This window comes from Micrasema longulum, unplaced genomic scaffold (genome assembly GCF_059751315.1).
Source record: "Micrasema longulum isolate JH-2025_06_02 unplaced genomic scaffold, ASM5975131v1 h1tg002186l, whole genome shotgun sequence".
Lineage (NCBI taxonomy): Eukaryota > Metazoa > Arthropoda > Insecta > Trichoptera > Brachycentridae > Micrasema > Micrasema longulum.
In genome coordinates this window covers 56,598-189,870 of record NW_028279351.1, presented here as the reverse complement: position 1 = coordinate 189,870, position 133,273 = coordinate 56,598, and the positions used below count along the sequence as shown (strand labels likewise).

General features: G+C 32.0%; 5 protein-coding genes and 2 long non-coding RNA genes across 8 annotated transcripts; 3 read left to right on the top strand and 4 right to left on the bottom strand.

Moving 5' to 3' along the window:
- Nucleotides 1-17,299: 17,299 nt before the first annotated feature.
- LOC148272793 (beta-1,3-galactosyltransferase 5-like) lies at nucleotides 17,300-41,603 on the bottom strand. Its single transcript, XM_088239569.1, has 2 exons — nucleotides 41,363-41,603; nucleotides 17,300-18,347 (listed from the first exon to the last, which is right to left on the bottom strand). The coding sequence occupies exon 2, from the start codon at nucleotides 18,255-18,257 to the stop codon at nucleotides 17,325-17,327; it is 933 nt and encodes a 310-aa protein (XP_088095695.1). The 5' UTR covers nucleotides 18,258-18,347; nucleotides 41,363-41,603; the 3' UTR covers nucleotides 17,300-17,324.
- On the top strand, nucleotides 29,336-33,379 carry LOC148272794 (uncharacterized). Its single transcript, XR_015824772.1, has 2 exons — nucleotides 29,336-29,812; nucleotides 29,932-33,379. It is a non-coding gene; the product is annotated as an uncharacterized LOC148272794 (long non-coding RNA).
- Nucleotides 41,604-46,194: 4,591 nt separating the features above from the next.
- On the bottom strand, nucleotides 46,195-75,989 carry LOC148272791 (WD repeat-containing protein 48 homolog). 2 transcript variants are annotated; one of them, XM_088239567.1, is made up of 5 exons: nucleotides 74,148-75,989; nucleotides 72,611-72,859; nucleotides 70,555-70,775; nucleotides 48,403-48,433; nucleotides 46,195-46,526 (listed from the first exon to the last, which is right to left on the bottom strand). In XM_088239567.1, exons 1-3 carry the CDS (start codon nucleotides 75,843-75,845, stop codon nucleotides 70,683-70,685), a joined length of 2,040 nt encoding a protein of 679 aa, XP_088095693.1. In that variant the 5' UTR covers nucleotides 75,846-75,989; the 3' UTR covers nucleotides 46,195-46,526; nucleotides 48,403-48,433; nucleotides 70,555-70,682. The 2 variants fall into 2 exon arrangements, with proteins under 2 accessions (XP_088095693.1, XP_088095692.1); XM_088239566.1 differs by lacking the exons at nucleotides 46,195-46,526; nucleotides 48,403-48,433 and adding an exon at nucleotides 50,409-51,559.
- Nucleotides 50,409-51,514, bottom strand: LOC148272792 (beta-1,3-galactosyltransferase 1-like). The gene has a single exon (XM_088239568.1). It carries the CDS (start codon nucleotides 51,512-51,514, stop codon nucleotides 50,486-50,488), a length of 1,029 nt encoding a protein of 342 aa, XP_088095694.1. The 3' UTR covers nucleotides 50,409-50,485.
- Nucleotides 75,990-80,079: 4,090 nt separating the features above from the next.
- On the top strand, nucleotides 80,080-97,693 carry LOC148272790 (E3 ubiquitin-protein ligase UHRF1-like). Its single transcript, XM_088239571.1, has 16 exons — nucleotides 80,080-80,453; nucleotides 80,635-80,797; nucleotides 81,473-82,124; nucleotides 82,428-82,571; nucleotides 84,743-84,942; nucleotides 85,593-85,693; nucleotides 87,042-87,243; nucleotides 88,955-89,043; nucleotides 90,726-90,810; nucleotides 91,433-91,559; nucleotides 92,045-92,194; nucleotides 92,748-92,886; nucleotides 93,126-93,411; nucleotides 94,443-94,639; nucleotides 95,068-95,166; nucleotides 97,334-97,693. The coding sequence occupies exons 1-16, from the start codon at nucleotides 80,304-80,306 to the stop codon at nucleotides 97,481-97,483; spliced, it is 2,934 nt and encodes a 977-aa protein (XP_088095697.1). The 5' UTR covers nucleotides 80,080-80,303; the 3' UTR covers nucleotides 97,484-97,693.
- A 6,275-nt stretch (nucleotides 97,694-103,968) lies between these two features.
- Nucleotides 103,969-121,628, top strand: LOC148272789 (putative methyltransferase-like protein 25). The gene is made up of 9 exons (XM_088239572.1): nucleotides 103,969-104,286; nucleotides 105,699-105,937; nucleotides 106,691-106,970; nucleotides 108,183-108,367; nucleotides 109,303-109,491; nucleotides 110,446-110,713; nucleotides 113,549-113,722; nucleotides 120,207-120,316; nucleotides 121,199-121,628. Exons 1-9 carry the CDS (start codon nucleotides 104,115-104,117, stop codon nucleotides 121,589-121,591), a joined length of 2,010 nt encoding a protein of 669 aa, XP_088095698.1. The 5' UTR covers nucleotides 103,969-104,114; the 3' UTR covers nucleotides 121,592-121,628.
- A 949-nt stretch (nucleotides 121,629-122,577) lies between these two features.
- LOC148272788 (uncharacterized) lies at nucleotides 122,578-130,840 on the bottom strand. The gene is made up of 4 exons (XR_015824773.1): nucleotides 130,720-130,840; nucleotides 126,170-126,326; nucleotides 124,207-124,364; nucleotides 122,578-123,404 (listed from the first exon to the last, which is right to left on the bottom strand). It is a non-coding gene; the product is annotated as an uncharacterized LOC148272788 (long non-coding RNA).
- Nucleotides 130,841-133,273: the final 2,433 nt, after the last annotated feature.

Here is a 133,273-nt window from a genome sequence, read left to right as displayed (position 1 = left end):
TTCCTTGAACTACAAAATATTTCAGTGTAAAACCACATGTCAAACAAATATTTTACGCATAGAATTAAGATTAGTCCAGAAGGAGCGTATAATGATATTTGAATACATCGGACTGTGTCCAATAATCCCCCCACTACGACCTACTTTCGCCGCGCGCATTTGTGATGTCGGCGCGTTATGTTGCTTGATGGGAAAAGAATAATCGTATCACAAATGTAAGAAAAAAAAAAGCAATCGGTTAATTACTCTAAAATTTTATTGTGCACGCGGAAACATTGATTGACACAACAGAGTAGATAAGTTAAGAGTCATTTAATAAGAGTAATTGAATTAATGAACTTTGAACTTAAAATATAAAACAAATTTTATTTTACATAAAACGGATATTTTTATATGATGTAAATTATTTTGGCGTTTTAAAGATTATGTCTAAATGTCCCCATGGCGTTGTTTAATTCGAGGTCTAATTTTCATTTGTTCTTTCATTAGATGATGAAAGTAGGGTAAAAAAAATTACTTCCCTGGCAACACTAACAAAATTTACATTTTGTTTCTTCGACAATCTGACAGATGGAAAAATAATTCAATTTTTAAGTAATGCATTTGTAACTTAAACATTCGTTTGCTAATTACACATGAAAGGTGATACCATCCTGTTTCTTTAAGATCCTAGCAGTGTTTCTACACTTTAAAAGGACACAACACGGCATAGTTGAATTCAAATCAGGAGTTGCGTACTGAGCGACGTCTACAAAAAAACTAATGGGTTAAAACGTAAAACTTCTTATTTATGAGTAGTTTAGTCGCCTTCTGTTTGATGTGCGTATGCGGGTTTCTGGACTATTCTTAATTCTATGAGTTTACGTTAACCATAACGAGAATCAGTTCAAGTTGCAAAGGAAGGGTAAAGTACAATGGATAAAAAAACAATTAGACGCCCAACGTGGGGCCTAATTGTCAATTTTTAATGATTTAGAAAAAAAAAATATGACAAATTTTACCAAACACACCAGTCTCGAAGAAACAATAAAAATAATGAAATCGATAACTGGTTATTCTAAACTTGCGCATTTAAATATCACTTGTTTTTTATTCCTATGATAAATTATAATTAACTTTCACTAATAATTATTTACACTGAAAAACTTGAATAATTGATGTTGTTTTTAAATGGCCTTTTAAGAAGATATATGTAAGAAATTAAATGAAATGGAGTTGTATTGTTATTTTTTTTTTCAGAAACGTGTCGGGTCCAATATCACAGATAGCAAGATGGGAACGATCACAAGATCAAGCGTTATAATAAAAAATGTTTAAACAATAAAACAAATTGATTTTTCATTTAATTTTTAAATGTCTTAAACATCCATGTTTTAATGTTTGAAAATTGATTGAAATAGAATTAGCAGAAATACTTGTTTTAAACAAATTGTTAATGATTTTGTATTTGTATTCTTTTTCATAAGATTTATAAAATCTGCAAAGGTCTATCCACTATAATTGTAATTATTATAACTATATAATTCAAATCAACAATTTGAAGCAGATAAACAAATCGATCAAGCTGTTGTGTCCTGAAAATTGTATACCATTCTATAATAGCTCTTTTTAAACAGCCTGTGCTTAACAAAAATACTTGTTTTTTTTATTGCACAAAGTCTGAAAATTATCATGGAGTACTTTGTTATAGAAACGCATGCAGTTTAAGAGAAAAGAATTGATATTTTTTGCAGTCTAGAAGTGGGCACAGCTATTTTTTCTTTATTTCTTGTGTTGAACCTATGGAAATCTCTATTCTTTTTAAAATTATTAATTTTTTTGGGCGCGTACATTAAATTTTTATAAATATAGTGACCGTAATTATGTTTATCTCTTTAAACGTATCTCTAAGTGACTCTCTAATATTACTCAAACAGCCCTCTTTTGCAGCACTAAAACGTTATTAATATCTGCAGCACTTCCCTGCAAATTCCTTCCCCTAAGACATAACGCTGTGAAAGCAGCTGTAATAAACCAACCTAGCTATTTCTACGTCAGTAATTTGCTGAATCTTTTTAACCGCGTGTGCGGTAGAACTAAGCCTGTTCGATAAACCAGCTCTATGTGGACTGCAGTGAATTTCAATTCTTATTCATATTCTGTGTGGTGTGTCAGTGGTGGAGGTTAGTGCTATGCAAGCTCCTGACGTCACTGCGACCTGTGACGAGTTCTCGTGCATAGTTCTCGCCCTCCAAGCCCATATCTTTAAAGAGCCAGGCTTCTGTGTGGAAAGCGAGAGTTTACATTTTGTTAAATCTCCCCCTCCAAGCCCAGATCCGTAAAGTAGCGGGCTATTAGGTAAGGGGTGAGCTCTTTAACATCTTCAGGTTTAACCAGTGGTCCCTCAAGGAACGGGATGTAAAGCATCACATTCACATAGAACGTGTATAGGTGTTTCCTCATCTGCACTGCTACATCTAGAAGTTTCTGAAAGGTTAATTCTAGCGCGGTGTTTGATCAATCTGCAGTGCCCTGTAAGGGCTCTAGTAATTACCCTCACTTGATTTTGGCTGAGCTTTATTGGGTCCAAAGCAAATCTTTCCAAGTACCCTTTTATCAGTTCCTTCACAAAGTGAAGTTTAATAATTAAAATACTTAAAACATTTAGTGTAAAATAAAAGTAGAAAAATGTAGCAATTTTACACAAAATAAATCATACCTTTTTATTTTTTTGTATAAAAAAGGTTTTGTTTTGTTTTATGTTTCGAATACTTATTTTAAAATACTAGTTTTTAATTCCTTATTTATTGGCGAATTTTAATGGATTTCCCCAGTAATTATGAATATTTTAACTATGTTGTAATTATTTTACAATTTTTAAATTCTAAAACATTCGATTCGGGACATATTATATAGCGCTACCGTAAACTTTTAAGACTTCAATTAATAAAAAAACTAAATATAGTTTTTCGTATAATTGATTGTTATTATTACCAAGAATTGTCAGTAGAAAATCTAAATGCATCGAGTCATTAGTTAATCCAAATCTTGTATCAAGGTGCCAAATTTATATTTAATAAAAATAAAACAATGTATTTGTAGAAGTTTCCCGAAAACAATATTTATTTATAATTAATATGGGATGGACAAACGAAAAAAATTGATATGCGTAGTAATATTTTTGTAATTAACTTGGATGAAAAATGAAAAAGGTGAAGGATTTGAGACTTAAAATGTATAAAACTTTGTAGTTTTGTTTAATGTTATTGAATTTTAATTACATGATGTTTTTATTGTGTACTATATGGATCTTGAAATGTATTATAAAAAACATGTGCAGTTAGTAAAATTAAAATATTTCAAGACTCCCCCAAGCCACAGACTTTTGATCGGCCAACAGTTTTATCGGTTTCTTAATAAGTATGAGAACGTACGTGAGTGCGGACATCCGACGATTTTAAATCAGCCGATTAAAAAATTGGATGGGCTGTCAGATTTTTTTAAAAATATTTAACTATTTTATTGTAGGGCGAAGTTTCTCGAAAATGTATGAAAATATTAAATGTGGTTTAATTAAGAATGAACTAATTTGCAACGTCGCAGGTTTATGTGGCCACAAATTTGCAATAGCCCATCAATTATAACGTGTCTATGTTGTTGTGATAACCGTGGGCGATTATGATTACACCCGACAACCGATTTCCTGTTTCCGGGGTATCAAAAATTATAATCGTACAGGGTTTAATTTTTTAACCGCAGAAACAAAAATGCACTGCTTGTCGTTCCTCCAAACTAATTCGATCATGTCAAACAATGTCGTAGAATGCCTGCAAGTCAGCGATTCGTACAATAGATGTCTTCTAAACCCAAGTTTTCTTTGCTACAAAGCAAAGATTCAGATATGTTTCACCGTTTAGGCGTATGCTAAGATCACTCACCGATATGAACTCGTGACAAAGTTTTGGTCGGGATTTTCGAAATTACAAAACTGCGAAAAATCAAAGCGATTATACTTGATAATCCATCATCATTATCATTCCCTTTTTGCGCCTTATGGCGCATAGGGAACTGCATTGGTACACCAATCGCAGCGTATCTCGATCATTTTTTTATTACATGAAGGTAAGATGAGTGACCTGAAGCGTAAAACGTAAAACTGAGTTTTACGCTTCAGGTACCGGTCCAAGGACCATGAAGTATTCTAGTGTAAAAACACCATTTTCAATTAATATTTCATGTCAACCTTGTCAGGAATCGAACCCGAGATCTCTTGCGTGGTAGGCAAACGCGCTGATCATTACGTCACGAGGCCGACAAAAGTGTAACGGCAAAATTGGTAATACGATACATAATAATAAAATAATGTTTTTTTTTTTTAGTTTGATGGTCTATTAACATTTTAAACCAATGAGAGACTGAAGAGTAACCAGCAAAATATTGAGTAGTGAACAGCACTATGTAAAAACATGAAAACGTACTCTTATGTGAACATCGAGAGAAATCTAGGGGTAAGTACAGGGCAATCGGCCAATTATAGGATAGTCTAACCATGACTGATCAATTAGTTAAATTCACGTAGTGTACGGCCCGATCCGAGGGAACTATCGGCCGATTGTTAAGTCTGCAGTTTGCGGGGGCCCTACTGTTTAAATAAAAGTCCTAGATTCGATTATAATCATTGTCAAAATCATGAAATGATATGTGCTCTATAACGCTGGAATAATAAAATGTACTGAGTTGTTTTTAGAAAATATTAAAATGTTTAATAATGAGGTTGAATTTACTTTTTTCTAAACATTATCATCTATGAAAAAAAAATCATGTTCTCCTGTCTATAAACAATTGAGTGAATGGTGCTATCACTCGCAAATTGGTTTATAACGATGTTTTAAAAACTGGTGTGTATTGTGTACTGTGTATGATAAATGCACGAAGTGACATAAAATTATACGCCTAAATCCACTCTAAAATAACGTGTTAAACCTTGGTTTCAATTTAATTTATTTTAAGTCGTGTAAATAAATAGAAAAGTAAAAATATAAAAAATACAATAGCTACATAAAATAAATACATTTTACAGTAAATTTATACGTTTTAATAGCATCAGTGATGGTAAGTGACAAAATTTCAAATAATGTATTTTTTATTTTAATATTCCACAGATACAACTTATATACTGAAAACAAACATCTGAAGTGCGATTCTGAACGCCCACTACCCCCTAAAATCGCACTGCCCCATTGTATAATGTTATGTCAATCACAAGCTATACACATATTTCTTGTTTTGCAGCTTCGATTAGCAAATAACAATCAAAGCTAATTTATATAACAATGGCCAACAGTTCGAACCCAACCGACAGGTAATCCGTCAAAGAAAACTGAATACAACTGACCTGGGCAATCCCGAAGTCCTGGTCTGCATCCAATTCGTCTTCCTGGTCACTTCCTAGGAGATGGATTAACTGTTGACTCTTCTTTTGAATTGAATTTGAATTTTTACACCTTCGCGATTATTTCGAAGAAAGGAGATTACAAACTCAGTGGCGTGCCCAATATGGCGAAATTTTCAACACATATTTTTTATGTATTTCCGCCCGTGTGCAGTGACGGAAGACCAGGCGAGCCATCTATCGACGCCCATTAAAACTACGTATTTGATTAACTAATCAAATACGTTGTCCTTTTCGGTTGACTTCATATTTTCTCAACAGATGTCACTGCCGGGACGAATTCGAACCGATGGCCATTACACCCATGCTGGTCTAACAATACATAGGGAAATATGACTTTAAAAGAAAAAATTGTAAGTTATCAGGGTCTAAGAAATACTGTGAAGTAAATGTTTTTTTCTTCTACTAATAAGAAGCAGAAACCTTTCGAAAATTGTATTCAGGCGTTGCCTAGTAGGTAATTTGGTTCAGCCGGATGAATCTCACTCGCATGATAAAGGTTTCAGCTCTTTTACTTCACAAACATATTTTTTTCTTGTTTTACTTTTAAAAGGCAGAAATTTGGTAGCACCACAAAATTTTCTACCTTTTCCTACATATCCTATAATCGTCTTACCTCAAGCAAAAGACAGAATATTCTGAAACTCAGACATTTGAAAAAAAACAACATAAAAACATCATCATCATTCCCTTTCCGCACCCAATGGTGCATAGAACACTGCATTGATACACCAATCGCAGCGTATCTCGTTCATTTTTGTTGCATGAAGGTAAAATAATCAGTCTTACGCTTCAGGTACCAGTCCAGGATGAAATAGTCTAGTGTGAAAACATCCTGTTTAACAAATAGTTCATGACAATAGAATTTGAGACCTCTTGCATGGTAGGCGAACGCGCTGACCGCTACAACACGAGATTTTTTACATAATTTTTAAAAACTGTAATAAATACACTTTAAAAATTAATTTGAAATCATAAATACGCCGGTTATATAACTAGCGTGCCCTTCCACTTACTGCCAATAGCCGACTGATTGAACGAATTTTATATTTTGTATTTGTCTTTTTCATACAAACACCGGCCATAGAAAAGCGTTTCTGTCTTCCTTTTTATAAGTCCTATTCTCCTGCTGTTTCTTGTCCAGTGAAACAGATTTATTGCGATATAGGCATCACTTTCATTCGTATAATTATTCTTCGCGTACGGAGAAATATTTTTTGTATTAAAATCCGGCATATTTGTATAGATTTTAATTCCAAATCGGATATGAAAATATCAATTTGAATATTTCAAAAAATACAACTTAATAATTTTAATAAATAAGATAGTTGTATAATGTCTTGAATCCTATGTAGACTCGCGTTACGCCATAGCCACACAAGAGTTAAAAAAAAATTCAATAAGATGTCAGCCTACGCCCAAAAACGTGGATAATCCAATCCGATAAAATTTCGATATTGTTCTAAATGACGTATTTTTATTTGATCAAACATCAACAAAATGTTAAGCAATAATCCACCTAAAAATACATAGATTAATTTTGCAATGATAACAAAACATAATTACCATAGCCCTAAAAAAAAGATAAAGTTGAATTACGGGATACCATCGACATATAATACATAGACACGCCCTAAATAGTAAAATATTTTAAAAAGTAGTGACACGAAAACGTACCCATAGTTACTAAGTGTGTTTGTTTATTCTAGAGCTGCATTCAACGAGCATGCATATGCTACTAAAAATTGAACGATACTCATTTTTGGATCATAAAAAAGTCTGTTTTTAACCATAACAATCAACAGTTAAATTCCTTTCAACCTATTTATTTCTGTTCACTGGATTTTTAGGAATGCAAAAATAATACCAACTCACATTTATTATATTTTAAAAACGCATTCCTATCAGTGCATCACTGTAACAATGAAGAGCTTCGCAATTGCGCCGCTAGGCGTAGTTTGACGTTTACAAAAAATATGTTATCTTAAAATATTAATTTTTTTAAGCTTTGTGAACAAATATTTACCAATGAAAAGTTACACAATCCTTTTTACACGTTTTCATGACGCAAGTGGACATTTTTGTTTCGATTCTAGACGTTGGGCCGAGATGGCGGTCGAAGAACGACTAAATACGCGTTGGGCACGACTGAGCGTTTGGGCCTTAGTTAAGTGACATAATTTTTGACAAGGCTCAGGACATGTCTCTGTATTAACTCTAGTGTGGCCGTGATATCACACTAGTCGACATAGGATACAAGACTTGATATATCTCTCTTTTTTTTTTAAATGACAAACTCGTATTTTTTATAATCTTCCGTTGGACGTTTTCTCACTAGATTTGGAAAATAAAATTTGTATAACTTTGCTGGATGTTACTACAAAAAATATCAATCCATGCTACGCTAAGAATGAATGTCCGCTTATTTAGCAGGACATCTGAATTGATGACAGTGATGGGAGACGCACGCGCGTAATATGATCGGAGTATTTATGATTTTTGATTAATTTTGCTATAACGGGGCTAAATTATATGTTTATTTGCATAAATTATGAAAAAGGAATTATTAAACAGTATGTCTCCATGTTTTTTTTTCAAATGTCTGAACTTAAGAATATTCCGTCTTTTACTAGTGGTAACACGATGTTACATCACCGCGTGCAAAGGGATTATTTTGCAAGTATATATATAAATTTATAATAAATTATTGTACGAAAATATTTTTGAGGAAATAAAAAGGTGAGGATATAAGAATTAACTTTCCTCATCCTGAGTTTTGTTTATAAAGGCGATGGAAAGCATTTAATCTCAAATATTTAACTCTAGGGGAATTTTCTTGTTATTTTTTTCACTTTCTCCAATCTATATAACTAATCACAATTGAAATATTCTGCAAAAATTACAGAAGTTACTAATGCCTTTAATTTATTTTTTTAAATCCAAAATTGTTTTTTTCGTAAAAAACAAATTTAAAAATTTACATTGAAGGACTGACTCTTTGGTTATTCATTATTATAAATTAAATATAAAACAACTTTTAACCACTTTTTTTTCTACTTACCAGTTTCAAAGCTACACAAGCTTCTTTATCAAGGTATACTTAACTAATGAATTCTATCCTATTTAATTTTAACAGTGATTGCTAAATATTCAAAACAAACTAAATACATAGACACATCTAGGCAAAAAAAATATGCATTAAAAAATTTCTAAACATTTATATAATTCCCTGCCATCAATAATAATAATAATAATGTTTGGATAATTTATACAGCGCCATTTTTGTGAAAATCACCTCAAGGGCGCTGTACAATAAATAAATATCCCAGCACGTCTTGCAGCTACAGAGCGCATGGACGGTTGGGATTCTAGTTCCTCGGACCAATTATGATAAATAACAATTATGATATATATGAGCTAGATAACAGCACGTCTTGCAGCTACAGAGCGCGTGGACAGTAAGAAATCTAGCCCCTATTTACATTTTTATTTTTAAACATTTTATTTGACAATGAAGTTTAGAGTTTAAGTGATATTTTAAAAAACGAAATAAAATTTTTTTTTATAAAAATAGAAGTTAGATTACAACAAGTCTTGCAGCTACTGAGCGCATGGACGGTTGAAATTTTAGATCCCATTTACTAAATTTAGATATTTGATAGTTGATAACATTTACATAATATGATAAAAATAATATGATAGCTAACATCACAAAAAGTCTTGCAGCTACAAAACGCATCGACGAATGGAATTTCAACAATTTAAGAATGATTTTAAAAAGTTAACAATAAAAAATAATAAAAAAACACAAAAATAATACATCAAACATTAAACCTGCAATTTACACAACTAATAATATAGAAACATTGTTCAAAAACCACAAAGATAAAAACCCTAAATGTAATAAATCTGGCTTATACCAAATAAATTGTAGTGATTGCGATTCGATCTACATTGTAAAAATTAAAAGAAACTCAACTATTAGAGTAAAAGAACACTTAAGGTGAGTAAACAATAATATTTTTTCTGAATTCGCAAACCATCTGATAGAAAATATTCATAATTTCAATAAAGACACTGGATTAAAAGTTATTCATGTTGAAAATAAAATATTAAAATTTAACAACAAAAAATAAAATTACAAACAATATTTCTTTTAGTTCACTCCTGTCTAGTTTTGAAAATATGCATCTCAAATTACCACCCTTTTAGGAAATAAAAAGACTTGATTTATTAGCTCCACGTGTAGTATTTAGTAAACATGGATAAAATAAAATAGGAAATAATTCATCAGTTACGTAAACCTTGACAAAGAAGCTTATTTGCTTTGAAACCGGGCGGTGAAAACAAAGTTGTTTTACTTATTTTATTTTCGAAATTAAATTGAGTAACGTATCTCCTGTCAATATGAGTAAAATTAGATACGAGTATCTTAATTTGATAACTGTTTTTCTTATAATTATTTAACTATTGCAGAATACTTATCGATCATTAATTTTATGTTCCAACATACTATATCATATCAATAAATAAAAATAAATGTATCATACAACCAATGAAATACTGTGTAGATATTTTAAAACTAACTCATTGTATAATTGTTCTAGTACTGTTTACAAACAGTTATTATATTCACTACTTTAAAGGGACCTTTTTTAAGAAATTGTAAGTGACATCAATTAAATATAGCCAAGACAGTTATTTTATTACTTTATAAAGTTATGGAAACAATGCCTAAATATTGTGTTTATTAAGATCTTCAAAAGTTATTATTATGATAGGGTCAAAGCACCAATGAATGAGCGTTTAAGGTTCAGCTTGTAGTGAAATCCACATTAAAGGTATAAATTTCATTATTTAAGCGTACAAAATAAAAGAAAACAATAAAAAACACATTAATTTTTCTAAGTACTTTTACTTTTTCATTGAAATACGAGTATTACAATTATAATTGATTTTACTCTAAAAAAATTGCAGAATCACCAGTGAATGACCACTACTACCCCAGTAAAAATGAAACTCAGATTTAGTTACATCATAACATTATAAAACACCCAACACATTAGAATATGGATATATTCAAAGAATTGCATAATAAATAGCATCAAATAAAACACTTACCACACCTTTCCTAATAAAAACACTATCAATCTAAAAACAATAACGGGAAGACGCACTATTACCTTTTGACAACTCACCGTTCAAAACTGATAGATTTGTTTCTTACCAAAAGGTGTGTCCGTCTACTGCTTTTGTCATAGTTTCTAGTGTTAAAAGTTTTTTGACTGGACGCATGTAGCAATTCTTATTATATTGTGTTTTATTAACCAATGGTCATTTACTGGGGGGTGACCATTTACTGGTGCTTTGAGCCTATGCATTTTGCAGAAAACAGCTACATCTAATATTGAATGATACCTCATTCAAACTTAGAATGTATGAGGTTTCATTCTGCATTAACACGCATGTTTTTATAACGTGTGTTGAAATTAATGAATGTATTAAATTCAAATTCTTCTGAATTTATCTTTGATTTATTAAAGAGTACTAGATTTCTGGAGGCATTAATCTTCCCATCAGCATCTATGCCGTAAGATTTTGGGTGTTTTCTAAAAATTTAAAAATACCGTTTTTGTGATCAACTCTATTTTCAGAAGGTGATTATTACAGATTTTTGTACGAAAGCGGCCGTGCTGTTTGAAACAAAACATAGAATTGACCATACTGCACTCGATAACACCAATATATTTTTTTTTCAAAATTTTAGACTGGTTGCTTTCTGTATAACTAGGTTCAAATGTATGCCAGGATAGACGTGTGTGGCGGTCCATTCTATCTGCCTACCCCTACGAAAAATGGCTTGATGGTAGTAGTAGTAGTAGAAGCCGTATTTTGAACTGACGATGTTATACTTATTGTAAACAATTCTAATCTGAATAAGTTTCAATTCATATCTCACTGTTTTAAGATTTAGAATTTTGCCGGGTTTGCAAGGAATGCCCTTAATTTTGTTTCTGACTAGTATAATTACAAAATGATAAATTCTATGGTAAAGAAAAAACTATCACTAAATTAGTAACAATCAGAAAAACAACATTCAAATATATCTTTACAATTTAGACATAATTCTTAAAAATTAACAAGTATTTAGAGTTTTTGTAACAGGTTTACATAGACAAAAAATTACGTATAAATAACTGTGATTTTAACTGTTTTTAAAATTATATTTGTTTCTGTCATAATATTCTACAAATAACACGAATTAAAAGATTTAATCTTTATTTGTCTTCTTATTTTAACCTTTCTTTTAAATCATTATCATTGAAAACAAAATTAATTCATAAGGAAGCTCATTGGTTTTCTGATTTGATAATATACGATAGTCTGAAAAAACTAAGCGAAATAAAAAAATAAAAAATACTAATCGTATTATCATCGCTACGGTTTTTTAAAGTTTTGTAATTTTATGAATACTTTGCGCGTGACGTCATTCGTTCTCTTTGGTGAGTTGTCCTGATTGGTGGGTTGGCTTCCCGGAAACCGGATATCTATCACAGCACTCTATCATTGGTTCAGAAGAACTTGTGACGTCATTTGAAGCGGTTCATTTTTATTATTTTTTTAGTACGTCTTGGAGAAAATTGGCAGTACAATAAAATGCTATATTTTTACCGCGCGCAAGAAAACATTATGTTCAACCGATTTTCCGTTGCACTGAACTTCTTCATAGTACATAAGCACAGTTAAATAGGACTTTCGCAGATCTTATACACGAGTACATAATTTATATTTGTATTTTTAAATTGCTGAAAATTTCGGGAAAGATTTAAAAACTTTCAAAGGAAACATTTAAGTCTAAACATTCACAGAGCGTATTCCCCATAATTGACTGGTTTAAGTGGCCACTTTACACATTGTGTAAAATTCACCATTCTGGCCATGTTCTAACATCTATATTCCTACAATTCTTCCACCTGCTGATTTCCGTGAAGTTAAAAAGCTGAAATGTTAATGGGTTAAAATCCGGATTTCGCCAAAAAAAATTTGGACTAACTCAGAACGCTGTTGATTAAACCAACTGGGATGGTATTCTGAACGCTTTCTCGAGCGTAGAAAACGCCATTATAGCGCATATTCACGTACTGTTCTCTACGCCAGCGAAAGGGTTCAGAATACCAGCCCCGGTCTAAGAAGAAATATAAAAATTAAACAATATTTTCAGGTGCTGGCTAGTATGAAGGCGATGATTCAGACATATGAATCTCACTCGCAATTATATAGGTTAAAGCTCTTTTATCAGTGTAAAGTGGCCACTTAAACCAGCCAATGACAGGTCATAAGCCCTTATTATGCCAATACTTCCATATCCCCTTCTTTAAAATGATCCCGTTCTCTGTTGTAACACATCGATCTTAATAACTCTCTAAGGGGTGAAAGTGGCAAATTTGGATTTGAGTCATAATTTTAGAGGGTTCCGGGTGCGTCTATGTGTATTAATAGGTCGATGGTTTTATTTGAGAACACCGAAACTGTTTCTATAGTAACATAAATGTATTATGAAGCAAAGTTTTCGTAAGTATACTTATAGTCTGACCAGTCTGACCAATCTGACGATGTCGGTCACGACGAAACCCGGTCACTGGTAAAAAATTTATAAAATAATTATAAATTAAAGTGGAATAAAACTATAAGTGTTTTTATTATTTTAATACTTTTAGTCCTTAAAATGTAAGATGATTAGAATGACAGCTGTCAAACTCAAATCAATAGTTATGGAAAATTACTGATCACTGATCATGTACCGACCGATCAAATAGATTTTATCAGTGTTTTCATGCAAACATGAAACTCTGTTTCCGAAAATTTATTTAAAAAAACGCAAAAACAAGCCTTTTATAGTGTGTAAAAATAAGACATTTATACTTTTTTCGTGAACATTATCAAACGAACTTTTTTTTTTATTCGATCAATTTGTCCCATCTCTAACGTTTTTGCAAAATGGTGTAACCTTATAAGAACGTCGTAAATAATTAGGTTTATATTAGTTTTTTTAAGTTTTAAAGCTGATTTTATATATTTATGTTGATTTATATGTCAAGAATTGTATAAAAAAAAAATTAACTTACCAAATACGAATGATTTTTCGTGTGTCAATATAAATCACTCCTCAGACGTTACTACAAAGTTATGTCGTCAGGTTTTCTGACAACTGTCATTCTAATCATCTTACATTTTAAGGACTATAATAATGTTTAATCTTTAGAGGAAACGCGGTCCGACGCGGCTTCATACACACGTATTTTCATATTTTCTTTCTGGATTGTGGCACTATAAATATTTACCATCGGTGTGTCTCAATAGTTTTGCTTCATTAATGAATAGTTTATTATGGGAACTGGAACCATCCGAAAACCCATAAAAACGTTTAATTTTATGTGCGGTCTTCTGGCGCACAGTAATTTTATATTTCAAAACAATTGATTGATGAATAGAATTAAAAATAGTCCAGAAACCGCATACGCACATCAAACAGAAGGCGACTTAACTACTCATAAATGAGTAGGTTTGCGTTTTGCTCCATTAGTTTCTTTGTAGACGTCGCTCAGTACGCAACTCCTGATTTGAATTCAACTATGCAGTGTTGTGTCCTTTTAAAGTAAATACTGCTAGGATCTTAAAGAAACAGGATGGCATCACATTTCATGTGTAATTAACAAACGAATGTTGAAGTAGCAAATGAATTACTTAAAAATTGAATTATTTTTCCATCTGTCAAATTGTCAAAGAAACAAAATGGAAATTTCGTTAGTGTTGCCAGGGTAGATTTTTTTTAGCCTACTTTGCTCATTTAATAAAAAAAACTAATGAAAATTAGACCTCGGATTAAACAACGCCGTGGGGGACATTTGAACGACATTATATTTAAAACATCAAATATTATTTAACATGATATAAAAATATCCGTTTTGTGTCAAATATTTTTTTTTATATATTGTAAGTTCATAAATTCAATTACTCTTATTAAATGACCCTTTATTTATCTAATCTGTTGTGTCAATCAATGTTTCCGCGTGCACAATAAAATTTTAGAGAAATTTACAGATTACTTTTTTTTTACCTTACATTTGTGTTGTGATTATTTTTTTTTCCCATCAAGCAACATTACCCGGCGACTTAACGTATGCGCGCGGCGAAAGTGTTTCTAAGTGGGGGAATTATTTGACACAATCCGATGTATTCAAATATGATTCTACGCTCCTTCTGGACTATTCTTAATTCTATGGATTGATGTTTCGGAATTCAACCATAAACAAATACCTAAGTACCTACTTTAATTCATCATTTAAATATTAGTAATTTTTAATTTTGGAATTAAATCATACACAAGTATCTAGGTACCTACTTATCAATGAAAATTATTTTTCCTTTTATTCGGACAGTTTTTGCACGCTTTTACTACATAATCAGGCATTTTTCTTTTCAGTAGTGATTTTTGCACGATTTTGATTTGAGCACGACGACGCCTCTTAGCCAATCACATGAAGAGATATAACGAAAAACGAACCCTTATTACGAATATATGAATAGCTCAAAAAAGAGAATAATAAATAACGTGTGTCCTTATTTACAAAATAACGTTTCCTGAACCAGCTTATACCGGGCAAGCCAACATTCGGGAAAATAAATATTTTTTTAGTTTTGGAATTCCATCATTAACAAGGACCAAGGTACCTTTTATTATCAATTAAAGTGTTTTTCCTTTATCTGAATAGTTTTTGCACGCTTTCACGACACAATCAAGCATTTCTCTTTTCATTTACTTTGGTTTCGAATTAAATGTCAAGCTCACGTCAAAACACGACTGGCGGTTAAAGAATGACTAAATTCGCGTTGGGCATGAGTTAAGTGTCAACCTAACCTAACCCTTATCACGAATATATAAATAGCTCAAAAAATGAATAATAAATAACGCGTGTCCTTATTAACAAAATAACGTTTGCTGAACCAGCTAATAGCAGGCAAGGCAACGTTCGGGCAGGACAACGTTTGTAAGGTCCGCTAAAGTAATACTCGTATATAATATGAAATATAGTTGAATAATTAAAGCTAAACAACTAAGTGAATGTAAAATATTTTTTAAAAAGTAAAAAAGAAACATAACATATCTAAGATGACAAATAAAAGATAACAATTAACGTGAGAACATCTAATTTTCTAAATATAAATTTAACAAAGTAAAGTTGATAATAATTAAACATTAACATAAAGTGGCTAGTTTTTAATTAGGTGATAATGAAAAATTTAAATAATGCTACAATAATACTTTATAAATAAGAAGTTTTTTGGAGCAATATGAAAACTTAAATAATCTAAATAACACCTTTAGAAGAAGTTGCCTTTTGGCAATAAATCCACCAATGTAAAATTTATATATGTAAAAAATAAACTAAAATACGCATTTTTAAATAAATTCATTACTTTTCTAAAAATTAACGAGTGAGATTACATTTTAATGCATTAACAGAGTTTGTATTGAAAATTTCAAATATTTGTTCAAACTTATTTTCATACCTTACGTATCATGGATATAGGACGTAGGTGAATACATTTTGAAGTTGGTTCGAGATTCGTTACAAAAAAACAATTCTTTACTTCTAGTGCACCTACCAGGTATTCGAGTTTGAATTAATTCAAGTAAAGCAGGGCTGTCAATTATTGATTTCATTATTTTAAATAAGAATAACAAATCAGCCATAACTCTTCGGTCTGACAATTCAAGTAATCTCGTTTCACTTCTAAGAAAATCATAATTTAAGGCTTCTACGGGTATTTTTAATTTATAATTTATGAAGCGCAAGAATTTATTTTGTACCCTTTCAATAGCATGAGAATAAATTTCATAATAAGGTGATTAAACCGAAGAATAGTACTTAAGTCTACTCCTTACTAATGTGCACTACAATTGTTTCACAGTAAATCCATTTTTAAAATTTTATGTTACTTTTAAAACAAATCCAAGCATCTTTATTCCATCATTATCGATCTAATTAATATGAAAGATAAACTGTAGTTTCTCATCAAGCAAAATACCCAGATCTTTTATTGGAGACACTCTTATCAAATCGATACTTTTTAACAAATAAGTCAATTTAATTGGGTTTTTAGTAGTATAAGAATATCGTGTCTGTTTATTATTCAAATACTTTTCAGTGCTATAAAGATCACAACATTATTTTTTGGTATGTGTATTTTTATACATACACAAATCTGGATTTCTCCCGAGGGGGAGTAGGTATATATTTTTTATTAATATCCCTACAGAGATGAGGTAGAATTTTTTCAAATTCAGGATTATGGATATTCGAGCGTTTACAGGGCTTATGACCTGTCATTGGCTGGGTTATGTGGCCACTTTACGTTTTACAACATTCCCCATTCCGCTTATTAGCGAATATCGACACAGGTAACATTTTGATTTTTGTATATATCTTATTAAATGAGAAACCATTCACTAGCGTGTTGGAGCGCCATCTATGTATTGATATTGAAGTTAAGTATTTTTAATTAGCATATTACTTTATTTTATGTATTTTAAGACTCTTCCGAGTTAAATTAAGTACTAGTAATCGCCAGCAGATGATTCTGCAATTTATTTATACTTATATTTTGACCAGATCTTATTACACAACATTATTTTTTGGTATGTGTATTTTTATACATACACAAATCTGGATTTCTCCCTCGGGAGGGAGAGGGGGAATATCCATAATCCTGAATTTGAAAAAATTCTACCTCATCTCTGTAGGGATATTAATAAAAAAAAAATATATAAAAAACTATAAAGATCATTTTTAAGTATAAATCTTACATAATTGCATACATAATAGTTTTTTTAAGTTTCACAATCAGTATCCAAAAATTTATTCCACAAATCAAACTGTTCTTTGTTGCCTACTTCATGTAGACTTATGAGATGTTTCATGTTACAAATTCCCTTAACAGGTTTTGAATTACTAAACTGCGGGACATTCACTCTCTCAATTCCCAATGCTTCTGCAGCCACGCCCGTTATGAAGACATCTTCCAGCTTCAGAAACGGCAGGTGTAAGGATGCATTTAGCAGTGGCCCAGCTAATTTGACGGGAAGAAGGTACGCAGGTCCGGTTGTAAAATCGGGGAATACTGAATCAGAAAACTCTTCGGTACTGAGGTAATATTTTGACCACGGAAAACGTATCGGCCTTACTTTATGACTCACCTTTCCGAAGATCACGTTATCCTCAATATGGTCTTCTACAAACCTTAACAGATTTGCGAGGTTTATGAACATGTCGTCGTCTGTCTTCAAAAGGAACTTGGCTTCAGGACAAAATCTGGAGACCCATTCTAACATTGACATCGACTTTAATGTTAGATTATAATAATTTTCTGTGAATTCCGCTTGAATTATATCAAAATAATTCTTGCTTTCTTCTTTTAAGGATTCGTCAAATCCTTCTTCATTATTTCTACCCATTAAAAAACCAATTGCTACCCCTTTCTTTGTAATAGTTCGTGCCCAAGTACTTCTTATGGCCATTCTAGCATAGAAATTTGAAGGATGGCTTATGACTAAAACTATGATACTTATATTTACTCCCAGCTGCTGACAAATCTCCGGTCTTGGTTGCGAAAATCCTCGAGTATAATATTTTGTTGCCAAATCTCTTCGTAGGTCACTGTGGTATATACGAATATTATTAAACATAATAAATATCGTTAGACATACCGCAAATATTATTGCACAATAAACTGGTTTGAACTTAACGAATGTTATCCTGGACATTTTAGAAGAAGAGTGGGTGGTTTTCAGTTAGCAAAGACTGCAATATCCATAATTTTCATCACGAGACTTGTATTTTTAAGCGACGTTGATCTGTGGACAACAAAGAAAATAAGTGTCATTAAAGGCTTGAAATCAATATATTAACTTTGTGATAAAAACATTTTAATTAATGATATTTAATATCAGTATATTACCACATACCGGGTTTTTATGTCTACCGGTTTCGAGACGTACCCGTCTCTTCGTCAGGATACTCACTACACCAACATGCAAATACTAAAATACACTTTCACCTTTAGCATCACCGTAGTTTAAGTGTCCACAGTATTTACGAAAAAATGCATACATTACGTGCAGAGTTATAGGGGGATACAAGATACAATCACCACCGTGTAAAATAAAAAATGCGCTAAAAATTAGGTTAAAAGTATTTAGTAATATGTTGGAGAATGGGTGGGGGGGGATTTAAGAAGGTGAAGGGCTAGGATGTTCAAAGTTATATGATTGTTTTTTTTGTTAACTAGACGAATACGTCTCGAAACCTGTAGACATTAAAAGTCGGTTACTGGTTATTTACTAATATTTAATAACATTAGTCAAATATTAAGTAATAGTTTTTACACACGGCTTTGCTCGCGTGGTATTGGGAAATTTGTTAATTGGTTAGTTTAATTAAGAATTTTCCTGGTAGAATGATATATTTTTGGGGATAAAAAGTAGCTTGTATCGATTACCGGCCCTCTAACTATCCAGGAGAGATAGCCATAGAGAAGAGGTGGCCAATCGAAATATTTCCACATTTACTACCAGAATGTAGTGCATTTTACGATCAGTCCGAATGCCGTCAGCATATCATACAGGGTGTTCACTAAACCCTGTCACATCCGAAACCACGATGATCAGTATGAGCAAGAAGACATATTGGCACATTTAAATAAATTTTTAGAACGAATATTTTTTTTTTTAAATAAAATATTTTAAAAATCAAATGGTTGCTTACTTCTGCAGGGGTGAAACGAGGAGGGGGGAGTCTGATGTCTGGTGTCTGGTACGCCTGTACGCCGCGCCCCCCTCGCCCGCCTCAGTCCGAGCACTGAGCAACTTTGCATAAGCAAAGTGATAACACGTTTTCTTTACTATGATCGACTAATATTCTACGTTTATCCACACCATTTAATTAAAATTTTAAACAAGAAATTTATAGCAGATATTGAGAAAAATTTATAAAACAAAATATTAAAGTCGAGCTATTTTAATGTTTGATGTGCCCTTTCCAAAATTATATGCACGTCAGATATCGTTCTAAAACGCCTTCACCGACACGTCTTAAAGCTAAAACATAATTTTATCCTCATTATTTCATCAAAAAATTATCAACGTCACAATGCGAAAAAAATATTTCACTGTTCTGTCACACTGTTTTAAGGTTATAAGATTTAACGATAATTTATTCTCCACATCTATTTTATAATTTCACTTATAAATGAGGAACTTTGTTACAAAAATTGGATACAAAAAATGTTTTCTTACGCGGGGTAAAAATTAGAGCATTAAATTGTAGGGCAAAGTTTCTTGAAAATGTACAGAAAAAATAATAAAAAATATTTTGATAAAAACGCACTACTTTAAATAACGTCACTGGTTCATGTGAATCAACCTATGATCTGAGAGCTATGGAAGATTTCCGGTCTGCTTGTCGCTTCTGGACCAATAGGAAGAACTGAATGGGAATAAGCGGAAATGAACCTCTGACGTCACACGCGGAGTTATTTCAGAAGTACAAAACTTTAAAAAATCGTAGCGCCGATAATACGATATGTAAAAATTTTAAAAATATATTTTTGACTTAGTTTAACAGTCTATTAACGAATAAAAAATTTGAAAAAAACCACTGAACTTCCTCATTGCACGCTTATTTAATAATTCCTTATTAATATGCTTCATTGTGATTTCGATAATCATACACCTGACACGGATCTACTAGGACTGGTCATGATAAAATGATTCGTTCGAATCAAAACTGTAACGATTGTTACCCTGTAAGCTTTGTACTTAATGTGCAAAACATACAGTAGGTAATTTATGATTAAACTTGAAATGTTAAAACTGAAAGAATAAAAGATCTCAGATATAATATTCCTTTCCGCTATTATTAATAAACAAACAGGACCTGTCACTTATTGGCAATTATTTCTTAAAACAATCTGAAGATGGTGCTAGCGTCGTAAAGCTTGGGTTTCCTAGGAAAACGGTGCCGATATCTTAACGGCCGTACGAACGGTGATGCGGTGAACGGCCGCCGAAACGGTGACTAGAGAGTGGTTTCCTAGGAAAACGTTGTCATATCTGGCGGCCACGGCAGCTTATCTGTCAAAAATATGCCCTAGAATGCGATCTGTCATATTTGTCGTTATTTATGAATAGTTTGTCACAGTTTTATTTAATTTTAAACATTTTCGAGGGCATGCGACCTTCTCGTGCACGAAAATTGTATTAAAAAAAGAGTCAACTCTTTTTAAGATTTTTAAGACAGTGAATTCAAGGAGAAATACTGTTTTTCGAAGGAAAATATGAGGCGCATAATTACTCTAGTAAAACTCGATTTGGAAGGACACAAACGAGATGAGAAAATACCAGTAGAACTCCAGGGCCTATTTGCTATTCGGTACTGGGATAGTAATGAGGTATGTAATGAATAATAATTTTGGCAATATGTAAGTATCGTTTCTGTCAATTCATTTGACAATTTTAAATACGTAAATGTTTAATGCCTATAGATATTAACTTTTGATAAATCTTCCAGATTCAAGACGACTCTGCTGATATACACGAATTTAGTCACCAAACTATTTCAACATCAACATCAATTGGCATGAAAAACACCGGACTATATTATAATGAAGCCAGTGTCCAGAACAAATGTAGTTATATCCGGCTTATTTTGTATGAGAGGATTTCTTAAAGTTATAGGTGCAATAGATTTTTTTTTTTTAAATTTATTAATAACAAATTTAAATACAATATTAAATACAATTTTTTTCATTAATCAATTACATATATTTACATTATCGTTTCCATTACGTAAAAGAAATAAACAATTCTTGTGTACATAATGGGGAGTGACGTCTTATAATAGATTATTTTAGAATAACATAAATAAATTACAAAAAAGATATTAACGATGTTTTCAATCAGTGTTACATAAAGAAGAATTATAGATGTAATTTTTTACTTCTTTCTTATGTATATTGTATTCCTGACTGTACTTTTTATTATCTTTGTTCATTTCATTAAAGAAAAATATTCCTCTGTAAGTATAATGATGTTGTGCAGTAGTTGTTTTAAATTAATTTAATCCATCACAATAGATCTTCACAGGTTGCAGTGACGTCAGGAGTTTGTATACAAGGCCTACTACACAATATCTTTGATATCCGATAATAATGCTATTAACAAAAAAGGCATTTGAATTGTTTCAAACAGATAAAATATTACTCCCTAGTTTACCTCACCCTTTAGATAATAGTAGAACTTTATTTTTCAAATTTGATCCTGTACTTACATTTAATTAAGTGTGTTTGCAATAATTGGATCAATTCAAAATAATCCTCATTTAAATGATTTCAGTATAATATTAGACGCTCAATTTCAACATTCGAAATTCATTAATGATCTTGAAAAAAAACCTTGATCAAATTTGGGCACATGATATCATACAAAGTCCTATATCCAAGCAACATTCTAAAACAAAATGTATCCCTAGAGTTTAAAGTTTTTAATGAGAAAACAATTGGTGGGTTTAAAGTGCGTAGCGCTTAAAAATCCAGAACTGTTTGTAGAACCCGAGAGTACTCTAGATTTTAAAAGTATATTTTGTAGATGGTGGAAGATTGTAAATGGGTAAAGTGTATTTGAATTTCAGAGATTCAACGATCTTCACAAGGAACCCATTAGAGAAGATAGTGTAGATCATAAAAATTTTCTAAGAAACATGTCCCTTTGGTTAAAAACTTGGAGACTCTCAATACCTGAGAGTTAGTCTCTAGGTGTACAAAAATTTAAATCCCCCATTACTACATTGGATGCGTTTTCAATGATTATCCTATATATATTTTCCATGCATAAAGTAGAATATTTACTCTTGAGTAAATTTCAAAACGATAACTTAGAAGCGAGGTTCGGCTGTTATCGTCAAACGAGTGGAGCTTATTATTGTATTATTTATTTGCAAGTCTTAGAAAGTGAGAGAAAGCTTTCATTTAAATGTGCTGTAATATTGCTGGAGTGGAGTGAGGTTTTGGTAGGTATGTGAATATGAGAGTTAGTGTATATGAGTGTGAGGGTGGGTTTGTGGAAAGGGTGAGTGTGTGTTTGATACAAGTGGATAGAAACATCTTAAATTTATAATGTAAAAACAAATATATGATTTATAGTTAATATAATATATGTTTAGTCTCTCTGATTTGATGTTATATGTTAAACTTTTAAATAGTATTCCTTGAGTATGTTGGATTTATAAATAAATATTTGCAATTTGTAAAATATCATAATTACTTATAATCACATCTATATAATAACTAATTTTAGTTTATTTAATCCTGTAATTATTGTTATTAATATCATACTAAATGGAGGGATATGATAAGGTTTGCTGACGATATTGCTATGGTTGCTGAAAGTGAAGAAGAACTGCAAGAGCCCTTACAACTATGGAAAGCATTCTTCAAAATAACTACAGTATGAAGATAAATAAAGACAAAACAAAGCTACTGACTGTAGGCCGAATTCAACACCAGATGAGAGTAGTGATGTCGGGAATACCACTAAAGAACACCAAGGAGTTTCTCTACCTCGGGAGCAAAATAACATGGGACGGTCGGTCTAAGAGCGAGGTCGACAGCCGTATACATCAAGCTAGACTTGCATTTAATAAAAGGTCCAAAATAAAAGAATCAAATAATATAGACCTAAAACTAAGAATACTCCTAATCAAGACCTGTTTATGGAGTATCTTGATGTATGGCTGCGAGACATGGTGCCTATCCGAAAGAGATAAACGGAGACTAGAGGCTTTTGAGATGTGGTCCTATAGAAGACTACTAGGAATTTCCTGGAGAGACCACATTACAAATGAGGAGGTTCTCCAAATAATCGAAGGTGGAAGGCACCTGCTCAAGACCTTGTCCGAAAGGCGAGCAAAATGGATCGGTCATGTAATACGTCAAGAAGGCCTGCATGTGCAATGGAGGGGATGACCGAGGGAACAAATTCTAGGGGATGCCCACGCCGAGAGTACCTGGAGGACCTATTAGAGGACGTGCGCTGCTCATCATATGTTGACTTTAAATGAGCCGCACAAGACAGGGAGGAATGGAGGAGGAGAATGAAAGGAATTGCTGCCAGCCAATCCCAGGATTGAGACCAGAGAAGAAGATCATACTCAAATCATTTTAAAAAATACATTACATAATAATTTACAAAATAAAAGGTGTATATTTTTGATTAAATAAAAATAATATATGCAATAACTACATTTTTATTTGTAACTGATCTTGGTGCGTTCTATTCCTTCACAGGGCCAATTTCTAGTGTTTTGGTGAACAAATCATGATATCCTGTAAACAGAAATAAGAGAAAGAAATATTTTTTTCTTTTATTTAGGAAACATTAAGTACTATTACATAGTTTTATAGTATGCAAAATTTTATGTAAATTATGTTTTTAATACCTCTTATGAATATACACATTATTGTTATTCCATTTTGTATTATAATTTTATATGTATTCTTCTCCTTTTTGTAAATCATGAGAAATGGAGTTTATACTCACATAATATATTCTCTATTGCATAATATTTATGTAAATTTAAGATCATAATGAAAAATTCTCAAACGATAACGATACTAAAACGATTTCTTGTTTTGCATTAGGTCTTATACCCATATATATGTAACTCATATAATATTTGTACTTTTATACAAATATGAACCAAACTTTTCTTCTTTAAATATCTCTTTGTAAAACAAAAGAACCAGAATTCACTTTACTTTATGTTTTCTTTAATATTCATTTATGAACTTGTAAATATTATTGTAACAATTTATACTGGAATATCAGAACTTAATATTGCTTACTATATATAAACTCTACAGATTTCTTCTGAAAAATTACAATCATTATACACTTACTTCTTACAGACACCATAATATATACTTATAACTTTCATATGTAATAATATCCATAACTAATTATTCTTTTCTCACTTAAAATTCTTAACTATTTTTTATTTTTTTGTCACATTTAATGTTTATATCTTTTTAATTTAAGAAAACTTAATTGGTCTTTTTATGTTAAAAAATTGTTGTTTTCAATACTTATTTTTTATTTTTAAAAAAAAAGAAATATTTGCGTTCTTATGATTTACCCAAATATTCAATAAAATAAAATAAATAAATAAACTACAAACTGTAAGTTCGAAACCAAAATGTCTTCAGCGTTTAACCAATAATTTATGTACCTCACAACACAGTATTGTATAACTTTTAATTCTTTAGGAATATCATCTGCTCCATATCATACAAGTATATGTCCAACCTCTTTGAATCATAATTAAATTCATTTTATTAGTCTGTCAAAATATAATATAGTATTTTACATAGTAACAACAAATATAAAGAATACATTTGTCATTACAAAGCAGACATTGTTATTAATTCATTATTACTCTATTATAGCTATGTAAGTACTCACCTAGAATTTGCATTCATAACTTACAAACCACAATACATTACTTATATTGACAGGCTGGAGAAAGTACAACATATTTTTTAAAACATTTGAATTTCTGATGCTTTCTTACATTTCGTGAGATTACTTAGCATTAGGTCTTATACGCATATATTATATGTAACTCATATAATATTTGTACTTTTATACAAATATGAACCAAACTTTTCTTCTTTAAATATCTCTTTGTAAAACAAAAGAACCAGAATTCACTTTACTTTACGTTTTCTTTAATATAAATATATAAACTTGTAATAATTGTAGTAACAATTTATACTGTAACATCAGAACTTAATATTGCTTACTATATATAAACTGTACAGATTTCTTCTGAAAAAATTCATTTATTATACACTTACTTCTTACAGACACCATAATAGATACTTATAACTTTCATATGTAATAATATACATAACTACAAACTGTAAGTTCGAAACCAAAATGTCTTCAGCGTTTAACTAATAATTTATGTACCCCACAACACAGTATTGTATAACTTTTAACTCTTTAGGAATATCATCTGCTCCCTATCATACAAGTATATGTCCAACCTCTTTGAATCATAATTAAATTCATTTTATTAGTCTGTCAAAATATAATATAGTATTTTACATAGTAACAACAAATATAAAGAATACATTTGTCATTACAAAGCAGACATTGTTATTAATTCATTATTACTCTATTATAGCTATGTAAGTACTCACCTAGAATTTGCATTCATAACTTACAAACCACAATACATTACTTATATTGACAGGCTGGAGAAAGTACAACATATTTTTTAAAACATTTGAATTTCTGATGCTTTCTTACATTTCGTGAGATTACTTAGCATTAGGTCTTATACGCATATATTATATGTAACTCATATAATATTTGTACTTTTATACAAATATGAACCAAACTTTTCTTCTTTAAATATCTCTTTGTAAAACAAAAGAACCAGAATTCACTTTACTTTACGTTTTCTTTAATATAAATATATAAACTTGTAATAATTGTAGTAACAATTTATACTGTAACATCAGAACTTAATATTGCTTACTATATATAAACTGTACAGATTTCTTCTGAAAAAATTCATTTATTATACACTTACTTCTTACAGACACCATAATAGATACTTATAACTTTCATATGTAATAATATACATAACTACAAACTGTAAGTTCGAAACCAAAATGTCTTCAGCGTTTAACTAATAATTTATGTACCCCACAACACAGTATTGTATAACTTTTAACTCTTTAGGAATATCATCTGCTCCCTATCATACAAGTATATGTCCAACCTCTTTGAATCATAATTAAATTCATTTTATTAGTCTGTCAAAATATAATATAGTATTTTACATAGTAACAACAAACATAAAGAATACATTTGTCATTACAAAGCAGACATTGTAATCAATTCATTATTACTCTATTATAGCTATGTAAGTACTCACCTAGAATTTGCATCCATAATTTGGAATCCACAATACATTACTTATATTGACAGGCTGGAGAAAGTACAAAATATTTTTTTAATATATTTGAATTTCTGATGCTCTTTTACATTTCACTTGAAAGACTTTTATTCTTTTTTTTTTCACTGCTGGTTTTATATTTTTAAACTTGTTTGAATTACTTTAAGAATAGCATTTAAAAATAATATATTGCTTTTTTTACCATAATATGTTATTATTTTTTTAAGATGTTTTTTTAAATTAACTTAAATTTATTATCTTTTTTTCTTTAAATATCTCTTTTTACAAAGAGATATTTAAAGAAGAAAGGTTTGGTTCATATTTGTATAAAGAACTAATATTTTATGAGTTATATGTATATATATGAGTATAAGACCTAAGGCTAAACACGAAATCATTTTAGTATAGCATACTTGAGGATTTTTCATTATAATCCTAAATTTACATAAATATTATGTAATAGAAAATATATTATGTGAGTATAAACTACATTTCTCATGATCTAAAAAACGGAGAAGAATACATATAAAATTATAATACAAAATGGAATTACAATAATGTGTACATTCATAAGAGGTATTTAAAACATAATTTGCATCCAGGTAAAAATAGTTTGCTCATATTTATTAGTACATTTTTGTTTTTATGATCAGTATTATTCTGGGAAGTGTTCATTTCAGGGGAGTGTCTGCCTTCCTGGAGGTGGATCTGGTGAGTCCGAAGTAAGTACTGCTGTGGGTGAAGGTAGATTTCAGAAAGTCTTGTCTCCCGTCTGTTCTACATTGTATGGCGTTCTGGAATGGTCTTCTGTGGCAGTCAGTAAATATAAATACGTGGCTCGTGTTGAGAAGTTCTTTGTGGATAAAGGTTTTCTTTGGACTGTGGTGGATGCCTGGTGTTTGTCTGATGTCTGCGAGTCTGAGTCGTAGGTCGTTGACGAATGTCCCCTTGTCCTTGCATGTTGAGGCAGTGAAGAAATCGCTCGGGAGCCTAGTAATTTCTGCTGGCAAACATTTGAGTTCGACTCGCACAGCAAATCTAGTAGTACTATCGGGAGAGTATCTACCCTCTCACTACTCGTATCTTGATCTGCACTTGGGTGAAAATAATTTTGTAGTATGTACTTATTCTGAAAATATAATTCACAATGAATATACAGGAAAGTTATTGCAACCTACCTTATGTATCTAAATAAGAACTTATTACTGGTGTTTATGGAGTTGCTATAAAACTAGTTTGAACTTGTCTCAAATATAAATGGGAGCTCATTTACATACCATATTATTTAATTGAATTCGGTGATAAGAATCCTGGAACAAATGTATTAATAAGTCCCAAGTATGTCTACATTTAATCGTTTTTCTGTGCCATAAGTTTAATCATTAAAAACAATGTTTTGAGTATGTCCAAATGTTTGCAGACAGGCTGGATTTCCTCCCTAGGGAGTTATCTAGTTCTAAATTTGTTGCAACAGAGAGGGAAAACATTTTCGAGAAGGGAATATGGAAGTCTAGGCACTTACAGGGCTTATGCTCTGTCATAGGCTGGTTTAAGTAGGCATTTTACACATTGTAACATTCTCCATTCTGCCTATGTTTTAACATCACATTTCCTCAACTCTTCCATCTGTTTTCTTTTGTGAAGTAAAAGAGCTGAAACTTTTATCATTTGGGTGAGATTTATTCGCCTGAACCAATTCACCTACGACGCAAATTCAGTATTCCCTTCTCAAAAATGTTTTCCCTCTTAGTTGTAACAAAAATTGTTTATATTGGTGACTACTCTTTGGTGTTTGTAGCTTTCTAGAATAAATAAATGTAATAATTAATGCAGAAAAAATATTATAGTAATGTTTATACAAGAATTACATTGGTATACTTATTTGTATCCATCGACAAATTTGTTGTATTCATTTCATGTTCAAAGGGCATATTTTATTTAAAATTCATCAAACTTACTCTGTTAAGATTATGTTCCAGGCATTTTTCTTGGCTCTTTAATATTCATGGAGAACTCCTTATTTTAAATCACACCCATGTGACTTTTAATCTGAAATGTTTTGTGTTATTTCATAAAATGTCAACTTCAAAATAGGTTAGGATTTGGTAAGGTAACCTAATAAAAAGTTTGATAATGTCCTTACAAGACAAAATGCGTCACATTTTACACCCTTGTAAATAAAAAAAATAAAAGGATAATTGAATCCAATAAAAGCATTTTACTTTGGATACCTTACGAAATTTTATTATAGAATTCAACCAATTATCTGCAGACACAATAAATAGGTTAGGATTCCTTGGAATCTATTACCTATAAACAATGTTATAATAAATGTTTTGAATTAGAAAAATAACATTATGATAGATGCTTAGCTTTTTTCTTGTAGCTTATAAACATTTGCTCTGTTATTTTTATATGATTCTATTGTTATTTACATTTTAGTACATACCTGATATTTCAAGCGTTGTCCCGATATTTCTTCACGAACTTTGTTTCAACTCGACTTTTTCATAGTCTTTGCCCTTCCATTACATAAATCGTCATGATTTTTACAAAATTAATCAATATTTCGTCATTTTCAACATTCCGCACCACGTTTGCACTCATTTTGACAGCTAAACGGTAACCGCTTCGCGACAAAAACCGTTCGAAAACAGTTCGCACCGCTGTGACGGCCGTCCTGCAAATGGCGGCACCGTTGCTTCGACGTTACGTTCACGGTCAACGCTCTCTAGGAAACCGGCGCCATTGATTTACATAGTCAACGTTTTAATGACGTCATCCGCCGTCCCGTGACGGCCGCTTTGTGACGGTACCGCTGTCTTAGGAGACCATAGCTTAAAGCTTGGGTTTCCTAGGAAAACGGTGCCGATATCTTAACGGCCGTACGAACGGTGATGCGGTGAACGGCCGCCGAAACGGTGACTAGAGAGTGGTTTCCTAGGAAAACGTTGTCATATCTGGCGGCCACGGCAGCTTATCTGTCAAAAATATGCCCTAGAATGCGATCTGTCATATTTGTCGTTATTTATGAATAGTTTGTCACAGTTTTATTTAATTTTAAACATTTTCGAAGGCATGCGACCTTCTCGTGCACGAAAATTGTATTAAAAAAAGAGTCAACTCTTTTTAAGATTTTTAAGACAGTGAATTCAAGGAGAAATACTGTTTTTCGAAGGAAAATATGAGGCGCATAATTACTCTAGTAAAACTCGATTTGGAAGGACACAAACGAGATGAGAAAATACCAGTAGAACTCCAGGGCCTATTTGCTATTCGGTACTGGGGTAGTAATGAGGTATGTAATGAATAATAATTTTGGCAATATGTAAGTATCGTTTCTGTCAATTCATTTGACAATTTTAAATACGTAAATGTTTAATGCCTATAGATATTAACTTTTGATAAATCTTCCAGATTCAAGACGACTCTGCTGATATACACGAATTTAGTCACCAAACTATTTCAACATCAACATCAATTGGCATGAAAAACACCGGACTATATTATAATGAAGCCAGTGTCCAGAACAAATCTAGTTATATCCGGCTTATTTTGTATGAGAGGATTTCTTAAAGTTATAGGTGCAATAGATTTTTTTTAAAATTTATTAATAACAAATTTAAATATAATATTAAATACAATTTTTTACATTAATCAATTACATATATTTACATTAACGTTTCCCATTACGTAAAAGAAATAAACAATTCTTGTGTACATAATCGGGAGTGACGTCTTATAATAGATTATTTTAGAATAACATAAATAAATTACAAAAAAGATATTAACGATGATTTCAATCAGTGTTACATAAAGAAGAATTATAGATGTAATTTTTTACTTCTTTCTTAAATATATTGTATTCCTGACTGTACTTTTTATTATCTTTGTTCATTTCATTAAAGAAAAATATTCCTCTGTAAGTATAATGATGTTGTGCAGTAGTTGTTTTTAATTAATTTAATCCATCACAATAGATCTTCACAGGTTGCAGTGACGTCAGGAGTTTGTATACAAGGCCTACTTCACAATATCTTTGATATCCGATAATAATGCTATTAACAAAAAAGGCATTTGAATTGTTTCAAACAGATAAAATATTACTCCCTAGTTTACCTCACCCTTTAGATAATAGTAGAACTTTATTTTTCAAATTTGATCCTGTACTTACATTTTATTAAGTGTGTTTGCAATAATTGGATCAATTCAAAATAATCCTCATTTAAATGATTTCAGTATAATATTAGACGCTCAATTTCAACATTCGAAATTCATTAATGATCTTGAAAAAAAAACCTTGATCAAATTTGGGCACATGATATCATACAAAGTCCTATATCCAAGCAACATTCTAAAACAAAATGTATCCCTAGAGTTAAAAGTTTTTAATGAGAAAACAATTGGTGGGTTTAAAGTGCGTAGCGCCTAAAAATCCAGAACTGTTTGTAGAACCCGAGAGTACTCTAGATTTTAAAAGTATATTTTGTAGATGGTGGAAGATTGTAAATGGGTAAAGTGTATTTGAATTTCAGAGATTCAACAATCTTCACAAGGAACCCATTAGAGAAGATAGTGTAGATCATAAAAATTTTCTAAGAAACATGTCCCTTTGGTTAAAAACTTGGAGACTCTCAATACCTGAGAGTTAGTCTCTAGGTGTACAAAAATTTAAATCCCCCATTACTACATTGGATGCGTTTTCAATGTTGATCCTATATATATTTTCCATACATAAAGTAGAATATTTACTCTTGAGTAAATTTCAAAACGATAACTTAGAAGCGAGGTTCGGCTGTTATCGTCAAACGAGTGGAGCTTATTATTGTATTATTTATTTGCAAGTCTTAGAGAGTGAGAGAAAGCTTTGATTTAAATGTGCTGTAATATTGCTGGAGTTGAGCGAGGTTTTGGTAGGTATGTGAATATGAGAGTTAGTGTATATGAGTGTGAGGGTGGGTTTGTGGAAAGGGTGAGTGTGTGTTTGATACAAGGGGATAGAAACATCTTAAATTTATAATGTAAAAACAAATATATGATTTATAGTTTATATAATATATGTTTAGTCTCTCTGATTTGATGTTATATGTTAAACTTTTAAATAGTATTCCTTGAGTATGTTGGATTTATAGATAAATATTTGCAATTTGTAAAATATCATAATTACTTATAATCACATCTATATAATAACTAATTTTAGTTTATTTAATCCTGTAATTATTGTTATTAATATCATACTAAATGGGATATGATAAGGTTTGCTGACGATATTGCTATGGTTGCTGAAAGTGAAGAAGAACTAGCAAGAGCCCTTACAACTATGGAAAGCATTCTTCAAAATAACTACAGTATGAAGATAAATAAAGACAAAACAAAGCTACTGACTGTAGGCCGAATACAACACCAGATGAGAGTAGTGATGTCGGGAATACCACTAAAGAACACCAAGGAGTTTCTCTACCTCGGGAGCAAAATAACGTGGGACGGTTGGTCTAAGAGCGAGGTCGACAGCCGTATACATCAAGCTAGACTTGCATTTAATAAAAGGTCCAAAATAAAAGAATCAAATAATATAGACCTAAAACTAAGAATACTCCTAATCAAGACCTATTTATGGAGTATCTTGATGTATGGCTGCGAGACATGGTGCGTATCCGAAAGAGATAAACAGAGACTAGAGGCTTTTGAGATGTGGTCCTATAGAAGACTACGAGGAATTTCCTGGAGAGACCACATTACAAATGAGGAGGTTCTCCAAAGAATCGAAGGTGGAAGGCACCTGCTCAGGACCTTGTCCGAAAGGCGAGCGAGATGGATCGGTCATGTAATACGTCAAGAAGGCCTGCATGTGCAATGGAGGGGTTGACCGAGGGAACAAATTCTAGGGGATGCCCACGCCAAGAGTACCTGGAGGACCTATTAGAGGACGTGCGCTGCTCATCATATGTTGACTTTAAATGAGCCGCACAAGACAGGGAGGAATGGAGGAGAAGAATGAAAGGAATTGCTGCCAGCCAATCCCAGGATTGAGACCAGAGAAGAAGAAGATCATACTCAAATAATTTTAAAAAATACATTACATAATAATTTATAAAATAAAAGGTGTATGTTTTTGATTAAATAAAAATAATATATGCAATAACTACATTTTTATTTGTAACTGATCTTGGTGCGTTCTATTCCTTCACAGGGCCAATTTCTAGTGTTTTGGTGAACAAATCATGATATCCTGTAAACAGAAATAAGAGAAAGAAATATTTTTTTCTTTTATTTAGGAAACATTAAGTACTATTACATAGTTTTATAGTATGCAAAATTTTATGTAAATTATGTTTTTAATACCTCTTATGAATATACACATTATTGTTATTCCATTTTGTATTATAATTTTATATGTATTCTTCTCCTTTTTGTAAATCATGAGAAATGGAGTTTATACTCACATAATATATTCTCTATTGCATAATATTTATGTAAATTTAAGATCATAATGAAAAATTCTCAAACGATAACGATACTAAAACGATTTCTTGTTTAGCATTAGGTCTTATACCCATATATATGTAACTAATATAATATTTGTACTTTTATACAAATATGAACTAAACTTTTCTTTTTTAAATATCTCTTTGTAAAACAAAAGAACCAGAATTCACTTTACTTTATGTTTTCTTTAATATTCATTTATGAACTTGTAAATATTATAGTAACAATTTATACTGGAACATCAGAACTTAATATTGCTTACCATATATAAACTCTACAGATTTCTTCTGAAAAATTACAATCATTATACACTTACTTCTTACAGACACCATAATATATACTTATAACTTTCATATGTAATAATATACATAACTAATTATTCTTTTCTCACTTAAAATTCTTATCTATTTTTTATTTTTTTGTCACATTTAATGTTTATATCTTTTTAATTTATGAAAACTTTATTGGTCTTTTTATGTTAAAAAGTTGTTGTTTTTAATACTTATTTTTTATTTTTTTTAAAAAAGAAATATTTGTGTTCTTATGATTTACCCAAATATTTAATAAAATAAAATAAATAAATAAACTACAAACTGTAAGTTCGAAACCAAAATGTCTTCAGCGTTTAACTAATAATTTATGTACCTCACAACACAGTATTGTATAACTTTTAATTCTTTAGGAATATCATCTGCTCCATATCATACAAGTATATGTCCAACCTCTTTGAATCATAATTAAATTCATTTTATTAGTCTGTCAAAATATAATATAGTATTTTACATAGTAACAACAAATATAAAGAATACATTTGTCATTACAAAGCAGACATTGTTATTAATTCATTATTACTCTATTATAGCTATGTAAGTACTCACCTAGAATTTGCATTCATAACTTACAAACCACAATACATTACTTATATTGACAGGCTGGAGAAAGTACAACATATTTTTTAAAACATTTGAATTTCTGATGCTTTCTTACATTTCGTGAGATTACTTAGCATTAGGTCTTATACGCATATATTATATGTAACTCATATAATATTTGTACTTTTATACAAATATGAACCAAACTTTTCTTCTTTAAATATCTCTTTGTAAAACAAAAGAACCAGAATTCACTTTACTTTACGTTTTCTTTAATATACATATATAAACTTGTAATAATTGTAGTAACAATTTATACTGGAACATCAGAACTTAATATTGCTTACTATATATAAACTGTACAGATTTCTTCTGAAAAATTACAATTATTATACACTTACTTCTTACAGACACCATAATATATACTTATAACTTCCATATGTAATAATATACATAACTACAAACTGTAAGTTCGAAACCAAAATGTCTTCAGCGTTTAACTAATAATTTATGTACCCCACAACACAGTATTGTATAACTTTTAACTCTTTAGGAATATCATCTGCTCCCTATCATACAAGTATATATCCAACCTCTTTGAATCATAATTAAATTCATTTTATTAGTCTGTCAAAATATAATATAGTATTTTACATAGTAACAACAAACATAAAGAATACATTTGTCATTACAAAGCAGACATTGTAATCAATTCATTATTACTCTATTATAGCTATGTAAGTACTCACCTAGAATTTACATCCATAATTTGGAATCCACAATACATTACTTATATTGACAGGCTGGAGAAAGTACAAAATATTTTTTTAATATATTTGAATTTCTGATGCTCTTTTACATTTCACTTGAAAGACTTTTATTCTTTCTTTTTTCACTGCTGGTTTTATATTTTTAAACTTATTTGAATTACTTTTAGAATAGCATTTAAAAATAATATATTGCTTTTTTTACCATAATATGTTATTATTTTTTTAAGATGTTTTTTTAAATTAACTTAAATTTATTGTCTTTTTTTCTTTAAATATCTCTTTTTACAAAGAGATATTTAAAGAAGAAAAGTTTGGTTCATATTTGTATAAAGAACTAATATTTTATGAGTTATATGTATATATATGAGTATAAGACCTAATGCTAAACACGAAATCATTTTAGTATAGCATACTTGAGGATTTTTCATTATAATCCTAAATTTACATAAATATTATGTAATAGAAAATATATTATGTGAGTATAAACTACATTTCTCATGATATAAAAAACGGAGAAGAATACATATAAAATTATAATACAAAATGGAATTACAATAATGTGTACATTCATAAGAGGTATTTAAAACATAATTTGCATCCAGGTAAAAATAGTTTGCTCATATTTATTAGTACATTTTTGTTTTTATGATCAGTATTATTCTGGGAAGTGTTCATTTCAGGGGAGTGTCTGCCTTCCTGGAGGTGGATCTGGTGAGTCCGAAGTAAGTACTGCTGTGGGTATGGTGTCATTGGATTTTTCCATCACAATAGTGAAGGTAGATTTCAGAAAGTCTTGTCTCCCGTCTATTCTACATTGTATGGCGTTCTGGAATGGTCTTCTGTGGCAGTCAGTAAATATAAATACGTGGCTCGTGTTGAGAAGTTCTTTGTGGATAAAGGTTTTCTTTGGACTGTGGTGGATGCCTGGTGTTTGTCTGATGTCTGCGAGTCTGAGTCGTAGGTCGTTGACGAATGTCCCCTTGTCCTTGCATGTTGAGGCAGTGAAGAAATCGCTCGGAAGCCTAGTAATTTCTGCTGGCAAACATTTGAGTTCGACTCGCACAGCAAATCTAGTAGTACTATCGGGAGAGTATCTACCCTCTCACTACTCATATCTTGATCTGCACTTGGGTGAAAATAATTTTGTAGTATGTACTTATTCTGAAAATAAAATTCACAATGAATATACAGGAAAGTTATTGCAACCTACCTTATGTATCTAAATAAGAACTTATTACTGGTGTTTATGGAGTTGCTATAAAACTAGTTTGATCTTGTCTCAAATATAAATGGGAGCTCATTTACATACCATATTATTTAATTGAATTCGGTGATAAGAATCCTGGAACAAATGTATTAATAAGTCCCAAGTATGTCTATATTTAATCGTTTTTCTGTGCCATTAGTTTACTCATTAAAAACAATGTTTTGAGTATGTCCAATGTTTGCAGACAGGCTGGATTTCCTCCCTAGGGAGTTATCTAGTTCTAAATTTGTTGCAACAGAGAGGGAAAACATTTTCGAGAAGGGAATATGGAAGTCTAGGCACTTACAGGGCTTATGCTCTGTCATAGGCTGGTTTAAGTAGGCATTTTACACATTGTAACATTCTCCATTCTGCCTATGTTTTAACATCACATTTCCTCAACTCTTCCATCTGTTTTTTTTTGTGAAGTCAAAGAGCTGAAACTTTTATCATTTGGGTGAGATTTATTCGCCTGAACCAATTCACCTACGACGCAAATTCAGTATTCCCTTCTCAAAAATGTTTTCCCTCTCAGTTGTAACAAAAATTGTTTATGTTGGTGACTACTCTTTGGTGTTTGTAGCTTTCTAGAATAAATAAATGTAATAATTAATGCAGAAAAAATATTATAGTAATGTTCATACAAGAATTACATTGGTATACTTATTTGTATCCATCGACAAATTTGTTGTATTCATTTCATGTTCAAAGGGCATATTTTATTTAAAATTCATCAAACTTACTCTGTTAAGATTATGTTCCAGGCATTTTTCTTGGCTCTTTAATATTCATGGAGAACTCCTTATTTTAAATCACACCCATGTGACTTTTAATCTGAAATGTTGTGTGTTATTTCATAAAATGTCAACTTCAAAATAGGTTAGGATTTGGTAAGGTAACCTAATAAAAAGTGTGATAATGTCCTTACAAGACAAAATGCGTCACATTTTACACCCTTGTAAATAAAAAAAATAAAAGGATAATTGAATCCAATAAAAGCATTTTACTTTGGATACCTTACGAAATTTTAATATAGAATTCAACCAATTATCTGCAGACACAATAAATAGGTTAGGATTCCTTGGAATCTATTACGTATAAACAATGTTATAATACATGTTTTGAATTAGAAAAATAACATTATGATAGATGCTTAGCTTTTTTCTTGTAGCTTATAAACATTTGCTCTGTTATTTTTATATGATTCTATTGTTATTTACATTTTAGTACATACCTGATATTTCAAGCGTTGTCCCGATATTTCTTCACGAACTTTGTTTCAACTCGACTTTTTAATAGTCTTTGCCCTTCCATTACATAAATCGTCATGATTTTTACAAAATTAATCAATATTTCGACATTTTCAACATTCCGCACCACGTTTGCACTCATTTTGACAGCCAAACGGTCACCGCTTCGCGACAAAAACCGTTCGAAAACAGTTCGCACCGCTGTGACGGCCGTCCTGCAAATGGCGGCACCGTTGCTTCGACGTTACGTTCACGGTCAACGCTCTCTAGGAAACCAGCGCCATTGATTTACATAGTCAACGTTTTAATGACGTCATCCGCCGTCCCGTGACGGCCGCTTTGTGACGGTACCGCTGTCTTAGGAAACCATAGCTTAAGTCGCAACTCTCGCCGCCGCGCCGGGTAGATGAAGGAACCCCCGCTTTAGAGATGGGGGATTAATAAATACATCGATATTTTTTTCGATACTTCGATACTACGATATTCGATACATAACAAGATGCGCTTTCGTTTATCAAATCAATATTTTCTCTTCCGTGGGAATTTAAAAGGCGTTTATTTAAAAGGCAGCACCTGTGTTGAAATATATATTTTTTAATGAAAAAATATATTTCATTTACTTATTTAAACTACTGAAATATTTTTTTTAAATGTATTTTTCATCAATTACACGTAAACACTAATATAATGCACATTCGAATAAAATGAAAAATGTAAATTATTGGAATTTACTGATATTAAATTGTGGTAAATCAATCAATCTGCAATCCAGTGCTAACATTAGCTTTAAATGTTACAAAAGCTTAGGAAAGTTCAAAAACAAGAGCTGCTACTCCAAATATGTGTGTTGATATATCTCATATAGGAAACGTTGCCGCAATTGAAGAGCAGATGACCACATCTGCCACTAGTTTACTTATTTTAAGCAATGTTGTCAATGGGCCCAATGAAGAACCTGAATATTACTATCCAAATATGTAGTCTATTTCCTGATCTAAAATATGTAGTCTACTCGCGACAACCTCCAATTTATTCTCTCCAGAAGCACTTCTACCATTTCCAAAGGCTCCACCAAGAAAAGTAAAACCGATTAAAAGACGCAAAATAAAATCTGCTGTGCTAACTGACACACCTTTTAAGGACGAAAATGCTGATATAAAAGCCAGTAAAAATATGAATAAAGTAATATACTGTGATTTCAACTAGGAAAAAAAATATTTAAGAAGGCTAAAGGAAAGGAACCAAGTCGAAAAAAAAAATGGCGATGACGCACAAAATTGTTATTTTTGCCTGTGTTGCCTCGAGTCTTTTGCACACAGCAAAGCAAGTGAGAAGTGGGTTCAGTGCATAGATGCAAATGAAGGTCACAAGAAGAATGCACTGGAGGAGAGCTCCAATATATTTGTCATAACTAGATTATATACTTAGGTTATGTGCAGTTCTGTATGCAGGCACTTAATAAATGTACACTGCTTGGTCAACTATAGCTGTATCATTTATTGTAATGTGCAACTGTGAGACCAATATTCAAAAGTAGATATATTTTTAATAATATGTATTATATTTACATTTACATTTACATTTAAGTAATACTAGAAGTTTTGTATGATTAGTTATTTTATGCTGTGTATAATTTTTATGTGTCGACATTTACAATAACAACATTATGTGGAAGCCTCTAATTGGACTTTATGATATGTATTTATAATATAATTGTATCTTATAAATTTATTAATGTCTGCTGGCTTTCCAATGAAATAAAATAATAACAAAATAATAACAAAATAATAACAAAATAATAACAAAATAAAAACATTTTTCCACAACATCCATATTTTTACAATTAATTATTCTAAATCCATATATTTTTATCGGTATTCGTAGTATGTGATATTTCCTTATTGGTGACAAAACTGTTGATGTATGGAGATATATTATTTACCATATTTTAGGGCTTTGTTATTTAGACTATAAACTTAGCTGCAACACAATGATAGAGAGGGTGCAGAAAAAATCTCCCTTATCTGTATCTCAGGGAGTATTGATATTAGCCCTGGCTTTTCGCGACCGACTTCTTACTAGGAATACTGGACTACTAATCATTGTTCAAGAGAAGGAATATTCATTTGGGCGGTGTTTTTGACTGATCGGTGGTCGCATACATAATTATCGCATACATCATCTCCCATCCACCATCAAAGATGTTACTACATTATCTCTGTTTAAATCACGTCTGAAGAAACATCTCCTTTCTCTTCCTTAATCTCTTCTCCTTTCCTTTTTCCTCGTTCCTCTTTTTTTCCTTTTTCCCATTGAGTAATAGTTTTGATTTAAGGTAATTCATAAACAAATACGTTTATTTCTATTTTTGTATATCTTTAGCTTTTTAATCATTTTTCTATTGAATAGTTTCTGTAACTTGAATTATAAAAATAAAACTTTTATTTTATTGGTTGGTTGGAAGAAATTGCCATTTGGCAATAAGCCCGCCAATGTACAAATAACATTATGTGCAAAAAGTCAAATAAATAATTCAGATATTCTAAATGAATCTGATCTATTTGTCCTTGACTATTGTCTTCAACAAAGGCAACACAGGTTATTCTACCCACCACAATGCAGAACCAACCTGCCAATGGTTATACCGGGGGGTAGAGCAATCGTAGTATTCAATCGCATCGCCTCGGATGTCGAGATTTTTTTAGAAAATGGAATTTCTCTTAAGAAACAATTTCCAAATTGTAATATGTATACTAAATATGATTAAATATTTGTATTTTACAACTTACCGACTTTTCTGTTTACGTCTACCTGTTTCGAGACGTACCCGTCTCTTCGTCAGGACCAATTAAAACCAGCAAGAAAAGTCAACAGATGGAAGAGTTGAGGAAATGTGAATGTTTAAACATGGGCAGAATGGTGAATTTTACAGTGTCTAAAGTGGCCACTTAAACCAGCTAATGACAGGTCATAAGCCCTGTAAATGCCTAGACTTCCATATTCCCTTCTCAAAAAAACAGAACTCTAAGGGCCTTACACATAAACTTAGTATAAAGTTACACCTGGGCATAGTGGTACAATACGGGTAAGAATATCATCCTTATTGCAATGGTAAAATAAGGATAGTGTTCCCATTCTTATTCTACGACTATGCCTGGGCGTAACTTTATACCAGGTTTATAAGTAAGGCCTTCTGTCGCAACAAATTTAAAAAAACTATAAATATTATGAAATAGTTTTATAGACACTACCATGACAATCATAACGCCATTTTATTTTTTCAAGTTGCATTTATACCATTTTAGCTGGGGTTCCTGGGCCTCGATTATGATAGGAAGATAAAGACGTCATACCTTCACCTTGACGGTATAGTTACAGATAAATTCCCTCTAGCGATTATAAAGATATACTACCGACCCCCCACCTTCAAGTTTTGGGTAGGTACATCGATATGAATCAAGGGGAAGCGTTCGTCGCGGTACACATATCTACGCTTTAAATTGACATAGCTTCAGTATGACGTCATAGTTGAAGATAAGTCTCCCGACCGACTACAAAGGTTTAGTACCGATACCCCCACCATCAAATTTTGTTGTAAGTACATCGGTTTATACCGACGAGTCTAGAACAATTTATTAAAAATTTTAATCGTTTTGAGGTTGGCACTTTTTTTCTTAAAAGCCTATTAAAAATATGAGAGAGAAATAAGTAAGTTTTGAAGTCGAATTAAATTCCGACATAACTGTCACTTTAATAAAACGAACGCCTAGATGTGAAATTAATGTCGCTAGGTTCTGTCCTATTAACAAATAAGAGTATCTAGGCGTCAGACACAGATTATATGCGTCAGAAAGTTACCACTCTAAAAAAAATAATTATAAAATAATTATACTGAAGTTATGTCATTTTAGAGCGTAGATATGTGTACCGTGACGAACGCTTCCCCTTGATTCATATCGATGTACCTACCCAAAACTTAAACGTGGTAGCATATCTTTATAATCGCTAGAGGGAATGTATCTTCAACTATACCGTCAAGGTGAAGGTATGACGTCTTTATCTTCCCATCATAATTGAGGCCCTGGTACGCCCTTCAGAAACTCGCGGATTTTTTTTCACGTTCGGGCTCAGAAAGGTTAAAAACTTCACACGCGCCACTGGTTGAAGGATTTTTTAAACTAGTTTTATTATTTTTAAGAGAAAATATGTTTTGATTGTAATTACCATGTACATTTACACACCTAATATTGCTTTCATTTGCAAAGAAAACTGTATTTAACTTGTCATTTCTCAGATGTATAAACGCTTGCGTATAGATCTGTTTACTTTTCACCACACTGTCTGTTACACATAATACTGTAATCAGTAAATTGTTTATTAATGAACTATGCAATAATTACGGTTTTAACTACCGACAACATAGAACGTTACAGCTTTACAAATTTCGAAAATATAACTGTATTGGCGATACTTCAAAACAGTTTTATTTATTTTAGTGTTGTCAACTTGACGGCTTGAAAAAACATCACATAAGTTTATATTTTATCATCTCGCTTGGTTATTTTTATCAATTATTATCTCGGTTCTTATATCAGAAATTTATAGATAAGGAAATTATTGATTTACGTATACATACATACGTATTTATATTTTATTAGCCTCTTCATAAATGCCTTATTTAAAAATTACATTTTTGGTATAGGGGAGACCGGGGGTGAATGTAACGCGGGATGAAAGTAAGAAACGAGTAATATTGTATAATAGTACTTGAAGCGTAAGACTGATCATCTTACCTTCATGTAACAAAATATATCATTATGTGCTGCGATCGGTACACCAATGCAGTGCCCTATTAGGTTCAGATAGGGAATTATGATGAATTCATTTTAATGTTATTTTATATTGTAAAGGGGACTTGTGTCGTATGGTAAATAAATAAATTAATTAATTATACTCCTCTCACACCTGTGTATTTCCTACGGCTGCGGCTGGCTCCGTGTTAGACGGTTATGAGTTAATCGCGTGGGCGTCGGTAAAATACAGTAAAATAAGTTTTTGGTATTTTTTCAATGCTTCACATTTCGTTAGACAACGAAGTTATTCTTAATATTTGTCATTAATGATACAGTATTAAAATTGGTCTTGACGCTTTATATTACAAATAAATAATCTACTTCTAGTTTCTTCAACTTCTCTCTGTTTCTCATGATAGAGATCTTACTGATTACTGATTTTGGGAAGTCAATAATGAGGGATGAAAATAACAACTTGTTACATTCGTCCCGATTGTGCTGTAGTAAATTTTTGTAACAGTTTTAAGATGCTTTTTATTATTTTAGTAGCAATTATTAGAAGTAAGTAAAACAATAAACCACCATATCAATACAATAGAATGCCTAATATACAAAAAAGTTACATTGATAGAGGCCCAGCAATGAGTGAGATGCTTCTGTTTCTGAGATTGCATGACTTACAGTTTTATTTTATTTTATTTCTATATTTTTTTATTTTTTTTTATTTATTTATTTATTATTTTTTTTTTTGGATAACCAACGGCTATAATTATCTTATATATATAACAAAACAAATAACAAATAAGCCAATTACAGGTTTTCACAAGTAGCATCACAGTAAGTTAAAAAAGATTCTCGAACATAAAATGAAAAGTAATTTAATGTAAATTCAAAAGAAAAGAAAAAATACTACGAATTATTTCGAAAGCAAACGTCGTACGTCATTAAGATTATTTGCAAATAAATCTATGTTAAATGATGTATTTATTACATTCAAATTATTAAAAGTTCGCCATAAATATGAATACGATACCCTTTCATTCCCATCAAACTCTACTGCAGAATTGCCTGTTCTGATTACCACAATAGCTGATCCTACAATGCCATCTACATATTTTTAAGCCAATCAACAGGCTATAGTAAGCCCTAACAGATTAGCATTAATAAGTAATACTTAATCTATACTTAATCTAAACAGTCTTAAAATCTATTTAAATTTACAAAAGGTATAATCAACCAAAGGTATAAATATGGCATAACTAGGCGGACATGGCAAGTCTGTCATCGCGAGTCGAGAGTGACAACACCGCTTGCTTCTTGAATGCCTGCTCTTGCTGTAGGAACACATTGACAGCACCGTTTAATGAGATTTCGTTGACTGTTCTGAGGATCCTTAGCAGAAGGGAAAATAATCCGAAGTTAGTTTTATAATTTACCACAGCAAAGACAGGATTGGTACGCAAGTTAAGGCAAGGTACATTAAAGTTTATCTGAGCAATGATATCATGGGCATCGATACAGTTAGATATTAATTATGTACGAATGTGGCTTAACCATCGAATATGATTTGTAACTCATCTGTGCCATTTACTTCATAATTTAGACTGGGCACTTCAACGACATAATTTATTGAATTATTTGTTATGGAAATCATAGTCTTTTTGATTAACACAATATATAAATAAACAATTTGATGAAGTAAAACCAAATACGGTTTTTTAATTTATATTTATTATAAATGCTGAAGGAGAGGAGAAAAAATGAAAAAAAACAGCCTTAAACGTTGTAGGAAAAATTCTTATAGAACTGTTCGTTATTTTTTTACTGTATATTTTGATCTTGAAGAGCATGCAGTGACAGGTGGCAAGATGACAGATGTTTTTTTCTCTTATTTTTTTTCATAAAAAAGACAAAGGTTTTATATATTTAATTCCTTAGGATTAAAAACTCAATAGCCAAATATGCAGTTAGAAAAACATTTACTACACGGCCGGCAGTGACATTAACTCAAATTGTTCTCACCTGTTCAGAATCCTTGTCCGGGACTCTGCCATTTGCGAATGTCAGCTTGATGAGGAAGATTTAAACCATGTTTTTTTGGATGCCCCATAAATGATTGTTATCCAGATTTCCTATTAGACCTCTCTGATATTAATGTCTCATTCCTTATTCATATTCTAACTCTCCTGTCCCCACCCAATAAACGTGTATTTAAAATCCTATGTAAATATCTAGTTATAAATGGCGTAAAGCTGTAAATATGTTATATTATTATGTGTTTATATTATATTAAATACTAACTTACTAACTTGTATATATTATATCACTAACACAAGTGTAAATATGTAAAAAAAACAAAAAACCCGATACTGGCCAGAACACCCGGGTTGAGAGGTAAAAAGACCATGAAAAAACGAAGAAGAAGAAGAAGACATTTACTTGAAATTGAACATTCAAATTCTACAGAATAAAGTAATGAGAATAATACTCAAAACCATATTTTATTAATTGTATTTTGTTTATTGTGTTACTTTAAAAAAGCCAATTTGATTATGCATTCTTTCTACATTTCTTATTCAGTAGAATTTAAATGTTTTTGATCTCCCCTTCATCACATAAAGAAGTGTCAATGAACAGTAATGTTTACTCGTTTGTTCCCAGCGTAACTTTGGAGCTTAGGAAGATGTGGCTCGAGATTTTAAAACCTAAATATTAAAAACATTTAAAATCTTTGTTTTACTAACTAAGATAGATATATTCTAATCATCAGGAATTGCCATTGCCACTATGGTTGCATCGTCTCCATAGCATGTGATGTTAATGACCTTATCTCCCTTGGTCCCAGATTTATTATTTCCACCATTCTTGAAAACATTTTTATTTTGAGCATATAAGAAAAGTTTTTTGGCTTACATATTGTTGCAATATATTTAGTTATAAAGATGTAAACTTGCTTCGTTTTTTGTTACTACTACCATCACGCCATTTCTTCATAGGGGTAGGCAGAGAGAATGGACCGCCACACACGTCGATACTGGCATACATTCATAGCTTCTTCCACATTCATACATGCCCTTCGATTCTGTCTGCTTTTGACATGACCAGACTTAAGATTTTGGTTTATCTGATCATGCCACGTCTTCCTTGGTCGTCCTCGTCTCATGTCGCTGTTCATTTTCGCCATATATGGTATATATACTTGTTTTATCATTATTTCGTCATCCATTCCTTCTACACGACCAAACCATCTCAGCGACCCTTTCTTCATCTTATCAATTATACTCGACTCAGATTAACACTCTCGTCTGAATTCATCATTCATAACCCTGTCATACATCAATTTCCCACACATTCGTCTAAGAAATCGCATTTCAATCGCGTTCACTCAGCTTTCATCCTTCCTCTGCCAGTTCCATGTTTCACTTCCATACACAAGTGTTGGGACTAAAACTCCCTTGTGCACTGTCAGTTTAGCTTCGATTGACATATTTTTATTAGAAATTACTGTGCTTAGTGCGCCATTCATTTTATTGCCCGCATTTGTTCTAAATATATGATTTTTTTTTTTAATTTATTTTATTTCAGTCCCAAACTAAGTTGTAGTAACTTCTGGCAATGTAATTCAAACTTTTTGCACTTTGTATTACATGATTTATAAATAATTTTAGTTTTTTTTTTTTTAATCTAGATTTGAAAAAAAAAAACTAGTTCTATTTCACATACAGAGTTGTATTCTTCATTCCACCCAAACGCGGGAGACTCTTTTCTCCACTAATTTTTTTGTCACTTACGTGATTGTTTTAAATTAAGGCAATACCTACCTTAACTTTTATCATATTACAGTAGGGCCTCGATAATCCGGACCATCGCTTATCCGGTGATCACGGTAATCATGTAAGCAACGATGTACGAAGACGATGAGCAAGATGACGATGAAAGCGTTAAAGTCGTCGCTTCCAAAAAACTTTCTTTTTCAGAAGCGGTCAGAGCATTAATTACTGCTTTATAATAGGCAGAAGATAACAAATTTGAAAGTCACGAAGTTATATTTCTTCGTGGACTAAGGGACCGCGCTTTTGAATTGAAGTTGGAAAAACATGAGCAGAAGAGTACTACAGACTTTTTTAAGACTTAAACTTCTGTTTTTCAGCTACATTTCAAACGCGCAGCCATCAGATTGTACATGTTTATTATTTACAAATGTTAATATTGTCAGGGGTGTCTTTTGAAAATTAAAGACATTTCTAAAGTTAAATACACATGTATTATTACCATCAAAGTATTGCAGACCACAATCCGTATCCGGATTCAAATAATTCAAATTAAAACAATATAAAATAACTTTTTACTTAACATTGTGAATATCATATTCCAGTCAGAAAAAGTTAGTAAAAAACCCGATCGATTTTCCAAATACAATTGTTGTTTCACTACCATCTTGATTACGTAAAGAAGGATTTTCTCTACTGATGATGTCAAAGGATTTGTAATTTATAATCATGTATATAACAAGCCATATAGAGACCAATGTCAAACAAACATATATTTTGATAAAACAGCAAATTGAAGCAGATGGAGATTTTGCATCTCTTTTCCTGAAAATATAAAGAAATCTTTAAAATTAGACGTTAAACATGAGTTTATTTTATTTATTTGTTTACAAAACAGTTAAAAACAAAAAATGACAAATATAGGTAAAGAGTACATGCATACATTATTTACAGCGGGGCCTCGATGGTCCAGACCCCAGCTAATCCAAACGACTCCCCTACCTCTGCATAACCGACATTTATTAGCAATACTAAAAGTTATTAAATATTTGTATATAACCACTTACCGACTTTTCTATGCCTACCGGTTTCGAGACGTACCCGTCTCTTCGTCAGGACACCAATCAACCCAACATGCAAAACCCGCTATGCACCCTCACCATATTTGTTACACAAAAATATAAAACCAACACGAGATGCATTTCAACAAGCACATGATTATAAATTACCCACACAAAATGTTATCAATTACTCACACACATCTATAAAAAGTAAGATAAGCTGTCATTTTAATGAGTTGATAAATTACATCTGTCTTATTTTCACACATTTTTATAATTTGATGACCAGAATGGTGACATTTTTGGATTGTATTTTTTACAAAATGGAATGTTGTTTGCTCGTCATTCTGCAAATGCGAATATAAACAAATACCTGTATATTTTATTGTTGTGTTGTAAATATAATTGACTTCTTATTAGATTTGCTCACTGCATTAACCTGTAACATTGTAGCGATGCCCGCATTAAATGTGTTTCTATGAGATGTGGCTGGTACGGCAATAACATGTCTATTTCTTGTATCAGTGAATTACATAGTGTAATAATTCATGTATCCTAAGCCCCATAGGGTGTATAAAAAATCTGGTTTCAAACCCGTGTCCCATCAAAAACAAGACTTAGTGTACCACTATATAGATATTTAGCTTATAAATATTTAATAAAAGCTGTTCTACAGCATTGAAACTGAAACCAGTCAAAGACAGATCATAAACGGTTTGGACAAGCCAGCACTGTCTCTTCGGATATCGACATCTTTCTTTCTGAGAGAAAGTTCGCAGAGGATAGCTTCCCTTTACTCTAATTACTGAGTATTTTTATTTTACCATTTTTCACATTTAATAAGTTGTATCCTTATTTTTTTTGTATGATGTGAGCCTTAAAATATGTATGTATTTTGTAATGTACATAAAACGCATTGAGTAAATCAAATTTAAAAACCTAGACTCTCCTTTATACTTGTGGTCGTTTTCTGAATTCGTGCCACCACCACCTGAATTCCTGGATAGCAAAAGTTTAACTGTAACTTCAAAAATCAAGTATCTAGGCCACATACTGACTGATGATGATGGACCAGGACATAGAGAGACAGAGAAGAGCCATTAATATCAGGGCCTCTATGCTATCAAGACACTTCTTTCAGTGCAGTGCCGAAAATCGTCTTTACATTGTATTTAACTTCTGTGTATACAATAAAAGCACCCACCCCTTTCCTGTAACTGTTCATAAAGACTTGTGTCTTTCTTCAGTTTCACATATTCACCATCAATTTTTTAAAACTAAATTGAGCAAAAATTTTATATTTCTTTGCAATCAAACCGCGAAAATAACAAAGCATAGAAACTCTTAGAGCTTTCATTGTACCCCTCACTGCAGTATTGTCAATTTACTATCAATCAAATACACATGGTCAGTACAGTCACCTTTTTCCAATTTCCCAGCGTGACAGTGAGGGAATACAAGGTTAGTTTAAATTGAGACCGCGGCCGTACGCTACAGATCCCGCTTTGGAAAGGAAGAAGAACGTAGTAACACAAACAAAACAAACAACGACACAAAACCCAAATACATATAGGAAACATTAGAAGAATTCGCCCGATACAATATGCACTCAAACAACAGTGGAACAATGGAATAATTACACGCAGCAGAGTGGAACAAGTTGGGGATCACCTGTAACAATGCATATAGACAATTATTTGGTCTGTCAAGGTACTGTAGGGCTTCTAAAATATTTATGGGTGGGCCGCTAAACTCCTCTGCTGCCTTACTTTGCTAAAGAGCTTGGAGCCTATGGCAACGCCTAAAAAGCTCCAACAATATGCTTCTCCGATCCACTGCAGGGTGGATCCACTCATTCCTGTTCAAGCAGTGGCTACAAATGCTGCGACCACCATAAAGACCCAATATAAGAGATTTAATTATATTTCTCTCCTGTTCTTTGTTTTTATGGATTAAAAATTTTAACAACAACAACAATCCATCAGCCGTACATTATTATCATTGTTATAATTGATAATTTCTTCATCTACATTTATTTATCGAGTTGACATTTATTTTGTAGAACTAATATTTAAATGAAACACTGATTTGAGTCTACTATTTTTAGTACTCCAATAAATGTTTCATTTAAAGTATACATAAGTATATAGGCTTTCTAAATAGCAATATTTTCCAACTAACCCATAAAGATTTTTATATATGTTTTTAATATAACAATATACATTACTGTGTGTTGTCTGTTCCATCCTCCATGTTTATTAATAGTTGAGAAGTTTGAGAATTCATCTTTAAGTATAATATCACTGGGTTCCAGTATTTTTAATACCACCTTATTTTTTTCCAATAATAAAACTCAATATTGTATAAAATGATCAGAGCTTGTGTCACAATTTCTTTCAACTGTCAAAATTTCAAGCTTCTTTTATTATTCCAATTTATTTTTACACGTTTATACATTTTTACCATAATATTTACACATGTTATATTATAGGTAAAAATACAATGTTCCTGATTAGCTAGGAATTCCTGTGTTTAATAAGTAATATTTTTACTACCTATCAGACTATCAGGCTAACCTAATTTTTTTTTGTGTATCGTCATAGAATAGTCTCTTAATTCTATGTGTATCGTACATACATCGTACATCTTGAGTGGTTTATGCTATGCATATGTGCCGCATGTAATGTATATGTTTGTATATGTTTTATATGTGCGTTCATGTGTGTGCGTGGATGGCTCGGAGTGTACATTCGGTATTTTTATTTATTTTAATTTATTACCTCCATGGAAAACGCAAATGTCAACAATTATCTTTTTTTCACTTAAAATTCTTATTTATTTTTTATTTTTTGTCACATTTAATGTTTATATCTTTTTAATTTATGAAAACTTAATTGGTCTTTTTATGTTAAAAAATTGTTGTTTTTAATACTGATTTTGTATGACTGTATGTTTTCTAAATAAAATAAAATAAAATAAAATAAAATTATCAAGCCTATGATTTTTTTTTACTTTTGTAATTTTAAAATTCGTCGGAGAGTTCTGCCGATTGGAGTTTGCTTCCCGGAAACTGGAAATCTATCACAAAACTCTTTCATTGGTTTATTCGGAAGAACTTGTGACGTAATTCATTTTTATTAATTTTTCGGTCATTTTTGTGAGACTTCGCCATTCAATTACATGCTCTTATTTTTTACCGGGTGGAGGAAAACATTATTCATATCCAATAATCTGTAACACTTTGTCATGATCATTTTTTTGTTTTAACTCTGCAAAAAAAGTTAATTTAATAATATATGTACATAGTACATACATATGTTTATGTGTTATTTATTTACAGAATAATGCATATTCCTTTATATTGCTACTACAGTCAGAAAGTAGTAAAAACATATTCAAAAACTAGTTGAATATTGAAACGATCAGCGCAGAAGTGACGTTACTCACAAACATATGGAACTGAGATAATTGTAATCAAAATTTAACCATATAGCTATAGGGAGTTGAAACTGGTAAATGATGTGAGCTGTGCTATCTATCAACGAATGGTGGGTTCAATCACATCTGGTTAATAAACTTTCTTCCCGTGTTCAAGTCCATTTATACCTATTTGTGTGTTATGTAAATTCTGCGCTCACCGCCTAAATTGTGTTTCACTTTTAAAAAATAATTTATTTGAAAATAATTACAGTTATTTACAAAATTGCTGGGTTTGTGATAATGCTAACAATTACTAGTTTCGTCCATCAACTTTTTCCAAATGTCAAACTGTTCTTTAAACTCTACCATATGAATACTGATCACACGTTGCACGGTGCAAGCTTCCATTTTAACACGTATATTTTGAAATCCCACTTCGTCAATTCTTTTTATATTCAACTTTTCCGCTACAATTCCTGTCATAAAAACATCTTCCAACTTTATATAGGGTTCATTCAGCGCTGCTTTAAACAAAGAAGGGGCTAAGACAGCTGGAAGGAGATAAGATGGTCCGGTTAAGAAATTCGGGTAAACGTTTCCAGAAAAATCATCAACACCTACATAATATTTGTTGTTTGAATCTCTTATCGGGGGCCAACGTTGAGCTAATCTTCCAAATATTGCATTTGTGTCTTCCATGTGAGCATCAATAAACTGCAATAATTTATCCATGTTTATATACATATCATCGTCAGTTTTCAATAAAAACTTTGCTTTGAGGCAATACTCCGTGGTCCACTGCAGCATTGCAATAGTCTTTAAAGTCAAGTTATCATATTTCTCGTAGAAACGAGCAAATATCATATCGGAATACAGATAATTTTCCTGTAGCATTCTTTTATAGATGTCTTCATCGTTCGTAGTTCCTATAAAAAAAGCGATAGAGACGTCCCGTCTATTTGTAAAGTGTCCCCATGTTTCTCGGATTGCCATTCGTGCCTTGAAGTTTGATGGAGCCGATATCACAAGAGCTATGACTTTCAATCCCTCACCTTTATTCTCGCAGACTTTGGGATTAGGTTCCATAAAACCAGGTGTGTAAAATCGTCTCGCCTCTCGGTCAGACGAGGAGGGAGGAATATCTGAGATGCGATCAGTCACATTGTACTCATCGTCTATAGAAATAATTGTCTTGGCATTTTGAAAAGTTTGTAATGATACTTTTCGAATAGTTTTGGCAAAGCTACTATCGTAATATGTGGCGACATACGATAAGTACAGAATTAAGAAAATGGCACCCAGTGCAACCCCATGATAAGTTTTGAATATCATGGTAGTGAGATGACTCGGGGAATGATGGTACACATATCATCAAACCTGGAAAAAAAATGCCTCTGAATCCATTTCATCTCCATTAAGAAATAGACAAAAACCTTACCAGACAAATAGTTACTGTGTAAAAGGGAAAAAAATTAAGATAATCAAAGTTTAGAAGGCGATCAATGGCGGAAGATATGTTTTTAAAACTATCGTTCTGGTAAAGAACTATATATATATTATAGTTATTATGTGACTAAATATTTATTGTATATACTCGTATAGATAATTTCTCAATCTAGGACACAAAATATATTTGTTTTTTTTAAATATGAGACACTGCAGATAGTTTAAGACTTATAAAATTATTTGAAATCTTTTTTGGCTTTTTGTTTATAAATTTAAATAAACTGCTTAAATTTACAGTCACATAAACAGGTTTCAAGGTTACTACCTCATCACCAGGACTGATACTATGAGACGATGAAGACATCTGTCGTAGGGCACTGCGTTGGTACACCAACTGCTGATAGTTTTCGTTAAATGAAGGTGAGAGGATCAGGTGGTAAAAACACCTCTTGAAATCAATATGTCATGTCGATCACGTAGGGGAATGAACACAAAACCTCTTGCATGGTAGGAAAACGCGCTGACCATTACCAGTACATATACAGACGATATTATACTTTTCTGATAACATGCTTATATTGTTTTCAGATTTAATATCAAATTTGTTAAAATTTTCTTGTCGATTGTTTGGATTGAAAAAGACTTCATATTTATAATATACAAAAACCCAGAGGTCTCAGGTTCGATTCTCGACATGGTCGATATAAAATATTTATTTAAAAAGGTGTTTTCACACCAGAATATTTCATCGTCCCTGGATTGGTACCTGAAGCGTAAGACTGATCATCTTACATTCATGTAACAAAAAAATGATCAAGATACACTGCGATTGGTGTAACAATGTAGTGCCCTATACACCATTAGGTGCGGAAAGGAAAAAATGAAAAAATTATGATATGTACTGGAAAAACCACAGAGTAATAAGGCGCTACCGCTGTATGAACAAAAATCATTCTAAGATTATCAATCATGAAGTAAGCTATAGTTTACAGCAAAACAATGGGTTGTGGGTACTCAGGTCGAGAATCGCAAGCGCAAACCGAAACCGTCTGTCACACATTTGTCATTAAACCAAAAAAAAATTGCAATGCTTTTTTTCAATGCAATATGGTGCCATCTCTACAGCTGTGGGGCCTTATAACTCTGAGGGTAAAACCCTCTAAACTCTAAATTGACTGTACTGAGAAAAATCAGTTTGAATGTTTGACTCAACAAAGGTTTTTTCAACATATTTTGGAAACGATATATACTCGTGAAACCATTTAAGTTCCTTTAAATTGTTTTAATGGATGAGATTTAAAAAAAAAAACTATCATGTAAATGGAAATTATGTTTTTCACTAGAAGACATTTTTTTCAAATAGTGGGTTTTTATACATGATAACTTTGAAACTAAACCTCGGAGGATTTAGAGGATAAAAATAACATACAACTGCATAACTTGTTTTGAAGATATATACTATACATGCCTAAATAATTTTATTGAAGTTACAAGATAATAATATATTTACCTGTAAAAATGTCACTGGCTTCATCTAATTATAATAATACTGTATGTATAATATCATCTTTATTGATCCTCGGAGTACATTTTAAGCAAACTTAAGTTTTTTATCAGCTTTTAACTAACTTTAGTTTTTTGTCAGCATAACAAAAACAACATTAGCTTAGGTACTACACACTATGATGTGTCAGTAGGAAATGATATCTGGTTATATCATGCAATAGAATTTACCTATAATCAATCCAGGGTTGATATAAATTTCCTTGAATTGATAAAACAAAAAAAGTTGACATAATTATATCAGATTTAGTAAAAGTTTTTTTTAATTTCTCATTCTAGACCTGCTAGGAAAAATCTGTGATGCTTTTCAACAATATTTCGTTTGCAACCGTGATCAAACACAAAACACTGAATGAAATGATTAAAACCGAATGTATATAATAATTAAATAAGTTTTTAACTATCTTAAAAAAATTATTAATGTCACTTTGCAATATAATGATTGTAAACATGTTATTCTACCTACTTTTTTCATTTGAAGAGAACAAGATATAAAGGATAGATGCCAATTTTTATGTGTTTTTAACTAATAATGCCATCTGACGGCAGTTCGCATGATCTACATTTTTGTTTCATAAAATTTGACATAATCCCTGTACTTTCTAAGATAATAAAAGACAAAAAAAACACATACAGGGGATAAAGGATGAATGTCGGGTAAATACTGGAGATATAGGATGGATGTATCAAGTGATATTTTTACAAGAAAACTTATCGAATAATTTCATTATCAAAGGAGAAATATAATGATTTTCAACATTTAAAGAAGTTTTGCGGGGACAAAGCTCCAAAATATTACAATAGTCTTTCTTTTAAAGCAGTTAGATTTTTCCCATTATTTGTAATCAAAGTATTTTTTTTTTTATTATTTAATTAATAATTGACTAAAATCCCACCAAGCCACTTTCCGTAGCTTGTTGGTGGAGATTATATTTATACAAACTTATATAATATTATCTACATTTATAAAAACAATGAATTAACAGCCGGAAAGATCAGAATATACATGTAAATACATTTTTTTTTTTTTTTTTAAATGCAAGAAAATATATGAAAAATTAAAATATTTACACATAAGCTACTATTCATATATAAACTTTTGATCGAGTAGCCACTCTCTTATTTTGCTATTGTTACATTGTGAGTTAAATTTATGTTCTTTCGACAATAAATTAAAAATGGAAGATGGAAGAGTTGAGGAAATGTGGATGTTCAAACATGGGCAGAATGGTGAATGTTACACAGTGTGTAAAGTGGCCACTTAAACCAGCCAATGACAGGTCATAAGCCCTGTAAATGCCTAGACTTCCATATTCCCGTCTCAAAAATGTTTTACCTCTCAGTTGAAATAAATTTAAATATGACATATTTTTGTTTATTCATTTATCACATGCATATACATATAATTTATGAATAAATAAAAAAAATATTAATTAATATTTATATATCACACTACAGTAAAACTCCAAGTACCTGGATTCATAAATTCCAGATTGTATTGCTTTTATAATAATATAGCGAATTAGAATCACATTCAAAACTATATTAAACATGTACGGCAAAGTTAATTGCACAATTAAATTAAAATTAATACCTTCTCATTTATTTTTCTATTTCCAGATAGGGATCTGGATATTTGACAATCCGGATGACTGGAGTTCTACTGTATTTATACATTTGATTTCCATATTTTCCATCAACAGGTACTCTATAGGTAAGAGAGTTGTACCAGCAGAGATTTGCACTATTTGCAAAGAAATTATTATGTTCTCCTGTACAAACACTCTGCTTGTTCGAGGATTACTGTGGCTTTGCATTATTTTAGCACAATTTAATAGTAATACTTTCAAAATTCCTCTCCAACATAACCATAATACACGCTTCATGTATAATGATGGTTTGGTAGTACCAAAAGTATGTAATAAGTATGGTAATAGAACTCTCAATTATTTAGTACCTAGTATTTTTAATTTATTGCCGAAATAACTAAAATTTAACACATAATGTAACAAAAGCAAAATAAGAGAGTAGCTACTCGATCAAAAGTTAATACATGAATAGTATCTTATGTGTAAATATTTAAATTAAAAAAGATATGTTTGCATATACATAGTATTACTTATCTTTCCAGCTGTTAATTATATCTGGGAATTCATTGTTTATATAAATTGAGATAATATTACATAGTATTAATATAAATCTCCACCAACAAGCTACATAAAGTGGCTTGGTGGGATTTTCGTTTCAGTAAAAATAAGAAAATTTAAATGTTAAAAGTGTAAAAATGTATATTAATATTAATAAAATTTAAAAAATAGTAGGTTTGAGATTGACACCCATCTTTTATGACCTGTATATTGGAGACTAAAGTTTAAAAGTAATACTTTAATGGGCTTATTATATTTAAGATGATATATATATTTGTCAGCCTCGTGGCGTAATGGTCAGCACGTTAGCCTACCACGCAAGAGGTCTCGGGTCCGATTCCTGACATAATTGAAATGAAATATTTATTTAAAAGGTGTCACACCAGAATATTTTATGGTCCCTGGACTGGTACGTGAAGCGTAAGACTGATCATCTTATCTTCATGTAACAAACTGATCGAGATACGCTGTGATTGGTGTACCAATGCAGTACCCTATGCGCCATTAGGTGCGGAAAGGGAATGATGATAATGATGATATAAAACCGTACTGGCCATTATATATAATAGTAGTTTATTTCAATATTCAAGAGGTTTAAACCAAAGTCTTAAACTTACTTTTTTGACATTCATCCTTCATACACATCATTTCTTTTATATTTTATTTTTCCTTATTACAAGTGCATTACTAATTAGATGTTCAATGTACTTTTTTTTATTATTGTGTTGCAAACATTTTTAATTTGGTTATTTTAAAACATTTTTTCATAATTATTGTTACTACATAATTACTTTTATTGCATCAATACAATTATTCTTTCAGTCAGAGGCCAATTTAATAAATCCAGAGGGCCGAATTTCCTATTATGTAACAGTTAACGATAACTCGACTGTTGCCTGCTAGTTTATATAATTTTTGCAGGTGTTATATTTTTTGTATTGATATTTTAAACTTATGTATAAATGAAAATTTTTTTAAATGAACTTACACTTTTCGGATGTTTTTTTATTTTTATTTTTGTGAAAACAACGCCATTACAGAAAACATTTCTTCTTCTTTTACACATCCGCTCCTAAGTGGAGCATGTGGACATCACCAGATGCCTCCAGGAGACCCTATCTCCAGCCAGCACTCTCGTCTCCGTTTTTTACTCACAAACAAATGTTTTAAACAATATATTATAAAGCACTTAGTTATAGTTTATAGTGATTAATACTGTTATAGTGATTAGTATAATTTATAGTGATTAATACTAAAATCCCAGTATAGAGCAGGAAGACTAAAGACATATTTTTGACAAGTTTTATCATATCTTTGGTCCATGTAGATAAAAGATTGTAAATAATTGTATCTTTAAGTAACAAAAAATTTAGATGAATAACCTTTCTGTGAAGGGACGCGGAAATCTAGGCATTTACGGAACCTATGACCTGCCAACAATTATTCTGCCTGTGTTCAATCATGAATTTTTTTTAATCTATTAATTTTTGTGATTTTTAATTATAACAAACTATAGGTCCTATGTTTGCCTAGACTTATTCTTAGGCTATATAAGTATTTGTCTATAAAGCTTTAGATATACTCAAAATATCATCTATCGATTGTATTAATTTGTAATTCGTAATCCCGCCTAAAATGGCATTTGCATTTGACAATTCGACTCTCGTTAGAGCATTCCTTTATTATTTAAGGTCAAATTACTACTAGACTGTTACCTAATATGTTTAAATTTATATATTTTTTACTCAAATTTAATCCCGCTTATAGAGATGCTCTATTGCATAGAACAATAGCGTTCCAAATTTTTGGTTTGACTGTTGGTTTAACAACAAACGTGTAACGGACGGTTTCGGTTAGCACTTGTAATTCTCGACCTGAGTACCTACAGCCCGTTGTATTGCTATAAACTGTAGCTAACTTCGTGATTGATTTACATAGAATGGTTTTCGTCCGCATGGGCTCTAATTTTTCTTCCATAGGGTTTTATTTTGACTCTTTAAACGGGTGACTTATTATTACTCAGATTTGAACGTAGTTATGCAGAAAGCAGCCAGTCCACAATTTTTAAAAAATGAGATATTGATGTAATCGAGTGCAGTAAGGTCAATTCTATGTTCTGCTTAAATCAGCTAGACCATTTTTGTCAAAGAACTGTATTAACCACCTTCTGAAAATGGTGTCGATCACAAAAAAAGCATTCTTCAATTTGTAGTAAACACCCACATCACTAGAAAAATCTTACGGTTTTGGAAAATCATTAAAACTGGTCAAATACATAGTTAGATTCTTGTTTATAATATGAAAAAAAAAACTTATGTATTCATTTTTTATCATTTGTTAAAGTCAAAACATTCCAACAGTTGTGTAAATTTGATAATTCACACGTTTCACAAAAGTGCTATTATCTCAGTTACACTTTTATATGGCTGGCTGCTTTCTGTATAACTACGTTCATTTTTAAAAGTGTTTTCATTATTACTGTTATTTTTTTATTAATAAAATGGATTTTAGCAACTGGTATTTATTTTACATACTAATAAAAAACACCTTTGAAACTTATTATATGTTCAAACTTACATAGCAGTAATTTCTAAACTACAAGAGAAGAAAAAAAATCCTCAAAGATTTCACTATTCAGGTTTAAGAGGGTTAAATATGATTAAGAAAAAATTCTAAATACGAATAAGTACATCATATCATTTTTTTTCCTGTTTCAAAATATTTTTTATTGTTATAAAATTTAAAGTCAAATCCTTTCCGATCATGAGAGGTTTCCTCTTATTTGGAAAGGAACTGTGAATTTAAATATCATGAGTTAATTTTAAAATAGATTGGAAAAATGTATTCAAATTATTTTTTTTAAATAACTAGGATATCAAATAATAATCTATGATTGGTAACCCTAAACATTATCTTAAGATAAACAAATCCCTTATCAATCAATAAAATGAATGAACAAATAAATTTAACTGTTATCTGTGGGTTAAAGATAAAACTGACAACCCCAGACATTTTTTTAAGGATTATATTCACAGTTAAACCGTCACACTTGCCTTTCAGTATGTGTTCAAAAGACAGGCATGATAACTTATAAAAATTTATTTATTTCTTCAAAGACAAGCATTGGAAAAATCGCCCTCATATGAAGAGTCCAAGGAAAGAACGATCAAAGTCACCGCAAAACATGTTTTTACTTAACCTTTTCCTCACAAAGCATCCAAAAATTACACATGATCCAAATGGGGAGACCAACGACCCCAGCGCTTACTTGTATATAGCGTCATAAGAATAAAAAGTTGGAAGTGTTTATGATCCTGCAATAATTTATTCATGTTTTCACGTACACATATTTTACTCATTCATGTATGTTATTCATTTTTGTTAGTTTGCCGAATGCTAATGTACATAAAGTGAAATTGACCCTTGTAATTTTTACGTCTTTTTTTGTTTTAATATTAAACAATTTGAAAATTTAAGACAAAAACAGGAAAATGCTTCTTTCTGTTATTTTCGATAACAGAAAGAATCGAATGGGGGATTCGAATGCACCCTTCGGTCCGGCTAGGTTAATACCATCTAGTCCATAAGATGCTAAGCTTGCCTAGCCTGAATCAGAAAAGGGCTAATTACATGCAAAATCCTGAAAAGTAAGCATTTATTTTGAGCAAAATGAGAACTCTTGCCTTCCACACAGTAGCCAGGCTCTTTAAAGACCTGGACTTGTAGGGTGAAAACTATTTACAGGGACCTCTCACAAAAGATCTTCACCGATCCCAGATTTTCAGAATATCAAGTTGGTCAAATAGCTTTTTTCACATTCTGTAATTCATTTAATATATTTTTAATATTAGCTAAATTAACAAATAAAAACTCAATGCTTTCCATAATTATTTCATTTTAATTTTTAGATGAAATTCAAGTCCATAAACAAACAAAAGTACAGTGCAATCTAGATGATAATACATTGACAGAAATTTAATTTAATATTGGATTAATTATCAATAACTTAGGTGGGAATTAAAGCTAAAAAACATAATATAACGCACTAAGATTTAACATACCAAGTAATAAAGTTTATTTTTTTAACAAAACATTTATACAGCATAGATTAATGAAGGAAAAATACTATAGACAACGATTAATTTTTCTAGTTCATTATGTCGTATGTCGTTCACACTCTTTTTCGGATCATATTACAGTATCCATAGTCAGGTTGATGTTGTTTGTGTATATACATGTTATATATCTCTTAGGGATAAATAGTAAAAGCCGGTAATAGCAGAAAGACCAAAGAGTCACCTCGATTAGTAATGAAAAAAAAAAGCAAGTGAAATTTACAAACATCCGGATAATATAAACAGAGATGATGGGATGCGATTAAAATCGTTCCGATACCCAGTTTTAAAGAAATCTCATAAAGTGTAAACTGCGAAACGAAACAGAGTTTAAATTACCAGGCTGTGTATAGCAACAACTGCGACATGATACAAATCCTAGGTTCATGGAGTTCATATATGCACAAAAATAACATCAACCCTGATAATGCGAACTGAAACTTCAAAGAGTGCAAATGACACACAGCATAATAACCCAGAAAAACTCATTGTGCATTTGAACGGTCGTAAAAATCTAAGAAATTTAAGTATCATTTGCATTAAAAAAAGTTTAAGTTAAAAAATTACATTTTTGTCTTACAGGTTGCACTTACAGGTTGCATGAAAAAAAGAAAGGCAAAGCACCCCATTTTGACAAATACGTTACATTTATTTAAATTTAAGATTTTTTTAATACAACTGGCCCTAAATATGGTTTTGAAATATTATTTATGTATATTTGTCATTACAGGATTTTAAACTTTCATCAATGGTAAGCTTGAATCGATCTGACACATGATTTTTAAGAACTAAAAAAATTGTTATCAGCCGTTGACAATTATGTTCTGGTACCGACCATTATTTCATCAACATGGGGAAGAATTGACCTGGGTTATCAATCTAATCATTGTAATTAAAAATGTGATACAAAAAAAACCTTTTTGTAAATAACTTTTCAATTTTCATTATAATCTAGAAGGCACTGCGAAAATTATGCAAATTATCATGGAAATGAAAATGAATTGAGTCGTAGAAATACAAAATCTTATGAGCAAATCACAAAAAATGTATGAGTCAGAGCAGGTTTTGCAACTCGCCTGAATATTTATTTTGATGTTTTAACACAACAGCATGGGGTTTGTGACTCACAGTCATTGTATTTGGTAAATTAATTGAAACATCAGTAAATCTTCTGTTCAATTCTGAACTATCTGACAATGTTTTTTTTTTACAGTATGTATATGATTCTTCGTGAAATTCCCTTAGTTTTTGAATTATCTTAAATGCCAAAAATGCAATACTTTTTAAGTTATTCAATAATTTCCATTTACCCTAAGCCCCAGACACTCAAAATCATTTATCTAAACTATCCTAAACCCCTAGGATACTCTTAAAAGGCAATTATACTTTGAATAGTTCACAGAATTTTCTCGCTTTTAACAATTCGACAATAACATGGCGTTTACAATACTTTGGATCGTACAGTTTGTGATGTCGGAAAACTTGCTATCCTGCACATTTTATGTTTTGGCGTTTAGGGATAGTTCAGAATTGAATAGACGAAATGATATCCTTCTTTCCGATTTGGTCCGAATGAATTTTGTAACCCGCAACTCAATTAACAATTTTATTTTTACAAAAACATTTTTTATATAAAGAAAAAAATATTTACAGACTAAACAACAAAAAGTATTATAATTATCCATGTAGGTACAATATTTCATCTTTAATATCACTTGCCATATTTGGCTGTAAGCCAGAATATGGAAAAAAATCTACTTTCAACATTGTTAATGTAAAATAATCAACATTTTCTGTCATACTGCAAAGATGCATTGCAAAACTTTAAAGAAACAGATAAAACAATGAGACCTTATTATTTAAATATTGCAACAGATATGGAGAACCTTCTTGAGAAAGGAATAGAAATAAAATACGAGTAATTGACTTTCGCAGCATCAGCGACTCGTATCTTTATTATAAAATTACATATATTTAATACAGTGGAACCTGTATATTTCATCAGCCCCCATATTTGTTAGCATATTCTGTATCCATCATCACTCCCACCGACGGCCAGTGTGCAAATGAAATCTGAAGTAATTATTTGGTAAAAGATATTGTGTCCCAATAAAACACAGTAAAAATACTATGATTAGTTTTATTCCACCAAGAAATGTCGGAAGACAAACTCAGAATAAGATTTACTTCAAACCATAAACTACGGTCCAATCGGGATTGAAATATTTTTACAAATATGTACATTATAATATGTGTCAAAAAACAGAGAAATAACAAAAATTATCGGATAACAGAATTGAAAAAATAAAAATCGGCCAATGATAGGTTGTGAGCCCTAACATCTAGAATAACATACTGACTTCTGAAAAATGTTATCCACCTCTGTTATAATATAAATAATAAATCTTGCTCTATTCTCTTGTCCTTAAATATAAAAGATATTAAATTTGAGTTCTTTTTTTAAGGAACAAAAGAGAGCTGTTTCGAGGACAAATAATAGAAAATAAAATAATGCATAGATAATGATAAAACAAGTGTGACCAATCAATCAAATATAACTTATTTATGTGAGGTTTATGGTATCAAAAATGGCCAAGTGATTCGTAGAAAATTTACAAGGTTGGTTTGAATAGATGAAAGGGAACTTCATAATCAACAGCCCAACTAAATAAAAGATTTAATTTCAACCAAGAAAATATTTCAAATTAAATTGTTTGTAGCACTAAACATTCTCATTCGTAAAAATAAGTTCGCTTTTTTGCTATGGTCCTTCGGGCCGGATATAATATGATCCGGCTTGATGGACTAAAAGATTTATATTTATATTTTTTTATTAGATAGAAGTATATATTTTTTTGTATTTTCACCTTTTTACGGTAAAAGTTATAATTATATTGATGGCTCAGTTCTATACAAAGATAACTAGAAGTGACTAGTTTTGGAACAAATAATTATTTATATCACGTTCAGTGAGTGCAAATGTATATATTTATATGAAATATATACACAATGGTTACTAGTTTTAGGATAATCAAAGTTATTATGCAAATGATCTCAACATTTAAATTAGTTATGGAGCTGAGATATTGTTAAGATTATTTATTTACATATGAAAAACATCTGCCTTATAAGTGAAAACCAATCATTTTTAAGAGTTATACCTTTGTAGAATTGAAAAGAAATGTTTTTAAAATGAAAACTCTTTTTTTTTAGCTATCCCACTATGGAATTGAGCCATTGATATTTTTTAATTACAATGGGCAATTATCACGGATTTTTTTATTAGCTAATAAATTAATTTGAAAAATCACAAGACAATCAGTACTATTCTTATTAAAATCCGTTAAGAAATAAGGGAGATATAAAGGATTAAAGTTTAGTCATTTGAATATAAATAAAAACAGACAACTCATGACGTCACCGAGTTTGACGTCATCGGATGCTGAGATAGTTTTTACGTAAAAATTTATGATTTGAGTAGAGTAAGTAGAATAGGGTGACTTTGTTCAGTTTCGAACTTCAAACCTTCATAAAAGAAAAATTTAATTTCTTATTTTTTAAATGAGAAAATATTATTTTGTGTGAGCGAGAAAATAATAAAAACTTGCTGATCAAAGTCAACCCTTCGAAATGGGGTCGCTTTGATACATCATGATTTTATGCGTTTGTATTGAAAATTTTATTTTATTTTTTACTTTATTTAGATAAAAAAAATTAAGTATACAACGCATACAACATTACTACTAAATGCAATGTTTATATAAATTTAATACATATATTTACAATAAGGTTTTGCTTTACGTAAAAAAAAAAACAATTCTTGTGTATAAAATGGGGAGTGACGTTTTACAATAACTTGTTTATTTTATTTTTAATCAGTAAATATTTTTAGTATAACATATAAATTATTTAAAAAACGGTGTTTTCAGTCAGTGCTAGACAAAAAAGAATTATAAATATAACTTTTCACTTCTTTCTGAATTATATTATCCATTATCTGATATTAAATTAGTTACAAAAAAAAACACTTAGGTATCAGTAAATTATGATTAGGCATGTATTTAATAAGCGTTTAAGTTGAATCTCATGAAATAATTGAGTAAATAAAAATAATATACTTTAATTCCACATAAAACTTATTTTTCTAATTTTTGTAAACCAAAAAATGGAATTTTAATATAAACCCAAAAATAATAATTGAAATATAAATAAAGTTTGAAATTGAAAAATATAATGGTGTTTAAAAAAAAAATTATTTATGAAATATTTCAAATAATTACCATAAATAGATACCATAATATACCTTGCTTTTTGATCTAGTAAAATTATGTGTAAAAGAATTTGTTCATTGGCTGACATTATTATCGAAACAAGATGAGAGGTTATTGTGTTCTTTTTATTTGGTGAAAACTTATCTTTCACAGCTTTGAAAGCATTTATTTTACCGAATGAATTAGAATCCATTAATTTATTCCAGGAAAGCAATTAGTGTATCTGTTTATCTGTTTCATACAAAGACGTGAAACATACTTGGGAAATTAATATTGGCCATATTCAACAGTGTTTGACAAAATTTGAGGTTTTTTTACACTAGATGAATCACTTCACCATTATCGTTGGAGGACGAAGCTTCACATTTATTTGCTCACCTTTAAAAGAAAATCTTTTAGACTCGTTCATTTGAGTCATAATATTTTTTATTTATATTCTGAAATCCCGTATTTTAAGGGAAAATCCACAGTCCCCACATTTTACTATCGCTTGGTAAATACAATTTTCCTTCTGTTCTGAAAAACTGGCTAAAATGCTTTTAAGGATGTTTAACTTTATATTATTCATTGTATAGTGTTTCAAATAATATTTTGTAATGGTTGGAAGCAGCCCGAATTTTTATAACAGCTTTTCTTAGTATTTGAGGAAAAAAAATTTTTGTGGGCCCTGTCTCAAAACTTTTATTAACCCTTTGGAAGCGGCTGTAAACATTTTTTAAACATTCAGATAATGAGCACTATAGTTTCAGAAATCAATAAATTTTATGTATATACATATACAAGTAAAGAACAAGGGCCAAGTTCTCGCACACACAAATGGAAAGATATCACTGTTCCCGAATTATATCTTTTTTACGCACTGTCTATGGTGATGGCGAAATGTAAGCATTTATCTATTAAACAGTACTGGCATACCGATGACTTGTATTTTTATCCAATTTTCGAAAAAACAATGCCAAGGGATCGCTATCAGTTAATTTTACAAATGTTGCATTTCTCTGATCCAAATGGTCCCCCGTCTTCCGACAGATTGAACAAACTTAGGATATTAATAGATATACGAGAAAAAAATTTAAAGAGACAATGGTTCCACACGAAAATTTATGCATAGACGAAAGCATGATAGCATTCAAAGGAAGATTATTGTTTAAGCAATATATTCCGTCAAAACGACATCGGTTTGGAATTAAATTATTTGTGTTGTGCGACGTGACAACCGGATATATTTTAGATTTTATCATCTACTGTGGAGAAGGAACGGACATAGTAGATGATCAAAATTTTGGAGTATCCGGAGCTGTAGTCACAACACTTTTAAAAGATTATATTGGAAAAGGGCACAAATTATGGTGTGATAATTGGTATTCAAGTCCGGTATTATTTAAATATCTTCATGCAAATAAAACTAATGCGTGTGGGACCGTGATAAAAAATCGGAAAGGCTAACCACAATTTAGAAAATTGAAAAATGGGGAAGTAGAAGCTAAAAATGATACTCCATTATTAGCCCTAAAATGGTGTGACGAGAGAGAGGTCCATATGTTGACAACAATGCACGATGACTCCATGGAGCCAACTGGAAAACTACATTATCCCACAGATGAGCCCATAATTAAACCGAAATGCATAATTAATTATAATAAATGTATGGGAACAGTGGATAAAACTGATATGATCATTAGTAATGTAACATGCATGAGGAAATCCTTAAAATGGTACAAAAAGGTATCATTTCATTTTATAGATTTGTATTTATTAAATTCTTTTTATTTATTTAAATCAGTAACTGGCAAAACAATATCATTTCCAGATTTTCAAGAAAATGTTACAACGCAACTATTAGCGAAATATAAAATACAAATTATAAGGACACCACATCCCACAGTCTCGACAAGCCGGACTCCACACAGAATTTTTCCAAGGGATATAATGGATCACATTCCCGAGTTGATTCCGCCGAACCCTAAAAAAAAAACGCCGCGAAGACGTTGTCATGTTTGTGTGAACACAAAATTAAATCCAAAAAAAATAAATTATTAACTCAATACTTTTGCTCTCCATGTAATGTAGGATTATGTCTTAAACCCTGTTACAAAATATACCACACGTGTGCAAAATTTTAATTCCGTTCAGTCAATAAACATCAATTTCACCCCATAAAATGTTATTATTAAGTGTTAAAGAACATGTCAAGTGTCAAAAACTATAAAATAATCAGTAAAACCGTTTTAACAAAAGCTTCCCAAGTGTCCTAGTACAAACAAAAAATACGTTTTGTTAAGTGGCGCAGTGTTCCAATATCACTGCTGTCCGGTATCATATGACATTTAAGATGGCAGTACGGTTTCAAGTGGTAAGTGATTTACTTTGATGAATCTTTTTTGTTCGCATTATCTTCGTAAATTATGGGACTGTAATGTTTATTTTAGTTCTCCAAAATGTTCTTTGAACAGTTTAGGTCTTCTCAAGTTTGGTTATTAATTTATAAGTGCCTTATTCATAATACAATCATGAAGATACATATTCAATCAAAAGTGGCCGCGTGAATGGTTTGGTGAGAGATTACAAGACCGTCGCCCCACAAAGGTTAATAAGTTCGAATCATGTCGCTCAAAAGATGTATATAAAATGATTTCAGACAATTTCAGCTCATTTTAGAAAACTTCTAATTATTCGTTAAATAAAAATAAAAATATTAAAACAATCATAATAATGGACACTCAGTGATATAAATACCAGTAATATCAAGACAATGCAAATTACACGAAATTATTTTAATCATTAAATAAATAGTCTATTACTAAATTTAAAAAAAAAAAAAATAGCTTGACGATTCCAATTCAAACTTCTTGAAATCTTACTTGAAATAAAGTTATATAACAATTGCATTTACAGCGAATTCCGTATTACCATTAAAAAAACAGTTAAAATTGACCAAAATTTATCAATAATCAGAAGTTATAGAGATAAATTAATATAAACAATGTATCCGCTGATCAAAGTTGCCTTACAATTTAAATGTCGCCCCATTTTACGGTCGCCAGTTATTTCAAGGTTGGCTAGAGAGGGGGAAAAAATCATAGACAACAATACGCGTCGTTTCACTATCTATTTGGTATTACCAACATTTCAAACAAATGCACGATTCGTGGTGTACTGTTGGGTGGATTTGGATGATCGAATTCATTACCAACCGAATAAAATAGCTTTTCAGAGATGTTGAAAATAGTAAACGAAATTTATGAATGAAATTATTGATTATTAGAGCTTTTATAAACTCTTAAAGAGTCTTTTAGAAATTCTTTAGATGTACAATATGTTAAATCCAATATTCCTCCCGGGTTATTATTTTGCAAATTAATATTTAATCTAATTTATTTGTAATATTATTCTTCGTATGAAACTGTTACTTTGTAATAAATGTATCTTTATATCATTTTTGTTAATAGAAACATATCTAAGATAAAAATTAGAGCAGTTTTTTTTATCCTAACTTGACCATATTTGATACAATAAACCTCACATAAAATTTATACATTATTGAAATTTTTATAAATTCTATAACTAATTTAATTGAACCTATTTATAAACAAATATCACTAAACATATTTAGACGCAAATCAATCTGTAATTAATATAACAAATAACGACGACTAGTCAAAAATTCATAAAATAATTATTATTTTACACATTTTTAAAGAATACTTATTAATTTATTTATATGTATCTGAAATATCAAGTCTTATTTATTTTATACAGTATGATATTTTCAGTGTTTTTGTCCAAATGGGCGACATATTCTCTTTACACTTAAATTTTAATACCTGTTACAACACAGGTTTTTTCATACAAATACGCTTTTTTTTTTCTTTATCAACACTTCTCTGAGCACAACCCGTGTGGAGGCATTTATTTGCATTTTTTTATGTAATGTGCCTATTCAGCAAAATAGGTACTAACTATAATACAAAATTAACATATGTTAACAAATCTTCGGGATCGTAGAACAACAACGCATGTGACTTTCTTCAAATTTACGCAAGAGTGGTTTAATTATTATTTTTACACTTTATGCCACAAATTAATAAGTACAAAAGTATTGATACTTGGGTTAGTTGTATATGTATATTTTTTCAAACCTGTAAAAAAGCCTTTATCAATATCAAAATATAAAAAAAGTTAATGCCAAATTTTCTACACACACGTCGTTATTCTACGATCCTGACAAAATGTTTATTATGTTCAGAAAAGGCCCAAAAATTTCAGAAAACTGTGAGTGATTGAAATTTATTTTCATACAAAAGTACACATTAAGTTTTTTGAAAATTAAATGAATATAATATGTACATTTATAAAAAACTAATAAGCTGATATATGTTTGACAAATAACAGAAAAAAAGAAATACTGAATTGTATCACTGTAATATATATTTATTTTAAGAAAAAATATTCTTTTTCAAATGGAATGGATTGATTATCCACCGATAACCATGATGAAGGATAATGGAATATTTACTTAGAAATTATTATGTCAAATTTTATTACAGTTTCAATTTTATTTTACCACTGTGTGGCACTGAACTGAAATGAAAGAATGTTATTTAAGCTCCGGATAAACGAACATTGTTTGAAAACACAACTATTTTCAAAAGAGAATTATTTTTTTAAATTGAATTTTTTGAAATTTTATGTTACTGCTTATTTTAAAAAGTTACATATTGTCGTTGCGCCGGTAATATCTGTTGTGTAAAGTTTTTTTAACTGTTGTAAATTGATAAAATAATATTGGTTTTTTTTTTTTTAATAATACACTAGCAGCTATTAAGCTGATGCGTGTATATCAAGTGAACATGGTTAATAAACATAATAAATTGATGTGTGCATCTAGGCGGTTTTTGAACACATTAACTGAACTAGCACCAATCACTTTCTCGGGAAGGCCATTCCATTTTTCCACAACTCGGTTTGTCAGGAAGTTCTTCCTGGGGTTGGATGAGAAGGAGGTAGTGTTTGGTTTTAATGGATGACCTCTGAGATGGCGGTTTTCATTCATAGTGAACATTGATTTCAACTTGGGCACATTATATTGCTCAGTTAAGATTTTAAACATTTCAATCAAGTCACCACGCTGCCTCCGCTCTTCCAGTGAACTTAACCCGAGCTCCCTTAAGTGATCCTCATGATTTATTTCTTAGAGAAACTACCATTTTAGTTGCTCTTCTCTGGACTTTTTCCAACAACTCTGTCATTTTTAAAAAAGGGACTCCAGATTTGGTAGGCACACTCCAGGAGTGGATATCTTTTTTAACTGTTTTGTCGTTAAAAATGCATAAAAAACAGAATAAGCTATTTTATATGTGAAAAAAATATGGAAGTCTTCTTTCGTCATAAAAATGTTTTTTAAAGATGAAACAAAAATCTGAAGTCCACATTGTTTTAATTCAAAAAACATCAGTAGTCTCAGATACACTCTTTTGATATGTACTATTATTATCAAAATAATAGTTATTTGACATTGAAAGTTATTTATAGATTGAAACTATCTCATTTGATTCAAAAGTTATGTTTTGGAAATCGCACAATCACAAAATCTTATTTTCTGAATGTTACATTCAATGTGACTCCCGTGGTCCTTTAAGGTACAGATATTTTAAATGCGAATGCGTGTTTGTCTGTTTGTTTGTGTTTCTTTCACGTCGCAACGAAGCAATCGATTGACTTGATTTTTCAAGTACGGATAGCCGAAGTACTGCCAAGTGTCACATGCAACTTTCATCTTGAAAAGACATCTCATTCCCTTGGAAAAATTCATAGTGAAAAAATGAATTAATACTAAAACAGAATAACGACGCTACGTCGTCATAGACTAACAGCTCATTGTATTTTTTGCATGGCGATAGTTCGAGGATCAGCAATCGATGCAGGCCACTTTTTATACGCTGGTAAAATTCTTATAATTGAATGATAAAACTAATTTCTATATACCACATGAGCGAAGTCGCAGGTAAAAGCTAGTATTATATATAAATAGAAACAATTAAAAAAAAACAATAGTATAAATATATTACTATTATACATTGTTAAATTATTAAGCACAATTTAATTTTTCAATGGTGTTATTTCCAAACCGTGTGAAAAAATGTGTAAAAAGAGATTCTGGTGTATTTTGTCAAAATAAAATTATACAAACTTAAAAAGAATGTTCACTTAATGGATATTACCGGCAAAAGACGCTATAATAAAATTAATACTCTGTAACAAAGGAGCACGGAAAATCTTTGGCCCAACCCACAAAAGTAAAAGGAATCAAGTGGAGAATAATCTGCCTCGTGCTGTACGGTTAGTGCGTTTGCCTACCATTCCCGAGGTCCTGGGTTTGATTCTTGGCAAGGTCAACATGAAACATTTAATAGGTAGCTTTCCAATGCAATATTTCCTAGAAATGATGGTTGATATGCTGCAATTAGAGTAGCAATACAATACCCTCTGCAGCCCTAGGCGCAAATATGAAAACTATATTTCAAGATCTTACTAAATATTTGCATTTATTTTTTCTACATACAAAATATAATATTAAATGTGAACAGCAATGAACACAGTTATATGATTGTAACCGTAACTTACATATTCTACATAAAATAACCTATTCGGTAGTAAATTAACTAAGACAAATGGGGGATAAGGTCCAGATCGCATACATTTTAACCCATTCTCCTTAGCATTTTTCCCAGATTTACATAAATTTCATAACAAAACAGTGATTTCAAAAAGATGCATCGTATTTTAATTCAAATTCAAGATTTAATCTTCTTCACAGCCTTTCGACTTACCGATGAGTCTGTCCCATTCCATTTGGCGACAGGTTGGCTGGCACGGGCAGCCATTTTGAGAATGTTTAGTTTCTAATTGCCACCACAAGGGCGAGAGAGCGCCACTGTGACGACAATTAAACTAAATATTACTTTAGCGTTCTATAGTGAAGAACAACGTCCGCGTTTGACTTCCATATGAAGTGTCGAACTGTTCTCAATTCCATGCTCGGCTCTAAAACCTGAAAATAACCAATAAACATTTAAAACGAGGAATAAACAAAAATATTCGTAAATTTAAATAAATTAAGATGTTTAAACATAGCCAGAAATCGGGATGTGATCCTGTGGTTAGTGTCGAGGACTCACGTGCTGAAGTTCAGGGTTTGAACCCCGCGCTATTCCAACTTAATGGTGGGTTATTTAAAACTTGTTAAAAATGGCCCAGAAATATTTAGGTAATTTACTAAGTCCATCAAAGCCAATAAATGTATAACTGTAATTTATAGAATGGCTAGATCGGATCAGGTGTGGTCCCGTGGCTAGTGTTGCGAACTCACGGGCCAGAGGCCCAAGGTTCAAACCCCACTCTACTCTAACTTTATTTCCATTTTCTAATAGTGAGTTATTTACAACTCGTTGAAAATGGCCACCAAAATTGAAATATTTGGGTAAATTATAAGAATGCTAATATTTCTATTCTACATTTTTTTTTTAAAATAGCATACTAATAATTCCATATTGTAAATCAAGACTCGATCAAAGACACTCATTTTTCATTGCTCATTGCTCCAAAACTGTTCAATGCATTTCTTAAGAATATGATAAAATTTTATTTTAAATATATATAAAGCGGATAAAAAAAGCGTATTTTAAAGGTTATTTTTTTAATGTATAGTATGTAGGTACATACTATTTTTATTTTCTTAACTAAAATTTATGTTTTAACATTAGCACTTCTTAAATATTTTTTATATCTATCGTATTCTAATGAATTATTTTGTTTATGCAATGGTGTATTAGTAGCATTTATTATAAAATGCAAAAAAATAAAATAAAAATAGAAAACACACTTTTTTCAAATAAATAAAAAAGACAGGTGTGTAGATTTTTACAGTCACTATTATAGAAATGTACTGTCTTTTTTAGATAATCATTTTTTGGTTGGATTTGTTCCATACATTTTGACTAACGTTGCAGGGTACTCTATTAAGGCTAATTATTTTGACATGGAGTTAACATATTTTATCAAACAACGAAAGATCTGTCAAGGGTAATTTATGTTACTTAATTTTTTTATTTTTTTTTAATATTGTTTTTTACAATATACATAAGAGATAAAACAGAGTATTTAAAAAATAAAGCATAATTACATAGCAATAAAATACATATTAATAGTAAAAATAGTAAACAAAAAAATCCCACAAAGGCATGGCCTGTTCGTGGGTATACAATAAAATGTTTATGAATTTTTGCTCCTATAATAAATAATGGACAGTTATAATATTTTTGTGTAACATAAGAAAGAGAAAATAAAATATACTGTAAAAGATTTTATGGTATTTTTTTATAGTAATTAAAAAAGGAAAATAAAAAATATTTAAAAAATATTTTAAAAAAACATAAAAATATTCCTTATTATTAAAGGGCAACAAAATATATCATAGAAAAAAAGAGTTCATATCTTTGGTTTGATCCAGGATAGAGCGTGTTTTTCAAAAGAAGGAAAATTTTTAAAGTTTGGAATCAATTAAATATTTTTAGTAAAAAAAGAATTAAAAATTTTTGGGCCTATAAAATATGCATGTCTCTGTACGAGCCTCGTTTTATAATGTGGTATTTCTAATACACGATTCCTTCTTTGACTTGATCTATTTGAATTACTTGTATATAAATTTTGGTTCTAAAATATATATTTTAAACATTGAAAACAGTATATTTGTCTAAAAGTTTAGCTTCATTTATCTTACATCCATGGCATTGTTTTTATTTTTTATCGAATTTCTTGTCAACGTGTATGAATTTGGACCATGTCTGATTATACATAATTAAATTTCTCATGTTTGATAAATCTTACCTGCTCACAACAGAGTAATTCAATTTTATCTTCAGGTGCATCAGTTTCCCCATTTCCAGTCTTGGCATTAGCCGTAGTGGGAGTCTGCGAAGTAGTGTTACTATTCTGTCCACCCGCTTGGGTAGCCATCTGGCCACCTCCAGATGTGGTAGTACTATTTGCGCTCGCCTCTGAACCAACGAGAATCTTATCCGATACGTGTTCCGACACCTTCCGGCATTGGATGAAATCATTTGCAATCAGGCGTTCCTGGTAATTTCAATTAAAATTATTAAATATCTAAGTAATTTAGTTAGAATTACTTCATTAGGAGAACAAAGGAGATTTGATAGACATACAAAATCAAAAATGGTTACTTCAGTCATCTTATATTATAAGTTTAGCACGTATCATAAATTGCATTAGCTAGATGTAATCTAGAATATAATTTTACTATTTGATTACCATCTCAACAATATAAATTAGAAAAAGTTCAAAGTAAATTCTTAACATTTATTAACTTTAAACTATCGATTCCTCTTGAACACATTAACTATAATTCATTAATGTGTACACATCATTTAAAAACATTATCTAGTAGATGGACAATCAGTGATTCTATGATTTTATACAAAAATTTAATGAGTGGTTGGACTTCCTTTATTCAAACTATTTAAAACTATTTTCAAGAGAGGACATAAGGACTGGATTTTCCTTAGTGGGAGGGATTTGAGTGGGAAACTCCTTGATGATTTTCCAAATGTTTGAGTTTACTGTTTACCATATTGATGTGCCTTATATTTGTTATTTTATTGTTATTATTATTTTTGTGTTTCTGATCCTATAAAATATTTGTGGTGATATACTCATGTGTCTGTGTAAATTGCTCGTCCCAACTCAACACAGGACTTTTAGTCCCATGGAGTTGGGACTTATGTCTCAAATAATGTGTAATAAACTGTCTTTAAACAAATAAATAACATAGAATGTTTCTAAAACTAGTACGCGAAAAATACAAGCAGGGATTTTTTATATTAACAAATCAAGTACGAATTATTATATTCACTCGCCTATTCAGAGACTACGTAAACTTAGTTTAGCTATATACTTTTGCTGTTCAGTATGGAAATTAAAAAAAGACTTTTATTAATGGTGGAATAATTTAGAGAGTCATTCAGCCATTTTGTATTAAGAGTCCCATTATTGTTTTTGTTATTTTTTTATTTATTGGCACACCAGCAAAAGCTGCTTGTCTGTACTCAATCCAACAATAATATTAATAAATAAAAATGCAATTAATAAGATTCTACAAGCTTTGGAACGAGTTTTTAAACAAAATTAACATTGAAAGCACCAACATTGTGATTTTCCCATTTAATATATTAAAAATTTTACTGTGGTTAAAATCACTGTATCATATTATAATACTAATGTTGTACGATTGACAAACTAACAGGTTCTAGTATGGTATTCAAGCACATTGCATACTACACCATACTGGTCATTTGAAAATTTAATATTTACTCAGTACTTATGCAATGAAGAAAAAGATGAATACCTTTTTTTGGCGATCCTGTTTAGTTTGGCAAGTAGAATGCGGCAATAAATAAAAAGGTAATTTAACTAATTTGGGGGTCGCCATTTCAATAGCTACGTCTACAACCCATTGTGGAACTGTCTCATTTAGCAGCGTACATTCTGTTTCTCCGGTAGCATCTCCTACAGACAACCTGTACAAAGTTCTCCCGCCGACTTCGCTGAATATCAGTGGAGTGTGGATAGGAACTGAGAAATAGTTATTCCCGACAATTTTGGCTCCCGTGTCAGGATGGATAGTCGATCTCTGCGAATGGTTCCAATGCTCGAGCAAAGCTTGCAACAACAAGTTACCATAATTCACTTTCTGGTCTCTGTCTGAAGTCAAACCTGCCTCTTTAGCGCTGACCCAAGCTCCCAAACAATCCACTTCATCTTGCCCTAGATGTATCGTCAACATGCCAGTTTTAAGATCGACATTAAACCAATTCGGTACGTAGATCATTTTAAACCTATTTTTGATTTCTTCCTCATAATCCACTTCCCCGAGATCCTCAATTTTCACAGCTTTTAAAACATCATACAGCGCTACTTTGTTATCGGTGTCTTTCGTGAGGATGTGTCTCTTATCGTTTAAGACTGTGTAGTGTCGTATGGCCGCCCCGCCGGGAATCAGAACGAGAGGACCGTTGGGATGATTGACGTGGTATTGTGGGAATCCGGCTACCTCCGAATTTAAGGAATTCACAGGAGGCAAGCGCCAGCATCTTACATCGGAATCTGAAGTGGCTACCCACACACCTTGGTGATCAGAAGTGAAACAGAGCTTTAAAATCGGGGCAGATTCTTCGCAAACAATAACGGAGTTATCGGGATTGCGTAATTCGGTCATAATGACTCGTTTATCTCTGCCTCCAGATATTATGTGGGTGAAATTATCGGTTGCTAAGATGGCCCACACCGCTTCCTCGTGAACGCGAATAGTTTGCATCTGTCTCTGCTGACCGAGAGACCAAAGTTTAATGGTTCCGTCGGAGCTTCCGGATACGCACTGCGTGCCGTCTTGGCTCACGACGAGGGCCTTAACATTATCCGTATGTCCCTTTAACTGCATGAGTTTCCCGCAGGTTCTCGGGTCCCAGACTCGGAGGATTTTTTCCGTTGACCCACTCACGAGAACCGTACCCGCCGGGTTCATAGCGAGGCTGTATATAGATTCCAGGCTTCCGGTCAAACTGGAGGTCGTGACAGTGTTATTACTGGCCGTAAGCGCCGTCAAGGTGTTCACATCCCAAAGAAAGATGGCTCTGTCTAGCCCCGCACTGGCCACTTGCTCCTTATCCTTGGCGTAGGCCAGAGTGCGCACGTAGTCTTTGTGCGTGCGTAAAGTCGACATGCAGAAGCCTTTGTGCGCATTCCACACCTTGACAGTAGTGTCACTGGACGCGCTTATGAGGTTCTTACCGCCGCAACAGAGCACGATGTCGTTCACCCAGTCAGTGTGGTGTTCCATGCTTTGGATATATCTGTCTTGAGCGTTGGTCGACGTATGCCACACTCTGATAATACTATCCCTTCCAGCGGAGTATAATCTCCCCTGCACCGGGTCGAGCTGTAGGGCGCTAACCCCAGCCTTGTGCCTCCGTTCTTCCTCATCCCTTATTACGAACGAAACTTGAGTTTTTTTCCGCATTGGTTGGCCGGTTTTGTGATTAGCCATGACTTTTAAAATACACCCTGAGATGTATTTTAACCGGTTTTAAACCGAAAACACTTTAGTCTCGTGAACTGTAACACGTAAGCATCACTCTTGTAATATATTAATATATAAAACATCCGGTTTTATTTAATATTTAGACATGATAATTTCACCAAACAGGTAAAATCGAGTATAAAGTAAAAACTGTCAATTTACATCACAGATTTACATTCCCGATTCCTTAGAGCTATAGTGATGAGCATTGCGCATAATTGGCAAAGACAACAATAATCGAATATTTATATAACGGAGTTATTCACCTGCTTTCAGTTTTTAATTTATTTCAGAAGTTTTTGATAACCGTAATGCATTATGTTGTGATTATTATATGTACCGTCAAACGTGACTATTTTGCCCAGTTTTAACAAACTTTCACAATATCATAATTTTTTTGTACAGGACTACTCCTATCCATTTTGTTGAATAGTGATACTAATTATTCTGAGCATTTTTAAAAGTACAAAACGTTTGCTTTTCTTTTATTTGTGCAATTTTAGAAGACAAAACATGCTGGTAATTAACTGTTATTTTTGGTTTTATCATCCTTATCATACGGTTTATAACTACTTTTTGGGCGAAAAAAAATGTTTATGTTTAAACAATAGTATCATTGAGGCATAACCATTATAAAATCAATGAAAAAAACCGGTGGGCAAAATTGCCAACTATTTCCTTAATTTTTATATACAATGTGGATTTGTGGGCGAGGGTTGGCACATAATTGGATTTTTAACAAAACCAAAGGAGTTTATCTCTAATCCTTTTAATTTGTTCGTGTTTGATTATGCATAAGCAAAGTTCTGATGCGATTTTCGTAATTAAGGGAGCTTGCCCCCAAAACGACTTTTCTTTAAATGTGTATGTAGAAAAAAAAAACGATCTTTATTTTTTTTGTACAGCAGTGCAATTATTTTCTAGATTACCTTTACTTTGAAATTGTATTTTATGTACAGAATTCATAATATTTTGTATGTTTTATTTTCTTCTTTAGACTGTTAAAAATATTTATACAAAAAACATTTAAAATAAAAAATAAGTCTTCATAATTTCACAAAAAGCTAAAAAATTAAATAAATAAAACTTTCTAAAATGTTGTCGGATATTTTTACATTTTTTTGAATGGTAAAAATTAATATTGGTTTTTACTCGCAGAAAATGACTCAATCTTGCAGTTTTAAAGATTTACATTGAATTTATGAAAACCTCGACGCAAGATTACAGGTTCAGGTAAAGATTTCACTATGTTCCAATTAAATACATCAGCAATATCCTCAACTTGAGATCACACAAAGCTCCATTACGTTTGCGTCTTACAAATGACATAACAATATTAAAATTGTGGTTGTTGATGCGCTGATAACTTAACCGATATAATATTTGTCATTTTGCGTATCAACAGTGTTAAATTTTACTAAAACAAAAGTGACTTTTCACCGTTATTAATTTCAAGCGGATCAGACACTGTTTTTTCGTTTTCCTCGGCCGAAGATTCAGAGGCACGTTGTTTATATTCGTCGTAATGACTTATGATGAATGTCTCGAAATCTGTTGATTCATCAACTGAGTAGGCATCAAAGTCTGTTGTTTCCGTGACGCTATGACATTTTTTCAATGTTCTTCTCTATAAGGTGTAGGTATCTTTTGATCCCGACGGAAGAGAAAAATCGGATGGATTGTTTACCAATTGCTGTGTGGTATAAAAAGTTTAAATGAACATAATAACTGGCTTGTCATTTTCAGCGTGTATTTGAGTTGAAACCCCCATCAGATTTTTAAACCTTATTTGTTAAATCTTTGGCAAAAAATCTGATTTATGAGCCAGTTTGAACAAAACATCGCGTTACCTTGTTCAAAATCATGTTTTTGCCATTTACTCCATTTTCTTGTATATTTTCTACTTTGTTTTTCCTACTTTCTTGGGTAATGTTTTTTCAATTTAGTATGTAGCGACAACCCTAGACGTGGGCAAAATTGTCAAAACACTAGCTAAGAAATCTAAGACAATTTTGCCCACTTAAATATCTATTGTGTTTGTTCAAATAGATATACAGAAAAACGTTCTATAGCGTCTTTATTATGTATGCAATGAAATATATAAAACTTACTTGCCTCCTTTCAACACAAACTCCGCAACAACAAAAGTTTTGACAATATTTGGAGATATAAACAAACAGACCTTCAAGTTTAACTTCAAATTTCAAGTGATCAACTGAAGCTGGCGGTAAACTAAATATTTAGTTTTGCCATGGAACTATCAAAATATACTTACCAAATGTAATTTTTATGATACCAGTAACTTTTCTTACTTTAAAACTTGATTTTGTTAAGGATTTCGGCAGTGGGCAAAATTGTCATGTTTGACGGTACACACATTTTTATGTGTTTTTAAAATTCAAATCCATTTTCTCAAATACGGATTTTGGAAGAGAAAAACTGAAATAAATGCCACAAACTCAAAGAACTAAAAAAGTAACCTTTAACAAATAATACAAAGTGAGAATAAAAACGATAAACAATCTTTTGAATACGTCCAAATGTTTGTAAACGGCCTGGATTTCCTCCCTAGAATTCCATATTCCTTTCTCAAAAACGTTTTCTTTCTCTGTTGCGACAAATTTAGAAAGACTTAGGGTATAGAAAACCTTTGGTTGGCTTTAATTGGCTAAAATGATAGAAAGTTTTGACATATATACGAGAAAATAGAAAAACAAATTAACATGTAATGTAAATTAACAAAGTAAACATAAAAACATTCGGCACCAAATCGTTCCGATAATTATTGAATTATTAACGTATATGAATACTGATTATACATTTAAGAATTTTCACAAATAAAAACAATTTAAAATCACTGAATGTTCACAATTCAATTATTGTAATCAGTTTGTTGTATGCAAACACCGATTCCCCTATTCTCTGATAGATCTCAAGACCCGTGAAGAGTGAGTGATCAGCGATTACCGGCGCTGGATCTTGCACCCCGACATTTACTGAAAAGGGACGGGAATATACGTGTTTGTTAATTAATACGGGCGTATTGATCTCCCCTCCCTTGTAAGCAATTGTTTGGTTCTTTGTGACAATCATTGAACTTTTGTTAAGTCCGACTCAGCAATTTCGCCAAAAAAACACAAGTTTTTGAAATAAAAAAATAAGTTTTACAAAAAAAGACATTTTAACGTAACAGTATCTAAAGTTAAAATTACTAATAACTTTCGAAATGATGATTAACTTATTCATTAATCTTCAATAAATAACACTTACTTGCTATTTATAATAATATCGCATTGCGTAAATAAAGATTAGATGCATTTTCAAATAAAAAAGTTCCCAATTATATAAAAAAACTTCATTCAAATTTTGTTATTTTTTTTTATAACTTTTTTGTAATTCTCGTTCTAGTGGAGAATTAAGTAACCTAGGAATAACTTTTTTACAATTTATTATTGACCGTCACAAAAACTGCATTCCACATATTCGTTTATGATCCAACAATGTTCATTTAACAATGTTTGAGTATGTCCAAATGCTTGCAGACTTAAACATACTTAAACATTGTTGAATTAACTACCTGGTAAAAGAAGAAGTATACAAATTGGATTTTTTTTTTCAGGCGTTGTCTAGTAGGTAATTTGGTTCAGCCGGATGTATCTCACCCGCATAATAAAGGTTTCAGCTCCTTTACTTCACAAAAGTCAACAGATGGAAGATTTGAGGAAATATGGATGTTAAAACATGGGTAGAATGGTGAATGTCACACAGTGTGTAAAGTAGCCTATTAAACCAGCCAATAACAGGTCACAAGCTCTGTAAATGCCTAGACTTCCATATTCCCTTCTCAAAAATATTTTCCCTCTCTGTTGCAATAAATTTAAAGGTGTATTTTATTTAAATATGTACTTTTTGTGAAAAAGTGTGCAAGTAATTGTAGAAAATTATAATTTTTCCAGTTATAGTTTGATTAAAAAAAATAAATAATGAAAAATCCGTTTTATATTTTTATTTAAAAATTGATTGAGAAAAACCAGAAATGATGCCAACTATTTACTGAATTGTTTGTCATACATTTGTTTGTATTAGTGGAACGAGAGACTTTCGTATAAAGCCATTAGATATTTCACCAGCACCCGTCAAACTCAACAGCCTTAAAATGTTTTTTCGTTTTATCTATGCATTGTAGATTCGCTTTCGCTTCATTGTTCATTGTTCATTCATCTATGGTTCACGTTCATCTGTCTCCCTCGTTTTAGTTCTTTTATTATTTTTTCTTTTAACGTTCATAGTATTTTCGCGCCATTTCTCTGCCGATGTCAATGCTGTCAATATTTTCGCGTAAATTTTTGGTAGTGTTTTAGTCCGTGACGTTTCTATAAGCTATTAAATAACTTGGAGTGTTGTGTTCTAAAAATCCTTTTAAAAATGCATGTAAGGGTGAGATTGTGCGGTAAACCCGAATCAATTGTGGTAGTGCCATCAAAGTTGACTAAAATTGAAAAATTTCGTGTTCTATTGGAAGACAAATTTGGTATTGAGCCAAAACTACAACGACTCTTTTATGGAGGAAAGCTGGTAATACTTTTTGATTTGTATTATAAATAATATTTAGTAATTGAATTTATTACGAATTTGATTTCGTGTACAGCGTTTCAAGTTTATAACCATGAAATACTAAGTAAATATACAAATACAATCGATAATAACCTTTTAGGGATAAACATTTCAAATACTTAAAAAAAATATTTCTTTACAGCTTGACAATGGATACTCATTCCATGATTATAATATAAAGTTGAATGATGTGATACAGCTAATGATAAGGATATCTCCTCCTCCTGAAAAAACAGAGAACCCTGACGCAGACTCCAAGTCTGAAGATGCTTCGGAGAAAGAGATACCTAAAATTGAATATGAAGGTAAATTAAAACTGAACACCTTCCTTTTTCTCATAGAATCCACTCATACAGACCTATTATAACTTTCTTTTCTTTTGAAGTAAATCTAATTTGACTGACATTCTGTAACACTTTTGTTGCTGACTGTTTTTCATAAGGACACAATACGCCCTTCCTCTTCAGTTTCATGTAGACCATAGTCGTATTTTTCTTTTCGCTTGCCTACTTTATGAGGCATCAGGTTGTCGACGCCCTGGACGTCCACTGCTGACTATTCATCGGCAGTTTACGTCAGAACTTCGAGAAAAAAACCTGACTTGGGAGGATGCGCAGGAGCTGGCGGCCAATGCAGGTGCATGGAGGCTCTATGTAGACACCATATGCTCCAACTAGGGAGCGGACATGGAATGATGATTATAGTCATCTTTTACTATCAATGTCTTTTGGACCGACATTTCCTAAATGAGAGACACGATTTTGATGGCTATAGCCGGCATAGCTGCGATTGTGTTAGCAAAAATTTTAATGCACGAGACGCGTTTCGACCTTTGAAGAATTGTGAGACTATTAATCTTGGCGAGGCGCTGGTATTTCTACTGCGAGCTGCGATACTTATCAGTAGCCCGTAGGTATGAATTTTTCTTCAAAATATGGCGAGGCAGAAATGTCTTAATTTGTATTATTTTTTAATTACAGACGCTGTCAGCAAATTGTTCAAGGTTGGGGATTTGGTTGATATCAGAGAAAGAGTACACAATGCTTGGTTTGAGGGTAAAATTGTACAAATTGTTAAAGATCCTGAATATGTATCCAAAAAAAGTAACCCTAGTTCACGCCAAATAAATGGCACCCCGAAAAGCAACAAAAAATATGACATTCTCAAAACTGAGACATCAAACTCTCCCGTAAACGACAAGAAGACGCCAAATAAAAAAGGAGATGGTAACTCTTCTAAAAATGACATTGATGCGTCTTCGAAGACACCTTGTAAAAATGATGGTGCCAAGTCACCAAGTAAAGAAATTGAAAATGCCCAGTCACCAATAAAAAAAGGAAAGGAAAGCAGCAGTTCTACGTCTCCCTGTGGAACGCCAAAATCAACGAAATCCCCCACAAATAAAACTCCCAAGAGAGACATCATGGATTATTTTTCTAGAGGAAAAGTGAACAATTCTCCCGGAGAAAATTCTAAGACAAATGGAATAGTTGTTAACGGGAATTCTAAAGAGGAAAAAAATGTTACTAACGATAAATTGAACTCTACAAATGGAACATCTGATAATGATGAACAAATAGATGAGGATAGCGATGAAGAAGTTGGCCTTCTGTACAAAGCATTCTTCGAAGAGTATGTTTATTATATTGATTGATATTTTAGAAATTTATTTAGATTATGGTAAATCAATGCAATAAAATGTATTGGCTTTTCGCCGTGGAAGATCGGCAATGGAATTTTCACTGAGTGTGGCGCTAACCTAGTACATGAAGTTAAGATTTGCAAAATGATCTACAAGGTTTTTCATTAAGATTTCTGACCAATATATTGCTGTCTAAACCGTGTAATATAAGCCTTTCACTTGTAAAATTTTGTTTATCAATTCATAAGCCGTGCAGCTGTTTCTGATAAACCGAATCTTATTTATCTTTCTAGGGAGGAAGAGAATTCTGCGCAGTACTGTAAATTATCAGAGATAAGGCCCCGGGCGAGAAAGGAGATACTGATAGAGGATGTTAAACCCAACCAAACTGTTCTCCTAAATTACAATATTGAGGAACCACATGAAAAAGGATTTTGGTAATAAAAAACATTTGAAAATTTAAAGTTTATAAAAATAATTTATGCTCTCTTTTATTCTGCTTTTGCGAATAATCTCTTAGGAATAAATCTTACCTAATAAGTACACACGTACGACTTATTTTTTATTGCATTGTATCCTGTATAAAAAAAATTAAAAATATGCATTACATATATAAATCTCCAATATTTTGAGTTTGTCCAAATTTTTGTAGACAAAGACTGGATTCGACTCCCTGGAGAGCTGTTTATATTAACATATTACAACAGAGATGAAGAACATTTAAGAGAAGGTAATATAGAAGTCCAGGCATCTACAGGGCTTATGACCTGTCAATGGCATAAATAAAGGTTTCAGCTCTTTAACTTAATAACCATCAACAGATGAAAGAATTGAAGGGCTATAGATGTTCAAATATAGGCAGAATGGTGAATGTTACACAGTGTGTAAAGTGGCCACTTAAACCAGCCATTGACAGGTCATAAGCCCTGTAGATGCCTAGACTTCTATATTGCCTTCTCTTAAATGTTCTTCATCTCTGTTGTAATATGTTGAAATATAAATCTATTTTGTGTAATTCTATAATTGAAGATATTGAAGATAGACGAATACTTTCAAATTGTATGTTTTCTAGTATGTATCTTTGTTGAATTACCTAATAAAATAAAATAAAATTTAAGTCTGTAGTCTGATAGAAAATAAGAAAATCATGCGATTTTTTCGAAAATCAAATAGTACATTTTTGTTTTTAAAAAGAAATATAAGCATTTTAAGTCATACAAATCATTGCCGTTCGGGCAACAGTCACTAACCCAAAACACATCATTATGAGAAATCACAATCTGAATGTTTGGAGACCAAGGAAAAATAAAGTTTTTGTGTTTTGGAGGTTTTATGTACACAACATAATTCAATAGGCGGGTCCGCACAGACCGAGCAGCCTCGCGAGGAATTTGCCGCGCGAAGCAGCTCGGTCTGTGTGGGAGTGCCTCGGCCGAGGCAAGCGCGCGCTGCCTCGACCGAGCCACCGAGTGTCGGCTTTTTGTCTTGCTGAAAAGCGCCTCAGTCGTTTGCCGCGCGCACTCTGGGCGCACGTGTATTTTGTTTCATGCCTCGCTCGAGCATAATAATTTGTTTCCATTATATAATCTGTTTTTGTATAATGTCTGGATCAAATATTGTCTTAGTTTAAGTTTTTTTTGTCTTTTCTTTTTCATAATCCTATTTATAAGGATAAAAGCAACAGCCGCCACCGCAACACGTACGTGTAAGGCCATGATGGCCTAATTAATGTCTTTAAGAAAAAAATATGCATAATTTCATAGAAGTAGTACACTAAAAATTTTATGCATCAGATTTTCGATGATTTTAATATTGTTTATCTTAAAAGTTCAAGTCCACCTTTGTGAACACCTGTATGGTATAATTTCGCACGTATGACTTACTATTTTTTTTCGATAGATTTTTTGTAGAGAAGTAAAATTGAAGTTGATTTCAATGGCTCTCCGATCTATAGGTAGATACAACGTATCGTTATTTTTTTGGAGAAAGTATCTCTCTGTGACATTATTAATAATAACTAACCAGCACCCATTTATCTGCCTACTTTTTACATTAGCAAACTGTCTATTGTAAAATATTTAAATACATTTATTATGTCCACCTCGTGCTTTAGCATACAGCATACAGCGTCTCGGGCTCGACTAAACAATGTTATACGAGGGATGTCCAGAAAATAAAGTGTACTAGATATTTATTGTGTATGCAGACAATTGGTAGAATTCCATATTTAATTTGGTAATGTATCCAAAATAAAACAAGTTTATTGGATTGTAATTCTACTTTATTTTTTATAAATATACAAAGGGTATATTGTGACGCGTTTCGTCACAATAAAGTAGAATTACAATCCAATAAACTTGTTTTATTTTGGATACATTACCAAATTATGTACTAGATATTTATATTTTTAGGAAAATGGGTATTTAATGGCCAAATGGCTCGGGCCAGTGGTCCGAGGTTCAAATCCCACTCTACTTCAACTCGATTTCCATTTTTCTATTCCAAGTTATTTACGAATTTTAGGGAATGGTCTGAAAATGTAAAAAATTAGATTAAATAATAAGAACCCGAGTATTTCTCTTTTATCTATTAATCCTTTTAATTTCAGGTATGATTTTAAAATCCAGGAAGTGAAAAAGCTGCGTAAAAACACAGAATTAGTAGGCACCCTTTACCATGGGAAAGATGTCCCTTTGAATGATGTTAAAGTGAAAATACAAGACAAAATATACGCCATTGAATCTGTTGTACCGCTGAACAAAAGAAGCGCTGAATGCGATACGTCGATGGTCACGGCTACAGAGAAAAGTAAGATTATTTTGTTGAAGTTCTCGTAATAGGTTTGGTTGATTGTATGACAAACCCTAACATTTTGTATGGTTTTTCTACATTATTTTCAATATACTTGTTATACACATGTTTACTTTCAAGTACAACAGCAAGGGCACCGGCTTCTGAAGAAGAATTTGTAGTCAAATTGTTGATTTTATATGAATAGTTTATTTTTTTAGAACGTCTGCAGTAAAAAGAAATTGGCCGACACTTTTTAATATTAATAGACAATCTGTTATGAATACAATATGTTTAATCTATAAAGGTCTTCTTGAAGATTTATACTGTCTTGATCATTATTAATAGGTAAGCATACTTTCATATTATCGGCAAAAAGACTGAGTTGTGCAAACTCGAAACATTGACCGATATCATAAATATAGACATTGAAAAGGAGTGATGATTGAACTGTTAATTCTATACGAATACTTAGGTAAATATCTATGGTAACGTATGCATTACCACCATTGTGTTGGTTCGTCATCCGTGTCTGCCAGTCAGGTGTCTCGGTGACATTAATGTCAGCTTTGTATTGTATTGTATTAATATTGTTCTGTGTTGATTTCAAATACAGTTTAATTTTGAAAACATCATTCGTGTTATGTTACAAGTTTGTGTGTTTTAAGGGTCTGGTCCACTAGTTTGCACAAAATGCAGAGATGATCCGGAAACGCCTTGCAAGGAATGCGGTTGTAACGTTTGCGCAGGGAAAAATCCACCGGAACAGGTTTGTTTTCTTTGTTTTAGTTTATTTAGGTCTAATATGCGTGCCCCTGATGTCAACATATACAGACATAATTCAGATTATACAGGGTGTTCATTAAACCCTGTCACATCCGAAACCACGATACACAGGACATATTGGCACATTAAAATAATTTTTTAGAACAAATAAAATTTAAAAAAATAAAACATCAAAAAAAGCAAATGGTTGTTAACTTCTGCAGGGGAGAAACGAGGATGGGTAGGGGGAATCTGATACTGCGTCGCGCTCCCGTCACTTCTCCCCTGCAGAAGTAAGCAACCATTTGTTTTTTAAAATATTTTATTTAAAAAAAAATTCTTAAGCATACCCAGGAGAAACTCATTAGAATAGAGTCATGGATAACATTCGCACTCTCTCATGTAGAGAAATCGAAGAAATTTCTTCTGTATTGTTTTCACTATAAGAGAGTACTTCAACTCATACGGTCCTCAAATCATCGAGCCACTCTCAAGTCTACTTCTCAGTATTGTCTGGGCTCGTGTATTACCAAAATCCTTGACGGTACGAATTACTACAAACGGTTTCTTTTATTAATGGACTTAGTCCGTTCAAAAAATGGCAAATACATACAGGCACAATTGAAATAAAATACAAACCAAGAAAATTTAAAGCTTAAACAAAAAAATTAATATAAATTACTACCTCAAGCCAAGATCTGGCCTACCTTAGTGATTGTTTAAATCTAGAAATTCTATACATATCTACTTTTACACATCTAGTAAATGTGTAACTGTAACTCTCCAAAAAAGAGACTAACTCTTGTGCTTGGAGAGTGACTTACACTGTTGTAGTTGTTTATTTATTAGAGTTGTACTTGCACCAAAAAACTGCAGATCTCGTCTCGAGTTAACAATGCGACACAATCGGGACATTGGTGCATGAAAGCCATAGTTTGTGCTTCGCTGATCAAGGAACAGCACATTATTATTTCACAACCGGCAGATCGGAACATTGAATGCCATTTGTTCCAGTAACGATGGTACATCAATTAAGCCATTTATTAAATTAAACATTAATATAGAGTCAATGTTATTTCCACGTTTTTGTCGACTTGAGATTTTGAACATGGAGTCCATTTCTCCGTAAGTGTCGTCTCTCCTCTCGAGGCCGATCATCCATGCTACTTTTCTTAGCAGACGATGTTGCACCGAATCATCATGATCTGATCTGATCATGAACTCACAAAAGTAACGCCCAGATCTTTAACCTTGAAAGTCTGCTTAAAATTCTGGTCACTTATATTGTGGAAAAAAAGAGCTCTTTTGGAACATATCTCCCGCGTTAATAAGTTCTTAATATTTTCTTCTAGATTATTCTCTGCGACGAATGCAACCTTGGCTACCACCTGCTCTGTCTGCAGCCTCCACTCTCTGATCTTCCCTCCGAGGATTGGTATTGCGCCGAGTGCAAGCGAGACCCTACCTCCGTGGTGGCCCCGGGAGGCAAGGCGCAAGTCAGGAAGCCGAATCAGCACAAGACCAGGGACTGGGGCAGGGGAATGGCTTGTGTCGGTATGTTATACAATCAATAATGTTAGTAATTACTGTGGCTTGGATCTAAATCAGCCAATATCAGATTTTATCTTTATCTTGACAACATTTTGTAAATGGTCAATGTCAATGAAATAAATATGTATTTAAGAAAATGTGCGTGTTATATTGGCTTCCAATGCTTCAAGAGCAGTTGGTTTTATTTCCACCGATAATGAACTTGGCTTAAATAATCCAATGATAATAGGGTATTTTCACCTTTTTTTTTTATTTTGCAAAAAAAAAGAAAAAAAAAATACGATGGTAACTGTACAGTTTTTATTTTTTTATTTCCACGCGTAAATTTTTCAGAGCGGTTTAAAAACCTATACTTTAAATTGGCGCCAAAACGACCATTCGGATGCCGTATGGGCTTGTGACGTCACGCGTTACGAATTTGACTGACCGTTCAAACAAATTCATACGAATTTGTATAGCCTACATGCTATTTTTGTTGTAATCGGTTGTTTTACACTGTTTTAACAAATTAACGCGCATAAAATGTCTTCAGTTATAAGATACAAGTACTGTTTAGTTCCGATGTGCACAAACACTACGGTGAAGACGCCAAATAAAGCTTTTTTGGCCATTCCGAGTACCTAATGAAAAAATGATTGAACGCATTTGAACGTTATGAAACGAGATGTTAAAAAAACAAACCACTATACTTTTTTCCGTAGGTCTTGTTCAGGTACAAAATACTAAATTTAATGATGTAGACTGTAGACTATAAAAATTTACTAACAGTAGGTAGGTACTGAAATTAGCAATTAAAAAGCTTGACAGGTACTACAATACTTAAATAGTTTATTCTTTGAACGTTATTGTTTATATTTGTATTATATTTCTGTACTTATATTACTAAGTTTAATCTGTAGAACTGTTGGTTTTCCAAATAAATAAAAAATAAAATTACTAAAAAATCGCTATATGAAAACCTACCTTATTTATTTGTGAAATTTATTGCATTTACAAAATGGCAACTGACCTTGGGATGCTGGACAGTCTTCACACTTGCAGGAATCTATTATTTCCTAGACTTCATCGCAAATCAACGTCACCGAGTACGCTTTGGTTCTAACTTTATGTTCTGGGGTGACTCAACCTTTTACCATTCAAATATCACCCGTCCGTTTTACTTGAATGTATCCTACGGCATTGTCTCCGTAATTTTCCTTAGCTGATATATTAATAAGTAAATCACATTTAATAAAAATAGGCATTAACACGCACTCGAGCAATAGAGATGTTTACAAGCAATGGTATTTTATGGATTATGTTGTGTCAAAGTCACATTACTCCCCTTTTGCATTAAATGTACGCGAAACAATACATTTATAGTACATACAAAAAATACAACTATTTAAATGAATACATTCTGGAAAAAAACATTATATATTTCCTTACCTTGCGGCCTTTACATTTCTATATTCAGAACTTAAAAAGTTTGTATTGGATGAGAAAAAATACCCATCATGAATCTATCCATTTTGGGCAAGTTATCAAACTTTAAATAGGAAATTATAAATAAAAACATTCGTTTCAGATTTTTATAGTAAAATGCTCGCAATCGTAAAAATATTATTTAAATACTGAATACATTTAAAATCATATCCCCAGTTTATGAAAATACCCTATTGTTGTATTTTTTTTTGTTTTATTACTAAAAATGAAATAAATATTTTTATTACAGGAAAAACACAGACATGCGCCATGCCTGCTAATCATTTTGGACCAATTCCTGGCATTGAAGTGGGTATGGCTTGGAGATTCAGAATACAGGTATAAATGTATTATTAAAATATAAAAATTACTAAATTAGTACCCAATACAAATATTATTTTTTTTATCTAAACATACAGTCGAAATTGGTTATAACGATCACGGAAATAGCGAGATCTCGGATATAATGAGGAAACATTAGTTGAAATTTTATTTTGTGGTTTTCTCCATACATTTAATCACTTTTATAACGAGCTTCTTCTCGGACAACAAATAATAAAGTATAAAAGATAAAAAAAGATTAAATATATTATAAATTTTCAAATAATTCCTTTGGTAAGTACTGAATACAAAATATCGTGGGTATACTGACAAAAAATGTTAACTCGAAAATACATATGCGGATTTGACTTAATGATGCAGTTTTGTAAAGTTTTGAATGCTCTACTAACTGGCAAAATACACTAAGTCATATTAAATTTCATGTATCTATAGTTTTGAAAATAAATTTAAGGTTAAGTCGTGTACCGGGTATTTTATTCAGGCTGAAAACTTTAAATACCTCAATATTTACTTAATTATAAAATTAAGAAATGGAAAAATCAAAAACATGTTTTTAAATGAACACTTAACATCTTACATATATAGTAGATAAGGCGTACATACTTCTAGGGTTTATCTTACGAATTTCCAAGCCATTCTCATCACCAAATACATTCAAACTTCTTTACTTTACTTATGTGCGAAGTCAACTCGAATTCGCTTCATTAGTATGGTCCCCTCAATATAGTGTATATATTAATTAAATTGAAAACATTCAAAAGAAATTTATAAGGAGCCTGGAATATCGTTTTGGCAACATTGAAAATGATTACGGCGCATCTTTGATCAATTTTAATATAGAATCACTACAAAAAAGGCGCCTTACATATGATTTAATTTTTCTTTTAAAAATTCTCAATAATATAGTTGATTCGCCGTATCTTTTACAAAATATTGGTTTCCGTTGTCCTCATCGCTATACTAGATTAAATTCCCTTTTTTATGTACCAACTTGTAAAAACAATTATACCTCGAATTCATTCATTAGACGTACCTGTAGAAATTATAACGGACTCAGTATTGATGTAGACATTTCTAACTGCACGTTGCATTTGTACAGAAAATTTCTTCATGGGGTCGATTATTTGGAATAGTTGCTGAATGTGCATCTTGAGTGGTTTATGCTTTGTATATGTGCCGCATGTAATGTATATGTTTGTGTATGTTTTATATGTGCGTTCATGTGTGTGCGTGGATGGCTCGGAGTGTACATTCGGTATTTTTATTTATTTTAATTTATTACCTCCATGGAAAACGCAAATGTCAACAATTATTCTTTTCTCACTTAAAATTATTTTTTTTTTTTGTCACATTTAATGTTTATATCTTTTTAATTTATGAAAACTTAATTGGTCTTTTTATGTTCAAAAATGGTTGTTTTTAATACTTATTTTGTATGACTACGTTTTCTGAATAAAATAAAATAAAAAAATAATATTTAAATAAGATATAAAAGAGTAAAATTGGAACAAAACTTTAATGCTTGAATTCTCAACACAAGGATTTTGAGAGTCAAAGTTTTTTGCCAGTATACCCACGATACGTTTTATGTTCACAGAAATTAATTCGGGTCTGAAACGTTTAACCCAAACTGTGTTATTTTCGATTTGTTAAACTTTTTTTTTTAAAAATATTTTCAGTTATCAGAATCTGGTGTACACAGGCCTCCCGTGTCAGGAATTCATGGAAGGGATGTGGAAGGAGCATATAGCATCGTTCTATCTGGTGAATAAAAAAAAATATATTTTCATATAAAGCATTTATTTTGTATATTTTCATATAAAGCATTTAACCAACAATGTTTTGAGTATGTCTAAATGTTTGTAGACAGCCTGGATTTCCATTTATGAGAAGGAAATATGGAAGTCTAGGCATTTACAGGGCCTGTGACTTGTCATCGGCTGGTTCAAGTAGCCACTTTGCACACTAACATTCACCGTTCCGCATTCTGCCTTTCTGAGCCAATGCGAGTGATATATTCAATCTAATAATAGTAAATTTAAAAAGGAAATCAGCGACAGCGCGCGGGCATCATCGTTGTGGCAGAGTAATGACAACATATTGTTTCATTTTATTTTAATTTTACAAAGGTACATAATGTACAAACATTTAATATTTTGTTTTCAAAATTTGATTCTTGTATAATATATTTCATGACACATTACGTCTATTGTTAATTATAAGTTTGAAATAATTTTTAGTCTAGTATTAAGATTCTATTATATTATAACTGTATTATTGTGTATACGACTGTAGATTTCAATAAAGAAATAAAAATGATTTTAAAATATCTCAATTTTCGTATTCCCATGTAATTGCTTCGTCTATAATTCATTTTTGTTTGCAGGCGGCTATGAAGATGATGTGGATCATGGATTTGAATTTACCTACACGGGTAGTGGGGGCCGAGATCTTTCTGGAAATAAGAGAACGGCTGATCAATCCAGTGATCAAACACTTACTCGGGAAAATAAGTAAAGTTTCATGCATTTTTATTAATTAAAATTAATCAAATCACTATCACTATTATTACTGCCCTCACGCCATTTCTCCGTTGGGGTAGGCAAAGAAGATGGACCGTCACACACGTCTATCTTCCACATTTATATATTTTGACATACATGCATACATGCCAGATTATCATGTCATCAGATATGCACTCTTTCCTGATTTCATCATTTGTAACTCTGGCATACATTGATTTCCCACACGTTCATATAATATATCATATATCGGCCGCATTCACTCCGCTTTTCCTCTACCAGTTTCATGTTCCGATTGCATACATAAGTGTTGGGACTTAAACTCTATGTGCACTGCCAGTCTAGCTTTGATTGACACATTTTTATTATATTTTTATTATCAATTCCTGCGCTTAATATGTCAATTATTAGCTGCCTGCGTATACTCTTTCAACATATTTTTTATTCCTCGAGTTAATATTAGTTTTATATCACAGGGCTTTAGCGAGAAACTGTGCCGTTAAAGAAGTGAAGGAAGAAGGCGCAGATAGCGGGAACAGGTGGAGAGAGGGGAAGCCAGTGAGAGTTGTTCGCTCCTACAAGATGATAAAACACTTCCCAGAATACGCCCCTAAAGAAGGAATCAGGTTAGTGAATTGTTAGCTCTCACAAGATGTTGAAACATTTCCCAGAATACGTCCCTAAAAAAGGAATCGGGTTAGTGAATTGTTAAATCCTATTAGGCGTGGGTAACTCAATTTTAAACTGGTTCAAAAAGACGGTTGGAACGCTTTGAGCTGTCGAGCTGCAGCTTAAACTTCGAATAGGCGGCTCACAGCTCACAGCGGTTCATTGTGAGTTTCGTTTGAATCGTACGTGTACGCCACGCTTCAGGTCAGCGCATTAGCGGTGATTCGGTGAACCATTGAGCTGATCTGCGACCCGGTTCAAAACTCCAGCTCAAGTATTTGAGGTGCGAGCTGACCTGCAGCTCAAAAAATAATCTTGAGTTACCCATATCTAGCTCCTACGAGATGTTATAACATTTTCCATTAGACGCACCTAAAGAAGGAATCAGGTTAATGAATTGTTAGCTCTGTAGCAACTGTAGAAATTGATTACATATAGTAAAACATTTTTATGTTCCTCAATTCTACAAAATAAACACCTAGTCAATAATTATGTTTTCCATTATTTTAGGTACGATGGGATATACAAGATAGTTAAATACTACCCAGAAAAGGGTAAATCTGGTTTCCGAGTATGGAAATACTTACTTCGTAGAGACGATCCTTCACCAGCACCTTGGGAAGAAAATGGAAAGAAATTCCCAATCAAGGTAAATACTAAAGTTAACTTCTATAATTTTTCAATAGATTAAAATAAAATTCATAACTTTGTTTTTAATTCACCACTTTATTTTTGAATTTATAAACCAACTAGTTTTGGCAACGCATCGTCTTCTTCGGGGTTAGTTACACTTTGTTATCAACCGTCTAGTTACACTTTGTTATCAACCGTCTAGTTACACTTTGTTATTAACCGTCGCATGTCTTATTTTACCTGTATTTATTTTAGTATCCCGATGGGTATTTGGAGGCGGAGGCTGAAAAGCAAGCCCAGAAGGAGAGAGAAAAGCTGAAGAATTGCAAGAGTCCATCCGTCAAGAAGACCAGGAAGCGTCCCCTGAGAGAAAGTAACGGGGCGGAAGACAGTGGTGATGAGAAAGAAACCAAGAAGCGGAAGTCCAGGAGCGCTAAGGATGCTTCTCCTCCACCCAAAAAGATGAAGACAAGGTCTTCCATTGTAGAAGAGAAAGAAGTCAAAGCTTCCAAAACACCAACTCCAAAACGGAAGAAATTAGGTAAATTTTCTTTTCAACTGAGATGAAGCTGTTGAAAGTATGGAAGTTTAGGCATTTATAGAGCTTATTTATTTATTTATTTATTAAGTCCACAAACAATGAAAAATATTATTACAAAACAAAAATTTTCACATAAATACTTATTTACTGTATTTTTTGAACCATAAGACGCATTTTTTTTTCTCTGAAAATTCAACCAAAATTGGGGTTGGTCGTAATGATCCGATGCGTCTTGTCTTATTGTACAAAACATTTTTTTTCCTAAAAATTGATAGATAAATTTTGGGGTGCGTCTTATGGGCAACTATGTGTTTATGTTTTGTTTTTTTTTTGCGCCACGAGGCCCAATTACAGTGGTGAGTTGCATCTCTTTGTTTGTGTTCTCACTGGGAATCGAACCCGGAACCTTCCGTGTGTGAGTCAAGCCTCTTGACCACTATACCACGGAGGCCGCCAATCAAATGAGAATCAAATATAAATATTGAGTCTAAGGTGATTACTACAACATGTATGGTTCCACATTTTTCAATAAAACATACATAAAATGTGAATACATATTCATTTTTTGCTCGATTTTCAGTAAACTTTATTGCATAAAATTTATCAATGTTTAAAATCAATCCATGACGCTTACACCAGTTACTCAATGTATCTAAGTCCTTTTGTAACGGTGTATGAATTTTACGATAAATTTTCAAATCATCAGCAATTAAACCATAATCGCGTTTTAAAATCGAACCACGGTCATTTAAAAAAAAAAAACAGAGGTCCTAAATTAAGACCTTGTGGCACGCCCGAGCTTGCTTCTATAGGAGATAATACAGATCCATTGATAAGTACTAACTGAGTTCTGTTTTTGAGATAAGATTCTAACCACTGTAGAAAACTGTATACCAATTGGTTTTTATTTTAATATTAAGATATTGTGATTTGTCATACGTTTTTTGAAAGTCTGTAGATGGCGTCTACTTGTTTTCTTGTGTTAAATGACATTAGAAAATTCTTTATTATACCTATTTTTTTTTTTTCAGACAAATCCGCAGAGAAGGTGTCCAGCCCCAAGGTGAATCCATTCACTATTGCGGCTAGTAAAAAGATTACTCCTCAGAACGATGAAAATGAGTTAGTGGTTCTCTCTAGTGAAGATAAGAAAGCAATTGAGGAAGACACAGCCAATAAAAAACTATGGGAAGAATGCCTTAGTGCTTTGGATAAAGATGGGAAAAAGGTGTGTACATTTACTTATTCATTAATTTTTATATAAAATGTCAATCAAATTTCTCGACTTCCTTCGTTTTACTATTTTAACAAAATTGTTTATCTTATACTTTGTTTTGTACACCATTTTGTGAAAAGGACCTAAATTATATTGTTATGGTATTTGTTGCAATCAATATAGTGTAAAGTTTCCGCAAACCAAGTTTTCTAAAATTTCCATTGAAAATAAACATAAAATTTGTATTTTTCAATAAAAAATTATAAAAGCGCCATCTATGAATAGTTAGTTTTATATTTTCGTTTAGAATCACCTTAATATTTCATCAATGGCATATCCTTTAATGTGAGGAATGGTACTTTCGAGAGATAGTCACCTCATCATCTGTTACCAAGGGAATTACGATGCTGATCTCTGCTTGATAAATGTTGCTTTTGCAGGGTCTGGTTGATAAAGTTGGTGAAGTATTCCTTTGCATCATTTGTCAAGATGTTGTCGCCAATCCCGTTACCACCAGTTGCTGTCATAATTTCTGTATGGTAAGAACAAATTAAATGTATCAGATCTCCTGTCTATTCACACTAATGTACTGGGATGGTTTGGTCATGTGGAACCAATGGTAAAAAGAATGATAAAACAGATATATGTATGGCGAGAATGAACGGTGACGTAGGATGGGGACGACCAATGAAGACTTTGCATAATCAGATAAACCAAAATCTTAAGTCTGGTCGTGTCAAAAGCAGACACATTCGATGGGCATGTATAACAAGATGTAAGACGCTAGGAATGTATATCAGGACAGACGTGTGTGACGATCCATCCTCTCTGCCTATTCCTAAGAGAAAATGAGAGTAGTAGTAGTATTTACATATATATGTCACCGCCAAATAGTTAAATAAGCCACTCAATTGGATGGCTATGCTGTTCATTAAATGCCGGCATTCAATCTAATAGCTAACGGACGCTTAGCCAAAATCTTGAAAGCAATGTTTAAGGAAAGACCTGAATGTTGTTGAGCCTTCTTTAATTTTAATACAACAATATTAATTGTTTTATTTTAAAATTTATTTTGTTATGTGAAGTTAGGTTAGGTTAGGATAGGTTATGTTTGATAATAACTTTTTTAAAAATTGCTTAGCTTACCTTTATACTTTAAATAATAATTTAAGTAAAAAACTATAGTTTTTAATATTAAACTTAACCCACCTATTTTAACCTAACCTGGCAGCTTTTGGTTCGGTCGTTCCCGAAGGGCTAGCTTTTTACCAGCCAACACGTTGAACGTTCAGCTATCTTAATTAATTCAGCAAACATCCTAGCCATTAAATTGAATGCCGGCATTTAATGAACAGCCTAGCCGCCCAATTAAATGATTGATTTAACTTTTTGGCAGTGACATTTTACATTTTTTTATCGCTGCTTTAAAATAACACTGCAAATTTTTATTATTTTTTCAACCTTAATTGAATAATGCATAACTGATACTATGTATTCATTTTTAGACTTTCCTACACCACTCGCATTTTCTTACTATACCTACCGCATAGAAAGGTTTTTTTAAATAATATATTAACCGAGGCGTTTTTATTGATAAATTTATGAAAACCATGGAGTTTTGTAATTAAAAAATCGAAAAATATAAATATTATCAAATTTGAAAAGGTACAAACGAATCAAATAAATGTCAATCCACTATAATTTTACAGCGCCGTTTAGATCAAGATGATATGTGTGAAATAAGCTATTCTCTATCGGATATCACACGGCTGGTTTGTTTATTTGGTAATTCTTGAAATAATGAACAGACTTTACATTCATTCATTGCATTCATGCCGATTATTCCGACTCTTGACATGTCCATCTTTGAGTAATTATTATCATGCTATGTTTTTCTCGGTTTTTCTCGTTTTCTGCATCCTTCTACATTCTCTACGTAAATCATTTTAGCCGTTCTTTCACTGCCCATTCGCTCTACGTTTCCAAACTGACGATAGTGACGTTGAACAATCTTTGTCACTATTTTTTTCATAGTGATTCAAAAAAACAAAATTAGGATACAATAAACTAATGAAATTTTACAAAACTTGTCTACCATCATTTGTTATTTAACATTAAAACATATAGTTTATTATATAAATAAAACACAAGTGATACTTTAATTCACAAATTTGGAATATCCAGTGACCGGTTTCATCGCTTTCGCGACATCTTCGAGACTGGTATCTTTATTAAAAAGTTAAATTTACAAAACCACACTCACGAAGGATGAGACACCAAAAATAAAGTAAAATACTTAAACTCATTAAAATAGCATTATATCAATTCATTAGTTAACCCATAGAAAATTTGTTGATAATGATCCTTAAGATAAAAATAACTTTATTTAATTTACTTACATATAACTTTGAATTATATATCCTTACCTCTGTTCTGTATAAATACATTTAACTTTTTAATAAAGATACCAGTCTCGAAGATGTCGCGAAGGCGATGAAACCGGTCACTGGATATTCCAAATTTGTGGATTATAAAGTATCACTCGTGTTTTATTTATATAATAAATTACAATGAACTTCCATCAAGAATTTTCACTTACAAATTTAAATGTTTTAGAACATATAGTGTTGTGTAAAACGAAAGTCCAATGTATTGTGCAAAAGTTTAATGAATTATTCATGTTTACAAATATTTTTCCATTTCTAGGCTTGTTTGAGACTAGCATTTAAAAGCACGGATTCAAATTGCTGTCCTCATTGTAGAAACGATCTATCAAAGGAAGAACCTCTCCACAATGAAAAACTCAAAGTTGTATTGAGATCAATTTTACCTGGCTATGATTTGCATAAAAAATAAATTTGTACATACAACTTATTGCATCGCTACAGTACGTTATTTCTAAAAATGGTGACCTGACAGTTCTCCTAATTTGGAGATGTGCCGACCCTCGAATCGAATCTATGAAAGAATGTCAATTCTTCAAGCAAACTCACCATGGAAAATCTATAGTACTGATTTATGTAAGCAGAACTACGTATATGGTGTATTAAAAATTTGAAATGAAAATATATATTTTTGATTTCAAAACAAAATAACGGGGATATGAAACTTATGTATTTAACAATTTAAGTGACTTTTTGGTGGGCCCCTTTTTTAAAGAAACAGGTTTTTTTAACATACACATATTTAAAGAGAGGAAGTAGGCTAGCGAGCATGCGAGAGTTGGGTATTTTATACAATGCACAAGTACCTGAGTACATAATAAATCTGAAATTTGATATATTATTTTTAAATAAACACCTACTGATCTGAAAGTTTGAATTATTTTGATAGATCGAAAAAATGTTCACCATGAAGTATGGAATATTTTTTTTCGGATTTGGCATGCAATAATTAATTTACTTCATGATCAACCTAAGGTCAGGTAACCATTTGTAGGATAATCATACTTTATAGATGTTTTGTTAAGAAATTTACACGACTAGAATTTTTGACCGCATATTAATTTTCGCATACAACATCATATTTAGCTGTTATGTTGTACGTACTGTGGGGGTCTATGTTCTTATCTCGCCGAAAATCCGGTATCTGGCGAAGCCATTATCCGTTTCATCGCTAATGCACACTATTTGTATACAAAATAATAACTACAAAATACAAATATTTAGATGAAAAAAAAACTTGTATTATACTAGAAATGAAAATATCGATTGCGAAAGTGATGTGAATGGCACTAACAGCAAAGACCCATTAGGGATGAGGCGTGGGAGCGGGAAGTACCTACCCCGTGTGCCACGAACGTAAACCTCCACAGTATTTCAACTAAATTTGGTTAGAGATCAGCCTTGAACCGCTGTAGAATGTATTTTGCAGTTTTGCTGATGTGGTTAAGAATGAACATTACATTACTAAGTGCCTTATTTTTTATTGTTGTATTTTAAATTTATGATTTTATATTTTAGATCTGATTTAGAAATTAATTATACTATAAGTGAGGTGTCTAGTAAATATAAGTGAAACATTTTTTAAACTGAGAGAATACATTTTACACGCATACAAACTTGAGAGGTCATGCATTTTTACAAATTAATTAATGACAACTTTTAGGAATAATTTATTCTACTGGAATTAAATCTGTACCTCAGAGGCAGACGGATGCAAATCCAAATGTCAAAGGTTCAACAATGGCCTAAAGAATCTACTTTCTCTATGTGATTTCTAATAATTCAGAACATTAATTTGTATTTTCAGTATCTTAATACATTGGTTCTTTCATTGTGAGACTTACATTTCCTTCAAGATCAATGGACATGATCATAAACTGGATACGAAAATCAAAATGTCATTTCATCAAATTCTGGATTTGCATCCGTCTGCCTCTGAGGTACAGAAATTAAGTCAACTTTAATTTAATACATTCAACTTTGATAATTCTTATTCATGTTTAAAGCATTAACTTTGTGGTCAAACATTTAAACTAATGTTAGTAAATATTAGTATAAAACCACTTACCTACTTTTTAGTCTACCGGTTTCGAGACGCACCTGTCTCTTCGCCAGGACACTCACTACACCAACATGCAAATACTAAAATATACCTCCACCTTTCCCATCACCAAAATATTAATATAGTATTTCCAAAAATATATAAATCATATGCAGATTTATAGAGATGCGAACTCCACCGTGTCTAAACATGCGCTTAAAAAATATTTAATCTTATATTAAAAAATATTTAATCTTATATTGAAGAATTGGTAGGGAGTTGACGGGTACATCTCGAAACCAGTAAACTAAAAAGTCGGTAACTGGTTATATACTAATATTTACTAACATTAGTTTGATAATTCTGATCATTTCTGATTTTTATTTTGTTTTGCGTTATAACTTTTTTATTTTTTTTTCATTCTGTTTCTGTTTTGATACTCAATAGGGTATTTTCACAAATTGGGAATAAAGTTGAAAATACATTTTATATTTACAGCGGTTTTTACAATTCTATGTATTGGGTGTTAACATAAATTTAGTTCGTTTTTTTTCAAATTTAAAAATTAGCACCAAAAGTAAAAATGGTAAAGGTGATACGTCATTCCAAAGAAAATTTTCTGCTCTACAAGATATTGTGTTTGCTTTTGTGTTACATATATTATTTTATTTCAAGCCTTCAAAATGGAATGTCAAGCAGACAAAAATGGGCATTTTCGACTGTATTTTCCTTATTTGTTTTCTCCTTTACTCTCTCGATTGAATGCGATCAGAAGGTGTTAACAAATTAGAAAAATACCGTCAAAACTGGCCACTTTTGTCTATTTGATTTTCCATTTTAAAGGCTTGTAATACATTACGACAATGTATGTTTGTAATGTAAAAGTTAACACAATATCTTGTAGAGCAGCAAATTTTCTTTAAAATGACGTATAACTTTTACCATTTTGTTTGACTATTGGTGCGCATTTTTTAATTTAAAAAACAAACAAAACTTATGTTAGCGCCTAAAATTAAAAGTAAAATTTTATTCATAATTTTCGAGTTTAAAAACAGCACATACAAAACGGCTCGCGGTTGGCGTCACTTAAATGTCACGCTCGCTGAGTGCGCGTCTTACAAACACTGTGTACAAGTATGGTGCGGTAATGTAATACGTGTCATTTGTCGCACAGACTTTTTTCTTTATAAATATGCGCATTTTAAACCGTTGTCGAAAATTTATCCGATGTCGCACAGAAAAAGTCATATCATTAGCATTATATATTTTTTTGTTTAAAAAAATAATTGTGAAATTCTGAAAAGACCCTATTAATCAAAATTGTTATCACTTGGATCTGTTACAATTGTAATTAATGTTTAAATCTCAATAAAATTATTATTTGTACTCTTTTAAATCACTTTTAATCGATTCTGATATGACCATGTTGAATTTCTAGGCACCTCAGATCATGTGATCATTATAATTATTTTTAATTAATTTTAATTGAATTCAGGGTATTTTTTACATAGTGACAGTAAATTCAATACCTCCGTAACGTATTTTAAATGTCTCGTGCATGCAGTATGTGTTGGTATTCAATTTTTCTAGATTGTAATTTCTTGTATTTTGTAGTCTAGCAGTAGTGTGGTAACTTAAAAGTCATTGGTTTGATACCCGATTTTATAACTAAATGATTTTTATTGTTAAGAGTTACAAAACCCGCTCTCGAGGCTTTTTATACTTGCAAGCAAATCACAAAAAACAATTGTTTTGAAATATAAATATTTCAGTAAACATTTAAGCAGGTTTTGCAACTCGCACGAATATTTATTATGATATTTCAATACAATGGAGTGGGATTTGTGACTCAGCTTCGTCTTATTTTGTAGATATTTAGAGCATGAATAAATGACAATCTTATTTTTGCCTTATCAAAATCTGCCCAGAGCTGGTTTCTTATTCCATTGCTCTTTTTTTATTCCATGATTTTTTTTTCTTAATATTGCTCAAAAAATTTTTTTGTTTCATTTCTGATGGAAGCCGAAAAGTTTTATTTATGAAAAAATATTTATATAATAGTCTAAAAAATAAAACCAAGATTGAGTAGTAAAATTCCTGTACTTTTTTTTATTCATCACACATTTATACACCTGTTTTTTAAAAATTATTGTTATTATATAACTGCCGGACAGTAAAATTGCGTTATTTTTTATTGCGTGCATGTAATACTATTATGTATTTTTTGAGGTCTTCTCAAAACTCTCCACTCCATTTAAAAAATTCCTTTTTTTGTTCAAATTCACATATATTTTTCAAGTTAGTAAATTCCAAATTTTTGACTCTTCACTCTTCTAATTTTCATCCTACTGTTATTTCTAAAAACAAAGTATGATGAAATTAGTTTTATTCACAAAAAATAATAAATCAATGTGGAAATACAAAAGATGTTTGTATTTTTTGTCATCACCTGCTACTGTTAGATTTTATTGTTATTGACGTGTATTATAATTTAAATGTTACGATAATTTTGTAGTTAACTAATTCTCTGCAGTGCCATGTAAAACAATGCCATCTTTGGTCATCTAGGGCAAGTCCATACGACAGAGTATGACAAATACTATTCCAATGATAATTTGTCATATTTTATAATTTTCACTAAGTTTGGCACTTGAAAACATCCACTACATACCCGCAATCCATTTTAAAAGCTAAATAACTTTCTTCGTATTCACTCATACAACAAGCAGTTTTCTTTTCATTACGAATTGATTATATTTCTTCCTCTACTAACAAAATTCAGCAAGGAAAACCGCAAGCAAATATTTACATTTACAACTTTCAATGTCCCTTTCACTGTCGCTCTAAAACCCACCTCATCGTCTACAAGGTAGGGACAGGGGGAAGTTTAAATAAATAAAATAAATAAATCCATCCCTCAGTTCAAACCTCTTTATATCGACAGTGATGGGAAATGTTGGGATCTGAAGCACCAGAATGCCCCCAGGTGACCCTATTGTTTTGAAGAAACCGTTTATGCTCGTATCGTTTGAGGTATCGCATTAATAATGATTATATTGTTCGCGGTTATGATACCTGTCCAAATTTTGTCTCTTATTTGGGAAATGACTAAAGCCGTCGGTCCAAAAGATTGTTAGTGAAAAGACGCTGTAGCCTACGTTAAACTCGAGAAAGATATATTGTGTCATAAAAAACAGTCCGCAATGAAACTGTCCCAGTAAGTTAGTCAAATAAGATTTTCTTCAACTACAGTCCAATCAGAAGGGAAATATGTGTTGAATGTAAGCTCTGTTTTGTAATCTTGTCTATGCAAAAATCTGCAAAATAATAACACAAATATACCCCTGCATATGAAGGGTTTTTAGTAAAATATTAGGGAAGCTTAACTTTTTAAAGTTAAAAATGTAGAGGACTTCTGACGGTACGAAATAGTCATTACATTAGAACATTCAAATTTATTATTGAACGTTCTTGGTTTAGTTCAATTTGATGTGATTATAGGATTAAAAAGATGGGTCATACTTTTAAAATCTGGACAGTTGATATATTGATTTTTGTATTTAGAAAATGGTGCTGAAGATAAGAAACCCATCTGTTACTGACCATAAATTTGTTTATCAAAATATCACCTGTGTTATCATTTTTAAAAATGTAATTACGTATTACTTTATAAAAGCATTCCAGATATCTTTATCCCTTAATATTCTTTGTATGTAGCACCAAAATCTCATTGATTTATACTAAGTATTGTTTTATGTACCTCAATGTATTTTTACAGTGTATCTTGTTGATTTTGAAATAAAATAATGTGCCATAATTATAACGAAGTATTTGTGTTTTATTTTTTATGTCTTCTAAGTACATATGCTTAAAATCCCTTGACTGTCAAACCAAGACACTGAAAGGGTCGAGAGTTTCAAGTACTGGGGTGCTATTCTGAATCTTCTCGTGGAGGTAGACAGCATTTCTACTACATATAATGTGTGGATTTTTTCTTGCCCCCGACTACAGGTTGCTTCATATATGGCCACACTGATGATTAAACATCAAATTACGTAAACTAAATACAAATACGTGAAATAATACAGCAAATTGGAATCACGTCCTGCGAAGTTAATTGCTCAATTAAATGAAAATTAAAACTTCTCTAATATTTTTTATTTCCTGATAACAATCTTGGCTGGTATTCCAAACGCTCTCACAGCGTATTATCTCGTGACTTCTGATTCATGTGTCGCGAGAGTGGTTCAGAATAGCACCCCTGGATATTTGGTAGTCTAGATGACTAGAGTTCAGATAAGTGGAGTTCTACTATATTTATTTTTTTCTAAAAAAGAATACAGTTCTGTGCCTGAAAATAAATCAGGATCCTGGATGAGTGTTTTTGACTAGATGGTCACTCAAATATAAATCCTGAATAAGGAAATCAACAGTAGATAAGTCTGCCACATAATGTAATGGTGCGTTTGCCGACTTCGCTTGGGGTCCTAGATTAGATTCCAAGTAGTAAGTCATATAATTATCTTAATTCTATGTAGCAAGTACTAGGTACATATGAAAGATGATTTTACAGTGAAATATTTCATTGTTCTAGGACTGCCACGTGAAGCGTAAGACTGATCATCTTCCCTTCATATAACAGAGGACTATTATGTGGGTTGGAAAATGATGATATTAAACCAAAGCTTTTAATTTAATATTTTTACTAATTGTATTTTGAAAAATTTAATAAAACAAAATAACAATGAACAAAAATCGCTCTCAGTAGGTAGGTACTCGATATTTAAAATTCATAATCAAAGTACTTGTACTATTAATCTGTGGTCAAAGTCAACTGTCAACGTGACATTTTTAGTTTTAGGTTATATTTAAGTATACCAACGGACGAAAGAATTATTGTTTTTTTCTAGTAATTTGTTATCGAGTTTTTAAATAAAGTTAACCGTTGTAAGTTGTAATGTATTTTCGTTTCAATTAATTAACTCAACTAAACAGCACTGTTATGAGCAATTCTGAAAAAGATATTAATGACGTCTTCGATGATTTATTGTTGAGCGAAGAGAAATTCGTTAAAAAGGGTTATGAAGAAGGAATGAAAGCTGGAATCGAAGAGGGGAATGTTGAGGCCTATCACTTGGGATATCACAGAGGCGCTGAAATAGGCGCCGAACTTGGTAATTTTTATTATTCTCAGTATTTAGGTAGCATTAGCTTCTATGAATTTAGAGCATTCCACAACCTTGATTTATCTGTAAGCAATTCATATTTCCAAAGAGTGCTAAATAAACCATTTTCATGATGTGATGTTCTGTGATATGTATTTATTTATTTCGACGGCTTACGCCTTTGACAAAGTATAAAATAATATTTTAAAACAATTATAATGAAACAAAACACCTGAACACAGTATAAAAAATAAAGAAACATGAAATAAAATCAGCAGAAAATAAGGAAATAATAAAGAAAAATTAAATAAGAAATTATAATATAGTTATGCAGCAAATTAACAATAAATAAAGGGTTTAAATATAAAAAGTATTGAAGTAACAGAGGCGATGTATCATAGCATAAACAGTAAAACAAGTATAACACTTAGTACATTTTTATAACTTAAAAAAGAAGTGATTAAAAAGTAAAGATTTTAATTGGTATAAAGATAAATTAAATTAATCTAAGTTTCCATGTTTATTTGCTAACATGTAGAACCGTGGAATAGGTGAGTATTCAGCATAGTTTGAATTATGCAAATCAACAGCAAAATAAGTATTTTGTCTCGTCCCACGCTGTCTCACATAAAAATTCGCACAATTTAAAAGTTCGGGACTGTCAAGAACATTATTTAATAACTTGAAAAGCAGCACTAAAACTGAAATTTCCCTTATATCACTAATGGCGGCCTCCGTGGTGTAGTGGTCAAGACGCTTGACTCACGCACGGAAGGTTCCGGGTTCGATTCCCGGTGAGAACACAAAAATTAAAAATGTGATTTCTCTCAAGCCTGGTTGTTTTGTAATGTAATTCACCACTGTAATTGGGCCTCCTGGCCTGTTGTGGTGCAAAAAAAAAAATTGAAATGAAATACATATTAATTTTAACTGCTCCATTTAACATTTAAAGTTAAGCTCTTCAATTGGAATATTTAATTTGGAATTCATAAATCTTAAAAAACTTGTGTTGGACCTTCTCCATGCTGTTTATATGGGTAACATAATGAGGAGACCAAACTGAGAACCCATATTCTAACTGGCTTCTTACTAGAGTCATGTATAATATTTTTAATGCACCAACAGACTTAAACTCTCTTGTTGTTCTGATAACGAAGCCTAGGGTTTTTGTGGCTCTATTTACCATCTCATTCATACGGGGAACAAAAGTTAATTTATCATCAAAGATGACACCTAGATCATTTATTTTCTTTACACAAGTTAATGTCGTATTACTGATGCTATATTGAAAAACCAATGGAATTTTTATTTGAGAAAACCGCATTAAATACATACTGTAATATGCTAGATAAACAGCCAAAAATGAATATATGTACAAATAAAATAAGTAATTAATTAAAATGAAATCTTTTGCTTTTTAGGCTATTACTTCTCAACTGTTTGTGGTCACTTGTCATCCCTTGAAAAGAACCCCAGCATATATCCTGAAAAAGTAGTTAAACAATTGACAAAATTGAAGGAAGCAATAAAAGACTTTCCTAGCAGTAACAGTGAAGAATTTGACATCCACACTGCTTTGGAACAGATTCGAGGTTACTTTAGAAGAATCTGTTCTCTTTTGAAGACTGAAAATGAATATGCTTCCACAATAGCTATTTCGTTTTAAATAATTTTGGTGAGAATAAAATTATTTGAAATGAAAAATTTACTATACCATACCTAAATAGACTTAGAGATACATATTTTTTTTTGTAATATGTATCTTTATGTGAATAAATAAATTGTTTTGATGTCAATTTTGAAAATCATTTGTTTTACCAATTTTTGGGGGACGTTAAGATGCATCGGACCAACGCACATCAAAATGTATCCATCAATTTGTAGAAAAAAATATGTTTTAGACGATAAGACGCATCGGATCCTAAAACGCACCCCAAATTTTGGTTGAATTTTCAGAGTAAAAAAGTGCGTCTCATGGTTCTGAAAAATATGGTAATTAGACATTGGATTATAATATAATATATGCATTTGTATATGCAAATGCATATACTCCGCTTTTTGTAACTTTTGTGAATTGTGTGTATCCCGGCGAATGAAGAATACAGTTCTGTCTTTGAAATAGAACCAGAATCCTGGACGAGTACTTTGGAAGGCTACTCTCAAGTAAAAATTCCAAATAAGAAAATCATTTGGAGATAAGCCCTGTAAATGCCTAGACTTCCATATTACCTTATTTAAGGTATTCTCCATCCCTGTTGTAATTTGTTAATTGGAGATAAGTTCACCTCATAGTGGAAGGGTTGGGGGGTTTGCTTACCAAGCTTAAAGCCCTGGGTTCAATTCTGTCATAGTTTAAAAAAAAATGTAATTACGTAATAATTATATATTTATGATTTCATTTCCAGTGACCTGAATTGCAATGGCTGACATGAAAGTTAAGTTACTGCAGAGACAAATAGACAAAACTATAAGTTATATCAAACCTTTCCTGCCTTTAGCAAACTGCCACATGGTGGGGTTCATTACACAAGATTATTGGAAACATTATGTTCCGAGTGAGATAGTAAAGGAAGTTCACGAAAATGGAACCGAACCGGCTTTAGAAACTTTTGGCTCCGTAGTAAGAAATATGCTTATTCAAAACAGCAAAGGTGATATTGGAAATAGTCCCATCAAACAGGCTTTATTAACTGGTTAGTATTTTATTTATTCGTTATTTATTTGATATGGAAATCAGACAGGTATAAGATAAAAATTTAAGTACAGACAATAATTATTTCTCATAGTATTTCTTAAAGTTGTCGGTCTGTGTCCGGACTGATGGAAAATACAATTCTGTTTTTGAAATAGAACCAGAACCCTGGAAAGGTGTTTTTGACTTGATGGGTGCTCCTAGGTAAACATCCTGAAAAGGAAGTTGGGTTAAGATAAGTCTGCCTCGTAGTGCAGTGATTGCCTACCACGCTTAAGACCCTAGGTTTCGATTCCCGATTGGGTAGACGTGAAATATTGGTTTTAAAGGTGGTTCTACACTGCAATATTGTATTGCTCCTGGACTGGCGCCTGAAACGTAATACTGATTACCTAATCTTCCATGTACCAAGAATGATCCAGATATGCTATAATTGAAATACCAATGGAGTGCCTTATGTACCACTAGGTACGGATAAAGAAACAGTGAATAATCAGAGTCTAACTTGGTTAGGGCTTGTGACTTGTCATTGGCTTGTTTTAGTCGTCACTTTACATACTGTATAGGCAAAATGATTCATGTTTTTATTTTATTCATTTATTTAAATCTTCAAGTATAAAAAATAAGTACTTTGGCATACTTATCGCTAAAAGCAATATCTTCCAGCTAACCAAAAAACAGATTGGTCAAAAGAAGAGTTGGTCACAAATTTGTACTAAAAGATGAAAATATATATCAATAGAAAAAATAACATCATTAATTAAAAATAACAGCTGTTTTTGATGGGAAGATAAGGCTTGCACATATTAACTTAAATAAAAGTACATTATCTTATTCATATTAATGGATGAGGAATGTGTGTCAGTTGATAATGAGTTTGGAAGGAGAGAGAAAGAGGAACCAAGAAAAGAAAAGTGATAAAAATATTTATTTGAAAAAATCAATTAAATACAGGGAGGTCAGGATACTAAGGATAGTAATGTTTCAGGCGTTTCTTGAAGGTGGCTAGAGAAGGTGCGTTTATGAAGAGGTAGCTCATTCCAATGTTATACAAAATCTGTTAGAAAATTAATGAATGGAAGGCAATTACCCACAAATTGTCCCATCCCATCTGCAATTCGCTTGTAATGTGTGTATTAATTTAATATAGTACTTGATTTGTTATTTGATTAGTAATACTTTTGACATTATTTTTTTGATGTTTTGATTATAGGAAAAGCGACAGGTTTTAACGCCTTAGTTCAATTCATTGAAAATGCTAACAACTACAGTTTGAAAGCAGATGGAATATTATGTTTGACAGTTGAACAATTCAAAGAAAAATTCAAACATATAGGAGCTAAGGAGGTGGACACTTGGAGAATAGATGAGTTTATGTCAAATAAGAAAAGTCATGAGGTAAAACAACAATTTGTCTTTTAGCAAAAGTGCAATCTGTGGCAAAAAATATTTTTTAAAAAAAGAACTCAACGACTTCACATTGAAATTATATGTATGTTCATAACAATGTATATAACTTTATTTAGTTAGTTCATAGCACAAAATATTTTTTTTATTTGAAGCACTAACTTTGTGGTTATTCATTTTATAATGAGGAAGTCCAGTGCTATGGGAAATTGGATATGAAAAATGTTTTCTGGTACGTGGTAAAAATTAGAGTATTTAATTGTTTTGTGAAGTTTCTCGAAAATGTATGATCAAGTTAATAAAAAAATAGTTTTAATAATAATAAAACGGTTTTCAATGTCACAGGTTTATGTGATCTCGTGTTTGCAATAGACAATACATTACAGCGTTGTACTGTTATGGCAACCGTGAGCGATCATGATTGCAACCATCAACAGATTTCTGGTTCAAGGTTCAACTTTTAAATGTCAGAAACCAAAACTCTTTTTTTTTGTTCCTACAAAAACTAATCCGATCATGTCAAATGATGTCGTAGAATGTCTGCAAGTCAGCAGTTCATACTTGAAATGTCAGTCAAAGAGTTGAACCCATGTTTTATTTTCTTCTTGTCAGTTATGTTTCACCGTTCAGATGTGTATTTTGATCACTTACAGACGCTGCGTAATTTTAAAGTTTCGGTGGGGATTTTCAAAATTACAAAACTTGCGATAATAATACGATACAAAGATTAACAAATTGAAAAAACCACTGAACTCCCTCATTAAAATTGAAATAAAACACTGTTTTTAATCATTTATTTAATTACCGACCGGTTTCGAAGCTACACAAACTTCGATATGGTAACTGTCTCCACAGTTTACAAGCATGCAACATGTTTCCCTTAATATAAAATGTTGGTTTACTAGTTATTATGATTTTCTCTTCAGGTTGAAGTCCTGTCTAGTATTGTTGCGATGTTGTCATCTTGTGCTCAAGTTGATTACACTGTGGAGTTAGGGGGAGGCAGAGGATTTTTAGCCACTACGCTGACTACTTTATATAATATGCCGGTTCTCAACATAGACTGTGCAGAAGGCAACCAGCAAGGCGCTGTCAAAAGAAATAAGAAAATGCAGGTAATATTATCAATAATATCAGTATGTTCACATACCTGTAAACATGTGTTGGATATTACCCCTTAGAGAGCTTACCGAGATTGATAGATATGAAGGCTGTATTCTGATAAAAAGTAAAGAAATAACACTTTCCTTCCCATCCCCTCTCCTTTCTTCATAGTTAAGTAAATTTTTTTTTATATTCATAGTATAGTGTTCATTTTTTATATATTTTTTATTTGATTACTATTTTTTTTTAATTTTTGTATAAAATTGTAAGATTCAATATGTCCATGTATTTGTAATTTTCTCAAACTGAACGGTTTGGGTAGGTAGGAAGAAATTGCCTTAAGGCAATATGCCTGCCCTTATATGTTTATATATTGCATATGTATATAAAGTGTTAAATAAAAATGAATAAATAAAACATATTTGCCATTTTAAAATGCCATTCTTTCAAAATCGCACCATTAAAATAATTAAATTGGATTAGCATTAGATAAAAACAACCATTTTATAAGATATTTCTCATAAAAAAATATACCTGTTAGACTATTTAAGCAATTTTTTAAAATTGATTAATAGTTAATAGATTAAATGAAAAAGGGATCTGAACAAAATTTTAACTGTTTGTTTTTGAAAAGAAATAAAAGCATATTAACTGACACTGGTTTAGCGTTTATTTTTCTTATTTACTAAGTTAAATTGTGGCTTCAATAATTGTTTTAAAAAATTTAAATAATCATCATATTTTCGTTTGAACCCTTTTTATGAAATTATGTTTTCTGTCTTTTTTTTTAAATAACAATATTTTGGTTATGTATGCATGTTTTTAGTAAAATTTTCATGTCCTTGAATGGCTGATATGAAAATATTTTCCATCTCCTGTGATCCACCAATTTTAGTTAAACTTGAGAGCAAAATGGTGTTTTGTAAATTAAATAAAGTTTCCCTAATATTTTGCATATATTTTAGAAAAAGTGGCCAGGGCTGATTAAGAAGGCCGAAGAAAGCAAATTCATTATGAATGAAAAGAATTTCACAAATAAACCAGATGATTTTAAAAACATGGCTGAAATTACTTGTGATTTAGGAAAATTGTCTGTGGAGCCAGATGTTAGCAAAAGAACTAATGAATTATATCGCCACGTCACAGAATTTGTAACAACAGAAACTGATCTGATGAAACATGTGAAATATTCATATGCTGACTCTAAATCTGATGTAAACTTGTGTCTAACAGGTAAATAATACATATAGTTCCCTTAAAAGTGTGCGCATAAGTGCCGATGCAACCAGCAAACATGCTTCCAGAGGCGAATCATCCATATTGTAGATTTTCTGGAACAAGTTGGTAACTAACACTTCACTAATTGTGACATATTGCACTTTTAAAGTTAAAAGCTCATCCTAAATCAACAATTTAAATAAAACCACAAGCAGAATATTCAAAACATTCTTTTTCGTATTTATATAATATGATATATTAAATAATAAAACAAAGACTAGTTGATGCCACCGTTATGAATCAATCTATTTTTTTACAAAATTGTAGTTACCAACTTGTGCTAGAAACCCGACGATATAAGGGATTATGTGCGGCTTTCCATTGTATTTGACTATCGATAATATTTTTTTATAGCTACAGTATATGGGAATAAAATAGTTATTATTATTATTCTGGAGCCATTTTTGTGAAAATCACCTTTAGGGCACTGTACAATCATCCCAACACGTGTTGCCACTACAGAGCGCATAGGCGGTTGGGATTCAGTTCCTTGTTTCGAATTATGTAAACATTTTGTAACATATAAGAGCTAGAGTTCAACACTTCTTGCAGCTACAGAGCACACGGACGGTTGAAATCGAGCCCCCATTTACATCTCACAAATAAAGTGACCAAGACAAAGTTGACATTTCAATCGTAGTATAAATATATCTACTGAATGAATGAACTTTCGTACATGTCTTGTATTAAACTAGTGTAGAATGTAGCTTTAATAATAATTGTTGCTTTAGTTTATTTGATAGATTATTGGTAATAATTTTCTGTTAACAGCTGAAGTATAGAGATGATGTTGTATCACACAGAACCACAGAAAATTGCTATTTACATATTATTTTTATGTAGGTACAAATTTATGATATTTTTTTTAGTTCATCTAAAAATAAAAATACTGCTTGCCACTGCGTGCTTCTATATATAAAATATTTACAAAATAGTCTTAAATTAAAGTCCTGCTGAGTTGCATACATACAACTCGTCAGCAGGTTCTTATAAATTACATCGATTATTTAATTAAATTACACTTAACCTACATTAACAATAATTTTACTTGAAAAACATTACATATTACTATGAAAAACTAAAAACGATCACTAATACAAAAAACTTTTTTCCAATAACCATAATTTGAGCAAACGTCTCACTCTTATATTTAACTCAGTATTTTGAATATTGTTTGGTAACATGTTAAATATTTTAGGTATACTGTATTGCAGTGTCCTTTTGCCATATTTATTGCAATATCTAGGATCAGCTAGCTCTAGTACAGCCATACTAGTAAACCTGGTGATGTAATCATGTACCAACTTGTGTTCATACTCGGAGTGTGACGCATGCTGACAAATTAATTTGTACCAAAGTAGAGCCCTAACAGATAATTTATTTACAGATTTATACATCAATGACATTGAAATATTGTGTCTCTGGCGGTATACATTATTTATTTTATTTAAAACAAACATATTACCATAAAAGTACCCAAAATATTATGCTTCTAAGGTTCATCATTTTATAACATCTGTATAGATTACAAATCTTAATTATGTTTTTATTTCAAATTTACAGATTTACCGATAATTGATCTGTGTGAAAATGTATATTAATGTTTGTTCAATATTTGTATATCTTATCACTTTTGTGCGTAAAAAAATAGAAATTCATGAAAATAATAATGATAACATTGCAAATGCAAGGATTTCATGGTCATTCAGTTTCACACCAATGTACAATTTGTAGCCTATTTCTATATATTTTTTTTTTTTTTTGTACCCATTTGTATGTACACAAATATTTATTTGTAAATATATTTTTCTTTTCTTTATATTTATTTTTTCTCAGATTACTTCTCTTATCTCAATGTGGATTTTCTAGTGAGTCAGAGTAAATACATAGGCGTGTCTTTCCTTAGTGACACTTCACCATTTGGATAATCCATTGCATTTTTTTTATCTTTAAGTTATTTTGTGAACTTTCAATATTCTAATCTGTATTAAATGCGCCTCATGGTCAAATGGTCAATGCGTTTGCCTATCATGCGAATGGTACCAGGTTCGATTTCCGACACGGTTGACACAAAATATTTATCAAAAATTACTCTAGAATATTTCATAGTCCTTGGACTGGCACCTGAAGAATAGGACTGATCATCTTACCTCTTCATGTACCAAAAATGTTCAAGATATGCCGTGGTTGGTGTACCAATCCAGTGACTTTTGCACCATTAGATGCGGAAAGGGAATGATAATGATGGTATCAATATTTAAGTTATTTGAAATATATTAATAAAATTTATTTTCAGTTTTAAAAATTAGTGTCTTTGTTTATCTAAATTTATTTAAGATTTAAAAATAATTTTACATGGTGTGTTCTTATTAAATACTCATATAAATTTCATGTTTGCATTGATTCTCAGAATCCTCTCTAGTCCTGTTCTAGGGTTTATTTGTTTTTTAAATTTATTTACAGAGATTGTCCATTTATACAATTTATTGGGATAAATATTACAAAATGAAACAGTTAAAAACATTATAAAAAAAGAAAAGAATCGTTGACAAACATAAGGGACATTGAGACAAGATCTGGACTATTTATTTAGTGCTCGTTTAAATCGCTGTAAACTTAAACCAAAAAAGTCCAAATCTTGTCTTGAGTTAACAATACGAAAAAGACAGGACATTGGAGAATTAATGCCATAATTTATTCTATGCTGATCGATGAACAGTACTTCATTGTTTCTCAACCTACGAGTCAAAATATAGAATTTTACCTGTCTTTTTACTGTCGTTTTCTCAGGTCTCCACACATGCGGTGATTTAGGATCTACAACTCTAAAACTCTTCAAAAATAATCCTTCATGTTCTGTTGTCTGTGCTGTACCTTGTTGTTTTCACCTTTTGACCGAGGAAACACTTATTTCGGAATCACAAAATACTAGCCCAGGATTTCCAATGTCTGAATATTTGAAAGGTATGTCATTTGATGTGAATAGATGAGAGATTGTCTATGACTAACAGTGGTGGCGGTCGTTTTTGTTTGTCTTAGATAATAATTATTGTGTTTTTTCCTTAAAAAGTCGAAATAATTAACTAATTTGGTTAAAAAAAGAGTGGTGTACATAAAATTTTTATCTATTATTAAGTGTTTTCAGTAGTTTGTGTTTGTTTTCGTTCCCTGTCCCGAAACCTAATAACCAGGTAACAATTATTTTTTCCATACACGTGTAGCCAAATTTTTTTTTGGTTTTTACAACTTATTTTGTACTTCTCTTTCTTTTTATTTTTTGTTATAAATGAACGATAAAGAGAAACCTCCGGATCCACCGGATGGATCTCAATCAGATGCGTCGTGCGGTACAATGGACACTGTTCCAGATCCCGCCGAATTTGTTACAATAAGGCCTAAATCAAAAAAACTCAAACTTATAAATTCGGAGAGGAAATCGAGTTCTGAGTCAGACCGCCCCCTCCCACACAAAACACCTAGCCCCCGACCCTCTGCTTCTACAAACCCAGGTACTCCAGAGGTCACAAACACTTTACCGCCTATTACCACACCTACCAAAGTCCAATCCCGCATGTACAATGGAATGGATCGTGCTCCATTTATCGTACATGTAACAAAAGTACAAGTAGACGGCGTCACCCAAACCAACTTGTACGATATTGACTTCGGTCGATTTCTTCATAGAAACAATATTCGGACTGCCTGGAACGGAATCAAGTCCGTCGGCCGTAACCGTATTTCTGTGGAGTTTAAGACGGCAAACGAAGCCAATACGTTTGTAAAATCAGAAATAGCTAAAAAAGATAATTATAACGTTTTCATTCCGACTTTCCTAGTAACTAAACAAGGTGTTACCAAAGGCATCCCTTCGCACTGGTCTGAACAGGACATTGTGGAGAATGCCGAGGTACCTCATGGATTCGGAAAAGTAATCAAGGCTCGACGACTGAATTACAGATCGAGTAATGGTGACGTAGTCGAATGGAAACCCTCCCGCACGGTGGTTTTGACCTTCGACTCAAAATCTCTACCTTCCCACATTTCCATCTTCAATGTGTCCCTCTCCGTAGAACTCTACGTATTTCCGACAATTCAGTGTTTTAAATGCTGTAAGTACGGACATACAAAGACTGTCTGTAGATCCCTTGTGCGCTGTTACAAGTGTGGCTCCTCACACAATGGGGAATCCTGCACGGTGGCGGCTGAAGATATAAAATGCCTCAATTGTTCTGGTAACCATTCTGCCACCAGCAAGCTGTGCCCTGAGCTTAAAAGGCAACAAAACATAAAACACACGATGGCTGACAGAAACATTTCATATATTGAAGCTTCTAAAATGTTCGGAAAAGCGACGATTTCCTATGCAGAAATCGTCTCTAAAACGACAAAACCGAATATCAATGTTGTTATGCCCGCGCCCTCCGCGCCAATATCCTACAAAAAATCAGTAGAGAGGAAGTCGAGGTCAAAAAAACTACCTTCCAAACCTAATGTTCCTCATCATGACCCTTCACTTCTGTATTTCCCGAATGAACAACTTCCATCTGGTTCTAATGGGAATGCTTTTCCTAGCACAGTCCCAACATCGAACAATACAATTATATCTACCATATTGAGTATTCTAGTATCAATCCTTCAAAACAATCCACAAATACCGTCCAACGTCGCCCATCAACTTTTAAATATAACCTCCCTACTTAACCACCACCATGGCTCCTCAGATGAGGATTCTGCAGTGGAACAGCCATAGCATTTTAAATAAAAAAGAAGATCTCTTGCATACATTGCAAGAAGAATCTATTTCAATTGCGGCCATTTCGGAGACGTGGATGGTCCCGGGATCTACTATTAGATTCCGGGGATTCCACTGTCTGCGAGATGATCGTGAGGATGGGAAGGGTGGCTCTGCCCTCCTCATCAAAAACTCCCTTCCCTTTATCCCTATTAATGTCAAGACTGATGGCTGTCCTTTCCAAGTGACAGCTGCAAAGGTTAATGACTTGACCATCCTTTCCATGTATATCTCCCCAACCAACAAACCCTCAAAATCGATACTTTTATCTTTGTTCCAAAAATTGACCCCTCCGTTCCTTATCCTTGGTGACTTTAATGCTCACCATGCCCTGTGGGGTGCTCCGACATGCGACAGGTTGGGAAGAGATATTGTTGATCTCTTGGATGATCTGAATATGTGTGTCCTTAATGATGGCTCCGCGACGCGCCTTCAGCTTCCAAATCAGCGACCCAGTGCAGTGGATCTCACCATCTCCAGCGCTGCAATGGCACCATCTGTGCAATGGTCAATTAAGGATGACACTATTGGTGGTGATCATTACCCTATAGTAGTCAGCCTCATATCCAGCCATAGATATTGCCAAAGTGGCCTATCCCCTGGGGGAAGACGAAGACCGAGATACATTACAGAAAGAGTTAAATGGAGATACTTCTCTGACGACATTGAACTTAAAGTGAACGAGCTGCCCACCCCGACGAAAGAGAATGTAGTGAAGTGCTATGAAGCATTGTCATCATGCATCGTCGAAGCAGCAGACAAACATGTCCCTGTAAAGGAGAAAGGCAATAGAAGTAAACCCCCCCCTGCCCCATGGTGGGATAGCGAATGTGCGGAGGCAGTTTTGAAAAGGAAAAAGCAAGCTAAAGTTTACTCCTTAAACATGAGCCTAGAAAACCTGTTGAGTTTTAAACAGGTTGAAGCTAAAACAAAACGCCTCTTAAGAGACAAGAAACGACAAGGATGGAAAAACTTCTGTTGCTCTTTATCACGAGACGTGCCTATATCAACTGTTTGGAGCATGATACGTCGATTTAGAGGTTCTTTCACTCCACCAGTGAGACGTCCTGAGACCCTAGGGTGGGTTGAGGAGTTCGCCAACAAATTAGCCCCGCAGACCGCAAATAACTGGAATGAGTCTCCCTATTGGTACCAGTTTACAAATAGAAGCTGGTTAGATCATAGCTTCAGTTTAGATGAACTGAAGACTATTCTGACCCGGCTCACAGACTCAGCTCCAGGGATTGACGGTATACTGTATAGTTTTATCCAACATAACAGTGATCCTACCCTCTCCTACATCCTATCATTGATCAACATGATCTTTGAATCAGGAAACATCCCCCCTTCATGGAAAACCCAATCCATTATCCCTATCCTTAAACCCAACAAAGACCCAAACTTTGGGTCTTCCTACCGCCCCATAGCCCTCTCCTCCACACTGTTGAAAGTGGCGGAACATATGGTGAGACAACGCTTGGACTGGTTTGTGGAGAGCTCGAAAACTCTCCCCGAGTCTCAATTTGGATTCAGGAAAAGAAAGAGCACTATTGAAAGCGTGTCGGTTCTGACATCTGATATCAGAGCCGCTCTTACTAAGAAAGAATTTCTTATAGGTGTCTGTCTGGACATAAGTGGTGCATATGACAATGTTATTATCCATATTCTAGAAGCTAAAATGCTACGAATTGGAATCCCGCGAAAACTCACTTCCTTTATAGCAAATTTGATTCTCTCCAGAAAGGTAGAAATCAGTGTTCGCGGTCATGCTGTGGTGGAGAGAGAGTTGAGCAAGGGACTACCTCAGGGTTCTGTCCTGAGCCCGATTCTCTTCAATATCTATACGCATGACATAAGCGGAATTGTTCCCTCAGAGACAAGTTTGCTTCAATATGCGGACGACTTCTTCATGTATACATATGGGAAGGACCCAAATAATCTAGAAAATACTCTAAATTTAGGTATGAGAAACATCAGGAATTGGTTAGTGGAACATGGCTTGGATCTATCGACTGGTAAAAGTAATGCCATAACCTTTTGTAGACAGCGAAAAATCCCAACCATAAAAATTCAACACGGAGATGAGATAGTACCTTTTACGTCCCAGATTAAGTTCCTGGGAGTAATTCTGGACACTCATCTTACATGGAACTCATACATAAATCATATAGTAAACAAGTGTCAAGCCGGATTGAATACGTTAAGAGCAGTCTCGCGAGTATGGTGGGGGAGCCACCCTTTTATACAGAGACTTTTTTATACTGCGTATATCCGGAGCCATCTAGATTATGCCTCGTTCCTTTTAGAACCTTGTTCAAAAAAGAATCTCCAAAGACTTGACCGGATCCAATCCCAAAGTCTGAGACTAGTCGTCGGAGCCATGAAGTCATCTCCAATTAACGCTTTACAAGTAGAAGCTTGTGATCCCCCACTTGGTATGAGAAGACAATACTTGGCGGATAGATTTCTTCTAAAATGCTCTATCCAAAAAAACAACCTGCTCCTCAAAAAGGTACAATTTCTCTCTGACTGCGTGACATCCTCATCTTTTTGGTTTCATAAACCACCCCCTTTACTAGTCAACAGTTTTCATTTTTACAAATCTTTCGAATTTAACATTTACCCTAAAGACCTTCTTCCCCTTTATCGTTTCCCATATAAAACTTCTATTTATGCCCCAAGTATTGAACTCACATTCGGAGTCGAAAGCCTCCTACAGCCCCGGTGTACATTCAACCGTATTCGGTCGTCAAGATGGATAGGTTGGAAAATTATCTACACTGATGGATCTCGGTCAGATTCGGCAACCCATACGGGTGCGGCTATATATTGTGAAGACAACAACTTTCAAAGATTGTACAAATTGCACAAGAATGCATCTGTATTTACCGCAGAATGTATCGCAATCCGAGAAGCTGTCAAATACGCCTTAAGCTCACAATATAGCAAGTTCCTAATCCTGTCGGATTCCTTGAGTGCCTTACAAAAAATCAAATCCCCTCCATCCTTTTATCCCGAAGATGAGCTCTGCGTGGAAACTCGATTTCTTCTTTCTATATCAGAGGCATCCAATAAGAGTATTGTTATGTCCTGGATCCCTAGCCATTGTGGTATTCCCGGTAACGAAAAAGTGGACGCGTTAGCAAAAGAGGCGGTCCACTCCGGGGATCCTGCCTATAGTAATTTACTACCACTAGGTGATCTCCTTGTTATGACGAAGGAGAAGCAACTTCGCACATGGCAAGAATATTGGGTAGCCTCTTCCCAAGCCAAGGGTAAACATCTTTTCCAACTGAAACCAAATGTTACAGAAAAGCCTTGGTTTTCCAAAGTGATTCTGAACAAGTTTGAGACATCCTCCATATGCAGAATGCGCATTGGGCACTGCTGCAATGGTTCTCACCTGTTCAGAATCCATGTCCGGGACTCTGCCATTTGCGAATGTCAGCTAGATGAGGAAGATTTAAACCATATTTTTTTTGGATGCCCCATAAATGATTGTTATCCTGATTTCCTATCCGACCTCTCTGATATTAATATCCCATTCCCTATTCATATTCTAACTCTCCTGTCCCCACCCAATAAACGTGTATTTAAAATCCTATGTAAATATCTAGTTGTAAATGGTGTAAAGCTGTAAATATGTTTTATTATTATATGTATATATTATATTAAATACTAACATACTAACTTGTACATATTATATTACTAACACATGTGTATATATGTAAAAAAAAAACAAAACTACTCGACACTGGCCAGAACACCCAAGTTGAGATGTGAAAAGGCCATGAAAAAACGAAGAAGAAGAAGATGTGAATAGATAGCAGGGTAAAAAATTAGACTACCCTGGCAACACTAACAAAATGTCCACATTGTTTTGTTTAACAATCTGACAGAGGGTAAAACGATCAAATTCTTAAATAATATTATTTGAATATTCGTTACTTACACATGAAATGTGATCCCACCCTATTCCCTTTTAATCACAGCAGTATTTTGACACTTAAAAATGACACAACACGGCATAATTGAATTTAAATCGGCAGTTGCGTACTAAGCGACACCTACAGAGTAACTAATGGCCAAAACTTAAAACTACTCATTTATTAGTAGTTTAATCAGATTTAGTTTGATACAGAGTTTCTAGACTGTTATAATTCTATATGTTGTTTTTATTTGAATATTTCTTTCAAAAGTAAATTTTTTTACTCAATGACTACTCTCAGGTAAAAATCCTGATAAAGGAAATCGAATGCAAGTAAGTCTGCCTCGTACAATAGTGGTTGGCATATTCGCCTGCCATGTTTGAGGTTCTGGGTTGGATTCCTGACAAGGTAGACATGGATGATTAATTTCAAGGATGGTTTTACACTGGTATATTTCATTGCCTCTGGATTGGCACCTGAAGAAAAAGACATCACTTTGATCACCTTACTTTCAACAGATGATAAAGATACTGTATTGAGTGTAGATAACAAAAGTGCTTGTGCTGCCTTCTGCAGATAAAATGCAAAATATTTCTCATTAGCTAGTCCCTAAAATGAGAAATTTTGTTCAATGTAATTAATGATAGATTATTTTAGTAATCATTATCGTTATTAATGTTCATTAATTTGATTTGTCGCAATACAATATTAACTAATTTGTTTTTAGGTTTCAAAATTGGTTGTAATGCCCGCACTTTAGCTTCACAATCTGTCGAAAGGTTTTTCGACACTCAACAATTACCGCCTATTTCCCTATATTATAGAGCATTACTTGAGGTAAGTTTGATCCAAAATAAGGGAAAAATCGTCTTTATGAGCACTAAAATTAACTAAACTTAATAAATATAATTAATCAACCTAACTTAACATAACCTAACAAACCTTTTTCTTTTAATGTTTCCTACACTTCCTTTCCTCAACATATTACAACAGAAATAGAGAACATTCTAGAGCGGGGAATAAGGAAGTCTAGACATTTACAGGGCTCATAATTTGCCGGTGGCTAGTTTGAGTGGCCACTTTACATATTGTGTAACGTAAGCCTGGGTAACATTCACCATTCTGCCTATGTTTGAACATCTACCCTTCTTCAATTCTTCCATCTGTTGATTTTTGTGAGAGAAAAAAAAAAGTAAAATTAAAGAGCTGAAACCTTAAATGGTGTAGGTGAGATTCATCTGACTGACTCAATTCACCTACATGGTAGGCAATGTCTGAATTTAAAAAAAATAATTAATACTTCTCGAACCATGGTCAGACATTTTTAAGTACATCATTTATTTAGCCGTATTATGTCAATATGGTCTAATGTTGCAAGAGCGATGAAACCGGTCATTGGTCTGTCGAACTAAATGGATTAAAATTTCACTGTCATTACCCATACCTTTCTCCGTCCTGGAAGACCGTCAACGACGATCTTTCGGCTTTATTCGGTGGAATTAAGGGACGTGAGAGGAGGCGAGAGTACTGGCTAGCGATAGGGTCTCCCGAAGGCGTTTGGTGATTCCACTTAGGAGCGAATTTAGGAAAGAAGAATGATTGGTTTTATTAATTAATTTTATGGATCGTTATGCATAAATTATTTTCAATTTTAAATGTAAAACAGTGATTCACAAAATAAGGTTGTACCTACTAATTAATTCAAAAATGTTTTTACAGGTTCTTCTAAAGAAGTATGATATTAAAATATCTTCTACATCAAAGTTAAAAGGTTTCTCACACAAGTGCTCCAATTTTTCTCAATACTTCCGAATTGCTGAAAAGAAACTGAAGCTCGAAGCACATATTATGCATCTTACTGATGAAGATATCGATTCTTTCGAGTCAGATTATAGTCAACACAAAGAAGAACTTTATATATTTTATTTGTTAAAGATGTGCCTGGCTCCTGTTATAGAGAGTGTTATTTTATTAGACAGGTTGATGTATTTATCAGAAAATGAATTTGACGGAGGAATAGGAGATGCTTATATTGTTAAAATTTTTGATCCTGTAGTGTCACCTCGTTGTAACGCACTCGTGGGATATAGGAAACAATACATTTTGAAATAAAATTTAAACTAAAAATGACAAGGATTGACAAATCGAACTAATATTGTTTAAATTTATTTGATTAATTGTGTTTTAAAAAACCTTTTATAGCCTTTAAAGTGCTCTCCTTTGGAGCTAATGCGCTTTTTAAAACTTAATGCAAGTTTTCTCTGATGAATGAAAATCAGTTGCAGGGGGCTAGAGCTGGTGAACAGGAGGGATTGGGCACAGCGGTCATACCATCTTTGGTCCAAAATTGGTGCACGGAGAGGGCCATGTAAAAGCAAATTTGGCAGTTACCCTTCTCATTCTCAAATTTATACTTAAAGCCCAATGCACTGAACTCCAAGTCACTTTAGATAGCTCCACACCTTTGACGGTCTGTTGTCGTTTCACCAGGATGATTTGGCAAATTTCAACAACATTTTCGTCCTTTCGGGCTGCCGAAGGATGTCCGGAGCAGGGTCGGTCATCAATTAACATTTCAGTTCTTTTAAAACGGGAAAACCATGAAAACACTAATTTTCCCCATAGTATCATGTTTGTAGGTCGTTGTTAATATTTCAAGAGTTTCTTTGCCAGTTTTCCAGAGCAGGAAGCAAAAACAGCTGCATGCTCGATCATCCATAATGACGAGCACATATAACAACTGTCACAAAAAATCACATCAGTCAAACGAAACCTTCTCCAGCGACGACTTTTACGATTTTTATTGAGAAAAGGTAGTTCCACACAATACTACCAGCATAACCTGATACTACAAAAACTCGCCACCAAAATATTAGTTTGGTATTCTTTGGGTACCCCCTCGTAAACAAAAAAATAATTGTATTTTTTTCTGCATTCAACGCACCTGTATTTTGCGATTTTAAAAACTTAATATTTATAGTGCAAGTTTACACAATGTAAGGAAATGCACTGCTGGTGCTTTTGGTTTGGAGCCGCATGTGGTATATAATAATATATTATGGATTTAAATGGACACAAAAAAATAATAAAAAAATATATACGTTTTGAACTGGTTTTATTTCATCAATTCAATAATTCCGTGTAACAGTTACATATTATGTAATAATATTTAAACATCTAATGATCTAGAAAAAATGGCTTTGTATGATTCATTTATAACTCTGTGGTCTATACCTATTATTGCATTTTTCTATTCCTATCACAATCTTTTCCATTTTGAAAATCTGATGTATTATCCTCTACTTCAGTTTTTATGTGTTTGATTCCCTGATTGTTTTCTTTTTTTACCAACTGAAAACCAGTTATAATTCTAGAGTTTCCTTTGAAATCATTGATTTCGTTTTTACGAACTGTCGTGGGCGCAATCATCAACAAATTATTACCATTTCTATCGAAAACCAAGCCGCTGTTGGCATTTAAACAGTCCGCCATTTTGTGGTTATTTGAATTGCCGCGCGTCGGTAAAGGAGATTTCTGTTCTACTGTATTGGAACTGTCAAAATATTTTACACTTCTGGCAATAAAAACATCATCTTCGAGATTATTTTTCCCAGGTATTTGATTTCCCGATAAAAATGGCTGCTCATTTCGGATTCCTGGGATTATAATATTTTTTATTGTATGGCTATTGATTGTCTTTTTTTGGTCAGAATCTTCTTTATTCGCGATGTTATTTCTTCGTACTCTTGCCCTCGTTCTGAAGTGAGTTTGTTTCAAGGTACTTAAATGAGTTTGCCCACAATTGATATTGTTTGCAGAAAAAAAGCGAGTATTGTTATTAGTCGAGTCTTCGTTCCTTGATCTAGATACGGAATGGCCATTAGCTTTTTGCCACTCAAGCACACTGCAGAGGAGTTTTATGTATCTGAAAAGAAAAAAGAAAATCGTTATAGGTATGAGTTACCTAGACCGGCAGCTTAAGCGTACGGCCAATCATTTTGCTTTCATGTAACACATGACAGATATACCTCTCATTGACATTAATGCACATAGACATGCTCTGGGGTGCAATTATGAATCTTCTTTATCCCTAGAAAGTGCGGTTAACTTGGGGATATTTATTTTTTCCATGCGACTAATTTTTGCTTATATATGGCCACACTGATGATTGAACGTCAAAAAATATGAACTCGTGAAATCAAACATGATGATTTTCATTTAAAACATTTTTGCGATCTTCAGCATTATCCAAAACACGGTTAAATTGACCAAACCGTATTAGTTTTATTTTCGTTTTTGAAGCAGTTTTATACACCATTTGACGTTTGATCATTAGTGTGGCCATTATATGAAGTAAGTTGTCGTCGCATTTAAAAATTAAAAATCCCCAAATTAACCACTTTCTAGGGGATGGACTTGTGCACTTGTGAACAACGAGCTGTGCTGACATTTATAAGTAAAACTCCGTAACTGTCAAAACACACTAAGGGTTGAAATAAATGGCCAGCCGGAAACCGGAAATCTATCGCAACACAAAACAATGCTGTAACTGATTCGTTATTATTCGCAAGTTCTTGTGAAAACCATTAAAAATATTTTTTCATTCATTTTCGAGAAACGTAGGCGTACAGTTGAACGCGTTAATTTTTACCGCTTGTAAGAAAACATTTTTTTTATCCAATTTCTTATAGCTCTGAACTTCCTCGTTGGGTGTAGAGTATACGTACCTTATGGACATTCTTAAAATCTCGTTCTTTGACAGTTTTTTGTCCGGCGGATGTGTTGGTACAAGTCTCCTCAGTTCAGCAAAGGCGCCGGAGACATTTTGTTGGCGCCATCTTTCTCTGCAGTTGGTAAATTGTTTTCTGCTGGGCCTTGAGGATGGCTGAAACAATATTTAAATTACAGGAATGTTTGATTATTGGACCTGGCTAGGACAAAAAAGCAGTTTTGCTTTCGTCTGTGTAAAACTCTAGTTAAACCATTAGTAAAATGACATTAATGTTTTGACTTCGGTAGGAACTACGGTGTGAATTATTTTGCGAACGCTATCTTCATCGGTACACATCGGGACGGTATAAACTAACATTGATATTTATGTACGAAAATGTATATTTTTCAAAAAAATAAATCAATATGTATTCGTCGGTAACCTGCAATTGAACATGTTTAGAAAAAAATAAACACATTATCTTCTTCACATAGAAAATAAAATTTAACTTTAAAAATAAAATTTAAGATAAATTTTAACTTTCTATTAGAATACGGGCCCTGAGGGATCATTTTATCTACATGTGTGTACAAAATGAGTGTTTTGTGGCAAATACGTTAAAAAAATACAACGGCAAAAAAACAAAAAATGTTTTGGTTGTTGAATATGAGAAACAATAGTTTCACTTGACGTTATAAAATAACAAAACTACTTAAATTCGTTTGAAAAATATTTTTTGCCTATTTGGACTAGTCTCCCCTACCTAACAATTTGCAAAGTCACAAACCGCAGTTTCAATTGATTATATCTTTCAAAAAGAATTAGTATACTAAGGTGGTTTAAGTGCAACATTTCACTGTCCCTTGACTGGCATCTGAAACGTAAGACTGATCACCCTTGTTTCATGTAACATATGATTGAAATAAGCTGCATTTAATTTACCTATGCAGATGCAGATAAGGGTTTGATGAAGATCATGAAACAATATACTCCTGGGGTGATGTTCCAAACGCTTTTGGGGCCGAAGAAAAAGCTTTTATATCGCGTATTTTGTATGTAAATAAAGGTGTTTTCTACGGCCGCGAGAGCGGTTCAGAATAGCACCGCTGGTCTTCAAACTTAAGTCTGGTCTGGTCTTAAAATAAAAGGATACATACTTGGGTACTAGCATCGGTTGTCTGAACTGAATTATTGTCTGTCTGTGTTGTTCTTGTCCCATAGAAGGGAAGTGGTAAATTACAAATCTAAATAGTAGACTAACACAAGAGAACCACGCGCCGACCATGCTCTAGGACCCGTTTCGTCTGCTCTAAGGTCTGAGTGATTGTTAGGACGATTAGGGTCTTTACATAGGATTGTTTCTACTGTTGGTATTAGGATAATGATTTTTGCGAGAGATTCAGTATTATGACGAGAAGTAATTTCGCCTGAGTTCGATAGGGATCATGTTAGGATCTGTGTTAGGAATTTGCCAGTAATGTCTTGATAATTTGATGTTCCACTGTGATTTGGTATAGATGCGTATTGTTTTTCTTCTGTTGCTTGAGTGCATGTTGTATAGGGCCAATTAGTCTAATGTTTCCTATATGTATTTGGGTTTTGTGTCGTTGTTTGATTTGTTTGTATTACTACGTTCTTTTTTCTTTCCGAGGCGGGATCTGGAGCGTGCGGCCGCGGTCTTAATTTGGAACTAACACTGTATTCCTTCACTGTCATACTGGGAAATTAGAAAAAGGTGATTGTGCTGACCATGTGTATTTGATTGATCACAAATTGACAATAGTGCAGTGAGGGGTACAATGAAAGCTTTTAAAGTTTCTTTATTTTGTTATTTTTGCGGTTGACTGTAAAGAAATACGAATCTGAAGAAAGGCACAAATATTTATGAACAGTTTCGGGAAAGGAGTGGATGCTTTCATTGGTCTTCAGACGGTTTGGGCTTTGCGGTTAGAGATTTTAATGCTGAACTATTTACCAACCTGGTGACCATTGATTGAACCGCCTCTTGAGGTCTTAGAGTCCATATCCTCGTCACTATCCTGCAGAGAGAAGTCGTCTGACAGCATCTCGCTGCAATTCTCATCCTCCGAAGAACTGGCGGACTCATGGTCACTTCCTGCGCCGGCCATTTTGATTCTGGGGATGAAAAATTACAAATTTAACCACTTGTCGATCACCTCTACGTCTACCGGTTTCGAGATGGATCTACCCGTCTTTTCGGGAAGCCTACTGAAATCGACAAAAACAATAAATACATAAACTTATATATAAGAATAAGTATGTACGTCAGATGTATTTTTCATTTACGTATATTGTAAAAGGTAACGATGCAAACGTGTTTTTACCACATTGTTACAGAAATAAACATGTCAAATAAAGTGATATAATTCATAAACAGAGAAAAAAAATAGAATAGAACAGAAAACCTTTAGAAACTTTGTTTGGCACCCTTTTCTTGTTTATATTTGGACATGAAAAGAAATCGTGATAGTTCACGTCAGACATGTGAATGTAAGCTTACCTAAATAGAAAATAGATAGTATGTACGTAGATAACAAATTGCATGTAAAAGCTAAAAGTAATAATGCGCCGAGTGGCGCATTATTACTCTGAGGGTAAAAGTTGAGAATAGACAGAGGGATATAAAATAAAATAATACCACTTTCGGACAAAAGGATTTTGAGTATTATTCAATTAAAATCTTAAACCTACTTCCACTGTCTATTAGAAAAAATAGTAACGAGAAATGTTCAAAACGGTTTTAAAAAATGGATAGTGGAGCTAGGTAGAAGTAAAATAGATTGTCTCATTCGCCCAAACCAATATTGAATCAACTGCTCCACAAGTGTATAGCTTATGTTAGGTTTTTGTTCTTTCATTGTGCGTTTTGTAATATAAATAATATAGATGTACATAAATTGATTATAAACATAAATACGTAGCGTTTATAACTGTCTGAACATTTTGTTAATTATCTCTGTGTTTTATTATTTGTTTATTAAGTCTTGGTTTCTTCTCACGTGTAAAAATATTTCAAAAAAAGTATATTGTTAAGTGCCCTCGGCACGGGTAACTCCAGTGAGGTCACGTTATTTTCATTATTAATCATAATTTATAATGGAAAAAAATATGAATAAATAAAAAATAAATAAAAATATAAATAGGTTAGATCAGTGTTATTTATTTATTTATTCAACCTTTTTGAATTCGCGACCCCTTTACAAGTAATCTAGCGACCCCTCAGGACCTTAACTCTTAAAAGGCTATGCTACAAAATTCCTCCACACGAGTTGATGTAAAATCGTGTTACCTCAAGTAAAAGACAGAATATTCTGAAGTGCAGACATTAAAAAAAACCACACATTTATTTATTTTTCCTATATTTACTTAATAGTTACATATTTAAATATTTTTCACAGCAATTTACATTTAATTATATATATATACAATAAGTTAATTGAGTGGTAAAAGTATAAATACATCATTTTTTTTGCTGGTGATACATCTAAACTGCCTAGTTAGGGATAGCTTCCCCGTTCTAAGGCAGTAAATAATGTATTTTTTAAAGTTGTTTTGTCATAAATATCATTTACTTAAGTAAATCATTTTTATCCATTTTGATAGTTTTTCAAACATAGAGTTAAGACAAAATACATTTAAAATTATATACAATTTTTTTATAGGTTACCGACGAAGATACTATAAATGTTCATGCAAATATACTCATTTTCATAAACAAATATCGTCTTTTCTTTATAGACAGTCAAAGATAACAGGTTTACTAGTATAGAAGGGCTAGCTGTTCCTAGATAACGTTTTAAATATGGCAAAAGGACACTGCAATACAGTATACTTAAAATATAAAACACGTTACAACAACATAATTAATAGTGATTTAAGTACAAGAGCGAGACGTAGATATGCTCAAATTATGGCTAGTGAAAAAAGTTTTTATATTGATGATAGTTTTTAATTTTTATTAATATAGTATAATATAAAATATGGTATGGTACGTAATGTTTTTCAAATAAAATTATTTTTAATGTAGGTTGAGTAGGTATGAAAAAAATCGAAGCAATTTATAAGAACATCCTGACGAGTTTTATGTTTACAATTCAGCAGGACTTAATTTTAAAACTGTCGTAAACATATTTTTGAAAAATAAAAAAAATTGATTGCGTGAAGAAATTTTTTAAATATGGTTTTATTATGTTTTTATACGACACTCGATGTGTTTTGTTGTGTTCCTCTTTTATATATATTTTTTTACATATTGCTTTTCAAAAAGTGCACAAAATAATTACGCCTCTATTAAATAAAATAAAATTAAACTGCATAAAGACCTCAATACATTTTTTTAATAACTTTTGAAGTAGTTAGATATATTATTATCATCTATTTCTATTTTGGTCCTTATCGAGGACTATCAGAGTTCAGTTTAGAATGTTTTCAGGAAACGAACTTCCGTCAAAGATTAATCTGTAGGTACCCTCGTGTGATAACCACGCACGAAATTAGTCATATAGCCACATGGTTTAACAGATTATCATTTTTCTTAAATGCAAAAAGGCGCACATGGACACTGTTTGCAATAAACAAACTAAACATCATACCGTTTTTATCTTAGAGTAATAACACGCCACTGGCTAATACTCGTGGAGTCGGGAGTAAAACCTATATGTGATTATTGACCACGAAGTTAGCTACATATTACAGTAAAAAAACGGGCGGTAGGTACTCGGGTTGAGAATTGCACTCGCAAACAGAACATTACACGTTTGCTGTTAAATTAAAAACCAGCCAAAAAATTAGAACGCTTTTGTTCTATGCAATAGAGCCTAGGAGCTTATTTTTAAGTGGAAGCGCATTATTACCCTAAAACAAAATCCAAGAATTGGATAAAAAAACATTTTTTTGTGAAACTAATATTAATTTTATTCAAACTTTGCAAAATTCTATGATCAAACTGCTACTTCATAAAAATGTATACCTACCGCCGAGACAAAATATTTATATATCATTAATGTATAAATCTGCAAATAAATTATCAGTTATGGCTCTATTTTGGAATAACTTAATTTGTTAGCATGCGTCGCACTCAGTATAAACACAAATTGGTACATGATTACAACACAAGGTTTACTAGTAAGGAAGGGCTAGCTGTTCCTAGATATTGTAATAAATATGGCAAAAGGACACTGAAATACATTGTACCTAAAATATAAAACATGTTACCAAACAATATTAAGAATAGAGAGTTAAATACGGGAGTGAGACGTATGCTCAAATTATGGCTAGTGGAAAAAACTTTTATTATTAATGATAGTTTTAAATCTTTGATAATGTAATAAAATATGGTATAATAGGTCATGTTTTTCAAATAAAAATATAATTAATGTACGTTAAGGTGATTCTAAATGAAACTATGAAAAAAAAACTACGAAATAAAAAATATAAAAATTGTTTTGTACACCATTTTGTTAAAAAGACCTAAATTATGTTGTTTTGGTATTTGTTACAATCAATATAGTATAAAATTTCCGCAAACAAAGTTTTGTAAAATTTCCATTGAAAATGTAAAAATTGCATTTTTATACGCTAACAAGCAGGACAATTTTAAGACTATTGTTTGACTATTTTTGAAAAACAAAATACGTAGGTCTAAATAATGTGTTAATTTTATTTTTATTTTTCTTTTATGTTTATTTCAGGGTTTTTAGCCAAATGTCATAGCAGATCATCACGCCCTTCTAAACAAAACTACTCTCAACGACATGTCACTCTTTGAGTTCTGGTCTTCTTTTTCATACTTTGAAGAGGCACTGTTGGAGTGTTTTGGTCTCATCTTCAACCCTTCTCTCATCCAACACAAATCCTGTTAGGCTTAAGAGACGTCGTGTGTGAATATAGATACCGATTACTGATAGAAATTATAATTCCTACAATAAACTATAAACACATTAATCCCATTATGTTATGAACAGTAACCGATTTTTAAATGTTTGTTTTTTAACTCCTGTAAAATGGCCCATTTAGAGATACCACAGTATACTTTTGTGTTCTGGGTACGATTTATTTTTAAAAATAAACAACAACAAAAACAAACAAACCATCTCGCCGTTTCCGTAGGCAGAGAGGATAGAACGCCATATCACACTATCTTTGCATACAGACCTTGCTTCCTCCACATTCATACATCTTCTCATGCACGCACGCCGATTGACATGTCCATTTATCACTTTAATGCAGCTGCTCGCTGTAACTTTATCAAATAATGCTCGTTTGTTAGCTGCGAACGATGTTCTGACTTAAGAAACTTTATGAAAGAGAAAATGGAAAATAATCGCCCGCACTATTCAGAAATGAAAATTCGCGAAAATTTAAGCATAATGAGGAAAGAAAGTGTCTATGTTTTTATCAAGAGACATTGGGAGCCACGCTATATACTAAAATATGGAAATGTTTTTTAAGAATTTCTCAAAAAATTACAGGTGTAGGTTGGTACATTTTATAATAAAAGAATTCATACCTTGCAAAAATATTTTCTGTTTGAATTATAATTATTAAAAAATATCACTAAAAACCACGTAAACACTAAACTATTTTAACTCTAACAGCTCCCGACTCGAGCAAAGACAAACAATGACTGAAATGGAGGGTTTACAAATTATTCATACGGAATCAAACGTTTTTCTAATGTGGGCGGGGCTGCACAAATAGGGGTAGTTTTCAGCCAATGCAAAGAGGGATAGGGCGTGGTCAACTGCGAGGTTCAGTATTTTCCTTTTTGATTGGCTAAGATCATGTAGCATAAGAAAATACAGGAATTATTTATGATAATCTGTTAAACAAGATTTCGTGATTGTGCAATTTCCAAAACTTCTACATTTGAACCAAATGAGATAATTTCAATGTATAAAGAACTTTCAACTTAAAATAATGATTACTTTGATAATAATAGTTCCTACATATTAAAATAGCGTATCTGGGACAACATATGTTTTTTTGCATTAAAAAGCCTTTATACGGCGAACATTGACTTCAGTGTTTTATTAACGTATAAAATAAGTTATTGCGAAAATTTATGCATTTTTAATTTTCATTTAACTTCAAAACGGCAAAAATTGGACTCCCGTGTTTTACCCTCTCAGGTACAGAAAATATCTTTATACCTACAATATGTTTATTCTCAATATGCAATAAAAAAATCAATAGAAAATTTATTTTTGGGAAGATTACGAAATGTAATAGATATAAAGAATCGTGTTCTTATCCATAAAACAATCATATGTCCCACACATAAATTACTGTTCTTCCATCCCTTTTTATGATATGAAAGGGAAATTAAAAATACACAAATTCTTCAAAATAAGGCGATGAGAATTATAAGTACTTATAAGAAATATGTATTGTAATGTTGAAAGAATGCACAAAGAAATCGGCTTGCTCACAGTAAAGCAGCAAATAAAATAAAATCTAGCAATTATTATAGATAAAATAATAAAGAGGATGAATAAAATATTTAAAAAATAATTAAATATAACCAATAATGTAATGCATATGAAACAAGGGATTAAAAAAAGATAAGATTTTTTTTTATTTGTTTATTTTTCCATACATATATTATTTACATAGAAATATAATTACAAAAATACACTTTAGAAAAATACATCTTTAAATTAAGCTATAACATGAATCGGAAAAATTGCCCACAAAGACGACAGCGTCTGAGCGTGGGCCATTCCTTTTTTAATTATTAAAAAGTTTATAGCACATATATAAGGTATGACATGACCATGAAAAGAAGAGAATAGAAAAATAGTGAAAAAGAAAAATAGATTACCAATGAGGAGAAAAAAAATCTCAAAACTCAATGTACAAGGGATTTAAACTATACAATGAGTTAACTCGAGAGATAAAAGAAATATTAGGAATGAATTATTTAAAATTAATTTGAAAAAATATGTTCTTGAGAAGTTTTGAAAAAAATAGTTATGTTAATAAAAGTTTATATTTGTTCTTAAGTTGCATGTACTAACTTAATCAAGCATACATAAATAAAATAAAAAATCAATAGATATACCCACTTAATACTTAATAAACTGATAAATTGATTGATTCATTTTGGCTTAATTTGTTAACTGGGGTAGTTTTTTCTTTAAATTTTTACAATTTTCGTAACTTTAAAAAATATATTGGGAAAAATATATTGACTGTTGATTTAATTTATAATAGGGTTTAAATCAGATGATGTAAAAAAACGATGCTAACAAATCGAGTAAGTTTTTTTTTTTTTTTTAATCAGTGTTTGTAATCCTCCAAAAATAGGAAAGTTCATTAAGTAGGTATCTACTGCTTACCTATTTAATACAACTGGGTTACTAAGCCAAATGCTTGACTTCATAAAATATATTTTTATCTTTCAATGATGTGTGAATATAAGGTATCATAGTAAACATATACTGATCTAGTTGATTATCAAGTGCAATCTTTTGGATAAAAATACGCACGACGATGTATTATGTGTATTAGCGATAATTTATATACAGGGTGGCCGGATAAGTGACGTCCCAAGGTTAAATGTAGGTGCCTCATATTGAGGGGTATCCGAATTACCCCCGTGTATGTTCCGCGCTTTTGCGTAGTTTTCGAGTCATGATTTTTTTGGTTTTTGAAAATTTACGACATGCTGGGTTTTAACTTTTTTTTCAATTTCTGGAAGGTTTTTCCAGGATTTATTTTTGAAACTCATTTTTTTTAAGTTTGAGTGAGACAGACTGGAACTTACAACTTAAAATTTTATCCGGCCACCATGTATATCGACGGTTCCTACATAAAACTATCGAATCTGCATTTTGTGAGGTTTACAGAATAGCAAAAACACTTAAATTTTTTTTTAAGAAGGTACGAAGGTTTGTTTTTGCTCTCCTGTAAACCTCCCAAAATGCAGATTCGATAGTATACGTAGGGACTAGGGACTGTCGATATTATACGAAGGTATATATTTATGTTATTATACAGAGTGTTATTTAAACCCTGTCACATCCGAAACCACGATGATCAGTATGGGCAAGAAGACATAT

Excerpts from the sequence above, each read along its gene's own strand:
- LOC148272793 (XM_088239569.1), bottom strand. The coding sequence starts at position 18,257 with ATGTCCAGGATAACATTCGTTAAGTTCAAACCAGTTTATTGTGCAATA.
- LOC148272792 (XM_088239568.1), bottom strand. The coding sequence starts at position 51,514 with ATGATATTCAAAACTTATCATGGGGTTGCACTGGGTGCCATTTTCTTA.
- LOC148272791 (XM_088239567.1), bottom strand. The coding sequence starts at position 75,845 with ATGGCTAATCACAAAACCGGCCAACCAATGCGGAAAAAAACTCAAGTT. Across the intron at positions 72,860-74,147 it reads AACAGGATCGCCAAAAAAAG|GAACGCCTGATTGCAAATGA; the intron begins GTATTCATCTTT and ends TGAAATTACCAG. Across the intron at positions 70,776-72,610 it reads AATTACTCTGTTGTGAGCAG|GTTTTAGAGCCGAGCATGGA; the intron begins GTAAGATTTATC and ends GGTTATTTTCAG.
- LOC148272790 (XM_088239571.1), top strand. The coding sequence starts at position 80,304 with ATGCATGTAAGGGTGAGATTGTGCGGTAAACCCGAATCAATTGTGGTA. Across the intron at positions 82,572-84,742 it reads CCACATGAAAAAGGATTTTG|GTATGATTTTAAAATCCAGG; the intron begins GTAATAAAAAAC and ends TTTTAATTTCAG. Across the intron at positions 87,244-88,954 it reads CAGGGGAATGGCTTGTGTCG|GAAAAACACAGACATGCGCC; the intron begins GTATGTTATACA and ends TTTTTATTACAG.
- LOC148272789 (XM_088239572.1), top strand. The coding sequence starts at position 104,115 with ATGAGCAATTCTGAAAAAGATATTAATGACGTCTTCGATGATTTATTG. Across the intron at positions 109,492-110,445 it reads AAAGAAATAAGAAAATGCAG|AAAAAGTGGCCAGGGCTGAT; the intron begins GTAATATTATCA and ends CATATATTTTAG. Across the intron at positions 110,714-113,548 it reads TGTAAACTTGTGTCTAACAG|GTCTCCACACATGCGGTGAT; the intron begins GTAAATAATACA and ends TCGTTTTCTCAG.